General features: G+C 39.5%; 5 protein-coding genes across 6 annotated transcripts; 2 read left to right on the forward strand and 3 right to left on the reverse strand.

Moving 5' to 3' along the window:
* The first annotated feature begins 523 nt into the window (after positions 1-523).
* Positions 524-22,473, forward strand: unm_sa1261 (un-named sa1261). The gene is made up of 4 exons (XM_081372182.1): positions 524-710; positions 11,142-11,366; positions 17,400-17,602; positions 19,224-22,473. Exons 2-4 carry the CDS (start codon positions 11,195-11,197, stop codon positions 20,073-20,075), a joined length of 1,227 nt encoding a protein of 408 aa, XP_081228308.1. The 5' UTR covers positions 524-710; positions 11,142-11,194; the 3' UTR covers positions 20,076-22,473.
* Positions 22,474-34,385: 11,912 nt separating this feature from the next.
* On the reverse strand, positions 34,386-44,943 carry LOC308689970 (uncharacterized protein). Of its 2 annotated transcripts, none has more exons than XM_081364124.1 (6): positions 44,759-44,943; positions 39,537-41,713; positions 38,823-38,916; positions 37,134-37,183; positions 36,903-36,977; positions 34,386-35,083 (listed from the first exon to the last, which is right to left on the reverse strand). In XM_081364124.1, exons 2-5 carry the CDS (start codon positions 41,709-41,711, stop codon positions 36,933-36,935), a joined length of 2,364 nt encoding a protein of 787 aa, XP_081220250.1. In that variant the 5' UTR covers positions 41,712-41,713; positions 44,759-44,943; the 3' UTR covers positions 34,386-35,083; positions 36,903-36,932. The 2 variants fall into 2 exon arrangements, with proteins under 2 accessions (XP_081220250.1, XP_081220249.1); XM_081364123.1 differs by having other exon boundaries at positions 34,386-35,191.
* Positions 44,944-46,497: 1,554 nt separating this feature from the next.
* On the reverse strand, positions 46,498-61,033 carry mfsd13al (major facilitator superfamily domain containing 13a-like). The gene is made up of 6 exons (XM_081369988.1): positions 60,596-61,033; positions 57,600-58,319; positions 54,064-54,218; positions 50,816-50,899; positions 50,287-50,430; positions 46,498-47,236 (listed from the first exon to the last, which is right to left on the reverse strand). Exons 1-6 carry the CDS (start codon positions 60,752-60,754, stop codon positions 47,095-47,097), a joined length of 1,404 nt encoding a protein of 467 aa, XP_081226114.1. The 5' UTR covers positions 60,755-61,033; the 3' UTR covers positions 46,498-47,094.
* On the forward strand, positions 60,932-71,014 carry cdr2a (cerebellar degeneration-related protein 2a). The gene is made up of 5 exons (XM_081369998.1): positions 60,932-61,345; positions 62,510-62,622; positions 65,403-65,551; positions 65,626-65,793; positions 67,945-71,014. The coding sequence occupies exons 1-5, from the start codon at positions 61,264-61,266 to the stop codon at positions 68,759-68,761; spliced, it is 1,329 nt and encodes a 442-aa protein (XP_081226124.1). The 5' UTR covers positions 60,932-61,263; the 3' UTR covers positions 68,762-71,014.
* Positions 71,015-74,927: 3,913 nt separating this feature from the next.
* Positions 74,928-110,027, reverse strand: sdr42e2 (short chain dehydrogenase/reductase family 42E, member 2; the record flags this gene model as incomplete). The annotated part of the gene is made up of 14 exons (XM_081375141.1): positions 74,928-75,532; positions 88,128-88,201; positions 88,351-88,414; positions 89,103-89,168; positions 89,261-89,398; positions 90,050-90,132; positions 91,151-91,226; positions 93,794-93,912; positions 95,051-95,108; positions 96,175-96,270; positions 97,970-98,314; positions 104,067-104,200; positions 104,578-104,709; positions 109,751-110,027. 14 exons carry the CDS (start codon positions 110,025-110,027, stop codon positions 75,314-75,316), a joined length of 1,881 nt encoding a protein of 626 aa, XP_081231267.1. The 3' UTR covers positions 74,928-75,313.
* Positions 110,028-144,179: the final 34,152 nt, after the last annotated feature.

Consider the following 144,179-nt stretch of genomic DNA (forward strand, 5'->3'; position numbering starts at 1 on the left):
CACATTTATTTGTATAGCGCTTTTCACAATTCGCATCATTTCAAAGCATCTTTACAGAAAATGCACGAGTCCACATTACAATTTGTGATCTGTTATTAGAGATAGTAGCTAACTGTCTAAGTTATGTATTTCAGAAATGTACACACAAAATCACAGTTAGCGAAAAAGGTATTAATTTAAACAATGTGATAATGCAGAAACAATGAGCTCATTGAAGTAATGAATATATGTTTGGAAATCACCATATTTTACGGTGTTATTATTATCTGTGCGACTGCAGTCTTTGAATCTCCAAGCGCCTCACGAGAGAAGAAATCTGTACGGAGACAGAATGCACCGACACCAGTGATCCATCGCTCTCTTCTCTGATTGGTCAAGCTTGTGCAGCGCTGCCTCAGTTTGCTCTCTGATTGGTTGTTTTCGCAATGGGCCTGTGCAGCGCTCGCTCAGTCTGTTCTCTGATTGGTCGAGAACGCGGTGGGCTGGAACAGAGCTGTCAGTACTGACATCCACCACCAACGGAGAGACAATAGGGCAACAGCAGTCGCTCTGTCGGACGTGTGCTAGAATCAATACTATCAAGGCTTTAAGATATAAATAACAGAGAGGAGAGCTGAAAGACTCATGCATTGCTCCTGATGCTCTAGTTATAAACATTGACCACAACGGAATGACAGCGCGGGGTTTGCGCATCATTTACTCCTTGAAAGGTAGGAGACATTGTATTTAACATTAATATAATTGATCAAATATGCATATTGATGCTCAGTGTCATTCTTATTTGCCACTGTCATTTGACAGTAAGAACTGCCATACTGTGTAGGTAATACAGATGCCTTACTTCCATAAAACCTTACTTTACTTCGAAAATGAGCAATATAATTCTTATATGTATTATAATAACACATTATTGGTGCATGCAAACAGCCAGGCGCATGCATTCGTTTGTTTTCTTATTATTGACATAAAGGTCTCAATGCAGCTGAGCCCTTCACTATGTAATCTGCATAGGAAGCAATCCACTGAAGAACAATAGGCTGCCAAAACACATCTTGAGCTGCTGTTAGAAGGGGTATAAGTCAAGTGAAGGCATGCCATTCATATATACATATCCAGTGACATATGTCAGTTACATGCTAAAGAGAGATGGTTATTCATTTACTTCTAGTTTTTATTTTGCATGCATGGATAGCCATGCTCATGCACACTCACACAAACCCAAAGGCGTAAAGTGTACATTCAGTGCATGAAACTGAATGTCCTGTTTATAACCGGGATTGTTCAGACAGGATTTTGCTGGCCAGATGACAACAAATTTAGATGCAAGCTTAATGAGTAATATGGGTTATTACAGGGCAGATATAATGTGGGATAGATGCATTTAATTTTAGATTTGGCAGTTGAGATTTGACACTGACATTTTTACAGAACATTTACTCAATATATATATAAAAGAGGTTTTCGGAAGATGCCGATAAGCTGAAAATGCCTAAAATACTGGCCAATGCATGAGACTGTCATACTAGATGTGAGTATTTCAGACACACACAGCGTGTCCTTTGTCTAGATGAGCTCCATTATTTGAATACCAAGATCTGATATCCAGAATTTCAACAGTCAGTCAAGAGACTAGTCTTATAATGTTTAAACTGTGGTGACATTATTTATCTCTATGACGTTTGTGAAGAAACAATCCTCTACCTGCTTGAATTGAATGAAACCTGAAATTTGTTAAAAAGGTAATTGCAAAATTGTGGTCAAGCAACCTTGGTCAGGCATCCTGCAATGTTTGAAATAAGTATATTTATCAGACCTAAGCTGAATCCAGGATTATGTGACCAGATAGAAAATACCTTTCATGCACAGAGCCACACAGACAATATAATTTGCAATCCTGTTTACTTCCATAATCTGATTGAAATCTTCCATATTTCTGCATGAAACATATATTGAAAACACAAATAATGATATTTATTTAATGAAAAAAAGTCTCAAACTTCGATTTTATCCGTTACATCAAGCAGGTGGCTGGAGAGGGTGGGGGATGAATAAGTGAAAGGCCGTCTGTGATGCCAGCTAAAACAAACGAGGTGGAGCAAGTTATTCTTTTGATAAAAGATTATCAGGACAAACATTTTTATGCACAGAAGAAACGTGCACAATAACTCGTGCTCACTGTAAATGCAGCACCAAGGACCGAGCCTCGAGCCCTTAGTGATCTGATCTGACTCCAAGCGTGAACGTATAATGCTTCATAGCACTGTGAGCATCGTGTGTGTGAGTGTGTGAGTGTGTGAGTGAACAGAACCAGCACTAACAGGGTTTATAGGGTTTTCTCTAAAACAGTGGTCTCAAACACAGTTCCTGGAGGGCCACTGCTCCTAATCAACTTAAATTTTTAAGTTACTCATGGTATGTTTACACGACAACGATGTACTAAAAGCGGAAAAGTTTTACCTTTGCGTTTTTTCTTTGATGAGACGACAGCATTGTCAAAACGAACCTGTTCACACAGATCTGCGAACATTACTAAAATCGCTGTATTATTCATGCCAGGCCAGTAGATGGCGATGTCACTTTGTAAAGAAACACTACGCATCTATAGACTGAACACATAATACACATGCGCGTGACATTACCATTTCAAAACGTTTTCGTTTTTGTAGTTTAAACGGAGACGATAACGGTATCATTTTCAAAAACATACACTTTGAATCCCGTTTTCAAAAGTTTCCACTTTCAGGCCCCCAAAACACTGTTGACGTGTAAATAGGCGGCCAAAACGCTCCCTGAGTTGCAAAGCATTGGACTAGAAGCCAAACAACAAAATGAATAAGAAATCGGAGGTACAACCTGGAAGATACAGTAGAAAGCAACTTTAGAAGCAACTAATTTAAAAGGGTAGTTCGTTCAAAAAATTGAATTCTGCCATGTACTCACTCTCATGCCGATCCATTTTTTTCTGAGTTTCTTTCCTCTGTGGGACACAAACAACAATCATTTTTTTTTTAAATGTATCTCTATTTTTTTTTTTCAGTCCATATACAATAAAAGTCAATGGTGCCTGATGTTATCTGGACTCTAGCTTTCTTCAAAATATTTTCCAGAAGAAAGAAATGCAGGTTTGAAACGGCATGTAAATTATGACACGAATTTCATTCTGAGCTGAACTATTCCTTTAAGGCTTTGGAAAAATCAATAGTTGCTCAATGGCATCCAGTGAATAAGGTGTGTATATTTGAGTATTCTCTGTATTTTCCAGATATTCATTTCCTCTGCGCTCCCGCTACACGTGCTTGGCGTTGTGATTAATGGTAGAGCAGGGGTGGGCAAACTTTTTGGCTCAAGGGCCACACTGGGTTTTAAAAATTTGACAGAGGGCCGGCCCAGTAGCAGATTATGAAGCACGATCTCATGAAAGTGCGTATCTATACCACAAATTTTATTTCTCGTGCCATTTATATGCCAAAAATGTTTTTTTTTTTTTTTTTTTGTTTTTTTTTTGTGTGCATGCTACACACTGTAAACCCCTTGGTTAGGATTAGGGGTGTGGAGTGCGTGCCTATTACACGCCATAAAGTGCATATCATATGCACGCGAAAACATATTATGCACTACAAATACAATTCATGGTATTCACACTTTCATAAGATCGGGCTGAGCAAACAGACAATGTTGTGGCAATGTCTGTGCGAAATTCAACAACGGAGAGACGACATTCTGACAATAAATTTTTTTATGCTAGATATCCCCCATTTAGCATGTTATGTTTTGATGTTAATTTTTAAAGATGTTAGATAATTATAGCCTATACTTTTTAAATATTGTTTATCCTTATTATTATTTAATGGCCTAACAGTAAATTAGAAACAAAACATCTGCAAGTGTAAACTTAGAAGAGTAAAAATTACAGGTTACATTAATTCAACTTTATTAAAACTGAATGGCAATTTGCACTTCCAAAAGTCATACATTTGTGGAAATAAACGAATATACAAATTTATTTTAAGAATAATAAAATAAAACATAAAAGGCAAAGGGAGATCAGAACATTTAATGAAAAAAAAAACGGGTTCTGTACATGGCAGACAGGGGAGCGTAGTCAAAAGCCGGACGATAAAGGTCGGTAAACGGAATCGGGCAGGATACATCCACAAATCCAGAGGAGCAAAGAAACTAAATAGCAGACAAATCAAAGGAAAAACTAAGGTGTGCAAGCGGTTACCAAACATTTTTTTTCTCATTGAGTTTCCAAAAAAGGAAAAAACATTAACGTGCAACAAGTCTATGCGCTTAAGTCGCTGTCTGTTTGGTTTCCATGGTGACGCGTCATTGCTTGTTACGTGACACACCGCAGCCACAACAGCGCTGAATGACTAATGATCTGCTTTTATGTCATTTTTCCTTTTTTACATTTGTTAGCTATGGCATGCAATATCTGATATTCCGATTGTCAAATATATGCAACGCAATATATATATATATATATATATATATATATATGTATTGCAAGAAAAAAGGCTAAATTAATGCGATCTTAAGACAATTTTTTTAAATACTCGGCGGGCCGGATTAAACAGCCTAACGGGCCGCATGTGGCCCGCGGGCCGTAGTTTGCCCACCCCTGTGGTAGAGGGATTTGTGCTGCAAAACCGTTCGACAGGCTTATACATCTATCCTCCATACCCTGATTACTCCACAACTCCAACGGCAATTTCAATCTAGTTTTGAACCCTGTCTAGTTCAGTTTTCAGCGCAAGACAAATCTTCTTCATTACAAAGACTGATGGCTAGAGGTTTTCTGAAAGTACACAAGGTCCTAACACCATTTTCAGCCGCCACTGGTGGTTTATCTGTGTGCTACTCGATTACCATGGGAACAGAGTAAATAAATTGTACTGTCGACAAACAAAATCAGCCTGCTGAGCGCTTTCTGGCAATATCTGTACTGGTTTCTCATGTTATATTGTAAATTGGTGAGAAAGGATTTGTACTGCACAAATACAAACACCGGGACTACCTGCACTTGGGAGCAAATTGCCCTTGTGAAAAACAACTGTGCTTTATTTTATTACTTGTAGTGTCTGTCTTCAAGTCTAGTATATTTTTTCAAATAAATGTACTAGATATTAAATTACTGAAATAAAAGGCCACTTGAGTGTCTAAGTCAAAAAGATGTCACCCCTAAGGCTCCGGTTCCTCCTTCAATACAAGTCTATGGGAGTTTTTCAGCCATTTTATGACCGCCAGGCAAAATCTCAAGACAGATCACTTCGAAAACTAGCAGCACATTTCTGCCCAACAAGCTGCATGATTTGAGCCGTCATTCATGTCCGAGTTATGCACTGAAGTTCAATAATTAGGTTTAAGGGTTGTTTGACTCCTGAATCCCGAATATCATGTCCGAGTTATGCACTGAAGTTTAATAATTATGTTTAGGGGTTGTTTGACTCCTGAATCCTGAATATTATGCAGTTTAATAATTATGTTTAGGGGTTGTTTGACTCCTGAATCATGAATATCATGTCAGAGTTATGTACTGAAGTTTAATAATTATGTTTAGGGGTTGTTTGACTCCTGAATCCCGAATATTATGCAGTTTAATAATTATGTTTAGGGGTTGTTTGACTCCTGAATGCCGAATACCATGTCCGAGTTGTGCACTGAAGTTTAATAATTATGTTTAGGGGTTGTTTGACTCCTGAATCCCGAATATTATGCAGTTTAATAATTATGTTTAGGGGTTGTTTGACTCCTGAATCATGAATATCATGTCAGAGTTATGCACTGAAGTTTAATAATTATGTTTAGGGGTTGTTTGACTCCTGAATCCCGAATATTATGAAGTTTAATAATTATGTTTAGGGGTTGTTTGACTCCTGAATCCCGAATATTATGAAGTTTAATAATTATGTTTAGGGGTTGTTTGACTCCTGAATCCCTAATATTATGTCCGAGTTATGCACTGAAGTTTAATAATTATGTTTAAGGGTTGTTTGACTCCTGAATCCTGAATATCATGTCCGAGTTATGCACTGAAGTTTAAAGGGGGGGTGAAATGCTCATTTTCACTCAATCTCCTGTTAATCTTGAGTACCTATAGAGTAATATTGCATCCTTCATATCTCCAAAAAGTCTTTTGTTTTATTATATTTTTAATTGAAAGATAGAATGTACCGAGTCTTTCCGGAAAATAACGAGCGGCTGGGGGCGGGCCGTGTGGGCGAAGCTTAGCTGTGCTTACCCGCCGAGCCAGTAACAACACAGAGACATTTGTTCAACAGTTTTACTCACCGTTCCAACGCACGACCGCGAACCTTTATCATTGTGACTGCTCGAACCTTAAAGGGTCATTTCACCCATTTGAACATTGTTTTTTATTTAAAGTGGGTCATATATGTAGTCGAAATGTAAAATAATTTTTGAATTTGGTGCCTTCGTGACCGAGAAAAGACAAAAAATAACTTCAGAACGCATTTGTATGAAAGACAACAACTCCCACAATGCACCACATTGCACAGCTCCGCAAGCCACTCCCACTAATCCAGAAAGCGCATATCTGCCTATAAGAGAAATCACTCTTCCGTCTACAAGGCTAGCTACTACCAGAGCTTGAAAATCATTTCACATTCACACAAAATGTCTAGTTAGTTGGCGAACTCATATAGTGCATTACTCCTCGTTTGTATTTCTTTCGAAAAGGTGAATTATTGCATGGTACCTGGATGTTCAGTCAGAACATATGCGGTGCGAAACTAGGATAGTTCTCAACACAAACGTCCGTGTCCTCGTCTGATTCAGAGATTTCGTCCAGGAGAAATTGTCATCGTTGAAATTCTTTGCCGCAGACGGACTCTATCTCTGTGTTCATAGCGGTTCGTAGTTGCATAGTGAGATCACCGGCGCCACCAGTCCGCCCTAACTCGAGCCAGTCCGGGCTCCTCGTCCGCGGCAGGCAGGTCTTCTGCCTCGGCTGCTCTTCGCTATAATGCGGCTTGTAAAGGTAGCCACAGACACCTGATTCAAGCATCAGACTTCTGAAATCCTCTTCTTCTATATCATATTGAGCACTCTCCTCCGCCATTGTCATAACTGTACATCTGTCTCCACAGCGCCTGTTAGCTTAGCTTCAAACAAGATGGAGGATATTGCTTTCAGTTTCAGAGAGTAAAGTCCCACCCACTGATCTGTAATAGGTCTGTAGCGTGAGCGCGCCCCACCCTGGGAAAGATGAGAAACTAGTGTCTGTAGTCTTAACAGAAATCCCCCCCTCTAACACTTCCTCCTACAATGACGCAAAATGACGATTTTTGCGTCATTGTAGGAGGAAGTGTAAGAGGTAAATAGCAGATTTCTCCCGTCTCAGGGGAAAATGAGAGAGTGTTGCACAACCATTCAATAGTATGACTGGGTTTCTAACAATGCAAAGCTTAATGCAAATGGGTGAAGTGTCCCTTTAAGCATTAGACGATCTGCAAATCCGTCGATCTTGGCTTTGTTTATAAAACAATCATCGTCGAAATGCAGGGAACAAAGTCTTACACAACTCCGTTTATGCTCAGGAAAACAAACTCCATCCACGGGTGCCTTAACGCTGGGTTCTTTGGGAATCTGTGCAGGGTTGTCTTGCCCTGGCAACCAAAAACACACTTCTTTGGTGACATTGACTTCCCAAAAGCCGGCAGGGCGCTTTGATGGGCGAACTGCTTTCACTCTCTTGCTCTCTGTTTTACGAGTGGAACAAAAATACTCCTTCAAACGTACAACTTAGTTTTTGAAACTTTGTCCATGTTTAGCATGGGAATCCAACTCTTTACCAGTGTAAAAAACTCAGTATGCATGAAATAGCATTTCACCCCCCCCCTTTAATAATTATGTTTAGCGGTTGTTTGACTCCTGAATCCCGAATATCATGTCCGAGTTATGCACTGAAGTTTAATAATTATGTTTAGCGGTTGTTTGACTCCTGAATCCCGAATATCAGCAATAGTAATAGTGATGCTTGAAGGGAACCTTCTTTCATTTAAGACCCTTATAATGGCTACAGGTTGTAGTTGTAGTCTAGATGACTATTGCTATGCATACTGAACATAAATAGTGTTCACCTCTAAGGGAATTAGATGTATATTTACAGTGAGAGTGTCGAGTGTAGTGTTCGTAAGAGCCCGTATAGCATTGATTAAGCTGCTTGTAATGATGATTACCTTTAAATGGCTCAGCAGAGGATTTTGGCAGCCACTCTTGCAGTATTGCTTGTTCTGTCGAAGCTGGAGGAGGAGAGCCAGAGAAGTAAACAGTGAACACAAGAGAAGGAACAGGTCAATAAAGCGCCAGGCTCGGCACGCTGGTAAAGATGAAGCGAGCTGTGCTACAACATGGCACATTTACTCGAGAGATGAGAAACTGTGTGGGCTGATGATGTCTGTATGTCCACTGGGAAAAGGACATCCAGTTCAGTTACTGCTCACTATACTTTTATTGTACATCTATCTATCTATCTATCTATCTATCTATCTATCTATCTGTCTGTCTGTCTGTCTGTCTGTCTGTCTATCTATATATATATCTATCAATCTGTCTGTCTGTCTGTCTGTCTATCTGTCTGTCTGTCTCCATCTGTCTGTCTGTCTGTCTGTCTGTCTGTCTGTCTGTCTGTCTATCTGTCTGTCTGTCTCTATCTATCTGTCTGTCTGTCTGTCTGTCTGTCTGTCTGTCTATCTATCTATCTATCTATCTGTCTTTCTGTCTCTATCTGTCTGTCTGTCTGTCTGTCTGTCTGTCTGTCTGTCTGTCTGTCTATCTATCTATCTATCTATATATCTATCAATCTGTCTGTCTGTCTGTCTATCTGTCTATCTGTCTGTCTGTCTCCATCTGTCTGTCTGTCTGTCTGTCTGTCTGTCTGTCTATCTATCTATCTATCTATCTATCTATCTATCTATCTGTCTTTCTGTCTGTCTCTATCTGTCTGTCTGTCTATCTATCTATCTATCTATCTATCTATCTATCTATCTATCTATCTATCTATCTATCTATCTATCTATCTATCTATCTATCTATCTGTCTTTCTGTCTCTATCTATCTGTCTGTCTGTCTATCTATCTATCTATCTATCTATCTATCTATCTATCTATCTATCTGTCTTTATGTCTGTCTCTATCTATCTATCTATCTATCTATCTATCTATCTATCTATCTATCTATCTATCTATCTATCTATCTATCTATCTATCTATCTATCTATCTATCTATCTATCTGTCTTTATGTCTGTCTCTATCTATCTATCTATCTATCTATCTATCTATCTATCTATCTATCTATCTATCTATCTATCTATCTATCTATCTATCTATCTATCTATCTATCTATCTATCTATCTATCTATCTATCTATCTATCTATCTATCTGTCTGTCTGTCTGTCTGTCTATCTATCTATCTATCTATCTATCTATCTGGGACATTCTTGCTACTTGCATCATCTTGCCTTTTTTCCCCCCATGTTTTCCCCTTGGAGAATGGCTCATAGATCAACCACACGTATTTAAAATTCAGCTGTGATGTGGTTGTCACTTTATTTCGCAAGTCAGTGATGCATGAACAGAACTGAATGTAGCAGGACTGTAGCAGTCTAATCAATTTGTTTCTGCTGCGGTGTGAATGTTGCCCACTAGATCAAGACTTTCTTATTACCTGACACAGTCCCCCTTTTATCTTATTAGTCTTCAATCCTTGAGATGGGAAGTAGAATGACCTAGATTTGTGCATGGGGTTCAAAGTGTTTGATGAGTTGCCCCCAAAAAAAAAAAAAAACAGCTCCACACTTTCCTCCTCTCTCTCTCTTTCTCTCTCTCTCTCTGACACACACACACACTTTCATATTTCCACAGATGGTGTCAATGAACAGGAAGTGCTGTCATCCTGTCTTATTCAACACATTCTTCTCTATTAATGAGCACTGGCAGGACCGATGTGCCATCAGGACTGAAAATTCATTCAGAAATCTCATCAGACAGTCTGTTATATTAGCGGAAACCCCATTGAGCATTCTTTAAGATTATGCCATTAAGAAATGTAATATCTCACGACATTCTAATTTTGTGTTTCACAACATTCACAATGCCTTTAAATTGTTTTCCCACATATGATAAAACAACAGATGTTTAGAGAAATAAAAGCATGCCAAAGCTCCATTTTGCAAGTTTGATAGATTTTCGGTAACACTTTAGTTTACAGTGTCCTTGTTACACATGTTAAATGTACTTACACTAAATTATGCAATTAAATTATTACAAACTAACCCTAAAACAAACTATTATCCTAACCCTATAGTAAGTACCTGTTGTTCATTAATAATGCTCAATCCTTAATTGTATAACTACACTGCAACAAGGTCACCTTAGTTTAACCAAATTTTCTATTATTAAATTATGTTACACATACCGGCATCATATTGGCCATTGGTCACCCTTTTTTGACAATTTTAAGTTGCTTAGAAAAGTAATAGCATGCAATAGCTTCAGCAAGATTCATGTTTTGGGTGTCATTCATGTTCACAAATGGTGTCAGACGCAAATTCCCAGCCTCTTAGACTGTGTTTGCACTATTTGTTGTGCATTGTAACTACATACTTACTTTATGAATGATATTCTTCTCATATTGTTCTTTTTGACTGGGCCGATATAGTGCATGTTAGCTGAAACAATAGAGCATGGTGTTATGCAACAGGCCAGTCTGTCCTCTAACACCTTTCGGAGAGTGTTTCGTGGTGCGGAAATAAAAAGCCCTATGGGACTATGTGATTTTAGCATTACAAAAGGGATCGGCCCGGGTCTGTGCGCTCTAATCTTTTGTTCTGCTCAGTTCCTCTCATGCGTTCTCATTTGAGATACAGTCCGTGATGTCGTGCACATGAAAGGGCCTCCACAGAACAGACAGAAGATCAGTGAACTGTAGGATGCATGAGGTTATATAAAGACTTGTTTGTGTTGCTAACCAATGCCCACAATCTCTGTAACGGTGATGTTACTGATAAAGTGTGTGTCCAATGCAATCAGGTTCAGCTGTGTGGAGATAGTTATTTTAGGGTATTTTATCATGTATATCAACAATCTCCTCTTTTTTTCCTTCTCCTGCCTTTAGATTTTTAAATCATCACCGTTGTCGTGGTAACAGGCCTCTCCGTCTCTGGAATAATGAGCTCCTCACCTCACATGTCCCGTTCCTCTATTGACATCCTGGAAGAGCTGCAGCTCATCACTGCGGAGAACCTGGAGAAGCTGGACTTTAATAAATACTATGAGGTCATCAGGGAGCTTGGGAAGGGCACCTACGGCAAGGTGGACCTGGTCATTCACAAGATCAGAGGTAGGTTGAAGGGGATGGACAGCATGGGTGCTATAGACAGTAGGGGTGTAACGGTTCACAAAATTCACGGTTCGGTTCAATATGACACAGTGGTGTCACGGTTTGGTACGTTTTTGATACAGCAAAAAGGAAGAAATGGCACGGAAATGTCCTTGATTTTTTAAAAAATATATATTTATTAAAATTAATTTTATTTTTAAATAAGTGTGAGTTTTCCTACATCTTGAAACTTTTAGTTTTAAAAATGGGGGTAATCTTTGAAGGATGAACAAATAATGTTTTGGTCATCACATTTAAATGTTATTTTTAATATGACAATATTTGAGTTTTGAAGTGCTGGAAAAAGATGTGAAACATCCATGGTGACAGTTAGTGTTACTACATTAAATCCATGGTGAATGTTGCTCATCTGTGGACTTAAAGCCTTTAACTAGATCATTCATGGCACAATGTTTCTTCTGGTTTCCACATCAGCGCTGTTTGATCTAAAAGAGATCTACGGTTAATAACAGAGAATTGTGGATGCTTCTCACTAGATCTTGCAGCGATGTTATTAATTCATTGGCGAATTCAAATGCTTTCTTAACTGAATCTCTTAGCACTGTGTAAGTAACAGTGTGTCGTTTTTGATGTTGGGCAGGATATCTGGTCGCACCAGCGTGACTGCTAATAAAAGTTTGGTCGCACCGGCAGGAAAAATGGTCCAACGAATCGTTCGGTTTGTAATGCATACCGAAGCGAAAGCCTCGTACCGAACGGTTCAATACGAATACATGTATCGTTACACCCCTAATAGACAGGGCTTGATAATTTTGAGAGGATATAGAAGTACAGTATGTTCATCACTGGCTTTTCAACAACATGCCAATTGTTGAGATGAAACATCTTTCTAAAAACACATTCTAAAAAACTTATTATCTACACTGTAAATCCTTGCTGTAAAAAACTGCCAAATTCTGACAGTAACATACAATTTTCAATTAAAACAGTAATATACCGTAGAAAACAATGCATTATTGGTAATATTTGTAATTTTCGAGAAAGTATCCTACAGTAATGTACTGTGAATCAACAGTGCTCAAAGTTGACTTTTAGAGGCTGTGTTCAAAATCACACCCTATACCATCATTCACTATTCCCTAAATTAGTTCACTAATATAGTCCACTTGACAGAGTGAATAAAAATATTTGAGTTAATTCAGACACTGATGAACACCTGACAAGCAGAATCACTGAAGAACAGAGAAACAAGACCAGAAAAAAAGAGTAGAGACGAGCAGAAACACAAGAACTGACTTCCAGCTGCAGCCTTAAGGCCCTTTCAGTGGGAAACCAGTTTCTTTCATACATGTAAAGAAGTTCTTGTTGAGAATTAACAGAGGTTTAGATGTTGTTTTATTGAAAATAATAAAGTGTGTAGTCACCATTATGGTGATCAGTGTTTTACCATTCATTTACAGGACTTTTTTTGTTTTACAGTTTAGAACCTCCATGCAATTTTAAAGACTATAAGTAATGAAAGTATATGAAAGCACATAATGACCAGGGTCTGCCAAGCACCATAAAAGCAGTACAAACAACTCGTAAGCTACTGGGTCTTCTGCAGACTTAGCTCTCCATTTAATAGTAATTGATGTCTTGAGATATGAAAAGAATCTCATATGTTTTTTTCTTGAATTTTTCCTGTTAAAACTGACTGAGAATGTTTGTACACAAAAATGAAATCCACCTACACTTACAAACACTCAAGCACACATTTCTTTCCGTCCTATGAAATCATGCATTATTTATCAGTCATCTGTCATATTTTCAAGATCCTCTAGACCACGTACGCTTTCACACGAGAGCTTTTGGAATGGACACGAGTCCATCTGACATAGAAGTTTAGTTCGTTTGACTTCTGAATAGATGGTCTTGTGTACAGTTCATAGATTCACCGGAGAAATACAAGTGCCGTTTTCTATGTAGCATTTTTTGCCAGCTCACATCTCCGTCTGAGTTGCTATGGATTTTTTATTTTTTTTGCTACAGTTGTAAACGAAAAGCCTTTTGATTACAGTATGACCATGCTGTTCTTTATGAAAAGGAGATGGTGAAGCTAGTCAACCAACATGTTTTTTGTCTGGAGGTGCTTCATACGGCCAAGGAAGTCTTGCTGGTTAAGGCCTTGTTGAAACACCAGCAACCAAATCTGGCAACCATGATGGTGACCATGGATGGCCTTCATGGCATAGCTTAAAAAACCAAGCACCTCCTCCCAGCTACAGATTCAGGTTCTTTCAGGATATCCACATGTTCTGATCAAGACGTCATGTTTACAACAGAAGTGTATTGATGGTCTCCAGCCTATAAAGTGCCCCCTGTTTGGCTTGTGCATTCTCCAGATTTCAAAGAGATGCAAAACACACCATCTGTCAGCATCCAAAATCCCCATCAGTCTCACCTTATTTATTATTTACATGCAGTATGGGCCATACTTAGAGGATTGATGCTGCAAAGCATTGTGGGGGCAGTTCGAGGAATCCACTATCCCGCTGGCCTCAGCAGAACTCGTCTCGTGAGCTGTCATAAAATTTACATCTCAGGATATCTGCTCTAATACCGGACAGATAGTGCATCTATATCATGGGACATCCTTCAGAGAAAGTTTGTTTACCTACTGGAATATCACTAGAGGAGTGAACTGAATTTGTATTTGCTATTTTGGTAGTTTGCTTTATTTGTGGGAATCTCAGACTGTAATTAAATGTTTTGTATTCCAGAATTGCTTTATGCATATATATATATATATATATAATATAGTTTGTCTCTTCCATTAAAATGGATTCAAATATTGATGAAAGTCTACTGCTCAGGGTTGTGTATTGTACTGTACCTCTTTAAGTTCTCACTTTAATACTCCATCCAATACTCCTACAGGTTGTACATAACATCTCTGACTTCTGACCTCTAAAATGTTCGATTTGGCTGAAGGTTGTAGAGTGCTATCGTTTCGGTTTGTGAACAACAGACGTCTCCAAGCAACTAAATTGCAGAAGATAAACGATGCTGTGCAATGCTAACATTTGTTCTGCAGTTGTAGTTATCAGCAGAGAGGATAATGTGTTTCATACTGTGTTTTACACACCTACGGCTTAAATATCTTGTAATGTAGGAACTCACTGATGCATTTCAATGGCTTAAAAGTAAATTCTGCACAATTACCCAAATTCTGCACAATTTCCCATGTTGAAAGTCTGACTTCAAGTGGTGTTCAATTACACTTTTCCAAGTAGGAAGTTCAGACACTCAGAATGTAATTCAGCAGAATATCACCTGCAACCAACTAGCATGGATAACATCATGGATTACCAGGCTCTGATTATTTAAAAAGTCTTTTTGCTATTTTAAAAAAGGACAAGCCCTTAGGTATATATATCAACAAAGAGTTTGTCAAACCATTACATGTCTTTGCAAATCTTTGTTTGCACAGAGGACTACACTGTAGTGTCTCAGTACATCAGAAAGATGTACTGCGTTTTTGTGTTTTCTGTGATCAACTACAAATTGTAATTCGACAATTCCCAATTAGTTTCCACCTAATGCAGTCCCAGATTAGGAGCTTTCGCAGTTAAAGGAACTAGCCACCTAGAACTAAATTTCCCCTTAGGCCATTTTCCTGGTCAGTAGGAACTCTGAAGTAACGTAAGCCAGCCGACAGTGACGTCATTTAAGTGCCGTATTCAACAACTGGAGAATGGAGGACGGCGTGATCGGAGCTGTGTTTTGTTGTGTGTCGTTGGATTCGTGATGGAATGTAGACGTATAAGTTATGCGATGGAGAGGGCTAAAAGACGAAATCTCCTACAACAACTTGCAGTGCTAAACAACACAACACCGCAGACAAAGGTGACAGGTAAATGCCGTTAACATTAGCTCTCTGTATGTTTATGTCTTGCAACAATATAAAACACTTTACACTTTAAACTTTACACGGTTTTTAAAAATGGTAGGTGCTGTTTCGAATGGGATGTGTTCGACCAATCAGCGTACACTTACTTTATTGGTAGTTTCTATTGTGTTGGGTTAGACCCTTCTCTGAAGGAGTTAATTTAGTTCATCCGTTCCTAGAACTAGGTTCGTTCCCAGTCCCTGCGGTGCAAACAAGCCAAAGATAAAGTTCAAGGAACTAGGAACAGGTTCCTCTGGTGCAAAAGCCCCTATTGTCTATCATCTGCCTGAGCAGGTGCAGCTGTCGGCTGTGCTTCTGATGAAGGTCCTTTGTGAAGGCCTTTATCGTGTACACACAGGCAGCTTCTGCTATCTGTTGTGTTATGTAATAACAAAGTTGGGGGCGGGGGTTCCTCTTGCCATTTGACCTTCCTTTTAAGTGCCTAGCAGCTGCTAACCATCTGCAGTGTTATGCAAAGGACTTCTATAGTGATTCTCAAGCAAAATCTGTCTTTTTTTTGTTCAAGACATTGACGAGACTACGTGACTGACACAATCACAGTATGTCTCATTTAGTGAGTAAATATGCCTAAAACATTGAACAGCAGAAAACGATACACATTTAAAATATGGCATATGGCACGAGTGTCTGGGGAAATAGATGGAAATGTGTCGTTTTTGTAAATATTTCACAATATTTCACAGACAGAAATCCAAGTGGAATACACAGTTCTGCATGTGGATATCTAAGAGCGTTTTCAGACCTGTAGATCGCTTGCTTTGTTCCTAAACGGGGATTAAAATTGTTACAATGTTGCAATTTTTTTCTTGGTTTGGTTCGCTTATACAAGGCAACATTTAGAAATGGACCAAAACACAAGTCACGTGTGAGTAAACCGTCCTCTCATTGGTTAAAGCGCACCAGTTTATATTCCTGCCTCTGGGATTCTGCTCATAGCGGTTATCCGTCAGGATTAAATCAGATCATTAAAGCCCAGCTCTTAGAGACGCTCGCTAAACACCTTGTAAATTGGGTATTTTCATGTGTCATGGACAGTTGTTCTGAAATATGTTTGTCTGATCAAATTTCAATTAGGCATTTCACTTCGCCTTTGCTCCAGGTTAACCCATGATTCTTTCTGAGAGGCATTTGCAAAACAAAGAATTCTGTCTTTCACGCAATGTACGTAACGGGGGGAGGGTAGATTAGGATGATTCTAGGTCCTTGGTCAGACAGTTGGCCCGTTCGGCGCTCGGACCCATCCCCCATATTGAGAGACTGCCTAGTTTGTTGGTCCATTGGGTTGAATTTCTTTCTCGCCACAAGTGAACTGGTCCAGAGTTCGTTTTCAAGCGGCTCAGACCACCTCGTTCAGGAAATCTTGGACCAATTGTTTTGGTGCAGATCCAAGAGCGATTGTTGTGTTCAAATATGCCTAAATGAACCGAACCGAAAACGCATCAGGTTCGGAAACAAACCCTCCAAACATGTCAGGTGTGAAAGTTCTTCCTCAGATGCATCTGTTACATTTTAAACATGATTTTGTTTATCGGTGGGCTGATAAAAAACAGTGCAGATGTCTTCCAATCTGATTCGAGCCTGCCGTGGATTGGGGATGGTCCGTCTGAGACTGCACTCCTCATTTTACTAGTGAAAGTCATTTGATGCACTGAAACAGTTTTTACTGCAAGGAAAATCTACTGGTGCCCCTACATAATCCAATGTGTTTACTGCAGTTGAACAATTCAAATTAATCAAAGTGTGTAGCTAAAACTGTTTGCATTCTTACTTTTATGGCTTTAATTAGCAAAAAAAGTTAGAGCAGAATTAACCAACAGAAAATAGATTCATGTTTGCTGTTTTTGAGGTATTCTTTCAAATCCTCTCAAACCTGCTTTAGAATTTATAGTCAAAGAAAGCTGTTCCCTTGAAAAGTTAATTCCCATATTAATACACGACTTGACATTGTCTCTGCGTGACATTTAAAAAGAGCACATTCAGATCTTGCAAGTAGGCCATTAGCTTTGTGTCAGCGGCGGAATAATCAGCAATGCTTTAAAAGCTAAGCAATGTTAACCTCTACCTCTATTCCTTCCCTCCAGGCACGAAAATGGCCCTGAAATTCTTGCGAAAGAAAACCACTAAGCTGAAGAGTTTCCTTCGCGAGTACAGCATCTCTCTTTACCTGTCACCCTGTCCTTTCATCATCAACATGTTTGGCATCGCCTTCGAGACTGATGAATACTACATCTTCGCTCAAGAGTATGCGCTGGCAGGCGATCTCTTTGACATCATTCCTCCGCAGGTGAGACAACGAGAACTTCTCTACCTCGCTTGAATCTCTTCTAATAGACATATTCAGACTGTGTGCTAAAAAAGTCCTAAATGAAAGCATTAAAATAATTTGGTTATTATTATTATTATTATTCATACAGTATGCTAAATTTAGATTTTAGATATTTAGATTACCTTTAATGTCATTATAAACATGTATAACGAATGAAAACTATGTTGTACCAATAAACTTTTACCATGTTGTACCATTCTCATAAACATTTGAAGAAAAATTGATTCATATAAAGCAATGTAAATCTCATTATTACGATGTTATTGGTTGTTTTGGTTGATTGCCGGGGTGTTGCTAGGTAGTTGCTACAGTTTTTAGACTGGTTGTTAGTGCATTGCTAGGTGGTGACGAGGATGATCTGGGTGGTTGCTTACTGGCATCAAGCCAAAAGAGCTCATCCTCAAGTCTTTGTGATATTCTTGTCAGTAGATATGACTCAGGTGCCTCCTTTAATGCAAATCTATGGGATTTTTCCCCTTCCGCAATGATCCTTTTCTATGTGTGACGCATGATTTGAGTCTCATTCATGCCTGGATGATTTACATGGTGAAGGTTAATAATTTGGGTTTTGTTTGATTACTATTTTGCATCTCTGTATCTTCCCCTTTTTCCTTTGTTCAGTGTTGACAACCTAGCGACTTTGACGCTAGATTAAGCGACTTTTAAGACACATTTAGCACTTTTTTTTTGTAAAGCGCCACGTGGCAAACCTCTATTTAGTTTCCCGGACTTGTACTGCCCCATGAGCATGGGGTCATGCTTTCCCACTGCAGAGAATGGCTAAGACGAGCAGCTCTTTCAGTTGAGGCTGTGCGCTGTCAAAGAAAAAATAGGAAAGACAAACAATCATTTTAATATAAATATAAATCATGTAAATAGAGCAGCAGCATAGAAGTGACACACATAATCTTAATGGGCTTCGTTTCAGTCACTATTTCATATTCTCGTTCCATTGCCTGACAATATAAACAGAGAAATATGTAAATGAGAACAGATTTATAGGGGATTAGGCTGTATTAAAATAAAGAATGTGGAGCACAGAGAGTAGGAGTGAAACAAAGAAACGTAAAGGACTGACACTAGACAGATACAATGTAACAATGTCACCAATATGTAAATGAGCGTATCATGTAGTCAAGTCAAGTCCCCTTTATTTATACAGCACTTTTTACAATGCAGATTGTTTCAGCTTTACAGAGATAACAGGAAAATAATGCAACAAAGTTTGTTTCTAGAAGAAAACAGCGTCACAGTACAGCTTAAGTAAGTTGAGAGATGGTTCATTTTTGTTGTAAAAAAGCTATTAATTTAGTTCATTTATATATGAACTATACATGAACTTTACATTTACATCGTTTATATATGTAGCCGCTCTCTAGCGAGATTTAGCAACTTTCTGAGCAGGCTTTAGCTACTTCCCATTGAACGTGGTTGGCAAGCTAAATGAGGACTTTGTGTTCCCTGCAAACTTGTTGCTGCATTACAAAAAGTCTTCAAATTTGTCAGTCTGTGAGAATCATGATAATATCCATTATGTAACCACATGGCGTCTAATTCTGTACTCTCTCCTTGTGCGTAGGTGGGACTGCCGGAGAACGTTGCCAAGCGGTGTGTGCACCAGGTGGCGATTGCTCTGGATTACCTGCACTGCAAGAAGCTGGTGCATCGTGACATAAAGCCGGAGAACGTCCTCATCTTTGACAAGGATTGCCGGAAGGTGAAACTCTCAGACTTTGGCATGACGAGGCGCGCCGGCTCTCCGGTGAAGCGGGTGAGCGGGACCATCCCGTACACGGCGCCAGAGCTGTGCGACCCCGGTCGACAGGAGGGCCTGTGCGTGGACTACAGCACCGACGTGTGGGCCTTTGGCGTGCTTCTGTTCTGCATGCTCACCGGGAACTTCCCGTGGGAGAAAGCGCTGCCGTCCGACGCCTTCTACGAGGAGTTTGTGCGCTGGCAGCAGCGGCGGAGGCGGACCAGCGCGGTGCCTTCGCAGTGGCGTCGTTTCACTGACGACGCGCTCCGCATGTTTCGCTGTCTGCTGTCCATCGAGCAGGACCACCGATGCTCCGTCAAAGATGTCTTTAGCTACTTCAGCCACTGCTGGATGCTCGACACGGAGAACGGGAACACGCCGCACGCCTCGGCCGGGAACTGCAACGGCGGCGCGGTGATGAATAACCGTCAGGCTGAGCTTAGCTCTTCTTCCTCTGAAGAAGATGAGTTGGTGGACCGATTGAAGCAGCAGAGCTTGTCGCCTGTGTGTGGAGTAGCTAAAGGGATCGTGATGGAGCCGGTGATGGCGCACTTCTCCTCTACATCCACCAACAGCTCGGCTTCCTCCAATGGCGGCTATGAGCGCGCCTCCCGTGACAGCAACGGCAACAGTGGCCGGATCCTGGTCACGACGCCAATTGAAATATGCGTGTAGAGAGGTCACTTGGATTAACCTACCTTGCACATATACTTGGGATCACTAGATGACAATAAGGACTCAAGTCCTTGCAAAGCATCATTAGGAAAAGTGCGTACAAGTGCTCCAAGAGCATCCCAAGGAGAGTTGACAGCGTGAAACTGTTCCCGATGAAGAGTATCTCTGAGGGAATGTGTAAGACAATCGACTAAGCCTGCTGATTGTGCGTCAACCATGTTTTCCACGTATAAGTAGACCAAAACGAACTCTTCTATGAAAATATGGAGCAATATGTTGACTTTTTTGGTGGGGAAAAAAAAAGATTGAAATCAGAAAGATTTGAAAAACTTTGGAAAAAACAGCTAAAACATTTCACGTGGAGACTTAACGTGGTTTCAGAAGCACACTAGGAGCTGTGTTGGTATTGTTTCGTGCTTGTGTATCCCTGTGGTCGGTCAGTGGATATGACTTATTGATTACTTTATACGTGTGTTGTATTATTAATTTAGGTCTTGACCTTTTCGTTATATATTTAATACTGTAGCGTTACAGTGTTTAATTATAATATTTTGGAGAAACAGCACTGTCAAATCTCAGTTTGCTCACTATTAATCCCAAACTATGAAGAAAAAGTCACTTAATTGCAGAAGACTGTTAGGAAGGTTGGAATGGTAGATGCAAAAACTCTCTTCAGAGTAACATATACATGCAATCCATGTAATTGTTCTCTATCTAGGCATGCAGTCCTTGGCCCTGCGTCGCCTAATATGAAATAGTTGTACAAATCTTGCATTGAGAAACAGGGCTGTGGGTGTCCCGCTAAATACAAGAGCGATTTAGACATGACGACTCCCAGAAGCACAGTTTAAAAACCACTCAGCCTTTGTGTGTTGACATACAGTTCATACCGTAAGAACAATACAATACCACATTACACACATTTCCTCTTTTTTGCGTTCTCTCTGAGCATCATGGATGGAGGCCCTGATAGCACACGTATTTCACTTGAGACGTCTTTCCTCTAGATGTGACCCTTGCAATGTCTTGGACAAGTTCCTGTCAAACGTTAGATCAATTGACATTTTTTATATTTGAATTTGCTCTTTTCAAGATGTTTATCAGATGTACGCGATGCTTAAAAAAGAACGCTATGCTTTCCAGATGATGTTCTCTTTCATAAATGTCTTGTTGAGATACGTGTGCTTTGCTTACCGAGTGAAGGATTTCTCAGGTATACCATTCACTGTGTAATATTCAAAAGTCAACATGAAATCAAAATTAACTTATTTAAACACACATTTCTGGTCTTACTGTGCACGACTGGTCTTACCGACTTTGCACATTATTCAAAGATTTCTGCCTCTAAAAAGGTTTTATTTTTTGATTACATTACAATATCCCTCTTTCCCCTCCAAAACACCTGACTTCATTCTGGTACAGTAAGAGACACTTTTCACAATCAAAGTAATCCAGTTGACACCCTCAATTTTTTTTTTCTCATTAAACATCCTGTTTTACATTAAAATGTTAATTGTGGTTATTAGTAAAGATATTGTTAAAAAGTGTTTTAAACCCCACTTCACGTTGTCTTTAACATCCAGTTTGTTAATGTATGTGCAGGAAGGGTGTGTTAAATGAAGGTGTCATATTTATGTTTCATAACTAATGGTGATGTCTAAAGAAATCTGCTGCTTTGTGTCAGGGAATGAAGGTCCAATTGAATTTCTATATAAGATCCTTTTATTTGAGCCATTAGTTACATATTAAAAATGTTACTAGCTGCTAAACCTGGTATACTTCGCATTTAGACTCAAATGACAATAAAGTGGAATGTACTACCCTGTTCCACACAAGTCTTGCGCAATTAACATTTTTATTATATTTGTTCGATTTTGTATTCTTGTTCGAAGAAAGGTAGCAAAAGGTGATGTGCTGGAACTGTTTTGCTCTTGTGTTGTTAAAATTAAAAGAATAGAAGTGTTGACGACAATGTTTGAAAGGGCCTTTTGCATGGATATAACAGAAAAGTTGGTATCTGTGCTACTTTTTAGAATTGTGACAAATATTGTGTAGTAATACGTTCAATTAGCACAAGTTTGCTATAACTTGGTAAAAGTTTCAGTGGTGTCGAAAATGACAGTGTGCGAATAATAAAATAAATGTTTTTGTATACTTCATGTGCAGAATAACAGCAGGCCAACAGTGATGGGGCAGGACATCGATTTGCTCTCATAGACAATAAATCATGAAGAAACTCAATGCTACACTGAAAGACATTTTAACCCTTCGAAATGTATGAAGAATACAAGACCATTGTGAAAATCTTTCGTTGAAAGGACAAAAGCAAACCCAGAAATATTTGCATGATTCAACATTGCTCTGGAGAAACATTGTAGAAATAAACACTAAAATACTGAATGCTGTGGCTTTTGTGTTTTTTTTTTCTGAAGCATTATAAAGGCTGGTTTTCATATATGGATCATTCTGTGCTCCGGTTTTGATTTTTGAAGTGCTTAAATGCAAAGTTCCTATATTTTTTCATGTCCCACCATATTAATCGGACTGCTAATCTTCTTGTTCCTATTATCTGAGAATATTTCACTCCCTTTACCTGACCTTGAGTATTATAAATAAGCATACCAGTAGTCTCTCACATTGCAGTGATATTACAAAATAAATCAACCACCATTGGGCTACTGAAATATGTGACCCTGGACCACAAAACCAGTCACATGGGTCAATATTTTTAAAATTGAGATTTATACATCACCTGAAGGGTGAATAAAAACGCTTTCCATTGATTCATGGTTTTTTAGGATAGGACAATATTTGGTTACAATTTTGAATTTGAGGGTTCAAAAAAATGTTTTATATATTTACGGTAGGAAATTTACAAAATATCTTCATGGATCATGATCTAATTAATATCCTAATGATTTTTGGCATAAAAGAAAAATTGATCATTTTTACCAATGCAATGTATTGTTGGCTATTGCCACAAATATACCTGTGTAGACTTGAGTCTGGTTTTGTGATCCAGGGTCACGTTTCACAAGTTTCAAAGTGAAATTTCCCGTGAGTGCCTCTAAAAGCGTGTTCAGTTTGATCTGGAACAGATGAACGTGAATCTGGCAATGTTTTATTACATTGGTTGTTGTACGTATCCTCCTGGGACCCAGAAAAAAAAAGTTTTTTGAATTTAGTTTTTTTCCATGTCATCACACTGTTTAGAGCACAATAAACAAATGGTAAAAAAACATTTTTGCAAAATAATATTTTATTCATAAGTTATGCTATGTCCTCTGTAGTGGACGCCAGGACTAAGTTGTTTAAAAAATAAAATGACATGAAATTATATGTATAGGCAAAAACAATGGGATTTTTTTTTCAATCACCAATAAATTTGGGGGTTTCAGGATTTTTTCAACCAAAATTTGTATAAAGATTATTCTCAACTATGTTATGAAAGAAATAACGGAATGAATTGATACACCATTTTACATTATGCAATATGTGGGTAAAATGTCCATAAATTATTCCCATTCAATGCAATGTATATATAAACTGTATCTAATTTGCACCTTAATGTGTTCTTGGAGCAACATTTAATGAAAAAAGAAGTGTAATAATTGGAGTAATAATTGGCAACATTTTAATAATAATATCTAATATTTCATAGGAATATTAATGTATAATTTATTTCCATATTCACTTGTTGTGTCTTACAAAATATCTGATAAACATGATTTAAGTCCTAATATCCTCTACAGTGGACATGTTTGAAATCAATGCCCTGTTCTGGAACAGAAAGTATTTTTTTTTTATTTAAAACCCCCTAACATTTTCCTGAGATGTTGTTTTATGAAATACAATTTGAAAAGTAGTCCAATTTAAATTATAATTACAATATATTATCATATTTCCATAAGAATGCTACATTTGATCACTAAATTAATGTCAGACATTTTTAAAGACCAAGAAGTTGTTTTCATGGTGAAACCTCCAAACATTTGGTATCTCTGAAAAGTCCTGAATGTGCTCTTTACAGGACACCCAGGTTGTGTCATGTGACATGTATGACGTCAGAGAAATTCACTAAAATATAATGTCCACTACAGTGGACAAAAGTCTATTCTTGGGTCCCAGCTGCAGCAGTTCTGAATTAAAATGTCCCGTGAGTGGTGCTAAAAGGTTAATGCATTTGAAATATCATACCACATCAAACCCTAAACATACCCAATAGTGCTAACAAAAGACATAAAAACAGATTTACTGAAACAATCATGTCATTTTCGCTTGTTTCTAAAAGGTTTTGAGCTCGTTTATCTTGACTTATGTTTCATGGGACTCAATGGTACCCTTTCGCTCCACATCACAAGTGCAATGCTGTTCCAGGTGAGATATCGAGCAAGTTTACCACAGTAAGAGCCTGTTTACACCTGGTATTAAGAAGCGTTTTGGTCGACTGGATCACAAGTGGATGGCGCTAAATACAGGTGTAAACAGGTCTAAAACGTTTTGAGCTTGTAAATGCTCATGTGGTCGAATGTGTTCAAACAGCCACAAAAGACCGTCTTTTCTCCATCTACTGATCTAATGCATAACATTATGAGAAGAGCTCTGGCCAGACAGGGTATATCGGCTGAAGACCCAAGTTTGGTTAGAAGATTAAAAACTGACCAAGCACAATGTCTTTCCGTCGTCTCCGGTCACGTTCGTATTTAAATTGCGTGAGCTTATTTACGCCCATTAGATGAAAACACATACATTTACCCGCCCATAAACCCTCCTCTTGAAGAAATCAGGACAGAAGTGGTTGAAAGTGGACAAAAGAGACAAATAAAACACAGTCTAAACGGGAATGTGTCTCCGATCTTGTGATCCGATCCACCAAAACACATCTTAATGCCAGCTGTAAACAGGGCCTGAAAAGCCATATATGAAGCTGGTGTTCTGCCATCATAATATAGTACTGTGCAAAAATAAGTCTTTATTAATCAATAATCTGCACCTGTAATCATAATTTTGTTTGAAAATTATTAAAAGTGCTTGCTGTTTTACTGCCTCTACTGTTCATTTCAGCTGGAAGCTGCAGTGATTTGTATGTATTGGTGTGTTTTTTTGCGTTTTGCAAAAATGTAGGTAGAGGTAATTCCATCCATCTATCCATCATCCAAACCACTTTATCCTTATGAGGATCTTGGGGGCGCTGGAGCTTATCCCAGTGTCTTGGGCCACAGGCGGGGAAGCACCCTGAGTGGATGGCCATTTCACACCTACGGACAACTTAGAGTCTCCAATTCACCTTTGGATTGTCTGGATCGTCTGAGGATTGTGGGGGAAACCGGAGCACTTGGAGGAAACCCACGCGGACACAGGGGAGAATATGCAAAATCCACACAAAGGCCTCCTGGCTGAGCCGGACTCGACCCGGGGAGCTTCTTGTTGAAGGAGAGCTTCAGAGAGCTGGTGAAGACTGGGGCAAGTGTTGGCCAGTTGGTGCTCTTCGGTCATTTTTGACCAAATATTTTTACTTTTTTATTATTTTTTACTTCATTGGAATGGTATGAAACTTGGTAAAGGTTTTGGGTTAAATGGTCCTGTAAAAAATAGTCACACTTGTGCTCCCTGTGGTCATAAATGAGCGCATTTGAAATGAATCAGAGACGAATTTCATCTAGTGGAAGCGTCTGGTACTGCAGCCAAACAACATCTCACTAAAAACTCGTTTTTTGAGATATCAAGCTCAAATTTGGAACAAAACTTGTTTAGATTTATTGCTTTGATTTTCTTGCAGTTTTAGAGTAAAACATGATTTTGAAAATATATATTTCATATAGAAATTGAAAATAGTATTTTTGTGCATTTTTCATAACAATACACATAAAATTCACTTTTTAAATCTTTTTTCACTTCTGCCAAGTGTCATCTTTGAAAAGAGATCAAACTTCAGTCTGCGCTCTAAAGCATTCAAGATTTACGACAGTTTAAGTTGGAAATTTAATTTACAGGTCTATGCTCAAAAAGTGAATAAATTAATTATAAATACAGTGTAAATATAATTTAGTATAAAAAAAATTAGCTAAAATAACAAAACATTATCAAATTAAAATATAGTACATTCATTTCATTGAGCAAAAAAAATAATATATATATATATATTTGACCGACACGCGAAGAACACCAGAGGATTATTAATTGACTCATAATGGAATGCTAATGAGAATCAATGAGGCGAGATGTGAGAAAGAGCCCTATAGAAATCGGTGCGTGTGTCTGCACTTGCTAGCTCAATTTAACATTTATCCATTTACCCACTAAAAACAAACCTAAAAGGGGGTAATGAGGATATCTCGTTTGTCAAAGATTTGCTGGTAATGCTCGACTAAAGCACCAGCTCTAGTAGCTACTTCTGCCATCTGGACGGCTCAGACTGCAAGGGAAACAAAACCACAGCTATGTTGTACGTTTTGTTCCCATGATAAGTGCTGGGTTAGGAGAGAATATATCAAACTAAACTCCCACCTTATTACCATCCCTCCTCGTTCACACCTCAGAGCCAAACGCGGTTTAGCGAGACGGAAAATCCTAACCCTGTGGTGCTGTTTTGGACATCTAGAGATGTGACTCAGTGGCTGTTCTTGCACAAGGAGGATTTATATGGATTTCAATAGGAGATCGTGCTGAATGTCAACCATCTAGCAGTGGGAGGTAGTGAAATACAGCCTGGAACAGGCAGTCCGAACCGGAAGAACAGCTTGATCTATATTCGTCCGATTGGATTTTTTAATGCTTAAAGCCCAAAACAGAACTCCGAGATCCCAACGTCAGCCTCTTTTAAGGTGAAATCAAATGATGAAATCCAGTGTGGTTTGCTGGTGGCAAGAGCTATTCGTCAGACACTATTTATGTGTGGTAGCATATGGGTTTTACAGTGATTCACACTGAACACATGGTGAAACATGCTGATTGCGGTGATCATATGAGCACAATCAAACAACCTTTTCCTGCACATTTTGGATCATTATCAGTACACTCTAAAAAAAATGCTGGGTTGTTTCAATGCAAATTTGGGTCAAATATGGACAAACCTAGCCATTGGGTTAAATTTATTACTACAATTTCTAACCCAATAGTTGGGTATAAACTATATATAACCCAAATTTGGGTTAAAACAACCCAGCAGTTTTTTTAGAGTGTACTATTATTATAAATTTAATACAAACAAAAACCGAGAGAATATCATAGCAATATGGGAGTGTGCTCTTTTGACTTATGAGTCTGAAAGCAGCCACCCAGAAAAGTATATATATATATATACCTTTAAGTTTTGAAGCGTGCTTATTACAAAGTGCACTTTTTAAAAGTATATATATATATATATATATATATATATATATATATTACAAAGAGTGCTTTTTAAAAGTATATATAAATATACACTTTTAAAAAGTGCACTTTGTAATAATGTCAAATTAAAAGAAATTTCTTACATTTTAAAATGTTTGTGTTTTAATAATCTTTTGTTGTGCTTTAAATAAGTACTATATGACTATAATAAGTATGACAAAGCACATGTGAAGAACTTGATTATAATTTTGTTTTTTGATATTGCATTTAAATATTAAAGATTTTAATTTATTATAATTATTAAATATAAAGCTCTACTTATGTCTTACTTTAGTTGGTAAAAAATTAAATAAATAAAAAACTCTATTTAATTCAATATGTACATTTAAAAAATAAATTTAAACCATAAATTTTTTATACAACTTAATTGTAAATCACATGCAATTAAGTGTACGAAAACATTGCATTCAGTTCCCTCTCAAATGATCGTAATTTTAACGGTAAAAGACTGTAAAAATGCTAAAGTGAAAAACTATTAATTGGTTAACAGAAAGTTTCCGTATATACGGTAAATAACTGTGATAGATCAAACTGTACATTTAATGTAATTTTACTGTAACATACCGTTAAATTTACAGTTTTTGAAAGTGAAAAAACAACTCATTTTATAATTTACAGTGAAAAACCGTAAATTGACATTCCCACAATTCCCCGTGACACTTCACATTTAATGTATTTTTGTTGAAATAACTATGTTTGTTTCTTCATAGTTTTCTTCGTTTTTTCTAATCAGTTATGTACATTAGGGGTTTATGTTACATTTAATGTTGTTAAATTAATGTTTATTGCATTTTTAAAATTTCATGTGTTACCATGATGGTGTTTAATGTTTGTGTGAATGACACTGTGCAGCTTCTATATATTAGTATTGACTCTCTTAAGAAATAACTGTTTGTGTTGAGCTTTGATTGATCATGTGACTCATCACTGCTGTGATTGGTGGTTATCAGTATACTAAACAGATATTAATAATTCAATAGGCCGGTAAATTAACATTATGTCATATTACTGAATCCAATGTTAAATATACAGTTTTTCTCCGTTAAAACCAACGGGAAGAAATGTCCATTTTTTTTACAGTATTTTTCCGTTTTTTTTTTAACAGAAATTTTCTGGCGCCCCTGCTGCCAGAAAATTGCCGTTTTTTTACGTTTTTTTTTTTTTTTTACAGTGTAGAGCTGGTAAGTCCCGCCCATCCGTAAAACCCCACTGGACCTCTAGATTGAAAAATCGTCAATGCAAGTGAATGTGAGAAAATAATTATTTTCTGGTCCCGTTTGAATTGTGCCATTAATGTGAACATATTGTCTGTGAATGTTTTATATAATTTTTCATGTTACGAGTTTGACAATATATTGTATGATTCTTCAGCTAGCAGTTGTGGAAAAGACATAACGAGAAAGACTACATGTCGCCTATGTGGCGTCACCCCATAACACATTTTCCTTACACTTGTCAAATCACGGTGCTAATGCTGCGATAATGGAGACAGATCGAGATGCCAGTGTGTTTTGTACCCAAATGTCACCATTCAAACCAAATGGGCTGTTCTTTCTTCAGAAACGTGTCGAAAGCAGCGAAGAGTTGTAGTCCACAAAGAGCTCTCTTACACAAAGTCTAACCGTATCAAACTTCTAGCTGCTAAATTGTAGCATTCTTCATACGAATAAAAAATATAAAAAATTCTTGCATTGATGATTTTTCAACCTAGAGGTCCAGTTGGGGTTCGCGGAAGGGGCGGGACTTACCAGCTCTATATTATTTTAAAGTACATTATCCCCGTAATAGGTACTTGTTTTAAAAGTATGCTAAGGCGTACATCTTTTTTTCCACACGGCATACTTCGTGACAAGATGAAGATGATTCAGAGATATATTTCAGGAAAAACTCATTGCTAGACTATTTGCTCCTCCAACATCACAACTCGATAAGGCTGGGAAAGGATCCTTAGCCAAGATGCAAACTGTGGACGATCAGAAAACCTTTAGGCAGAGCTGCCGATTACGATAAAGGCAAAAAAAAAAAAAAAAAACTGTTGGATTTCTGCGTGCTGAGATAATGTTAACGCCCAGAGCCAACGAAAGCAGAGAGAGAGAGAGAGAGAGAGAGAGAGAGAGAGAGAGAGAGAGAGAGAGAGAGAGAGAGAGAGAGAGAGAGAGAGAGAGAGAGAGATGTTAGCTGCAGGCATCAGCCATAAAGCATCTTTTCGCAGGCGTGATCCTGCATCTCATCTCTCTATCCCTCTCTCTCATCTTCTCACGGTTAATCTTTGAGATAAGTACAGATTAGTCAACATGCTGGCAGACAGTACCAGTGCTGTGCTTGAAAAGTAAGGCCATCATAACCTTTCCACTCTATTAACCTGACATTTCGAGAGTTATTACTGTTACTGATGCTGGATGCTTTTTTGAGTCCGTCTCCTACTTTTGTATGGCCGGCGATGAAGAAAGATGCTTTCGACACAAGACTGTTTTGCATCTTTCCAACAAGCTAACAGAAAGATTGAAATTATCTTTCGAAATGTATTCAAACATTGGCTTTCCTCCAAAACCTGCCCTGCCAACTGACTTCAAGCTCACTGAACTTTTATTACTTTGAATGAACTGTTAATTACATTAACGGTTAACTTTTTAATGTTTTATTACTGAACTATTTACATTTGACACTACTTAAAATTAAAAATCTTGCCTTGTCCACATATATAGTAGGGATGCACCGATATGAACATTTTGGCCGATACCGATAATTCTTTATATCTGAAAGCCGATAACCGATATATTGGCCGATAAATCTAAATCCAAATTTTTATGTAATTTTTGAGAGCCTGATTACAAAAACAAAAGTCTCACCATTAAAAGAAATGTCCCAAGCACACAATTATAATGTTCTCGTGATATTTTTATGTATATGACAGACTTGCTCGCACTTAACCATATTTTCCTTCTTGATGTGATTCCAATCATATTTTTTAAGCGATTCAAAACCTTCAACAGCATCTGAAGTGTCTCAACTGAAGGAAATAATCCATTATTTATCGGTTTTAATATATCAGCCAAATTTTCATATCGGGCCGATAACGATAACATTTAAAATGAACATATATCGGCCGATACCGATAATGCTGGTCGATATATTGTATTATATAGTACAAAGTAACATATTGATTCATAGACTACACTTTGATTCACAGAACAAACTTCATTTACAGTGTGAGACATGATAACGTCTCACAAAAGCATTGAGAGAGGCGCAGGCAGAGGTCTGAGCAACACCTGCACTGTTATTGGATCAGTGTGTTCACACACTGCTAAGAGACCGACACACTATTTCCAGCACAAACAAAGCGCATGTCCGCAGGGACCTTGGCAGGCCAGCAGAACTGGTGTCTGATGGGGAAATGAGGAGGAGGACTCACAAGATTTGACTGGAGGAAAAATAAGCACAGATCTGTTCGAGTTTAACAGGACTGTCAGTATGTGAATCTGAGAACGTATCCCAAGGCAATCATAATTACTATTATATCTTATTTATAATGATTTGAACAAACATCTAACCTTATTCAACTTTGCTGTGTAACTTGTCCACCAACATTTGTGCTACTGACATTATTATTTTTATTTTTTTGAAATAACTAACAATAGGGGAATACAGAGTCATATAAAACACTTGAATTTATAAAAAAATAAATAAAGATCACAATTCTGCATCGTATCATACATCTAATACATCAAGTATCCTTTTCAACAGCTGAGATGTGACAGCTTTACAATTGTTCTGTATTAAAGTCAGAGAGTCGTAAAAATCCTTTAAGTCAGTGGAAAATAGTCCACCATTTGGTACGGTTAACATACATTTTGCTTTATGTATATATTTCCCCCCAAAAAATTACAATTTTAGTTATATTATCCATTTCCAATAAACCGGTATGACAATCTATAAACAAGACCATTATATCAGTTATAGTGGCAGACTTGTAAAACCCCTCAAAAAGAAACATTTGGACTGAAATAATTTGGTATAATTACAACTAAAAAATAAATGTAAGATTGTTACAAAAACAGCATAATAGAGAAACCCCTTCTTTAAACTTACAAACAAAATCATTGCATATTATCTGTTTATTATTTTAAAGTGAGTTTCTTTGACTTTATTTGGAATTACATATTTATATCTGACCACAGATTCCGAAAAAAAAAAAATGAATGGAAAGGGAATGAAAATCCTGTTTGCATTTCACCATTTGCTACTGACGTAATACATATAGACCTCAGTCAGGGTGGACGCCATGCCATGTTTAATTATCGACAGGAATGAAAACTAGGCTGTGAGGGTTATTAGCCTTTTATAGTCTTTACAACTGCATAAAGATGCCAGATCACATGTACTTTTCAAAACTCAAAACATTTAAAACAGTTTAATGGAGTTTTTGTCAACTGAAAGTCTTTTGAAAAGCTGAACAATAGATTTGTTAGACAGCAGTTCAGGCGCTATAACCTGACTAAGATCTGCTACTTTTTAGTTAGGCCACTTTCACTGTCAATGTTTAGGATTGACAAACATATTTACTTCCAGGTGTGAGTCTGGAACAAGTCCTGAAAAGTGAAGGCGACACATTTCGATCACTCCCTGTTGGCCGGCTGCTGTATAGGTCATAAACCTAACCATGTGATCGAATGGGACGTCACATGAGCCAAACAAAATAAACACTATCACACTTCAAATATTTTTTTCCACAGATGATTTCTGTCACTTTACGTATAAGGTTGTCATAAGGTTGGCAATGCTTGCGATTGAGTCTGCGATTGCGTCCGAGTCAAGCTTTTCTATTTACAGCACATTAAGCTAACTGCCTGCACAGAATATGATGGCATTATAATATAACAATGTAATATGTAACGATAAAGTTGGCAGTGGCTTCATAAATTAATTAAAAACATAAAAAAAGCAAAGCACACCTGATGCACATTTCTTTGTTCTTCATTTTCTAGAACTAGAGTTTAAGAACCTTACTGTATTTTTGTGTAATTAATTAATTGAAGAAAGTACACTTCAAAGTCACTTGAAAATGCTGGTGACGCACCTGCCGTCGTAAACACGACTTCCCACCTCGTAAGTACGAACTTCCAAGGAGGACTTGAATGCACCATGTGATTTGGGATGCAGTGGTTCCACCTCAGGATCACTACTGAGTGGGATGGATATGGCTTAATTTTTCTACAGTGGAAGGAAGCGTCGTCCATCTTTTTTATGGTCTGGAAAGGTCGTGAAAGTGCCCTTACTAAATAAAGTCATTCCTTGCACCACTCTGGTAGGACACATGATAATGACAACATGGCGGATAGACATCCCATATTCTTACTAGCGTACTTTTTCATGGTCATGATGTAAATTCAAATGTAGTACCTACACAGACATTTTTTATTTGGGATGCAGACGTACAAGCTGTCCACACTGAATGCGACAAAGCGATCACTGCTAATCCATTTGGCCTTCGTATCAGAAGTAGCGCAAGCAGTTTACGTCAAAAATAAAAAAGGGGCATCAGTTTACTGTTGGATATTTGTCTCGCCGTGCCGCATCCAGTGTAGACAGCATCACTGATTAAAATGGGTATCCTTTAGGACCTAGGCGGTAATGCCTGATCAAAATTTGTTATCGTGATGTCTCAAATAATTACAACCTATTTTAACTATTGTAACTATTTATTACATTAAGTGCACAAACAACATGCTTGAAATATAAAATGAATGCCTATGTATTGCATAATAAAACAAACTGTAAAGCAACCATTCAATTTTTTTTTTATATATAAGGATAGGTTTCAACATGTTCTAAAATGCAAAAAAGGCCATACCTGTGAACCCTCTAGGTTTTCCCGGGATTCTCCCGTATTTTACCTTGCTATCCCACTATCATCCCGTTGAAATATTTTCCCATATTTTTTATCTTTCTATAAAAAAAATAAAATAAAAATATCCCACTGGGCACAAACCAGTTAAGCGGAAATCCCGCCATGCAGCTAATATCATTGGTTAAGGTTACAAAAAATGTCCCTTATTTTCAAATCCCACTGTTGACAGGTATGAAAAAGGTATGCACTCTAAAACTCTTTTATTATAGACGGGAGAAAAGAGTTTTAGAGTGCACACTTTTTTAGCATTTTGATTATATGTCCCATCATCTAATTAGCTGGGAGAGCACTGTGTGTGTTTTGATTGGAACATACGGTTCTGTAAAAAATAATTAAATATAATTTTTTTATAAATGAATTGTCCTGCTAAGTACACACAAACATCATTAATTTGAATCATGTAATTGGGAACTATATTGGAATCCAAAAACGTAGCTACCTAATACAATATAAGCTAAGCTAGCAGGCTAATCGTGTAGATGTATGCTAAGCTAACTAAAAAATAAAACGGTAAGAATGAGAAATGCTTTGTTTCACAACCTATAGCTTGAGTTGCATACTATTTTAAATGATATAAATCATAACGTGATTTTGCAGAAATAGTATTGGTGCTAAAAATAATACCCATTACCCTTTATGACCCGGGCCAGTAACAATGACCGAACACCTTAGTAACACCAACCAAAAACCATGACAACCACCTAGAACATCCTAACAACAGGAGAGCAAAACATGTTAGCAACTGCTCTGCAATCCAGTCAGAGAAAACCTTTTCGACTTAGACACCCACCTTTGCAGAGGAACGGACCACTCGTAATGTAAAGGTTTAGTTTTAGTATAAGTTTCATTTGCTGTAACGGAGGCATGAAAGAATCTTTTTAAGAAATACTCACTTGACCCAGGTTTGTTTGATTGTGAAGGTTGTTTAGCACCACCATCTGGACAAACATGTGCATCAACACATCCATCCCAGTGCAACATGAAGAACAGTCACACAGTCGCATGTTAGGAATGTAGAACATAAAAACATTTATTGAAACAGAGCTCGAGACATCACAAGGCATCGGGTGAAATGGAAAAATCCTACAGACTCCTCGATTCCCAGGCCACAAGATTCAAAACGCAAATCAAATTCATGTTTAAAGCACCCTGTAGCTGTTAAAAAACATCAAATTATACAAGGTGCTAAAACACACTCTGTTCATTGGCAAATAAATACACACACATATGCATTAAACATAAATAGAAATAAATATGTTCACATACTAGTGCATACGATACCACTGGAGGAGACTCAGCATTTCAGTTTTATGTGATAAAGATGTCACTGTTAAAAAATGGTCAGTTCGTGTTGCATTAATGAACAATGAGATGCTGGAGTTCATATAAGAATGACAAACTAAACAAACAAAACGAGCACTTCTGCTCAGTGCACTTGTACTGTAACTTTAAATGAAACAAGGCTCTCATTATTCACTTTCAAAGGGCTTTACAGGATTCAGTGTGAAGCGGAATGAGATATTTGGCCTTCAGTGAAATGGAGATGGTTTATGTTGTAAGATCTGCAGAGGTTGAATATATCGAGCGTTCGTTCAGAGAGCAGAAGGAATGCAGTGAGAATCATCCAGCGACGTCCAGGGCACAGCTCGGCTCAAGCGACGGGCCGTCAGATGTTCAGCTCATCCGGTCCAGGGCCTTCAGACGCCTGAGAGTACATGTAAACACTCAAACACGTGAAGTACAAAATCAACTGGAACAATCTGTAAACACTTCAGGGATCCACTGCGCAGCCAGATGCCCTGCTGAAGTCTACCTGTGGAGGAAGATCAACAAACAAATGATCAATACACCATTAAAAATACAGCTTTACGGGCCGTTTTCAACTAAAAACGGAAAACGTATACATTTTGGCTGTTCAATTTGCATTTTGGGGCCAAAAAACAAACTTTTGAAAACAGTTTCAAAGTGCATATTTTTGAAAACGATACCGTTTTTGTTTGTGTAAACAACTAAAATGTGAAAACTGTGAGGCCACGTTCATACGTATTATGAGTTCAGTCTATAGGTGCGTAATGTTTCTTTACAAACGGACATTGCCATCTACTGGCCTGGCATGAATAATACAGCGTTTTTAATCGTTTTCAAGGATCCGTGTGAACGGGGATCGTTTAGACAATTTTGTCGTCTAGGGTTGGGAATCGAATACTTGAGGTCGGGAATTGGATACTTGTTATAAAATACAAATTTCGATTCCTCTTATTGATTTCTTTGTGAGCATTTCAATATGACTTTAAACAATTCAAGCGCAAGACGACTCGCGCTCTGTTTTCAGTGCTGTGGGCATGTGTAACTATATTGGGAAACTCTTAAAGTGACAGCAGCCTAATATTCCTGCTGCCGTCTCTATAATAACACTAATCAAACGACAGAGGACAAAGAGAAAATTCTTGACTGAATAACTATATTTGTAATGTACTGTATATTTTATTTATAAAGTGCAGTGTTATTTTACATTTGATTACGGTTTCTGTACCTGAATACCTGAAAAACTTAAAACACTGTATTTCAATCATATATTTGTTCTGTTGTATTTATTTGTTGCGATTGCTCTTTTTAAAAAAATGTTTTTTTTTTTTAAATGAATGAGTGTTTACTTGTCTTTAATAATGCTTTAAAATTTATATTAGTTAGGTTAGTTTGGTTTGCAATAAGACTAAATGTGTCGAAATTAGGAATCGATAATAAACGTAATTATTAAAATTCAAAGATACCAAAGCATATTGTCGTCTGTGAGCGGAAAAAGGAAAAACTTTTCGTTTTTTAGTGCATCGATGTCATGTAAACGTACGCTTAGATTAATAAAATATGAACTTGTTTGAGATATCACTAATGCTGAATAATGCACCAAAACAAGAAAAGAGTTTGTCATATGATAAGTAGCGCAGTGTTATAACACCAGTTACAGTGCAAAAAAAAAATTTAATGAGCATCTGAAAGTGTGTTAAAAGATAGAGTACAACTTATCGAAATCCGTATCATGTCACGTGGAATCGCTCACCGTGGAAAGACGTCAGTAAAACAGCTTGTAAACAATGTCATGTAACGTCACATTTACCTCAGAAAAACCATATCCAGTGACCATAAACTCGTTAGTCAGCTAGAATAACTCATTTTGCTAAATATATGCACCATATTCATTATAATTTTTAATGTTCTTCAATATTTAATGCATGTTTGAATAAATCTGGCAAGTTTTAATGACAGCCACCATTTAAATGTTTATATTTCACATAACTTTATTATTATAAAATAAATATAAATAAAAGTGTAATTTAAGTGTTTGTATACAAATCAGTTAATTTTTACCTTCAATAATAGTAGGCTAATGAAGCCTATAGGCTACAACTGACTCCCATAGTTTACAGCATTAGTTAAGAGATTTGCTCTCCTTGAGATAATGTGCCATGTATTCATGATATCCAAAATTGTGAAATTTGTGTACAATCCCCAGCCCTATAAAATACCTTCAAAGACATTTCAACCCGCCCCAGATGTCATCTGTTCTTCAGCCTGCTGACGCTCAATCTGGATGCTTTATTCTGAGAAGACAAAACCACGAGCGTTCGTTATCGGCACTGAAGATGATGCAAGAGGAAGACAATAAAGCTGAGGAATTCAATACTGCAGTCTATTATGCTGCAAACTCATGTCATTTTCATAACTTAAACTCAACTAAAGCAACATCTCTGAGTCACCTTGTGCTTCGGGCATCTTACGGTGAAGTTCTCCTCATTGAGCGCACTGTCTGTGGAGAAACAGCACAGACAAACACTTCAAACACACAAGCATCAGTGCAACAAAACAGAGATGAGTGTTCCAACCCAATCTCCAGAACAGCCGGATATGGGAAATAAGCCGATGCCTTACAAGAAGCTGGACAATACAGCTAAATCAATATTTCCATTGCTCTGAAATGACTTAAAACAGTGGTTCCCAAACCGGTTCCTAAAGGTCTCCTCAAGCAAACACATTAGCTCACCAGTAGAGACTAGATCTAATTATTTGTGTATCTGATCTTAAATTGTAGACTGTACACATCCGTCCAGATCTGATTGTTTTCTGGAATATCTTCACTGGTTTCTATGGCAATGGTGTTTCGTTGTGAGGAATGTGCCAAAAACAACAACGTCAACATGGGTTTTAAACACAGATGTTGTCTTATTTACATCATGACAGTGTGTGGCCGAGCTACTGCGTCTTCTGAGTGGCTTTATTCAGTGCCGTCTTCTCTTTCAAAACATGTCTGTTATATTGTCATTTTCTGCTCGTCACTTTGCAACAACACAGCATTGTTTCTGCAGCGACTTTCAGCATGTGTCCTATAACGACGTTTGACGTGGTGTGAGAAAGTCACATAAACCACATGGAAATCCAGTCAGATCAGTCAGGCTGTAACCGAAATCTGATTTGAATAGGATTTCAAACCAATGTAGCTTGAAACGGATTTGTAAAAATCCAGATTTCAATCGGATATGCACAAAAATCTGATTTGGACTGACAGTCAACAGTGACTTGTTGCCTCGCTGCTCTATCAGGCAATGACTGCGTAACAGTTTAATGATCTACAGCAAAATAGAGCGAGCTATTAATAGAGCGAACAAATATAATAGTAATTTCTCGCTAGAAATTACATCAGAAGTGGAAAATGTTGGTCAAAAACGTACATTTACGCCATCTGACCACCAACCACATCTTTTAGACGCCATCTTTCTTTTTTCTAGCTTAAAAATGCTGCATTTGGAGGACAAATGCAATGTAAGTTTCACTTCCTGTCACCTGAGATACTTCATCTGATGGATTTCTGAAGGCAGCATAGATGTATCCTTCACTGCCTTTGATATCCCACAATCCTGTGCTTTCCATTCTGGGACAGTTGAGCTAGAAAAATAAAGTTGTGTCTAAATGTAAATTTTTAACCAATGTTTTCCACTTCTGGTGTCTTTTCTAGCAAGCAATTATTAATGTAGTCATTAAATATTCTCTTAGTTTTCACCAAAGCTCGCTCTATTTTGCTGTAGATCATTAAAGATCTCAGAAGTCTGTCTGAAATCAGTTTTGTGAGGAGCCTTCGTGCTCAAACACTCCCTGCAGAGTCATTGCCTGGTAGAGCAGCGAGGCAACAAATCACTGCCTAAGATTTGGCACTAAAAGATGCTTCCTCCACGGAGATATGAAGGCAACAAGGCACGTCCGTATAGGAGGAAAAGGAAACATTGGAAATGTGCAGTTCTGGTGGCTCCAGGAACAGGGTGGAGAACCACTGCCTTGAAACAATGTTGTTTTGTTTTTTTTAAATCAGAAGAACCATCATGTGAAACAAGTTGTTCTGTACACTGCATTACTGGGTTTCAGTCGGTGCGGTGTGACGAGACCGTGAGCATTACCTGACTGCAGGGCACAGGGGAAGTGGTACTTATTGGGGCAGTCCTTGAAGAAACATCCCAGAGTGGCACCAACCATGTGACAGTGCGAACACACCTGTAACAACCAAACACAACACACACACACACACCTTACAGCTTCTGGAGATTCAGAGACAGCGGTGTTTGAAGTAGTATAGCTTTGTAATGCCATGTCGGCACCTGAGGCATCTTCACGAGTGACAAAAATAGAAGAGCTGCATAAATACAATTATATTATACAAGATGTTTTACATTAACATATGATAACAAATTCTAAAACCTTTACTAAACAAGTCCTTAAGTATTGCCTACTTACATTAAAAGTGAGACAGCCTAATAAAATGTTTAAAGGGGTCTTGCAGAACATACATGAGCAAAGAATGATGGTCAATCTTGTGTGACCTATGCCAGCAGGGTTATTTTACATATAGCCAGAAATGGATGGATAGAGGGATGGATGGATACATAGATAGATACACTGGATGGATGAATGGATTGATAGATAGACTTAGATAGAGCTTCATGGAAAAAAATCTTGGGGGGAAATGTGTTAATGGTCATGAAAATAATGTCACAATGCAAAAAATCGTAATAATAATTAAAAACGGGTTTCACTTTCATAATGCAAAATATAAGATCTTTTAATAATACTAATAATAATTTTGGTGAGAAACAAGACTCTTAAAAAAAACGTACTGTTCCTTGTGCAAGTCGGATGGCCTCCTCCAATCCATAGAGTTTCCCTTTAACCAAAAAGATGCCTGCAGTCCAAACGCTGCAGTCCTCATGTATCCAGTGCTCAGCACAGACCCCGGACTCCTCCGCGTTCTCCTTCCCCTGCCGTGGGACCTCCCGGGACGCCCCGTCCTCTAAACTGCAGACGGAGTCCGGATCGCTGCAGTCGGGGTCCTGCTTCTGGGCTTCGGGACCGCGGTCCACCTTACAGACGGGCTGAGCTCCGCTGGAGTGGTACGGACCATGCAGGTCCCCGAGGCCTTCGACGTTCCCGGCCCGTCCACACAGGCAGCAGAAGCGCCGGACCTGAAGCCTGGCCTCGGAGCCGACCCGGCCCAGCTGCAGACAGGAGGATTTCGGGATGACTCCCGAGACCGTCTGCTGGGACCCTTTCTTTGCTGAATAATCGTCCTCTTCCCTAAAATTAACGATTGAGCAGGAGGAGAACTTCATACGGATGTAAGGGGCAAAGCCGTCCAGCCTAGCGTGAGTCTTCTCTTCTTTGTGGTTTGCATATCGGAGTTTGATCTCCGGCTCTTTAGGAGAAAACAGGGATGAAACTCCAGACGTCCAAGGTTTTCTTCTTCTCTTAGCCTTACTTGCTGCAGATTTACTGCCTGGTGACGGCCTCGCCTGCTTAGCCATTTTGGGTCTGGTTTGGGATCTGGATTGGGAACTAGATTGGGATCTGGGTAGGGATCTGGGTTGGGATCTAGGTTGGGATCTAGGTTGGGATCTGGGTTGGGAACTGGATTGGGATCTGGGTTGGGAACTCGGTTGGGATCTGGGCTGGGAACTGGATTGGGAACTAGATTGGGATCTGGATTGGGATCTGGATTGGGACCTGGGTTGGGAACTCGGTTGGGATCTGGGTTGGGATCTGGGTTGGGAACTGGGTTGGGAACTGGATTGGGATCTGGATTGGGATCTGGATTGGGATCTGGGTTGGGATCTGGATTGGGAACTGGACTGGGATCTAGATTTGGGCCTCGGTTTTGTCCTCTTCCTACTTTTCGAAGCCGGAGTCTTCTGGGAACGGCTTGGCGTTGAAGAAGATACCCCAATCTGTGGAGATGCCAAGTTGCTTGTGTTTTCGCCATCTGAGGTAGACGGGAAGTTTTGGGAATAAGCAGCTTCCGTGTCTTCTTGATCGCTGTCCTGTGGGGATATGGGTATCAAGACCGACTCCATCCACGACAGCAGCGATTTGGATCCGGAGCCAGTCCTACTGCCGCGGCCTTCAAAGATCGGTTCATCCATTGCACAGACGTTGTTCACATTTCTGGGATTGTCCATTTGATGATCATAGTCGACTTCCTGCTTCATGGAGAAATTGTTTCGTCTTCCACTGCTCATGTCGTTAACGATAACACTTTCAGTTCGGGGGCGCCAGTTCGAAGGCGTCTTGCATCTGGAGTTGCTCACCGGCACCTCAATGACGTCACTGTCCTCGTCACTGGAGATGTATTCAGCGGAGCAGGGAGACGTTTCGTTAGCGCCGGTACATTCGGATGCGAGAGTTTCAATGGCAGTCGACTCAACCGCTGAGCTGGTGGAACGTAGTGTGTGTGCGGCAGCGTTGGCGTCCTGAGGTAAACATGACGAGCCCTTAGTCTGTGACAGTGCGTCACTAAAGTATGGAAGTGTCTCTAATGCATGGTGTGCTATCCTACCTCCTAGTGTGCGGTTTTCTAACACTGTTTTGCGACATCTTTTCGCTTGCGTCAACGCTTCGGCCATTTCAACGTCGTAATCTGCGTCATCCTCAAACTCTTGGTGTGTCGGTGGGCACTGAGACAGTATCTGAGCCACGGACGGCAATCCATTGATCAGGGGTAAAGGCATAGAGTAAGAGCCATGGGATGATGTCCCGCAAATCCCATGGTGCTTTGATCCTGGTTCTGGGTGATCGGGTGGAGTCTGTTTGCTGGGCCGAGTGATGTACCGACCGGACCGAGACTCTGACATGTTAGCGCTCTTGCTCCCTGAGGTAATGCCACACCAGCTGGGCTTCTTCACCAAATCCAAAGCCTCCATGGAGTTTAATGGGCCCTGCCTGCATCCCACAGACAGATCCAGAGCTGAAGAACGAGACTCCTGAAGGTGCATGACATCGACCTGGTCCAGAGGGTCCATGACTGAAAGAAACCAAATGCAGAAGTCAATATAGGCTTTCGCACCGGGTAGTTCTAGGAACTTAGTTTTAGGAACTAGCCACCAGGGTGGTTCCCTGAGAACTATTGTACATAGAAAGTAGAGAGTATATGAAAAGGTATTAACGTATGCCGTGTGGTTGATGTCCAGTGTTGTTAGCTGAGCAGAAATACATAATCATGTTTCTCTTAGTCGCCTCAAAGTTGCGTTGGGTTTTCTCCTCAACGTAAAGGTTAAGAGGCACATCTATCACTGTTTTCCATCTTCGTTTAGTTAGTTTCTGGAGTAAATAAATAGGCTATAATCTGTGTGCTAACACAGCTTTTTTGAAAATGGCGGGTGCTGGTGTTTCGCGTGCGTTCGGACAATCTGGCTACACTAACATCACTGGTAGTTTTCTATAGTGCTGGTTTAGACCCTACTCTGAAAGGAGCTAAATTAATTCCTCCAAAAGGAGATCCTAGAACTAAAATCGTTCCTATGAAAAGTTCCTCCGGTGCGAAAGCTCCTGTTAGCATGGTCAACGTGAACTCTGCTGGCAAATTAGAATATGTCAATATAGAGAAAAAACAGAGAGAAAGACAGATGTCTCAATATTTTGGTATGAAATGCATTTTCTAAGAACTCATATTTCAAGTTTTGACTGTAAATGTCACGCCTGTAACGCTGGAATTGCCCTGTAGCACAAGTGAAAATCAACAAGACTTTTCTTTTTCAGTCTAACCCAGGAGTGCCCAACCCTGCTCCTGCCGGACAGGATCGACTGTCCTGCACAGTTCATCTCCAACCCTAATCAAACACACCTGCCTTTAAAGGGTTAGTTCAGGAATAGTTCACAGACATATTAACGATGTCTTTAATGCATTTTCTGGGCCAGCAAGTTATAATGTCTTAGAAGCCTATGGAGGAGTGAGACAGCTCTCAGATTTCATCAAAAATATCTTAATTTGTGTTTCGAAGATGAACGAAGGTCTTACGGGGTTGGAACAACATGAGGGAGAGTAATTACTGACAGAATTTTAATTTTTGGGTGAACTAACCCTTTAATGATCCTGAAGACCTTAATTGGTTGCTTCAGGTGTGTTTGATTAGGGTTGGTGATAAACTGTGCAGGACAGTCGATCGGCAGGAGCAGGGTTGGGCACCCCTGGGTTAGAATGAAAAAGAAAAGTCTTGTTGTAACCCCACACTTTCCACATGTAACTCGATTTTGATCCGTTTAGTCATCATTTTTGGAGCATCACTGCTATGGCAAGTAGTTTTGAATTTTTTTATTCATTCCCAGGATATGAATTCTTGATATCAACAATTCAATTTTCACTAGTTAAAATGTTCATTCTTGACATCAACAATCAATGATGTCATCACACGCAGATATACAAATTCTTGACTTCAACTAGCCTAGTAAAAACTATAATTCTTGAAATCTGTTATTGTATTTTCACTAGTTTAATGTCACCATAGGCTGCCATTCAGATTCAATTGTTGGTATCAAGAATTGATTTCTTACTAGTTGAAGTTGCAATTTCACATTTCAGAAATACAATTCTTACTAGTAAAAATCATAATTTTGTTATATCAATAATTACATGGTTACTAGTGCAAATGTCTGTTCTTGATATCAACAACTGAATTGCTACTAGTAAAGTTTTTAAATCAACAATTCGACTGTCACTAGTGACTACTAGCCTATGTTCATTTCTGATATCATATTAGTAAGAAAGCCATTTTAGATATCAATAATTAGGAGAGCAATTTCAGATATCAGAAATATATTTTCAGATAGCCTATCCGAAATACCAAATTAAATAAGCTGAAATACATTTACAGGAATCAAGAATTAACATTTCAATGAGTGACAATTGAGTTCTTGATATAAGGAATTTATATTTTTTGTAGTAACAAAGTAATTATTGATTATGAAAAATTATGATTTTTACAAGAAATAATTAAATTTCTGATCAAATATCAAGAATTCATATCCTGGGAATGAAAGTCAAAACGGCTTGTCGTATCCCTGTGTGTGTCAGTGTAGAAGTCAATAGGTCGTGGCATCAACCCAGACCTCTGGTTGTTTTGTGTATCGAACTGGAATAGGATAGTGTATTAAAATGTCTGACTTCCACAACAATCTACGACTTAGGCTATATTCTTCATCTCTGCCATCACTTTCACTGCTTCGATCCTCAACTACTTCCTTTCTTAGTACTATGACCTCATTTTTTTGAAGCACTGCAGTCTCTATCATCAATACCTCCTGGAAAAGCTACAGCAACATCAACCTAAAACAGTGAAGACGACAATTATACTACCAGAGTGCCAGTACTGAAGATCCCCTAAAAGGACATAATTGTCATTTATGCATGACACAGATTTTCTTTTGGCCTTTTTGAGTTATTGATTTTACAAAATGTGCATTGAAAATGCCCCAAAACATTAGAAAGCACATTTGGATGTACAATGATTTTTTTAAATGTATATATGAATATATTCTAGTATAAAATACCTTGACAGCATGTGACCTTTACTTCCTTGTTTCCAAAAATGACAAGCACATGACAAATAGATTAAATGTATTGGCTGAAGGGGATGGCATACGATATTACTTAGGCTATATATATATATATATATATATATATATATATATATATATATATATATATATATATATATATATATTAACATTATTATTGTATTTTAATTGCATTTTTTTAAACGATGTCCCAAAGAGGGTTAAAATAAAGTGCTCCTTAACCAAGAACACACTGGTCAATCTTTTCTAATGATGCTCTCAAAGTTCACCTGAAATCAAGAATCATCCCACAGCAACATCAGGATAAATACTAACACACAAACCCAAGAGCAAAGCAGTTCAATACGCACACATCAATCAATATGAAGCCCAATAATGTGGTTTGTATTGATGTAAGGAGCTTTGCTGCGCCATGTTTTGATCGATCTATCGACTGGTATAGATGAACTCACTATCACTGAAGCTAACGCTAGCCAGGTGTCAGTGCAACACTCACCCGAGGATGAACACGTCCCTTCACTGCCCAGAGTTTCTCAACATCTTATCAAAGGCACGGGAGGGGGGCTAAAAAATTAATTTGGTCTAAAACACATATAGACTAATCATATAAAAGAGTAAAACTACTGGCGAAAGCAGGACAAGGCAGTTCTTCTGTTTAACTGTGTGACTCCGGCTAAACATGGCGGCCGGAATACGAAACACAATAGAGAAGCTTTCAAAATAAAAGACAAATCTTCAGTACAAAAGGCCAACTTATCAAGAGTGGGCCTCATGAAACACTTCCCCGTAACATAACAGCATATAATGGCTAAGAAAAATAAAATATAATGAATATACACGTTTAAAAGTTACATATTTTAAATAGGCTGCTAACTAATAAGACAAGTAGGCCTAATGTGAGAATGAACGGTGATCTATCAGTCAAAGTCACATTTCACCATTAATATCATCACGTTATTTTTTATATTATGACTATTAAGTAAATATTCCAGCCCAAATTCTCAGTACCGTAATGCTTCTTAAAATTATATACTTGAATTGAACTCCCCCCCCCCATCATTCTCCATGTTGATGTCCATTAAGAGTGTCATTCGTGTAATAACACAGTAATTATTAACTTATCCCTATTCATTTTTAGATTTTAATTGCATTCGTTGTTCCATAATGTACAAAACAAATTCACATAATTATGACACAGTGTTTAATCATAAGGTCAAGTTTATTGACATAGAAAAATAACAAGTAAAGACTACAAAAATGAGATCACCAAATAATAAATATATTCCAAACCAAAAGTTTTCTAAGTGAATCAACTGTAAAGGCACAGATAAAATTATATAAAACACAGAGGAATGCTCATGTACTTGTTTCGGGATAAAATAATAAATTATATAGCTCACTGTTAATTGAATACGTTGATTTGGTCTTTTATGATCATAAATCACTCCAGCAGCTCAGAATAATAGCCTACGACACATATTAATAACATATTGCACGACCCTCTGTCTCTGAATTACTTGAGAAACCTTTCTGACGCTAAAATATGAATTCACTTTTGTCTGTCATGTCTCTTGTGTCACTCTTCACACAAAATCAAATCATGCCTGCTTAAAACAACATTTTTACATACACTACAGGCCAAAAGTTTGGAAACATTACTATTTTTAATGTTTTTGAAAGAAGTTTCTTCTGCTCATCAAGCCTGCATTTATTTGATCAAAAATACAGAAAAAAATGTAATATTGTGATATATTATTACAATTTAAAATAATTGGTTTTCAAGTTATTATACTTTAAATTATCATTTATTCCTGTGATGCAAAGCTGAATTTTCAGCATCATTACTCCAGTCTTCAGTGTCACATGTGACATCCAGTCAATCACATGATCCTTTAGAAATCATTCTAATATTCTGATTTATTATGAGTGTCGGAAACAGTTCTGCTGCCTAATATATTTGATGAATAAAAGGTTAAAAAGAACTGCATTTATATAAAAAAAAAAAAAAATGTATATATATATATATATATATTCTAATAATATAAATCTTCTTTACTATCACTTTTTAACACATCCTTGCAGAATAAAAGTATTGATTTATTTCAAAAAAAGAAAGAAAAAGATGACTGACCCCAAATTACTGACCAGTAGAGTATATTGTTGTTACAAAAGATTTCTATTTTTAAAACATTTGCTTCTTCTTCTTTTTTTATTTTTATTTTTTTACTTTTTATTCATCAAAGTATCCTTAAAAAGTATCACAGGTTATAAAAAACTTTGACAATGAATCATCATATTAGAATGATTTCTAAAGGATCATGTGGTAGACTGGAGTAATGATCCTGAAAATTCAGCTTTGCATCACAGAAATAAATGATCATTTAAAGTATAAATTGAAAACCAATTATTTTAAATTGTAATAATATATCACAATATTACATTTTTCCTGTATTTTTGATCAAATAAATGCAGGCTTGATGAACAGAAGAAACTTTCAAAAACATTAAAAATAGCAATGTGTCCAAACTTTTGGCCTGTACTGTACATTATTTGGCGAGTAGCGTGAAATAAGCAGGAAAATGTATAGGCAGTCGGTCAATATTGCATAGTGAGATCCACTTTACGTCACATTACATTACAGTTTGCTACATTTCAGATAATTGATCTGATTTTTTTGCATTTGTGCGACGTAATCTGAGCACATCCCTCAAACAATAAACACACAGCCTGAGAAACAACACCTCTAAAGAAACAGACTGTAATAAGAGACCCCAGACTCCTGATTCATCCACAAATCAATGAGAACATAAATCACTCCAGCAGGAGCCGAGTTCAGCCATCGATGTATTTGACGTCGAGTGTGTGGCTGTCCCGTATGGAGAAGGGTCTCCAGGCCAGCACCTGCAGGCCCGTGACACACAGCGGCACCACACACACCAGGTAAAACATCATGCTGTGCAGGGACTGGAGAGCACTGGGAGGAGGAGGACAGAGAGCAATGAGAAATGAATGCAGTGCAGCTTTCCACCACTAGAGGAGGACAGACCATTGGCGGCAGGGCACTCGAGTCTGAATCACATGCTTATATAGAGGCTTGTTTCCGCCACAGAATAAAAAAAATAAATCAAAAAGTAGTAATTAATTCAAAGAATTGCAACTTTTTATCCCACAGTTCTGCCTTTTTTCTCATAATTGCGATAAAAAGTCAGAAATCAGAAAAAGTCAGAATTGTGTGATATAAAGCTGCAATTGCAAGTTATAAAGTCCAGTTTCCTCAGAATTGCGAGTTTATTTCTCACAATTCTGACAATTTTTTCCTCAGAATTGCATGTTTATGTCTCGCATTTCTCACCTTTTAACCAGAAATAGTAGACCATCCTTCTGGCATACTCCTTTCAACATACTATGCTTTGGGACACATTTATTCTAATCTCACAGACTAACTTAGTGTGTTACATTCAGGGTTGCCAAGTTTGTGGTTTTCCCGCAGGATTGGGCCACTTTTAGGCCCTGTTTACAGCTGGTTTTGAGATGTGTTTTGGTGGATCGGATCACAAGTAGACGAGGGAGACACATTCCCGTTCACACCTGGTGTTTTAATTCTTTATGGGCGGGTAAATGAATGGGCTTTTTCAGATCTTTCGATGGATGAAATAAGCTCACGCAATTTACATACGAACACAAGCGGAGACGACGGAAAAACAAACAGCTTTAGTTTCTGCTCTGACTGACACAAGACCAGCCGAACGCTGTGAGTGTTGGGATTCGCCGGAAACAGGACCCAAGCGCAGGGAATGCTGATTTATTAACAATAAAAGGAACAATGTGTAACAGTTGAACAGTCCAATGACAGTCCAACAACTGGACTCAAACACACACAGACACACAACACAACAGGGGAGACACAAGAAAGAACAAAACCACTCAAACATTACATAAGAACAGGGCAGGACAAAGACTAGAGTTATGTGAATGAAAAACTAAACCTATGTGTCTAAGGAAAGTAAAGTAAAATAAGTCCACGACAGGAGAAAGCTAGGGAATTAAATAAAAATAAACCCAGGGCAAAATAATAAATAAAAGAGAAGGCTAAAGTAACCACACCTATAAATCAAGGAGAAAGAACTAGAGTAGCTCAAGTAAAACAAGACAACTAAAGAAGGCTAAATAAGAGAAGTTAGACTAAGAAAACTGCAACACGATACTAGAGAAAGATCTGAGACAGGAACACAGAGACATGAAGCACAATATAAAGTAGAGCAGAAGAGCGCAACGAGTGAAACGAGGACTAAACGAAAGGGTAATGGCAACATAAATAAAGAAGACAAATCCCAAAACAAACATGGAAACACTGAACAAACACACAACGGACAAAGCTGCCGGGGCGGAGCCCAGTGTGTGTTAAATCAGGGCCCGTATTTATCCAGCTTCTCAAAGTGCCATTTTAGTCTTAAGTGCTGAGAGCTCATGAAATTTACTCCTACTTTCAAACTTAAGAATAAAAGCAAGTTATCAAATTTCTCAAAGCTAAGAATCACTCTAACTCCCACAGTTATTTAAGACAGCGGGAGAGGTTAGGAGACGCCATTGAGGAGACAGAGACGAGTTTTTGACGATGAGCGGTATCGTTTGGACAGTGCAGGCATCATCTTTATCAGCGCTGGTTAATGTTGGGCTGAACTTGCCTTTTATAACATCTTTCCGCTGTTCGACTAGTTCAGCAAAAGTAGCTCTTCTTTCTCTCGCCAGTTCGTTTCTTTTTTGGAAGATTGTATCACAAAATCTAGGCTATATATGGTCAGTTTTTTTCAAATTTGTAATTAAGACATGGTGGAAAACGTGTTTATCTTTCATTTCTATAATGTGGGATTTAAACTATCGACTATCAATTAAACATTCAGCTAAAAATCCCATATCATAATGTGTTCTCTTGAAAATTATTTATCATAAAAAAAAAAATAATAATAATTTTTTTTTTTAAATAAATACACATATATATATATATATATATATATATATATATATATATATATATATATATATATATATATATATATATATATATATATATTATTTTCAAGAGAACACATTAGGATATACACATTGGAAATGAAAGATAAACAAGTTTTCCACCATGTCTTAATGACAAATTTTAACCCGGTTGTGCTGTTAACTGACCCATATATATATATATAGCCTAGATTTTATGATTTGTCCAAACAATATAATGTTGTGTTGAATGTAAACGGAATTTCCCTCTTCAATGTGGATTTATCTGAGAATATCCCGTTTGCGGCACAGCAGAGTGTCGTGGATCATTACAATTAAGACTAACAATTAAGATTTAGTCCTACACTTCACAATTACAAATAAGATGCTTGATGAACTGACTTTTAAGCGCAGCTTTGAGTCAAGAATCCAGTAATCCTCAGAGGCTTGATAAATACAGGCCCAGGAATGGCGAGAGAACATTGTGCTTGGTGTGTTTTTACTCCTCAAATCAAACTTGGTCTCCAGCCGACAGTTTAAACCCTGTCTGGCCAGAGCTCTTCTCATAATCTTACTCATTAGTCCAGTAGACGGAGAGAAGACGGTGTTTTGAGGCTGTTTGAACACATTCGATCACATGAGCGTTTACACTACAAAAGCAATCCTGTCGAATGCGTTTTCACTCCCTCTGGAAGTGTTCGAAAGTGGACAAGCTCAAAATATTTTAGACCCCGTTTACTCCTGTATTCAGAGTCGTCCACTTGTGATCCGATCGACTAAAACGCTTCTTAATACCAGATGTAGACAGGGCCTGTCAGCACAAATCATAACAGTGACCGTTTACTGACAAGCCTTAAAGGAGTTGCGCCTTTACAATTTGAAAGTATGTATAACGCATAACAGTGACTGTAAAACATGTACTTGTTGTTGTTACACATTCCTGGTTATGTTGCTTTATGTTCTGAAATAAATACTCCAGGACAATCTGTTTTGCTTTGACAGACTGTATTGTAATATCTGACAGGTAAACCTTACATTGGATCCACGGCCTTGGAAACCTCATGCATGTCCGCATAGCCGTACTGGTTCAGGATAGACACGGCCATCATCGGGGCCAGAGACTGAGCCGGCTTTGTGAACAGAGCGTTGGTCCCGAAGACCATAGACGAGAGAGGAGAGCTGGAAACATTTAGAGGAAGAAAACACATCAGTTATTTACAATCACATTGGACGAACCATATGCATTTGCTTGGGTGTTTTAGCACACATGCTAATTTTCAACGCCTGTAGCGCCGTATACTCAAAAAACAATCCAAAAGCCGCAGCAGGCTAAGACATGAGGAGACATACACAACAGTATAGAAGGAAAGAAGAAATATCATGAAAGACCAATCAAACCCAATGTATGGCTCCTACAACACCTTGAAAAGACAGGAGTTATGAATTAGACTCATCTTTGATAGCTAATAGTGCCATATTTAAATAAAAAATGAGCATGACAAGTTGAGAAGCAAGAGTTTGACTGAAAGCCAGTTAGTTATAGTGTGTGAGAGCGCGTGGATACCTGCGCTTGTGTTTCTGCAGGTCCGAGTCGATGATGTCGGCCAGAGGCAGATTGAAGAGACTGAAGGACGCCTGAACCAGGACCCTGATTCAACATCACACATTCACACACAGGCTTACTATTCACCTTGTTTCCTCTAGTCAAGTCAAGTCACATTTATTTATACAGCACTTTTTACAATACAGATTGTTGAATATTAAATTAAATGTTAAATTTAATGTCCGCAAATAAGCAAGCCAAAACCCAATGGCAACAAAGGTGGAAAAGGGTTGTAAAAGGCGACAGTATTATCACCATTTCACATTGAACTCTGAAAAAAAATAAAAAAAAATAAGGTAAACAATTCAGGGGAATTTGATTCATGATTTTATTCCCCTTTAAGCAGAAAAAAACAGCATTAGGTGAATCTCATTATATCATCACTTCAATGACGTCTGCATTACATTTTTCACACATTAAATTTTAGTAACAATGGTGAAAATGACTGTCTAATACTGCATTGGTAACTTGGACAGTGTTGGGTGTGTTACTTTAACAAAAGTCATTAATTACTAGCTATTAATTATGCATTCAACAGTGCAATTAGATATCTGTACTAATTACTCTCTCTATAAAGTATTGTGTTACTAATTACTTTCTAAATCTCACATTAACCTGGACCAGTTGAACAATATAAAGATAGACATGAAACTGCTCTTTAATTCTTTCAAATAAATAATAGAAAATTGCATACATTATTCTTTAACTGACCAAAGAGTTTCAAAGAGAGAAGGTCACATTAAAAACATACATTTTAAATGTTAGACGTTAAATTTTGATGTTATTATTGTTAAATATAGAATTGTTGTATAGTCTATACAGTATTTATTGTAATTACATCAGAAGAAACTGTAATTAAATCAAATAAGTCTTTTTCAAGGAAAAATTAAGTAAATTACAATAATTAACACTGATATTAGGGCATAAAAATGTAAATGATTTAATTTCATTCCTCTGTTTATTTGGCAAAAAAACAGTGCAAAAAAAGATTTTTTTTTTTTTTTACATGAACATTTTAAATCTAATTGCTTACAGCGGCAATACAGTGGTTTGATGGAAAATATGTATTTTCTGATGGGAAAAAGGTCACCCTTTTTAAACAAGCTCAAAGTAAATGCCCGTTACTGAGATGCGTTAGGCTGTATGCTGAATAATGTTGGCCAGCCTGATTCAGAAACTCAACACATGCAGTAAAAGTCCAGTTGGTATGTACGCTTTACACACTAATGAGCAGAAAACACATAATCTGGCCTACAGTACATGTGTAAAACCATTATTCACTGGCAAATACTGTAATACCCACCGCTCAAAAGTTTGGGCTCAGCAAGACTTTAACTTAAAAAGGAATTAATACTTTAATATGGCAAGGGTACATAATAAATGATCAAAAGTGACATTAAAAGCGTTTAGATTATAAAGATGTCTATTTCAAATAAATGCTGTTGTTTTGAACTTTTACCTTCATCAAATAATCCTGAAAATACTTTCAATTTTCAACATTGATGATAATAATACTGAATGTTTCTTGAGCATCAAATCATCATATAAGAATGATTTCTGAAGGATCATCTGAAGACTGGAGTAATGATGCTGAAAATTCAGCTTTGATCACAGGAATACATTACAGTCTACTATATATTCACATAGAAAACAGTATTTTGAATAAATTGTAATAATGTTTCACAATATTACTGTTTTTACTGTATTTTTGATCAAATAAATGCAGTCTTTGTGAGCAGAAGAGGGTTCTTTCAAAAACATTGTTTTTACATATACAGTATATATATATTTTAAGTACAGTACAACCAGCTTGGATATTTATGTAATTTCAACTTAAATTACATTAAACTGACTTTAAAAATGTGTTGAATCTTGTATAACTTGTTGAAAATTGCTTAACTTATCTTGACAAGCTAAAGCAATGTAAAAAAAACATATGTTGTCATAACTTAAAGGGGACATATCATGCTAAATGCACTTTTTTAGCCCTTAAATGCATTTTGTTGTATATTTGGAGTGTTTAGAAGTACAGAAAATATGAAATTATTCTCTTCAGGTGCTTCGTTGATATCTTTATATTCTGTTTTGGTCATATTTTTCAACCTGTTTCGATTTTTCTGTTATCTATGACGTTTTGTGAACTATAACGTCACAGTATTTGCAGCGGAACTGCCAAATAAGGACATTGACTTCCAGCCCAATACTTCGAGCAATCCGCCATTATTATTTCTCGCTGCAATTTTGTAGTCCAAGCTAAAGGATGCAGAAGTTACGAGAGGGTAAGTTAAAATGTTCGGTTGTTGGATGTAGTAACCCACACGCTTCATTACACCGTCTATTGTAGATGAACTGCCGCGCATGTGGCGCATGTTTAACTGAAAGAACGAGCAGAGAGAGAGAGACTCGGTCTCGCGCACGCTCGCACTCTCTCTCGGAGCCCGGCGAAAGTGTAAACAAGACATCACCGTCTCCAAACTAGATGCTGTCTTGCTCTCTCTCCCTCGCACATACTAATCAAAATAAATCGACACGGTGGTAAAATGTCGGAAGACCAAAGTTTCATGTGTAAATACAGTAACACACCATTGCAATACATCCAATATGAAGACGTTGTTCTGCAGGTTCGTCGTCTTCATTTTCATCTCGATCCGGCTCCGACTCTGGCTCGAACATGTAAGGCTGGCTGGACAAGTTTTCTTTTGTTGACATTTTGTTAATAACGTGTGAATAAAAAGTTTCTGTGCCGCTAGATAATCCTATCTCTGATATCAGACTACAAAAATGGCTGAACGGGGTGGAGTTGAACCTCTGCATCCTGGGGAGGGGGCGGGGTATGAAGTGTCTCAATTGTATATAAAGAGACCGCACCAAAACGAGTTGCTCTCAGACGCACATCAGAAAAGGGGTAGAAAAGGGGCCCGTGGAGCTATAATAATGAGGAATTCAGACCCAAGCATTGCAGTTCCGCTTTATATAGACCACAAATGTATGATGTATATGTAAAAAGGAACAATTTAAAAGCATGATATGTCTCCTTTAATGATCATTAATTTTTTACAGAGCAGCACCAAACTATTGAACGGTTACGGTAGCGTAAATCTCTAAACGCACAAACTTCCCCAGTGAACGCTCTCTTGTAGGAAGCACATATCTCATGGTTTCTTTGCATGTTTATTCCTTTATCCCAGAACAGCCGTGTAATTACTCACATGCTGGAAGTGAGGAACAATGCGAGGAAATAGTAGCTGTCCGGACCCAGCAGTAACATGACGACGGCCGCTCCGGCCTCCACGTAGAAGCTGACCAGGATCAGTCTGTAGTAGCCCAGCTTATGGAGAAGATTCTGGCTGCACAACACCAACACCTGTAGAGCACAACATGCAGAGAGGCTTCAGTGCTGTGTCCCAGACAGTTCTGCTCAGAAGTTTGCACACCCCTTGCAGGATATGCATTAAACTTAAGGGTACATTGTACTCATTTTGTGTTCAGGGAAACATCATGTAGTTTCTAAAGGGCAGAAGTATATATACGCTGCGAGGAGACGCGGTTCTGATGCCTGAACTGTGATGGGAAACATCTCGACTGTGATAAGAAAAAACAGGTGTGCTTAAAGGAGAACTCCGGTCAATTTTAACATTGAGCTCATTTTTTGTACATTTGGAGTGCTGTCAATGCAGAGAACAACGACAAAAATCGGTGTTGCCTACACCGAGTTATTCTATTTTTAAAATTTGCACCCTGTTGACTTCAATGGGGCAAGTACTAAACCTGCTTTTAGGCTCTTAACATCCTTGATGTGTCATTACAAGTGCACAGAAAATGTGAGTGATTCCTTCAGAGTGAACACGAGTGAATCTGACTGCAGAAGATGTGAAAGATATTAATAAAAATGATGTTATTTAAGCCAGCGCAAATACCTGTTTACATCCTGTTTTCGGTTGAAGTCCAAAGTAGTCGATTGCCGAGTTCACTCGCATAGGTTTAGTACCTATGATCACGCGCGTGAACTCGGCAATCGACTACTTTGGACTTCACCCGAAAACAGGATGTAAATACAGGTATTTGCTAGGGATGTTGCGGTGACGGATTTTTTCCACCGGTTAATCGACGTGTAAAAAAAACGGTAATCCCGGTGTCACCGGGGTTGCGTGTCGGGGATTTCGGGTGGCCGAAAATGCACACGTCTCAATTTACTTTCACTTTAATTAGCGGCAATTCAGTAGCATTTGTTTGAATTAATCATGGGTTAATTTATTTTATTCTTAATAAAAATACACAAAACAATAAGACACTCGCTTGTATTACACACATCTTTATTGCAAAATGAATAATAACTTAACACACCATGTAAAAACTAAACAAAAGCACTTATGAAACACCTTTAAAGTGCATTTATTAACAAAACGAACCACTGCACACATCGTGCAAGTATCAAACAAGAAATTATATTAAAAAAATCACTATTCGTTAAATAAAGTGCCTGCCTTTTTCAGCAAAAAAAAAAAAAAAAAAACACCGCACAACCATCGAATATGAAACGAACGAACATCAAAAACTTCGTTAAATAAGGTAGCCTACCCGAATAATCACTGGACACTTAAGTGCAAAAAAAAAAAGCTAATATAAAAATTAAACTCACGTTTGCATTTCTCTTTGAAACCAGATCTTCCGCCATCCTTTGCCAGTTAGCTCGCCTCACTCTCCTCAAATGATAAATGAAATCGGACACCTGCTGCTTTACTGCGGCGCTCGTTCCGCTTACGCTAAATTAAGAAGGCACATAGTCACTAACTGAATTAAGTGCTTTATTACTATAGGCTAAAACTTCAACACGATGGGGACGGTGCCGGTGGTCAAGTGCTATGACCGGTAGGTGGGTTAAACACCGTGTATCACCGGTAACACGACTATCGCAACAAGCCTAGTATTTGCGCTGGCTTAAATAACATCATTTTTATACATATCTTTCACATCTACTGCAGTCAGATTCACTCGTGTTCACTCTGAAGGAATCACTCACATTTTCTGTGCACTTGTAATGACACATCAAGGATGTTAAGAGGCTAAAAGCAGGTTTAGTACTTGCCCCATTGAAGTCAACAGGGTGCAAATATTAAAAATAGAATAACTCGGTGTAGGCAACACCGATTTTTGTCGTTGTTCTCTGTACTGACAGCACTCCAAAAATGTACAAAAAAATGAGCTCAATGTTAAAATTGACCGGAGTTCTCCTTTAAGCATTCGGTCCTTTTTAGGGTCTCATCTTCCTGTTTTTGGTTCGTTACATTAAGTTAAAGGGATAGTTCACCCAAAAATGAAAATTCTGTCATCATTTACTCTCCCTCAAGTTGTTCCAAACCTGTATGACTTTCTTTCTTCTGCTGAACACAAAAGAAGATATTTTGAAGAAAGTCGGTAACAAAACGACTGATGGACCCCATTGACTTCCATAGTAGGAAAAAAAAAATACTATGGAAGTCAATGGGGACCAGCAACTGTTTAATTACCAACCTTCTTTAAAATATCTTCTTTTGTGTTTAGCAGAAGAAAGGAAATCATACAGGTTTGGAACAACTTGAGGGAGAGTAAATGATGACAGAATTTTCATTTTTGGGTGAACTATCCCTATAAGGACAGAATCTCAAGCACACCTATTTTTTCTCATCATAGTCACGATGTTGCCCATCACAGTTTGGCACAGGATCAGAACCGTGTCTCCTCACAGCAGATCTTCGTTTGCGCATGTGTGTGTGTGTGTGTGTGTGTGTGTGTGTGACGGAGGGATTTCTGATGTTGTTTTGACTCCTTTACACATTTTATAAGCTCTTCATGAGTTCCCAGTTGGACAAAATATCATCATATGTATATACGCACATACAATGAGGTCATTTAGCCCAAAACACAGCACTGTTTTGTTAAATGCCGTCTCAAAATAGGGAATATGTCATAAAAAAACCCGACCAATCAGGTTGTGAACGAATCCCTATGGCTATAGGTTTGGTCTCTTTTGGTCCGGTGATAAAAATGCCAATCTGAATGCTAAGCGGTCAGGACTAAATGAAGGTTCGGACCAAACGAACCAAGCAAACCAAACTACAGTACAAGTGTGAACACATCCTTAAGGTGATGAGACATGGGGCAACTTTTTGAGCAATGTTGCTGGGCAATGAAAATGAGGCAAACTGATAATGAGGAACACATTTCTGTCTGGATACTTTAGATCGATCGTGCGCCGTGTCTCATCTGGTTGACGGCAACATTGCTCAAAAAGTTGAGAGCTATAAAGACGTTTCTATTCTTGAAAGAGGGGGGGTTATTCAAATCCAAGTATGAAGGACAATATGTGACCCTGGATCACAAAACCAGTCACATGGGTGCATTTTTGGAAATTGAGATTTATATTTGGCCGAGATACAACTACTTGAATATCTGGAATCTGAAGGTGCAACAAAAATCGAAACAATGAGAAAATCGCCTTTAAAGTTTTTCATTTAAAGTCATTTATATTGGCGATTATGCTGCATTGCTCACAAAAATAAATGTTTTATATATTTATGGTAGGAAATTCACCAAATATCTTCATGGAAGATGATCTTAACTTAATATCCTAATGATTTTTGGCATAAAAGAAAAATCGATCATTTTGACCCATACAATGTATTGTCGGCTATTGCCAACTTGTGACTTGTGACTGGTTTTGTGATCCAGGGTCATACATTAGTAGCAGTAGCAGTTGAAGACGCACCTGAGGACAGATGAATCCCGCTCCATACATGACGCTCTTGGCAATCGGCGGCAGGACGTCCTGAGGAATGAGATGCTCTGCAAAAATCAGGGTGAAGTTATTGTAAAAAGCCAGCAAGAACACCTGGAAAAAGTTCATGATGACGAAGAGCTGGAAGTCTCTATTGGTGAGGATCTGCCAGGTCATGGACAGCACAGAAGACACCGAGAGCGAAGGAGAACTGTCCTTTTCCACAGGGGTTTTATAGTCGAACCGACTCTCGCTGTGGAAACCCGTGTAGAGCATGCAAGCGCAGGCTAACGCGGCCACAAACACGCTAAAGCCCTGGAAGACAGCGAAGTTCTCCATGTTCTCCGACACGAGGCCACTGAACAGCACACTAGACGAGCCCAGCAGAGACGCCACCTGGCTGTATTTGATCAGCCTCAGCCGGTTCTGATGGTGTCCTGAGATCTCTGCGAAGAGAGCGCACTGGGCCAACAGCACGAACGTGAGCAGGCCGTCGAACGCACACAGGGTCACGGTGAGGTGTACGCCGCTCAGCCAGTCGTGCTCCTCATACATCCTCCAGGGGAACCAGGCCAGCAGGAACGACAGGGCGTACAGCGGCGCCCCGTATAAGATGGAGAGTCTGCGGCGCGAGCAGCACTGCAGGCCGGAGTTGTCCTGAAGATATCCAAACACCGGGTCGTTCAGTGCATTCCAGATCATATACACAACCTGTGCAGAGACAAAACTGTTAGGGATGCACCGATATCAATATTTTGGCTGATACCGATAACCGATAATTCTTTATATTTGAAAGTCGATAACCGATAAATTGGCCGATAAAGGGTCGTTGAGCGCAGTCTAGATCATATACACAGCCTGTGCAGAGACAAAACTGTACTGCTACAGATAGTGCTTCAAAAATGAAAAAGTTTTGTAGCTTTACTGTACAGTCAAACCAAAATGTATTTAGACAACTTCATCATTTCTCACATTATCACAGTTTATTCGCTATAGTTTAGAAAATCGTAATAAAATATGACTAGAACTCAGAGTTATCAAATCACTGGTTTCGTCCGTCCTTCTGTTAGACTGTCTCACAGATGAATTATGTTGAATATCTGTCAGCTGTTAAATTTAACTACACAATTAGATAATACCAGTTTAGATCAACCAATTACCAAGCAATGCTTCATTGTGTTCAGTCTGTGTGTGAAAAGAGCATTAGCAATTAAAGAAAAAACACTTCAGCAAAACATGCTCAGGTCAAAGTGTCTGAATCATTTTTGTTCCTAAATTTTAATAAATGTTACTGGTAGTCACTGAATGAAGAATTTTTGGGTATAATTTGTCATAGTTTTTTACTTTATTTTGCTCTCCTCACTTACATACATTAACTATAGAGTCCTGTATCCACTAGTAGAAAAATATCTAAAAATATCAAAAAATATATCTGGTACCTGAATAATTTTTGGTTCGATAATTTTTGTGTCAAGTTCAAGTGGTCTGCCGAAAGCTAGTTATTTTAGTCGATAAAGTTTTACATATGGATATTTTTCTTACACAAACGTATCACTTCACTTCAGAAGGCCTTTATTAACCCCCGGAGAGCCGTGTCGAGCACTTTTATCATGAATAGATGCGCTTTAATGTACTTCCTAAGACAAATAGCCATTCATTCCCATTACAAAGCTTGGAAGAGCCAGGACAATTTTTAATAGGCTATAACTCTGATTGTATTCGTCTGAAAGAAGAATGTCATGTACATGGCTTGAGGGAGAGTAAATCATGGGCTAATTTTCATTTTTGGGTGAACTATTCCTTTAAGTTCCACTGAAGGAAAAAAAGGAGCGAATGAGAATGAGGGACAGAATTTCTGGCTGAACTATCCCTTTAAAAACTGAACGTTTGTGCTGACGGTCAGTTTCAAACCACAGAAACTAACTCAACACACTCTGATTTTAGCCAGTTAGTTAGCCTAAAGAACATTTTCCTTCCTTGATTTGTCTTGAAGTACATCAGGGCGTTCAGGTGTTTACAGTGGCTGGTTAGGCTGGTGATGGTTTTCAAGAGGTTTAGAAGTGGCGAGGCTGAAAGACCAGCTAAACATTAGCTAGGCCACCTAAACCAGCAAATCTGGTTTAACTAGTTTAAGTTTGTAAGCTTTGAAAATACTCTTTACTTATCTAATACAGTACATGTTTCATAATAACGACAGAAAGTATTGCTGATGGATACGCATGCCTATAAGATGACCAAAAAAAATTCCAAACAAATAATAAAAAAATAACAATGTAATTTATTGAAGGATTGGCTGTACCTTAACAGATTACATATTTTAACTGAAAGGATTTGGAATAATAAAGGTGCTTCCATATGAAGATATAAAATATTCCAAAAGTTTTGAGTTTTTTAACACTGGAAAAATAAACGGATCAGTGTTTCATCCTTATTCCCTCAAAATGAGCTGTCAACATCCATAAATTTTGCCACAGTATCATTCACAGTATATTTGATGTAAGATCTTAAAATTAACTTTTTAGCCTTATTGGAAATGCAGTACTTCTGAGGTAACAGCCAGGCTTCCTTCCAGTATATAAATTCAATCAGAGAGGCCCAGTAAATATATTTTTTATTCTGAAGAATTTGTTGAATAATTTTGCTTATTATTACATTTCTTGTTAAATATACTTATTCCATCTTATATCAAATCAGTTTTGCAGGTGTAAATGTTTTTTTTTTTTTTCAGGTGTAAATGTAGACATCAAATAGACGTCTCCGTGACGTGCGTGTGCTATCAGGCTTCTGATTGGCTAAAAAGTTTTGGCTGCGCCTCCAACGACACTCGCTATTTAAGGAGAATAGTGCTTGCAGGTGTTTTTAATGCTTCAATTGATAACACATTGACTGTATTACAAATATAGTTTACAGCAAGCTCAATATACCCGAAAGCATGAACTCTATAGCAGTTCAAATGAACATGCATGTTAAAACTTGTGAAGACTCACCTGTGACTGGTGGAAGGCTGTCTCTGATATTTTGTACCTGTTCAAGAACAGCTTTACGTAGTAGAAACTAAACATGCTGTTCATCATGGCAGAACCAAGCGTTGTCATAGAGTAAGCCAAAGCAGCGGGATTAAGAGCAAAGTGTCTCATGATTCTCATAACACGGATGTTTGACGTGCTGGAATTGTTGGTCCACAAATGCAATGAAACTGAACACTATTATAAAACTCATGCAGTCGTAGCTTATTAGTTACTTTCTCCAAACCCTACCAAGGGAATGTTGGCAGAAAAAATAAAACGATTTAGTTGAAATACTTAAGTTTTGAATATATCCATTCACAACTGAGCTCATTTTAAAAACAGTGGTACACACAACACTTCCTGGTATTCCACAGTAGGCGTGGCCTACACGCACATCAGACCCCGCCTCCGTCCTCTGATTGGCCATCGTGTAGATCCGTTCTTGTTGTTATCCTCGCGTCTTCCCTTCACTCCAGTTGAAGTCTGACTCTGCCACGTTGCTGTAAACACCGGTTCACACCGCTAGGGATTGAAGCCTTGAAAGCCCGGCGTCTATCCATCAGACAAAGGGCTCTGATGCCTTAAAATAAGCAGGAGAAGAAACTGAACGTGTGCTTCCAGTCGGTGAAGCTTTGTTTGCAGTCGAGATGCTCACGGACGTGATAGTAGAGGAGGACTTTGATCGCAATGAGGATGATATGTGGTACAGCAGGAAGGATCTGGAGCATGGTAAGACTCACTCACCAATAATGCTTATATATCATGTTAGAAAGATGGTAGATACCTGTGCTTTTCATGAAAAGTCATGTAATTACAAATATTGCCATTCATTTAAATACAGCCTGATTGTAACACATTAGAAATACATTGATATTAAAGGGCTTCAACTTGGATGTGATTTGACTTTCTCGAAGGTCAGGTTATATTTTATCTTGTAAATCTTGAGTGAAATGAATGCTAAATGTGTTCGTGTTAGTGATGATAGGGCAGTGTTTAAGCTGTCTATCTGAAGGTCACGCCCATATAAACCCTTTAAATGCGCACTCCTGACGTCATCAGAAGACGAGGATACATCTGAGACGTTTTACACTTCATGATGTTTGGTTTTTAGTGTATTCATCATGTCAGAGTGTATTGAATATTATTTGGTGAAGCTAAAAGCCGTGAGGAGGAAACCATTGTGTTTAATGGCTTTAAATGTCCAAAAATACAGTTTCAAGTGTAACATAAGCAGGAAAATGTGTATGTGTGTACTATACACCATTTTGGTTTCCTTCAAAAAAAACATTTTTTTTTCTTAGTGTAAAATAACATTTTATAGTCTAAAAAAAAAACGTTTTCCAGCATAAAGAACCTTTTGTGCATTGAAAAGGTTCCATGGAATGTGAAAGGTTCTTTGTGGAATCATCAGTAAAGAACCTTTATTTTTAAGAGTGATGGTGTTTCGTCTGCACGTTTGTTTCCTAATAAATGCATAAAAAATGTGAAATTCCTTAAAATCTGGCTGCAATTTCATGTGCATTATACTTTTATTATCATTTAGATGTACATTTTCTTATTTCACTCTTAATAATTGGATTAAATATTTTACTGTTACTTTTTGAATGCTTTTGTCCTGAGCAACTTTCATATTTAAGGGGCACATTTTAGTAGCGTATGTGTGTTTCCTGGGAATCACAAGCATTGCATCATGCACTACTTGTCAAACTACTAATTTGAGGACTGCTATTGTGAATCATCCCTAAAAAGTGATGCTTTTGTGGAAGGACTTGTTGTTGATCTGGACAGCTCTGTTTGGGCGTCTGGTTGTTCATTCCTACCGCTGGGTTTGGCAGGATAACACCCACTACATCTATCCTCAATGTTTACTGTCTCTTTCTGTGTTTGGGACAGATCTCCATTTGGCTGCTGAGCTGGGCAAGACTTTGCTGGACAGGAACCATGAGCTGGAGCAGGGCCTTCAGCAGATGTACTCCACCAATCACGAGCAGCTGCAGGAGATCGAGGTGACGCTTCTCACACAACACACCACTTCCGCTCCCATATGGCACAGATCGTGTATGGATAGTGCTCTGTAGATTTGAAATGTCCTCTGGGTTGTGCCTGCATTGTGACCTTATGAATAATTTTGCATACAGTTTTTATGTTCTCATATTAGTTGAGAGACTACATGGAATATTTGTCACCTAGTTGGATTGTTGAAATGAACTAGTGGAGGTGATTTAGACTGTTTACAAGACAATGATGTACTAAAATGGATACGTTTTCCCTTTACGTTTTTCACGTGCAGACAAAGTTAGCGATGTCACTTTGTAAAGAAACACTACACATCTATAGACTGAACATGTAATACGCGTGTGCATAACGTCACTGTTTTTACACATTAGCGTTTTTGTAGTTTATACAAAGATGATAACAGTATCGTTTTCAAAAACTTGCAATTTGAATCCCGTTTGCACAAGTTTGCATTTTCAGGCTCCCAAAACGCCATTGTCGTGCAAATGAACGGCCAAAACGCACAAAACTTTTTCCATTTTTGAAGTCCCCCTATGGTGAAAATCAAGCTTTTAAAGTTGTTTGTATGTGTATGTGTTGTTTTTAATTTGCTTTAGGACAAATCATGTGTAAATTCATAAGTCGACACCATTGCTGAGTATTTTCTCCTTAAAACTGCAGTGAATCAAAGACTCACAGTAAACTCATAAACACAATTTGAAATCGCTGGTGTTTCTGACGTCACAAGCTACCTTGTAAACCATCAGATAAACGTGTGATCGTCAGCGAGCATATCTCTGAGCTGGTGTGAGTAAGTGGAGGCGGGGCTCATTTGCATATTCATAGAACCGCGCATACTAAATGAGTCAAGGGTGTTACATTCAAGCTATTTTAAGGCATGAAGAATTATTTTCTAGGAATAATTTTGGTGATCAAAGATGAGTTTTAAGGGATGAAATGATTGACTACATGGGGACTTTAATAAAAACGATGTTGTGTAAATGGCCCCTAAAATGGTGGAGAACTTGGTGGCCAGTTACTTGAGCTAAGATCACAATTATTCACATAACATTTTTACCTAAAATCTTGAAACAGGCGTATTGGACACCGTCTTTCATTCAATAAAAAGGCATACATTTGTTTGGTAACACTGTCTCTGTACTTGTATGAACTACAGCTAGTCTTTCACTTTATGGAAATGCGTAAACGGCGGGAGATTTCCTGTTTGATCCTCTTTCCTCCTCCTCACGCTGAGGACATCGTGCAGCAGGACTACTGCTATTTCTGACACCGTATCTGGGTCTGGCATGTCCCCAATCGTGAGATTTGTGGTGTCATTTGGCTAATGGCCTGGCATGGCAATACGGTCTTATGCAATTGGTTTCCTAGTGTGTGGAATGGCGTAATATTCTTTCTTTTGTAATTATTTGTAGTGTATAGAGCATGTATAGTATGCTCAGAATACCATGACCATCATGTTTGCGCAAAATGTGTAGTATATACGCTTGACTGAACCTTCTATGGTTTCCATTGTTACAAATAAACCCAAGATAATTACAAACATCATCACTCATCAATCGACCATTTTGATTATTTGATCGGACCACCAAATTCAGAAGTGCTAAACGTACTTAATTGCATTTATTTCAGAGATGTTAACTGGACATGATAACTTTCACATGCCAAGTGATGAAGTCGTGTGACAAAAATATAGCATATGAATGTTTTAAATGTTTATTGTTGCATAATGCACTGGATACTTTGATGTACTAGTTAAACAGTATGCAGTATGATATACCTCATCAGCATTAGTGTCTAACAGAAAGTTTGGCTTTAATGGAAAGTAGCTGCTGATTGGTTAATGTTCACTTGATCCTGGCTTTATAACTGGCTTTATAACTGTCATCTCTCTCTAGCCAAATATTGACTTCTCAGAAACAATGCTGTGGGAAGTTGTTAATTGCAACATGAAGTTAGTCTTCCGTCTCATGTTGTGAAACATTTACGAAAGTGCATTTGGTTGTGAAATGTCACTGTAACTTGTGAGTTTTGTTGCAGTTTTGTGCCCGTGGTTCAGCAACCGATGCTTTAGAGCATCTTTAGCATTGGCTTACTCTAAAATTATGAATCCTATTGATTGTATACTTTCAGGGGTGATGATAATGTCCAAGATGGGAGCCCAAATGTAAAAATGTAGTGCATTCCTGTGCCAGTAAGCAGCAGCAAACATATTTGGTCAGCAATTCTCTGTATGTTAGGCTGGGAAATGTCTAAAAACTGAAGCTTTTGATCTTGATTGGAGAAAATATTGCAATAGAGTCAGGGGCAAAAGATAACTTAAGCAAGTTAAAAGCAAACTTCTAAGGGGGCATCAAGATAACTTAACTTAAAATCAATTAAAAGAACACAAAACAAGCATTAAAATAAGCTAAAAATCCAGATATTTCTCATTTTAATTCACCCTCTCTTGTATCTTTTGAAGAACCAAACATCTGGAATCATGTAATGCAATAATTTATTATTATTTTAATCATTATTTTATTTACAGAAACCAGGGGGTGCTATTAAAATGTTAGTGTTTCTGCTCTCATGAGACAAGAGCATGAGACTAGTCTATGGGAAACTTTATAGCCAAATAAAAAGTTGCTAAATTGTATATTATCAGCTGTATAATTGTGACTATTCAAAATATCACCCAGCTCTAGACAGTGTCTATTGTGAGTATTGAGTGCATATTAATCTGTCTGATGAGCAAATATTTGAAGGCTTGTGTCTGTATTGCCTCTTGCAGTACCTGACCAAGCAGGTGGATCTCCTGAGGCAGATGAACGACCAGCACGCCAAAGTTTACGAGCAGCTGGACTTGGCGGCTCGAGACCTGGAGAAAAGCAACCAGAGGCTGGTGCTGGAGAACCGTACTTCCCAAAACAGGATCGAGAGGTGAGGACGAGTCCGAGTCCAGGTCTCCCTGAGATGCGGCCACTCTTAACGTGACTATTTTTCTTTATCCGCAGCCTAACTGAGACCATAGATGGGTTGCAGACTCACATGGAGGGCCTTCAGAAGCAGGTGGACGAACTGAAGATGTCCCAGTCCAAGAGAGATCTCGCAGGTGTGCGCCGCAGCCTTGGTGCCCAAAGCATTTCATGTCTGAAAGAAATCTATGATCTGCAGCAAGACAAGTGAGTCTGGGGCCAAATGACGCCAACAAACCCTTATCATTCTCATCAACATCACGAAAACAGCCATGCATTCATGTCGCAACATGTCAGTGGGAAGTCCTCTTTGGGTGTATTGTTATTAAAGATATTGCATGTACAGTAGATACATTTTTGTTGTTGTTGTATATTTTAGCTTTAGTTGATTTATGGTGAGAAATACTCCTCAAATTATTTAAAAGTGTGTTCAGTCATGGTACAAGGTGTCAAGTGGGGTTTTGCCCAGCTTTAACATAAACTTAAGGCTAATTAAAGGACAAGCCCAGTCCAAACGTCTTGTTTTAGTAGTCAACAAGTAATTTGTGTTCTTCAAACCACTTTAATGGAGATTTTAACATTGTAATTCTACTAGAGCCGCTGGACCCTTGTAGGACTAATTGAAGCAGACGTTTCTCTGTGATGTCCAGCTCGTGGATGACCTCTCTGATATATCTGCTACACGGCCCACCTGTAGCGTTAGTACGTGCTGAATGGGCATCTTAAGGGCCTCGAAAGCCAGACATCATAATCTGACCCGGCCCTTCTACCATAATCCAGTAATCCCTGATCTAATCCAATTCAGCAGGGGAGGCTAATATGGACCTAGAGGAAAATAGTGTGCAACAGGCCCAGTGATGCAATTAGCAACAGGTTCCTTTTTGGATGCAAAACAGAAATAAAATAAAACAGAAAACAAAATAATAGGGCCCACTATTATGTTTTTGTCTGATATTATCTTTAATGTAGTGTAATAGTGTTATAGCCGTATTTGAACGTAAAAGTTCTGCAAAGTTTAAAAGATTAAAGTGCAGGAGTAATGGAGTTATTTTCTCGATTCTGAACTGCTCAAACTAGTCTTTGGTAGTTTCTCACTTTCTGCACAAACCTACATAAGCTTGTAAGAAATTTGCATAATGCCAGCCTATGGTCTTCACTAGCTGCCTGCAAACAAAGACCCTCAAACACTGTAGTTGTAGCTGAGACCGGAAGAGTTTGGTTTGTGTTGACGACAGCGTTTTCCGCGGTGCAAATCCACTGTGCAACTCTTTCAAATGATGAGCGCTGGAATTGATTCGGCAAGACCAACACCAGTGTTCGGTTGTACAACAGAGTAGACCAATCAGAGCAGAGAAGACCAATCACAACAGACTGGGTCATCTGACCAATCAGAGCAGAGTAGACCAATCACAACAGACTGATCCATCTGACCAATCAGAGCAAAGTAGACCAATCACAACAGACTGGGCCATCTGACCGATCAGAGCAGAGTAGACCAATCACAACAGACTGATCCATCTGACCAATCAGAGCAGAGTAGACCAATCACAACAGACTGGGCCATCTGACCAATCAGAGCAGAGTAGACCAATCACAACAGACTGATCCATCTGACCAATCAGAGCAGAGTAGACCAATCACAACAGACTGGGCCATCTGACCGATCAGAGCAGAGTAGACCAATCACAACAGACTGATCCATCTGACCAATCAGAGCAGAGTAGACCAATCACAACAGACTGGGCCATCTGACCAATCAGAGCAGAGTAGACCAATCACAACAGACTGATCCATCTGACCAATCAGAGCAGAGTAGACCAATCACAACAGACTGATCCATCTGACCAATCAGAGCAGAGTAGACTAATCACAACAGACTGGGCCATCTGACCAATCAGAGCAGAGTAGACCAATCACAACAGACTGGACCATCTGACCAATCAGAGCAGAGTAGACCATTTCACAACAGACTGGGCCATCTGACCAATCAGAGCAGAGTAGACCAATCACAACAGACTGGGCCATCTGACCAATCAGAGCAGAGTAGACCAATCACAACAGACTGGGCCATCTGACCAATCAGAGCAGAGTAGACCAATCACAACAGACTGATCCATCTGACCAATCAGAGCAGAGTAGACCAATCACAACAGACTGATCCATCTGACCAATCAGAGCAGAGTAGATGTATAATGAATTGTATGAGAAATGCCAACAATGTATATTATGACAAAATTAATTCGTTTTTTTTTACATTGGATGCATGTAAACTAATTGTAGGAGACCTACAAAAAAACGACTCATGAAGAAATGGTTGATGTTGAAAAGCAGGGGACTCAAGATCCTGTTGTCTTCTAGGTGCTTGAGCTCTGAGAGCCTGCATGAGGAGAAGTCCTGGCCTGCGCTGGACGACAGACGCGCGGAGGCGGAGGAGACCTCCACCCTTCAGCACACCCTCCACAACCTCAAGCTGCAGCTGGCGGCAGAGCGGGCCCGACGGGTGGAGGCGGAGCGCGAGGCGGAGCTGACGGTGCAGGAGAACAGCGTGCTGGAGGAGCGCCTGAGTGTGCTGGAGGGAGCGCGCCGTCGGCAGGCCGAGCTGGAGGCCGAGGTGGAGGAGCTGCGGCAGCTCTGGCGCTCAGAGTCGACCAGCGCGAGGCTGACGGACACTCTCCTCCCCGATAACGTGTTCTTCGGCGGGGACGATAGGTCGAGGGTGGAGCCAGAGGATGAAGACGGGTCGGAGCTTCCTCAGGGGAGGCGTCGCTGCAGCAGCGAGAGCTTCGTCCGAGGTGCTCGAGCCGAGGATATCCGGCGCGGACACGAGCGCACATGCATCCGCCGGGCCCAGGCGGTGAAGCAGCGCGGGATCTCCCTGCTCAACGAGGTGGATGCGCAGTACAGCGCGCTTCAGGTGAAGTACGAGGAGCTGCTCCGCCGCTGCCAGCAGGGGGCCGACAGCCTGAGCCACAAGGCCGTGCAGACGCCCACGGCCCACGCGCCACAGCGCCGCAAGAGTCAGGCTAGTACCTCGACCGAGACCAGGGACGAGCTCCAACAGCCTGAATACAAGGCCCTCTTTAAAGAGATCTTCACCTGCATTCAGAAAACCAAAGAGGACCTGAGTGAGAACAGGCCCGGGCAGAGCTGGCGGTATTATACATCTTCAGTGTAGTGATCCTGCACTTCCAGACAGATTTACTAGTCTTTGTGTGTATGTGTGTGTCGATTGCACTATAACACCTGTGCCTATACACAATATACTACAGTACACCAAACCGTCCACAACCTGCAGTGGCAGAACGCAGGCTTTTTGTGTACTTTCATCTCAAAGTCTTATTCCCGTGATTTGAGACTTGTGGACCTCTGCAATACAGCCATACCGAGTTGAATCTGTGCTTTGGGTTTGCCAGCACCTCTTGAATTCGTAGAACCACGTCTGTGTGAGACTTAAAGACTTAAACGTCCGATGTTTAGAGGCTAGACTAAATTATTATTACTAACCACTAACACTGATAATAACGAACTAACTTAATGCAAATTACATGCATGTTAGGGTGAACCTCACAAAACGAGAATGAGAAGTTTCATGAGAAGACTCTAAATTAATAGATTTTATTGTGAATTGAATGATATGGCCCAGATTTCGTGAGATTCACCTGATAAACTTTAAAACCTTTAAAAAAAATGATTTAAGGAATTCAGTAGGACAATATGTAGCCATATATTTCGAGTGTCTAGAAATTTCACAAGCAATATTCTTTTCTTTTTTCTCTCTCTTTTCTTTAAGAAAATGCTGCATGTGATTTCAGTGACGTTACTGTAATGATTTCTTGAGCAATACAATTTGCTGCTTTTATAAAACGTCCGGTTTAAGAGTTTACCTCAATGGTTTGATGTGCTACGCAAAATAGTTACGAGTTAGCTCATGTATATGTAAACAATATGCTTGAAATTCTCACATGAATTTGTGTGTATAGTTTGTTTAGCTCAAATCGTAGTTCAATGTTTGGCAACGTCTCGCTCGAGTTCCAGCACTTTGTTTTGACGTTCATTTAAACACCACTGTGAAACTATGCACTTTAGACAGGCCTACGGTCAGTTTTGTTTTAGTTCTACTTTTTATTTAAATGTTTTCATTCGTTACTCTAGTTCAGAGATTTTATTTATTTTTTTTGATTGGTATTCGTTCTGTTTTTCAATTTGATCTCGCCTGTGGGTTTAGGTCAACGTTTGAATGTTACCGATGTCTTGATGGAGACGTACTGAATGAGGGTCTTTAGTTTCGACGACTGAAGGCTCTTGAACCGATGCTTTGACTGAGTTACCTAAACGTTACACCAGCACAAAGTAGGACGTTTTATGATGCAAGTAGTTTTCTGGTCAGTGTGGTTTAACAGTTGGTCTAACAATACCTAATTATTACCGGCTTATGTGTTTAATAACTGTTGTATTTCAAAACGCAAACCATGTGCTACTTAATACTTAATCAGGATCAACCATGTTCATGTTGTAACTGTGTGAAGCTGTTGAATGCCTTGAGTTGGAGATGACAGTATTAGCAGGCTTTGACTTTTTGGATCAATGTATTGCGTAGATGTCTAGGACAGACAGATAGAGAAAAAGAAAGATACGACTGATGTCTTCATTAGCAGGCGGGGAAAACCAATGTTCATTGATGAGCTGGTCCTGACAAAGAAAAATATTTGAATATTGTCACGAGGGAGACAAACATATATTGTGGTGTTTTGCATTTCTGATCTCATTGCTTAATTTCAGTGTTTAGGAAAATGGTGCTACTGTATTGCAGCTACAAAAGTCTCTCGCTTTCAAACGACAGCCAAACTTTTGCAGAATTATATGCTTGTTGTTCAGCGTTGTGTTAGAAGTCTACAGTGCTCATGATCAGAGGTTAATGTGCAGCAGAAATATAATTACTTTGACTTTATCAGGGTTCCTGGAAATGTAAAAAATAGTGCAATGAGCTGATTTAGTCTTAAATGCAGACCAAAAATCTTGTCTGTAAATCATTTTCTAACATTTACTTGCAGATAAAACAATCAATTTGTGATAACCACATGATGAAAATTGTTTATATTTGTTGAGAGAATGTACGAAATTGAATCTGTTACCTATTCTCCGTCCTGATGATTGTTTCAGCATTAAATGCATAAATCTGGAATCGGAGTTCATTGTTTTAAGTAAAAGGCTTTAGTTTTTTACATTTATTTATTACTGTTATCGACTGCAGATTATACAATTTGACATGCTTGAAGAAATGCACAATCTGATTATTACTGGTGCTGAATATGCAATAGACTAGACCAATGCCTTTTGAATATCTGTGATCGTGTATGTATAATGGCATGACTAACATTTTGGGTTGCAAACTATCCAGTAGCCTAAATAAAACTGTATGAATGAACCAATTATGGATGCTCTGGTTTTATTTAATCATGACCAATCCAACATAACAATATTAGCTTATTTTAAAGAGGGGGTGAAATGCTCATTTTCACTCAATCTCCTGTTAATCTTGAGTACCTATAGAGTAGTATTGCATCCTTCATATCTCCAAAAAGTCTTTAGTTTTATTATATTTATAACAGAAAAGATAGGCTGTACCGAGTCTTTCCGGAAAAAAACGAGCGTCTGGAGGCGGGTCGTGTGGGCGAAGCCAGAGCCATAGAGAGAATCCGTCGATCTGGGCTTTGTTTATAAAACATTCATCGTCGAAATGCAGGGAACAAACAGCATCCACTGTTCCTAACGCTGGGTTCTTTGGTAAGCTTTCCCTCACATCCAAAAACACACTTTGGAGACACTATGCAGCGCTGCTGATGATTTCCTGTTGAAGCGCGTTGATGTGCGCAGTCTCGCTCTCCTCTGGTCGACGTGTGCGCGGTCGCGCTTTTCCGGGAGAAATGCTCATATAAGGAGTTTCACTCTGGTCTACGTCATTAGATCAACGGTCGAAAAAAAACAGCCGAAACTTGTACCAACCCGGAAGTAAGATTTTTGGCACAGAAATTCTCCGTTATTCGTCCAAAATATTTTTAAAAAACTTTGGCCATGTTAAGCATGAGAATCCATCTCTTTAACACTGTAAACAACTCTGAATACATGAAACACCATTGTACCCCCCCTTTAAAGCTACACTGTCACTGTGTAGGATTTTCTTCCATCTAGTGGTGATATTGTTTATGCTACCAACTGAATATTACCAGAGCCCGTCTACGGAGAGCCTGGCCACTCACTATTAAGTCCTTTTGTACCGAATTTTGGATGTAGTTCCTCCAGAGTTCCACTGGGGGCGATCACCCATGAGTGCAAAAATGAATGGGAGTCTATAGAAAGTTGAATGAATGAGTACTTATGTCCTTTCAACTTCTTACAGGTTGAGTTGTTGTTGCCCATAACACGCTAGCATTCTGCTAATGAACGCTGATTGGTCAGTGAAGGACTGATAACGACCAGAGATACCGCTTGATGGCATCGTGGCATCCAAAGCGGGACCAGAAACAAACAAAACAAAAACTCTTCTAGCACGTGTATTTACCTGTGTCAGCTGTGTTGTCGATGCCTCGAGAGAAAAGAAAGTGCAGAGCGTGAAAGCACCAAAGTGACTGAAGGATTGCCGTAAAGCAGTATCTCTGGTCGTACGATGTGTATGACGTCATTGACATTTTAAAAGACTTTTTAAAGCAAATAAGTGACTCTAAAATATCTAACACCCAGCAATGTGTAATTTCTTTGCATCTCCTTTCGAATACAACATTCAAATTACTAGACAAAAAATTATATCCTGAGAAAAGTGGATTTTGAGGGGTATAGCCCCATAGACCTCCATTCATTCTGCACTCGTCCTGTAAGCGCCCTCATGTGGAGCCAGAGTTGAACTGCAGCCAGTTTAGAAGTCGGAAGTTTACTGAGAGTGGAAGGTCTCCCCTTATTATTCTCTGATATTAATTTCTAGCCCCTCCCATTCCGAGGGCGTTTTATGTCCTACGGTGGCCGTATTATTTCAAATCTGCCGGCAGTCGCGAGTAATCGTCACGGTGCCACTGAGTGTAAAAACGGGAAAGGCGAAGCTTGAATTTCCAGGTATGTCCCTCTTTGGCACATGTATTTTCAAGATGGAGGCGCAACATGGCTGCTGCCATTCGAGCGACTCGCACGTATGTATTCTAAATGGCAGATTCTACGCTTGCGAGAAGACTTGATTAGTTGGTAGAAGTAATTACACATTAATGAGCACATATCATTTTGAAAGAACAGTGTTTTTTACTAAGAATCAACTTAAAAAATTACACAGTGTAGCTACATAAATTCTCGCATGTAAAGCCAAATAAGGGCTTAAACGTGTGAAAACTTGTGGTGCCCATTTGTGGTCTATTTGGGAATATTAATGAGATGCTTTTCTTTTTGTTAACCTCTAGATATCATAAGATAATGCAATTATTTTAATAGCAAGAAGATTCACAGCACAGTTTATTCTTTAAAAAAACACTTAACACTTGTCTAATGTCACAGTTGTAGTTTACATGACGTACAACATATGGAAAAACAACGTGCAAAGTCCTAAAGACAACATCTGTGGAACTGTCCAATAAATATACAAAGCAAAATCAAAAGATTATATAAGTCTACACTCACCATTACAAGCACAGCTTCAGAATATAAAACATTTCATTGGCATTCATGAATGCCACGCATGGCATACATTTATTGCTTATAAATGCCTAAAATGCAAAAAATTTAAATTCCCAGACACACACCATAACAGTTCATAATGGGGTTCATCGAGTCATAGGCTACTAGAAACGAAGATCTTTAAACAACGTTATGACATGACCGAAGAATCACGTGTCAATGTGTGTGCGTATGTGTGTCTGTCTACCTAGCATTGTTATGTCTGTCTGTCTTAGTAAGTGTATTTCTTTCAAACTTTACTTTCAAAAATGTGTTTATTCACCTTATTTGAACTGCTTTGCTGAGGTAGAGACAAAACGCCTTTAACCTGCGTCATCTGAACAAAATATACTGTAACTGTGCATATGTTCTTAAGGGTGAATATGAATGTATATAAAGATATAGTGTATGCTGAAATAAAAACACATTCATTTTGTTTACTACATTTAGGAAGTGCAACTATTAATACACTTCGTTCTCTGGAAGACCATGAGCAAATCCATTAGGTGTAAAATAAACTCAGTGATATAACGTTTCAACATCGCAATCAAAGAATTGCTGTCTGCCAAGATCACAACAAGACTTTCTTGCCTATTCCAAAATAATGAGAATAGGCTGCAGACTTAATAATATTATATTTAAAAATTAATAAATAAATAAATACATTAATTCTTGTCTAAATACTAACTAGCATCATTTTAAAACACTTACTCGCAATTTGTATCTCCTAGTCACAGTCAAAGAGTGATATAGTTCCCAAGCTGCTCTGCAGGTTATATCTCAATTTTACACAAACCCTGAATCACACCCCTCAAATCTATAAATATAGATCATATCCAATTTACAACAACACAGTGATATTTGTTTCTAAAGTGATGTAGGATAAAGATTGGATTTGATCTGAGCTAAAAAAAAAAAAAAAAAAAAAAAAAAAAAAAAAGGTGGCAGGTTCAAATTAGGGCTGAGCAATATAGCTAAAAATAAATAAATAAATAAAAATCAATATTCTTCAGGCATTTGACAACAGAAATCTCGACATAATCAGAAGCAAGCAGCCAGTGTAGTAGCCTATTAGATTAAAAATATTTAACACAGTAAGTAAAATACAGTTAACATTTAGTTTAAAATAATCAGTGCATGTTTTCCACACTGCTTTTAAATTATATTTCATAAGTTTAACTTATATGCACCAATATAACAATTTGCAGTAGTAAACAGAAGTAATTATGCATCTCTTTTTTTAAGTAATGGTGCAAATTTGAAAATAAAACTAAAGTTGCGCTAGTCTTTTCTTCCCTGTGACGTAAATCTGAGTGAAACAGCTTCTGGAACAAGAACAAATGTATAGTATTTGTAACAAACTAAAAAAAACAAGAACAAATGTAGGGCGGGGCTTGATTTGGTCCGTGAGGATTTGATTGGATGGTTGGATGGTTGTGGTTTACTATTGGATGATCTCATGTGAGAGTGAAGAGAAGAGATGGCGCTGCAAAAGGGAGGGGAAGTTATTTTGATTAAACATTATGAGGAAACATGAATTTAAACAAAAAATGATGATGATGATGATGATGTGCATAATAAATACTGCGATATTCCATTTAAAAAAAACAAAGATTGTCAATTCTGATTTCTTGGTGACTAAACTGATTCACGAAAAATACCTTTTTTAATGCTCTCAATGTAAGTCACGATACAAAGAAACATTTAAACTAGTTTGATGATAGTTTTTATGCGATATTCACAATGCTGCATCATTTTAACGGTAAAAGAATGTAAAAATGCTACAGTGAAAACAGATACTAGTATTTCAACAAATCAGTAAATTAGCATTATATCAGATAATGAAATACATTTTTTTTTTTACTGTAAATTTAACTTAAGTACGTAAATCCTAAAATGTTGCTACCGTATGACCTTAAGGTAAATTTCTGACAAGTTTTTTATTTTACCGTAAATTTAACAGAATTTTTTTTACAGTGCAATTTTGAATTCTCTATATCACCCAGCCCTAGTTCATTTCTCTAAGGAGTGAGCATTATTCCCAGCAGATCAGGAGTGAGAAGAGTCCGATCAGGAGCAGCAGGAGCAGCAGGAACAGGAACCATGTGTTGGGGAACGAGGCGGCTGGACGTCCCGGTCGGCTCCGCAGGTACTGGTCCACCGAGTCCGTCAGGCTGAACTTCTCAGGAACGAAGCCCAGTTCTCGCTGGGCCTTCTCGATTTTAAAAGTGTGACTGACAGCAATGCTTCTGACCTGAGAGGGATGCAGAGGTCAGGAGAGGTCAACATGCTAACAGCAGACAGAGATGAGGTGATATACTGATCTGGGGCCTGTACCATGATGGTAGTTGAACTAACTTTCGAGTTGACAAAACCAAACCAATCCAACCAGGCTTTGTTGGTACCATGACGCTGAATATCAACATTCTCTGTCAACTCAGGCTTTGATCCTGAGTTTAGGTGTGACATCAGTAGCGAACAGCCAATCACATGCTGAGAAAGAGTGAAACTGCGATTCATTTCTCGTGAATGAATTTAATTTCATTGAATTTAACATTTTAAGGCAACCAGGTTACTTACTTTTTTAAGTTAAACCAACAATAATTTTTACAGTGAAATTACATTTTTTGAAATTACATTAATCACATTTAAATACACCATAAATATATATATATATATTAATATATATCAACTTGGATGTTTAACTTAAATGACATTAAACTGACTGGAATTATATTTAAATGAGTTGACTCTTGTATAACTTATAAAAAAAAGTTGAAGTTGAAAGTTGAGTTAAAGTAATGTAATGTTGACATGACTAATTGATCATAATTTTTTTTTACAGACATACATGACACACGTTTCAATAAAAAGAAAATGGCATTAAAATATATTTTAGTTTATCAAAAATGCTTTTCAGTACATTCAGCAGTAACTTTAACCAAATTTCAAAGACAATAGAAATAATTATGAAATTACATATAAAGATGTACTTAAGTCCTACGTAAGTTAGTCAAAAAAACGCTTAAATTCAACTAATTACATTTAATATGAATTTAAACAACAAAAATTTTTTTTATTGTAAATAATCTGCAATTACGTTACATTCAGTTCACACTTAAGTATATTTTTGCAAAATTGTAAATAGTATTTAGTAATAAGTACTATTTTAAAAAGTTTGTTTTGTTAAAAAGTTTGTTCCTTTCCATGTAAAGCATTTTGAATTGCTATGTATGAAATGTGCTATATAAATAAACTTGCCTTGCCTTGTTTGTGGCAATCGTTATTCGGTAAAAAAGTTTGTTATTTGAGTTGGTGGGACTGCTTTTCTCATTGGCGGACTGGTTTAAAGCATGATGAGAGTTTAGGTAGATTAAGAGGTGTCAGTCAGATTGTCCTGAAGCGGGACACGGCGCTGAGAGATGGGCTCTGGATTTGACTTCACAGATCAGATTCTGAGGGCTTCACATTTACTAATGGCTTTAATGACCTCCTTTTACCTGGCATTACTTTTACATTGAGTGTGTGTGTACCCGCGCGCTCTCCTGGCACCACGAAATGCCCCCGCGGTCTCTCTCCCCTTACCAGTCTTCAGATTGGGTATCGACACGGAAAATCTGCAGTGGGCCGAGAGCCAGAGCCGGTTCCCCTGACCCAACACACACTGCTGTCTAGACCAGGAGCCGTCTGAAGAGTGTGTGTGGGCACCTTATAAAGCTCATGCTCTCGAGCAGGTATTATATGTGTAAATAATGTGTGTGAATATGTGTATCATAATTGTAATTTGTATATATGTGTGTATGTGTATTTAGGTATATATGTACATACATACATATGTGACCCTGGACCACAAAAAAACAAAAGAGTCAAATGGGTCAATTTTTTTTAAATTGAGAGGTACACATCATCTGAAAGCTGAAAACATATGTTTGTTTGGATAGGACGATATTTGGCCGAGATACAGCTATTGGAAAATCTGGAATCTGAGGGTGCAACAAAATCTAAACATTGAGAGAAACAAAATATCTTCATGGAACATGATCTTTACTTAATATCCTAATGATTTTTGCCATAAAAGTAAAAATCGATAATTTTGACTTGTGACTGGTTTTGTCATCCAGGGTCACATATGTGTATATATGTGTATGTGTATAGTTATTATATGTAATGTATGTATAGATATGTATATATATATATATATATATATATATATATATATATATATATATATATATATATATATATATATATATATATATGGGAGGTAAACTGTATATAGTTAGTTTTCGGACCGCCCCCGGACCGGAATGAGGAATAAAGGTGATTTAAGTGACTTTAAATGTGTCTTAGTTGTTGGTGCCAGACGGGCTGGTCTGAGTATTTCAGAAACTGATGATCTACTGAGATTTTCACACACAACTATCTCTAGGGTTTACAGAGAATGGTCTGAAAAAGAGAAAATCATCATCTTCTGATGGCCCTTACAGCAGGATAACACACACGTCACAAAGCTCAAATCATCTCAGACTGGTTTCTTGATCATGACAGAGAGTCACTAAACTCAAACGGCCTCCACAGTCTCCAGATCTCAGTCCAGTAGAGCAGCTCTGGGAAGTGGAGGAACAGGAGATTCAGATCATGGAGGAGCAGCTGTGTGAAGATTTCATGACAATATGGAGCAAAGTCTCTGAGGAATGTTTCCAGCAGCTGTTGAAACTGTGCCATGAGGAATTAAGGCACTTCTGAAGGCAAAAGATGTGTCTTCAGTGGCTGGTGAGTGTATAAACACACTGAACAGTGAAACGTCTCAGTGTCAGCACTCTTGAAACACTGTTCAGCCAATTGGGAAGTTTTCAGATGAAGGCAACTTTGTATCGACGTGTGAAACTTTCAAATATTATCCTTATAATTGTAATCAAGGATGTAAAGTTTCTTTGAAACATTATTGTGAAAAGTGCTATTCAAATAAACTTGAATTTAATTGAATCAAAGCATATTATAAGAGACCTGGGAATGCATAGAAATAATTTCCACAAATTACTACTTCTATAATATTTCATTACAGGGTACTGTTGTTCACACTAGTTAGTCAGATCAGTTTATTAGATAACTGTTATATATGTAGCTAATGTTGTGCTATATGAAGGTGACCACTAGGTCGCAGTAGTGTTCTATAATTGACGTTCTCGGTTGTAATAAAAACAGTTCAGAAGAAGTGAGTGAACGAGCAAAATGTGTATGAGTGTTTTCCTCTATGTGCAAATATTGAATTGTCAATATATATAAGACATTAGGATGAAACATAATACAAATTGGCGACGAGTTGTGTAGTCTTGAAGACTTTTCACGGCATCGGTGAATGAACAGCCGGGTGTTGTCAAGTTTGGACATAAAGAACAACCACGCTGAAAATATCTAGCTAGTGAGCTAGTGAAGTGATGAGTCGGTCTCACATCATGGCTGGAATAATCGGGCATATGGATCCCTTTGAGGAGACCGGTGAGCAATGGGCAACGTATATTGAACGTTTCGAACATTACATCTTGGCTAATGAGATCAGTGACACAAAGAAAGTGCCGGTGCTGCTTAGTGTGCTTGGATCAAAAACATATGGACTACTTAGAAGTCTGGTTGCTCCTGACAAGCCTGGAGATATGGATTATGATGATATTGTGAGAGCGTTGCAGGCTCATTTTTCTCCAAAGCCGCTCGTGATCGCGGAGAGATTCCGATTTCACAAGAGAAATCAGGGGGAAGGGGAAACAGTTGCACAGTATGTTGCGGTACTAAAAAAACTTTCGGAACATTGCGAGTTTGGTGCTTACTTGGAAGACGCACTTAGGGACAGATTTGTTTGTGGACTTAAAAGTGAAACTGTGCAGAAGCGCCTGTTGACAGAGAAAGATCTCACATTTCAGAAAGCCGTCGATTACGCTGTATCTGCAGAGACGGCAGCGCGCGACGTGCAGCAGTTAAGTGGCTCGCTTAAAGTGAACGCAGTGTTTTCTCAAAAATGCCGCCGTTGCGGGAAAATGAATCATACTGATGAGGACTGCTGGTACAAAGAGCGTGATTGTCACCAGTGTGGGAGGAAAGGCCACACAAAGCACATGTGTAAGAGCAAAGCCAAGAGCAGCCATGGCAGAGAATGGAAACAGAAAGTGGAAAAACCTGAACAGAAAGGTAATGCATTTAAGCGCAATGTAAAAGATAGAAAGAAGAGAATTTATCATGTTGAGGCAAGAGGAGATGAAAATGAAAGTGAGGAAAATAAATCTGACACTGACTGTGAGTTGGGACTGTTTTCCATGTCGCAAAAAGGGAAATATTCACGAATCTCAGTGCTGCCTGTAGTAAATGGAAAGAAAATGGAGATGGAATTGGATACAGGGGCTGCTGTGTCGTTGATTCCTTGGGAACAGTACAAAAGCACGCTGGGTCAACTGCCACTGCAACCTACTGATGTTATGCTCAAGACATACACTGGTGAGCCTTTGGCACCAGAAGGGGTCATTAAGGTGCAAGTAAGGTTAAATAAGCAATGTGCTGACTTGCCATTGTATGTAGTTAAAGTGGATGCACCCGCACTGTTTGGTAGAGAGTGGCTGAGAGTGATTCAACTGAACTGGAAAGACTTAAAGACTGTGCATGCAATTGAGAAAAGGGAGAAAGACAACTTGGAGGCGGTGATAAAGAGACACTCAGCTGTTTTCTCTGAAAATTTAGGCACAATGAGGGGAATTAAGGCCACATTGACGATTAAACCTAACAGTGTACCCAAATTCTGTCCACCTCGTAATGTGCCATATGCTCTGAGACCTCGAGTTGAGGCTGAACTAAAACGACTGACTGAGCTTGGGGTGATCCCACCAGTGGAGCATAGTGACTGGGCCACACCCGTGGTGCCTGTCAGCAAAAAGGATGGCACTGTGAGACTTTGTGGAGATTTCAAGGTCACTCTCAACCCAGCTCTGTGCGTGGATAAGTATCCAATTCCACGTATTGAGGACCTTTTTGCTTCTCTAGCAGGAGGCCAACGCTTTAGTAAACTAGACTTATCAAACGCCTATCTACAGATGGAGGTAGAAGAGAAGTCTAGGGAGCTGCTGACTATCTCAACACAAAAAGGGCTGTTTCGTTTTAACCGGTTACCATTTGGAGTAGCCTCGTCACCTGCCTTATTTCAGAAGGCAATGGACCAAGTGCTTCTCGGACTGCCGTTCACGCACTGTTACCTGGATGACATCCTTATCAGTGGTCCTGACGAACAGACTCACCTAAAAACTCTGGATGCAGTTCTGGGCAGGCTAGAGGAACAAGGCCTGCATCTCAAGTCAGAGAAGTGTCTGTTTTTCCAGGAGTCTGTGGAATACTTGGGCCATATCATTGACGCAGCTGGACTCCACAAGTCACCAGAGAAGGTGCGTGCTATTGTGGACGCACCAGCACCAGGCGATGTCAGTCAGCTACGTTCGTTCCTTGGAATGCTAAACTATTATGGACGTTTCATTCCCGACTTAGCCACTGTCATGAAACCACTGAATGAACTGCTAAACAAAGGGAAGAAATGGCAGTGGACGTCAGCCTGTGAGTCAGCGTTCCAGACATCTAAAGCACTACTGGTATCGCAGGAAGTATTGACCCATTACAATCCTAAGCTGCCCCTCCGCCTCGCTTGTGATGCGTCGCCTTATGGGGTCGGAGCTGTGCTCTCGCACGTCATGCCTGATGGTGAGGAAAGACCAATAGCCTATGCATCTCGAACTCTCAGCAAGGCGGAACAAAACTACGCTCAGATCGAGAAGGAGGCACTAGCGATAGTTTTTGGAGTACGCAAGTTCCACCAGTACCTCTATGGTAATAAGTTCACCTTACTCACTGACCATCGTCCATTGACCTCCATCCTGAGCCCATTGAAAGGAACCCCGTCAAGGCTGCAGCCCGAATGCAGCGTTGGGCGCTCCTTTTGTCAGCGCATGATTACACCATTCAATACAAGAAAGGTGCATTACACGGAAATGCCGATGGACTTTCATGTTTACCACTCTCCTACACTCATAAAGAGAAGTTGGGAGCGGTAGAGGTATTCTACACATCTCAGTTGGACACATTACCAGTCAGTAGCACCGAGATCAGACGGGACACCTTGTCTGATCCCACTTTGTCACGTGTCTTAGAAATGGTCTCAACTGGTCGGTTTCCAGCTGCGAAGGGTGCAGGTGAAGAACTGTCACCCTACCTGCTGCGTAAGCTTGATCTCACAATACAGCAGGGATGCCTCATGTGGGGTGTGAGAGTGGTCGTGCCACCAAAACTGCGCCCCCGAGTCCTGGAAGAGCTTCACTCCGCACATCCAGGTGTAGTGAGGATGAAGAGCTTGGCCCGTAGTTATGTTTGGTGGCCCGGCATAGACTCTCAAGTTGAGCTCAAAGCTAAATCTTGCCACTCCTGTCAGAACGTACAAAAAGAGCCTGGGCTAGCACCTCTACACCCTTGGATGTGGCCCTCCAGTCCATGGGAAAGGATACATGTGGACTTCGCTGGTCCATTTGAAGGACATATGTACCTGGTCGTGGTGGATGCACATTCTAAGTGGCCGGAGGTGCATATTATGGATAGCACCACGGCCAGTATGACCATTCAAGTGCTCAGAGGCCTTTTTAGTCGCTATGGCGTTCCACACATCCTTGTGAGCGACAACGGACCGCAATTCTGTGCTGAAGAATTCAGTGCATTTTTGAAGGCCAATGGAGTCAAACACATCCGCTCAGCGCCATACCACCCTGCCACCAATGGCTTGGCCGAACGGTTTGTGCAGACGTTCAAGCATGCCTTAAAAGCGTCCAAAGGCACGGCACGTGTGCGTCAGAGACTTGATGCGTTTCTTCTGACATACCGAAACACCCCCCATGCAACAACGAAAGAAACGCCAGCTATGTTGTTCCTCGGACGCAGACTGCGCTCTCGATTGGATTGTCTGAAACCCAGTGTTGCTGGAGCAGTACACCGGTCGCAGGATGCTCAACAACAACGACGTCAACGCCACTCTAGGGCCAGACAGTTTGATGTTGGGGAGCCAGTCCTGGTGCGTGATTATAGAAAAGGGGAGGAAAAGTGGGCACCAGGTGTTGTTATGGAAAAGACAGGACCGGTGTCATACAAGGTAAAGGTGGGATCACCAGGGGTTTGGAAACGCCATGTGGACCAGATGCTGACGCGGCCAGATTCAGAGCCTCAGCAGACTGAAGTGAACCGTCCTGTAAGCCCGCAGGTGGTACTACCTCGTAGTGATAGTTGCACTACACTGCACCTTAATACACCTCCACATGAAAAGAATGATAATCAAATTCCTGAGATTTCCGAATCATCAAAAACACACCCGTCCATTGAACCACCCCCTACGGAATCAACACGGGCAACAGAGACTGTGAAACGTTATCCTGAGAGAATCAGAAAACCACCAGTACGTTTCCGTGATGAGTAACAGTGATGGGTTCACTGAAGGTGGTAGAACAGTCTGAGTTACATACATATTGTTTGCAACATGCAAGTATACAGAAATAGATAACTCCTGTGTTTTATTTTAATGTAAAAAAAAAAAAAGAAAAGAAAAATGCATAATTTAAGTTTGCTTAAAGAAAATATGTATTTTGTGTTAAAGGCACATTCTATCTTAGTGGGAAGGAAATGTTATATATGTAGCTAATGTTGTGCTATATGAAGGTGACCACTAGGTCGCAGTAGTGTTCTATAATTGACGTTCTCGGTTGTAATAAAAACAGTTCAGAAGAAGTGAGTGAACGAGCAAAATGTGTATGAGTGTTTTCCTCTATGTGCAAATATTGAATTGTCAATATATATAAGACATTAGGATGAAACATAATAATAACTTGTTACTAACCCAGGAATAGCTGCTAGTAGACAGTAGATCTGACATTTTTTTCTGATATCATATCTTTAAACTTTCAGCTCAGAATGTAAAATCCCACATTTGGATTATTTAGAGTTGGACTGTGTGATCAGATCATGCTATGAAACAGACTAGTGCCATCTAGTGGACAGAGGACAGTGTACACTTACAAACAAACCTTATAAACCGTAATATATGACACATTCAACTAATATAACTATAGTATGCTGGCCACAAAAAGTATTTGGACACATAAGCCACACTACGAATGTAACAAAATATCAAACTGAACAGAGGCTTGTTTAGTTCCAAATGATAAAATAATAGATATATTCATATTCATAAGTGTCCAGATGTGTCTCAGTAGTTTTGACACCACTATAAATAATATATAGAGTAAGATTTTTCTCAGAAACTGCTGGGATGGAGGTCGCCATCATGTGATTGATATACTAATTTCCTGGTTCTTGTCTGTGTGTGTGTGTGTGTGTGTGTGTGTGTGTGTGTGTGTGTGTGTGTGTGTCTTTCCTTCACCTGTCCATCTCAAACCTAAAGCTCCAGCAAGGAGCTGGTGCCTCATGTTTTATTCACAAAGCAATCATCAAACCTGCCTCCACCTGAGCAGAATCACCCGTCAGGCCGTGGCTTGTGTTTCTCATGACTAATGCATGTCTCAGCACCAGTCCACACCTAAAGACACCCGTTCTTCCTCAGACTTCAGGCCAACTGGCTCATCATGATTTACTACCATCCCAGAATCCACTGAGACACTTAAACAGCACGTGCAGACTTTATGGTTACAGATGCCTGCTCGTGTGATGTAAGAAGATCTGATGGATCTGCTGTGATTATTGATTGATTATCGAGTTGAAGGATTATAGAGTTGAAGTTCATTATGTTGAGTGCAGGAGTACTGGAGCTGCTTTGATTATAGAGTTGAAGGATTATAGAGTTGAAGGATTATTGAGTTGAAGTTCATTATGTTGAGTGCAGGAGGACTGGATCTGCTGTGATTATTGATTATAGAGTTGAAGGATTTTAGAGTTGAAGTTCATTATGTTGAGTGCAGGAGGACTGCAGCTGCTTTGATTATAGAGTTGAAGGATTATCGAGTTGAAGGATTATAGAGTTGAAGATCATTATGTTGAGTGCAGGAGGGCTGGAGCTGCTTTGATTATAGAGTTGAAGGATTATCGAGTTGAAGGATTATAGAGTTGAAGTTCATTATGTTGAGTGCAGGAGGGCTGGAGCTGCTTTGATTATAGAGTTGAAGGATTATAGAGTTGAAGGATTATAGAGTTGAAGTTCATTATGTTGAGTGCAGGAGGACTGGAGCTGCTGTGATTATTGATTGATTATCGAGTTGAAGGATTATAGAGTTGAAGTTCATTATGTTGAGTGCAGGAGGACTGGAGCTGCTGTGATTATAGAGTTGAAGGATTATAGAGTTGAAGTTCATTATGTTGAGTGCAGGAGGACTGGAGCTGCTTTGATTATAGAGTTGAAGGATTATAGAGTTGAAGTTCATTATGTTGAGTGCAGGAGGACTGGAGCTGCTTTGATTATAGAGTTGAAGGATTATAGAGTTGAAGTTCATTATGTTGAGTGCAGGAGGACTAGAGCTGCTGTGATTATAGAGTTGAAGGATTATAGAGTTGAAGTTCATTATGTTGAGTGCAGGAGGACTGGAGCTGCTTTGATTATAGAGTTGAAGGATTATAGAGTTGAAGTTCATTATGTTGAGTGCAGGAGGACTAGAGCTGCTGTGATTATAGAGTTGAAGGATTATAGAGCTGAAGTTCATTATGTTGAGTGCAGGAGGACTGGAGCTGCTTTAATTATAGAGTTGAAGGATTATAGAGTTGAAGTTCATTATGTTGAGTGCAGGAGGACTGGAGCTGCTGTGATTATAGAGTTGAAGGATTATAGAGTTGAAGTTCATTATGTTGAGTGCAGGAGGACTGGAGCTGCTTTGATTATAGAGTTGAAGGATTATAGAGTTGAAGTTCATTATGCTGAGTGCAGGAGGACTGGAGCTGCTTTTATTATAAAGTTTAAGGATTATAGAGCTGAAGGATTATTGAGTTGAAGTTCATTATGTTGAGTGCAGGAGGACTGGAGCTGCTGTGATTATAGAGTTGATGGATTATAGAGCTGAAGTTCATTATGTTGAGTGCAGGAGTACTGGAGCTGCTGTGATTATAGAGTTGAAGGATTATAGAGTTGAAGTTCATTATTTTGAGTGCAGGAGGACTGGAGCTGCTGTGATTATAGAGTTGAAGGATTGTAGAGTTGAAGTTCATTATTTTGAGTGCAGGAGGACTGTAGTTCCTGTGATTATAGAGTTGAAGAATTATAGATCAATGGATTATAGAGTTGAAGTTCATTATGTTGAGTGCAGGAGGACTGGTGCTGCTTTGATTATAGAGTTGAAGAATTATAGAGTAATGGATTATAGGGTTGAAGTTCATTATGTTGAGTGCAGGATTATAGAGTTGAAGTTCATTATGTTGAGTGCAGGAGTACTGGAGCTGCTATCAGCTCCAGTACTCCTGCACTCAACATAATGAACTTCAACTCTATAATCCTGCACTCAACATAATGAACTTCAACCCTATAATCAATCAACTCTATAATCTTTCTACTCTATAGAGTAGAAAGATTATAGAGTTGATTGATTATCGAGTTGAAGTTCATTACGTGGAGTGCAGGAGGACTGGATCTGCTGTGATTATAGAGTTGATAGATTATAGAGTTGAAGGATTATAGAGTTGAAGGATTATCGAGTTGAAGTTCATTATGTTGAGTGCAGGAGTACTGGAGCTGCTGTGATTATAGAGTTGAAGGATTATAGAGTTGAAGTTCATTATTTTGAGTGCAGGAGGACTGGAGCTGCTGTGATTATAGAGTTGAAGGATTGTAGAGTTGAAGTTCATTATTTTGAGTGCAGGAGGACTGGAGTTCCTGTGATTATAGAGTTGAAGAATTATAGATCAATGGATTATAGAGTTGAAGTTCATTATGTTGAGTGCAGCTCCAGTACTCCTGCACTCAACATAATGAACTTCAACTCTATAATCCTGCACTCAACATAATGAACTTCAACCCTATAATCAATCAACTCTATAATCTTTCTACTCTATAGAGTAGAAAGATTATAGAGTTGATTGATTATCGAGTTGAAGTTCATTACGTGGAGTGCAGGAGGACTGGATCTGCTGTGATTATAGAGTTGATAGATTATAGAGTTGAAGGATTATAGAGTTGAAGGATTATCGAGTTGAAGTTCATTATGTTGAGTGCTGAAGTCAACGGATCTGCTGTGCATGTTAAGGAGAGTTAAAGGAAATATATGCTGATGGACACACACACACACACACACACACACACACACACACACACACACACACACACACACACACACACACACACACACACACACAGGCCACTTTATTAGGTACACCCTGCTAGCGGGTCGGACCCTCATTTGCTTTTAGAAACTGCTTTAATTCCTCATGGCACAGATTCAACAGCTGCTGGAAACATTCCTCAGAGACTTTGCTCCATATTGTCATGAAATCTTCACACAGTTGCTGCAGATTTATCAGCTGCTCCTCCATGATCTGAATCTCCTGTTCCTCCACTTCCCAGAGCTGCTCTACTGGACTGAGATCTGGAGACTGTGGATGCCGCTGGAGTTTAGTGACTCACTGTCATGAACGAGAAACCAGTCTGAGATGATTTGAGATTTGTGACGTGTGTGTTATCCTGCTGTAAGGGCCATCAGGATATGATGCACTGGTCATAAAGGGATGGACATGATCAGCAACAATACTCAGTTAGCCTGTGGTGTTTAAACAATGATCAACTGATAGAGATCCAAAGTGTGCCAAGAAAATATCCCTCACACCATTACACCTCCAGCAGCCTCAACCATTGATACAAGGCATTATTGATCCATGCTTTCACACCGTTTACACCAAATTCTGACCCGACCATCTGAATGTTGCAAAAGAAATAGAGACTCATCAGACAAGGCAACGTCAGACAGTCCAGCCCATCTGGCACCAACAACCATGCCACGCTCAAAGTCACTTATCGCACCCTTTCCCCCATTCTGATGCTCAGTTTGAACATTAGCAGATTGTCTTGGCCATGTCAACATACCTAAATGCATTGAGGGTACGTTTACACGACAACGGTATGCTTAAAACGGATAATTTTTTCCTTTGAGTTTTCCGCGTACAGATTTTCGCATACATTGTCAAAACGCTCCCCATTCAAATGGATCCATGAAAACGACTAAAAACACTGTATTCTGCTGCCAGGCCATTAGATGGCGATGAAACACTATAGACTGAACACGAAATATGCATGTACACAACGTCATCGTCTTCAGAGATTCACGTTTTTGTTGTTTACATGGAGACCGTTTTCAAAAACGTGCACTTTCAAACACGTTTTCAAAAGTGCGCTTTTTCAGGCACCCAAAGCGCTGTTGTCGTGTAATCGAATGGCCAAAACGCATAAAAAGTTTTACGTTTTTGGTTGAAAATGATGTCATGTAAACAGCCCCTGAGTTGCTGCATGTGATTGGCTGATTAGATATTTGCATTAACGAGCAGTTGAACAGGTGTACCTAATAAAGTGGCCGGTGAGTGTACATCTGCCAGTAAATGAAAGCTATATCGTCTAAATTATAAAACTCTATCTGGATATAATTTTCTTTGATATTCAGTATGCATATTATTATTGGTTTATCTTACTATGGTTACATAGATTACAGCTCCTCTGAGTGTGTTTCTGGAGTTTAATGGGGTTTAATTACCTATAATAGCGGAGGGAGAATGCAGTGTCCCACTGCTCTCAAGATGGCATCAAAACAACTTTAGTAGGAAAAAGTGATCAGAGCAAACTGCATAATGTAATGAAGATTTACCTCGTTTCTGGTCAGAAGCAATGGGATTTCCAGGATAGGCCTCAGAGTCACATGCAGTCGCTCCATCAGAATTGCTGGAGAAGACAAGAAAGTTCATTTAACCACTTCATTTCTCAATTCAAGCTCTAGGCACGAAAATGGGATAAAAAAAAAGAATACGATTTATAGTTGAATTTGAACAACAGTTTATTAAAAAATGATAATAATAATTTTAATGTCACACCTGCTGAGTAGACCAGAGACACAGGAAGGTGAATCAGCGGCCGTCCGTAACCCAGTCTTTCAAACTGGAAATACATAAAGGTATAGTATTGTAATACACAAAGAAATCGTTCAAATATATACGGGTTTATTAAATATACAGTCAAACTAAAAATTATTCAGACACCAGATGTAATTTTTGACACTATAGTTCATTTATGTGAGTGAGGATAGCAATATAAAGTAAACTGTGACATATTATACCCAAAAATTCTTCATACAGTGACTACCAGTAACATTTATACAAATTTGGGACCAAACTGTAACATGTATGCTCTGACTTTAGGTTCAGTCCCTGTGACCTAGTTTTCCCCAGTCTGTCTAATTAGCAATGCCACTCACCTGTGCCCTGTTTATCACTTATCTCATTAGTTCTAGTGTATATACTCCCTGTGTCTTTCAGTCCTTTGTCTGATCTCATCTACGTGTAACTTGTGTTAATGTGTGGATTTGCCTGTCTCCTGTGGATTTATTAAAAGACTGTCTTTTGAAATTCTCCCTCGTTGTGCGACTTACTACATAGCGTTACATGACACAAACACTATTCAGACACTAACCATGTTTTGCTGAAGTGTTTTTTCTTTAATTGCTAATGCGACTGTTTTATTTTATTACCATTTTCTAAATTGTAGTGAATAAACTGATAATGTGAGAAATGTTGAAGCTGTCTGAATACATTTTGGTTTGGCTGTACTTGAATTGATTGCTACATACCAGAGGTGTCAACCATTCAAAGACATTGACAGACTCCCCATCATTGATAAAGTAGGCCTGTCCACTCTAAAAAACAAATTACACAAATAAACAAATACATTATGCATAATCTGGGTTCAATACTAATGATCGCAATAAAAATATCATGCCACACATACCGCCACAAAGGCTTTCTCCGCAGTGAGTGCTTCTGCTGCTAAAACATGAGCCGTCACCAAATTATCCACATGCACCCAGTTCATCTTGGCATTAGGGTCTCCAAAACAGAAGCTGAACAACCTCCTCTCCACATTCACCTGAGAAGAGAGTCATAAAACCATGTTTCTGCATTCAACAGATCTTCACAGAGCTAACAACACCCTCTAAGGCCACGATATCCTCCAAGCAAAAACAAGATTGGGGGTCGAGGCCGACTCGGAGCAGGGCAGATAGGATTGGAGGATGAGTTTTAGAGGCGGAGCAATGAAGAAGTTTGGTTTGATTTCAAATCCCCACCTTTAAAACTGAGGGTGAGTAGAGTAGAATACAAGAGATTACATGAGGAAGCACAGACAGATGTGTCTGTATGCACAGTACATACAGCAGAAGCACATGCTGTAACAGGAGCCTCTCACAGACTTCATTAATATTGTACAGCTCTGGGCAACACTGGCACAGCTGAGCCTGTACAACTGTCTGTGTATGTGTGTGTATGTGTGTGTGTGTGTGTGTGTGTGTGTGTGTGTGTGTGTGAGAGAGAGAGAGAGAGAGAGAGAGAGAGAGAGAGAGAGAGAGAGAGAGAGAGAGAGAGAGAGAGAGAGAGAGAGAGAGAGAGAGAGAGAGAGAGAGAGAGAGAGAGAGAGAGAGAGAGAGAGAGAGAGAGAGAGAGAGAGAGAGAGAGAGAGAGAGAGAGAGAGAGAGAGAGAGAGAGAGAGAGAGAGAGAGAGAGAGAGAGAGGGGGGTCTCACCATCACCCTGTGTAAATGTCTTCTCTCTTCAGGACCGTAGATACCAGAGGGGCGTAGGACACACGTCTGTAGAAGACCACCACCTGTCACAGGAATACCTCAGTATTATAAGCAGTTTAACCATTACATATTTTTTTCATATTCACAAATAAATTAAAAGATGCCTAAATATAATCTAAACAAGATTTTATTATTTATCCAAATATCCAGTTTTGACTAGTGAGCAATCAATCAATATGAGATTCTTTTACGTTGTCAGTACTGCCATCATGTGCTGGAGATATATAACATTAACAAAAGAGTTCTGTGGTTGTACCATAGTATAATGATGGCTATAGATGGCAATACTATGGTACTTTGAGATTTACTATGGTACTGAATGATTACATTACACAAGTACCATTCATTTCCTTGTGAAAAAGAAGTGTGCTTAATGTGTTTAATGTGCACTTGTAGTGTACTTTAAAAGTATTTAAGAAAAACTGTACTTGAAAATTATATAATTTTATTAAATATTGGTCCACATAAAGACCATTTAAGGGTTTTGGGTGGATAGATGGATGGATGGATGGATAAATTGCAACTTCATCCTTACCAATGTGTATTTCGTTTAAATACATGAAATGTTTCAGCAGAAATTACATTTAAGTATATTTTAGTTTGCCATGAATGCTTGTCAGTACTTTCAGCAGTAATTTTAACCAAATTTCACAACAGCCGCACTGGCCAATATATCATTTCTATTACTTTTATGTTTTTTACTACACCAACACACACACACGCACGCACGCACGCACGCACGCACACACACAGAATAAGCTTCACTCATGCTTGGCTTTATTGTTAAGCCTAGGTCTAATTTTAAAACAGTGTCAACAGGTCTGGTTGGGTTGGGTTGCAGGCGGTGGTCATTACCATAGCAGCTGTTACCTCAGTACCTCATCAGAAGTAGACACACACACACACACACACACACACACACACACACACACACACACACACACACAATATGATCGGGGTACATGACACCACTTGCGCTTATTGCTATTGTGCCCAATAACAGGATTGACTTCAGAGATCAACAAGTTTCCATTTCCGTACCTTTTGTTGGTCTTCCATTGGCCGCGAGCACCATGTGTTCTGCGATAGCTTTAGTCCTGGAGTAATGGTCTATGTGCTTGAAGAGAGAACGAAAAACAAATTCACATTTAAATAAATGACAAGACTTGATGATCATTTGTAAACTGTACAATGACTAAGTCATGGGATAGTAGTCGTCAAATTAAATATAGGATATCAATTCTCAAATAAAAATGCTCAGACTACAAAGTGTTCAATTAATTTGATAAATTTGAGTCCTTTTTTTAAATATTTGACCACAACATATTATAAACCACAATATACTATATAAAAGCTATAGAAATAATTTGTCTTAAACCAACAAACTAATAAATAGATAGCTTGTTTCAGCCATTAGTGAAAGTCATCACACATTAGTCAACCTCAGCCGAAAATGAGCGCCAGTGAAATCCGAGTGTGTAAGCTGTACCGTTGTATGATTCATCAGATGTTATGTATTCATGTATGACGTTTGGGCAGACAAAAGCGGGTGACTTGTGTAGCACCTCACTTGAGTGAGGTGTCGGATGGACTAATTTGATTCCATTAACCTTCCTTAACTTCAGTCTACTGTTCTTCTGGACAGTGAACCGGAGCACACAGGAGAAGAGCACGAGTCGAGCTTCACCATGACACACTAATCCCTAGTGAAAGTCATCTACTTCTCATGCCTGTGATCACAGTGATCAGTAACGTAACAGATCAGTACATCCAGTGTACAGTAGATAGCATCACTGATTATAATGGGTTGTTGTCTTTTGTTATTTTTTGTGATGTGCCGCAAATCACCGGTGTAGACATGAGCTGCGTCCTTGGGTCGACAACTCCAACGTTTTGAGCGGTGAAAAGAATTCGGACTTAATTAAACATCTGATTTGCATTTGCATTCAAGCACCGCAAAATCCCCAGTGTTAAATTAACACCCCTCAGTGTAAATATGTGTCCAATTATAGGGTGTTAAAATGAACACTGAAGCAGTTAAGTGCTTATCCCATAATTAAATACCACATAATTAAGTGATTAATTAAGTGATAATTGGCCATTAGTGATGACACCTGTTGTTAATAAGCACAATCAGCAAAGGAAAGAGAAACAAGAACAGAAAAAAGAGAAACACAAGAACAACAACTGACTTCCAGCCATTACACATTATTGCACTTATTACAAACCAGTTTGACTTTATTTCTGTCATTCATCTACTGAAGTTCTTATTGATAATAAACAGAAGTTTAGATGCTAATGTTTTATGGAATGTTTCATTTCACATCACCATTATTGTGATCAGTGTTTGCTGACGTCCGTATGCATCAATTTACGGCGAAAGACTAACTCTTGAACTTGACGCACAACATAATGATGAACGCGGTTGCCAAGCCCTGTTTGTTTGAACTGCGAGAGGCGTCAAAGCTTACGCTACTCCTACATCCTAACGTCATACATCGTCAAGTGTTACTCTTTTGGCATAAGTCGGACATCTGCCTGAAGCTAGTTTTTTTAGTCGATAAAGTTTTAAATGTGGATTTTTTCTTGCACTAATGCATCGCTTCACTTCAGAAGGCCTTTATTAATCATTATAAAGCTTGGAAGAGCCAGGACGTTTTTTTGATATAACTACAATATGATTGTATTCGTCTGAAAGAAGAATGTCATTTACACCTAGGATGGTTTCAAGGTGAATAAATCATGGGCTAATTTTCATTTTTGCGTGAACTATCCCTTTAATGCATATTAGTGCACATGTATTGTAAACTGCTACCAAAATTGATTGTGCTGTAAGAGATCACAGTTTCTCCTAGGTCAAATGTTGATTTTGAAAACATTTCTCTTGAGCAAAGGTAAATAATTAGCTGAAGTAAGAAGATTTAAGATTTAAGTTTAAAGTGGGCAATATTGTGTTTAGTAAAAAAAAGACTTCAGAAGTTTGACCCACCCAATCAGAAGCCTGGCCACCCAATCAGGAGCTTGACCACCCAATCAGAAGCTTGACCCAACCAATCAGAAACCTGGACACCCAATCAGAAGCCTGGACACCCAATCAGGAGCTTGACCACCCAATCAGGAGCTTGACCACCCAATCAGGAGCCTGGCCCCCAATCAGAAGCCTGTCCAACCAATCAGGAGCCTGGCCCACTCAATCAGGAGCCTAGCCACCTGATCAGGAGCCTGGCCACCCAATCAGTAGCTTGACCCACCCAATTAGAAGCCTGGTCACCAAATCAGGAGCCTAGCCACCCAATCAGAAGCCTGGCCACCCAATCAGATGCCTGGCCACCCAATCAGAAGCTTGACCCAACCAATCAGGAGCTTGACCACCCAATCAGAAGCCTGGTCACCAAATCAGGAGCCTAGCCACCCAATCAGAAGCCTGGCCACCCAATCAGAAGCTTGACCCACCAAATTAGGAGCTTGACCACCCAATCAGAAGCTTGACCCAACCAATCAGAAGCCTGGCCACCCAATCAGGAGCCTAGCCACCCAATCAGGAGCCTTTCAAAACCTGCTCCTTGCAGCTCAAAGCTGGACCTGGGCCGGCTTTAGAACAACTCTCAAAGTTGAACAAACCAACATGTGTACTTCAGAAACGGTCTGAATGCAAGATCAGAGCATAGTCAGTGAGCATCTCACCATGTCCAGTGGCACGCAGGGAACTGAGTCTTCATCTCCATCCTCAATGGGTTTGCCAGCAAACGCCACATTCACTGTGCTGGTGTAGACGAGTCTCGGGATGCCCCGCTCCGTACAGACTACAACACACCAACCAGAACCAGACACTTATAGCAGACTTTAAATGACATCAGACGTCTTATTCTGTGTTAAAGGATTAGTTAACTTCAGAATTAAAATTTCCTGATAATTTACTCACCTCCACGTCATCCAAGATGTTCATGTCTTTCTTTCTTCAGTCGAAAATAAATTAATTTCAGGATTTTTCTCCATATAGTGGACTTCAATGGGGTCCAACAGTTTGAAGGTCCAAATTGCAGTTTCAGTGCAGCTTCAAAGCCTCTACATGATCCCATCAGAGGAATAAGGGTCTTATCTAGCCAAACCATCAGTCATTTTCTAAAAAAATAAACATTTATATACTTTTTAACCACAAATGCTCGTCTTGAAAGGTCTCACGTCACGGAAGGCGGAAGTACCGACAAACAGCCTTAACAAAAAAAAATTAAAATAAATAAAAAGTTAAAACAACGATGTTGGACATTTTTGAAGTTTGAGGAGAAAACGAGATTGGAGTTTTTCGCCCTTCCCTACATTTTTGAACTGGAACAGGCGTGACCTTTCAACGTGATTGCATAATGCAGAGCTAGTGAGAGACAAGCATTTGTGGTTAAAAAGTAAGTAAATGATGGGATCGCGTAGAGACTTTGAAGCTGCATTGAAACTGTAATTTGGACCTTCAACATGTTGGACCCCATTGAAGTCACTATATGGAGAAAAATCCTGGAATGTTTCCCTCAAAAATGTTGAAAAATAGGGAACGACTGAAGAAAGAAATACATGAATATCTTGGATGATGTGGGGGTGAGCAAATTATCAGAAAAATTTAATTCTGAAGTGAACTAATCCTTTAAATATTTATTTAGCGAAGCTTGTCGCAAATGCCTTCAAATATTGTCTCCCTACATGTGATGTTGCCTGTGAATCTGGTCAAAAGAAGGTAGAAGATCTTATAATCTAGTGCACATTCAGTATAAAGCCTACATGGACAGCTCAATATATGTACAACTCTTTTTAGCCTTTGAATATGAAATCTGGAATGAACTCAATGGGAAATATTTCTAATACCATTAGAATACAAGCTCTAGTGAGAGACATTTATCTGAATAACAGGCCTAATAGTTACAGTACCAAATGATACAAATGTTGAAAGTTCACCGTTTATGACATTGTTCGTGCCGCCAACATTGACTGATTCAATCTGCTTTCTCTTCAGCTGCAGAACAAGAAAATACATGACCAGCGCATTTCACTTCAGTACGTCATGACATCAGTTCACTCCCTAAACACTCAGATATAATAATGAAACAATAATAGTCATGCTAAATTGAAAAATGAAACTTCAAACATCATAATATATCTAATTATGGCTTATAACAACTATGCGTTAATTTTACAATTGTGTCATCAACAAACTTCTTTTTTCTTAATTTTTTTCTTTTTATGTGAAGATAGTGCTTACATGTTATGGATCCACACAATGACACTCAACATTTTAAAATGAATGACTTCTGATCTTCAAATTGTAATTTTTTTTGTCATTTGTCTTTTCTATTATAACTAAATGATAAAATGCTGATGGATTAAAATGCTTGGCATGATGGTAAAGACAGCAGTGTTGAGAACTGTGACTATGTTATAAAAAAGAACTTGTTCACAAATGTAATACTGATAGAAAATATGATTTTTATGAAAAGTATTTTCGATTTCGATCGCATACACCGGGGAAGGTAGAAAATGATAAATAATAAAGATATTATGGCAAACAACATGTCAACTTTACACTTTTTTTCACTTTACAGCTATTACAATCCATCCTATAAAAGAATATAATAAAAGAATGATGTGATATGGCATGTTTTATGCACATTAAAATGTTCGGTTCCAATTCTCACTTTTAACTAACTATTATCTATGGCTTTTGCCTCAATAAACTCCTTATGCTTATTAATAGTTAGTAAGGCAGTTGTTAAGTTTAGGTATTGGTTCAGATTAAGGAATGTAGAAGATGATAATGCAGAATTAGGCATTATGTGCTTTATAATTACTAATAAACAGCCAATATCCTAGTAATATGCATGATAATAAGCATATACAGTAGTTGATAGCAAGAATTGAACCCTAAACTAAAATGTTACCAAATGTTCCACATGTAAATATTAATATACTGCAATTCAATGCAAAATAAGGACTCAAGTAATATTTACATGCATCAGTCTCAGAGTTGTAGTGGATTCTCATACAGACCGATCTCTCATTAGATGCATGTTACACACACTGACCTGTTCAGGACCTGACATCCCATAGGAAGCGGTGTGGAATATGACGTCCACTCCCGCACAGATCTTATACAGGGCATCATAATCCCGGATATCAATCTGGAAGTAAGACACACACAGATTTACTGAATCATAATGCCTATTCAATCACAATGATGTACAAAAGAAAATCATTCATTACAGTTTTCTCTCCCATTATTTCATTTTTTGTTCAATCCATAACACTTACTATAAGAAACTATAGTCCAGAACAACCAAACTGGGAATGAATATTCACATTATTCTTGACTTGGGTTCCAGATAAGTTGATTTGACCTCACTAACCACAACAGTTTGCCTAAAACCTTTTGATCACTTTTAGACAATATTTCTAGATTAATGGAAACATCTAGCAAGTAACGTTTGAAACAATGTTAAGTCTGATGCGTCAACACTAATCGCATTGAATTAACATTACAAAGTGACGATGGTTCAGTCTCATGAGTGCTGTAGGCTTTCAGCAACATTTCAATAATGATCCAACATACTTTAAACATTGAAATGTCAATCTCAACCCAAATGATGGTTTGCATGAATGTAAACTCAACATTGTAACAATATCACCTTCCTATCTGGGGTGTAACATCCTTTTTTTTTTTTTTTTTTTTGCATCATCATCATCTATCATGTAAATTTCTTCACTAACATACTGGTTCTCGACTGGTTTTGCTTCAGGAAACCAACGCAGTAATAAAACCATTGGTTACAAAAATATCCTTCATATTCAACATGCAAGTTGTTATTACCATGTAAAAAAGTTATTCATATTACCATGTAAAACCACAATGTTCCAAAAATGATCAATGGGACATGGACTGAATACCAAAAAAAATAATAATTTTGGTATCTAAGTTTTGCTTGAAATTAAATGATTTCAATATTTGAGACAATATTTCACTGTACAAAAACACATCTTGGTTGGCAGGAATAATTAGCACTTTTTGCACAGATCATGATTTTCAAGGACGAGGACAAACACATCTGTCTAACTTCTTTGTCTTTGTCATCAAGGATATGGACATTTTTTCTCCTCCCTCTTTACTTTGCCATCCTAACTATGACAATACTAATATTAGTTGCATCATGCATTGCTTTTCCCTCTGCTGTTATTCATATTACCATGTAAAACCAAAATGTTCCAAAAAATTATTAATGGGACATGGACTGAATACAAAAAAGTTGTACATTTCAAGACAATATTTCACTGATCAAAACACACTATGGTTGGCGGGAATAATCGGCACTTTTTATGAAAGCGCCGTTCATGATTTTCAAGGACAGATTTGTATATGATTTTCAAGGAAGAGGACACGCCATGCAACCTGAACATCTGTCCAACTTGTTTGTCTTTTGCACAACCTTTGACATCAAGGATATAGCCATTTTTTCCTCCTCCCTCTTTACTTTTATATCCTTTTATATCCTAACTATGACAATACTATTTTCAGTTCCATTGAGCATTGCTTTTTCCCCCACTATAAGAACAGACCCTTTTTTTGTGCTGCGACCCTCCAGCTGAGAACCCCATAATACACCATTAACTGTAAAAAAACAAAACAAAAAAAAACATGAGTAAAACCTGCTGAAACATTAACATGGAAGTTTCAGATTCACTTTCACGGCTCTTCCCGTAGCCCAGCGGTTTCTCCGAGACATCCGAGTCATGAAAGCGCGTGCTGAAACCGGAGGCTTGAGCGCTGCACCTGCTACTGTTACCCAACAGCCCCTCCGAAACCCAGTGTCTCCAGTTTCCCCGTACCTGCTGGAAGACGGCTCCATCTGGGATATCCCAGGGTGGCTTCAAGAGATCCAGCATTAGGACCGTGGCGCCTTGTCCGGCTAGAGTCCGGCCCAGCCTGAACCCGAAGTACCCGGCTCCTCCTGTGACCAGCGCCTTTCCGGCCCTGATCCTCTGATCCGGTCCCGCTCCGGCCCCGCTCCGGGCCTGATCCGGGCCCTCCAGCACGCAGTTGGGACTGTTGCACAGGGCGCCCACCGCCCCGTTGGCTCGATGTCTGAAAGGGGGGGGGACGTCGCTGTGGCTCGGCCGACGGCAGTCCAGGACACACGCACAGGACCGGTTCTCCATCATAACGCACTCAGTCTGGGGACGATCAGAGACAGTGAGAGTCTAATGAACTGGCGGACGCTGTGAGGGAGTGAGTGAATCGATGCATAATTCACCTCTCCATGTAAAGAGGCGGAAGACAAACTTTTCGTTACACTCGCCTTACCCATAAAACTGCTCATCGAGGCTTCACACATTGATGCACTATTTTGAATGTACAGTCAAACCAGACTATTTTTTGCTGAAGTGTTTTTTCTTTAATTGCTAATGCGACCTTTTTACACCACAGACTGAAACAAAATGAAGCATTGCTTGGTAATTGGTTGAGCTAAACTGACCTCTATGACTTTCTCTCTCACATGTGAAACCCAAAAAAGGATATTAGAAAAATGTTTAAACTCTTTTTGTCCATACAGTGAAAATCAGTGTGTTGTAAAACAGCACTGAAGCTCATTAACTTTCATTGCAAATAAACACAGTCGTTTTTCACACCCTTCTTTTGTGTACAGAATAAGAAAATTTGCACGAGTTTGATACGACACGAGGGCGAATTTTAACCCTTTGAACTGAAATATAAATAGGAAAGAAACTTTATTCGGGAACTAAAAATACTTCTACAGCGTTTATTAATCTTTGTTAACCCTCTATGGTATGCATTATGTTCTAACCATGAAATATATATATATATATATATATATATATATATATATATATATATATATATATATATATATATATATATATATATATATATATATATATATATCATACAAATAAAAAAGGGGTAGGGGGGTGGGGAGACTTGGGAAAACTTTGCCAAATACTTTACCACAATGAAAAAATGTCAAAAAAGTAGTTTTTCTATAAAATTATGATTTTCTCTTCTATTTAATTGCAATTTTCTTATAGAAATTGATAGATTTATATACTTGGAACTCACGCAAACCAAAAATAAGTAGATCTCTATCATTCTCAGCTAACTCTGCGCCCTTCCCATTGCCCTTTCCGTAAAATATTGCTGTATTCATTTTCTGAAATGAAGAAATCCATTTGTTATTTATACATAAATATTACTATACTACAATAAACATTTCAAATAAATAAATAACTGCAATCATATTATTGTTGATACTTTCTATAAAAAAAAATCCCAATGGATAGATAATAATACATTATTAAAATCAAAGGTTGTATCTAACATTAACAAATATTAATAAATACTGTAACAAATGTATTGGTCATGGTTAGAATACTGTATGTTATTTAATACATTAACTAATGTGAACAAATAAAACCTTATTGTAAAGTGTACTTTTTGGTCCGGTATTTATGAAAATATTTATGAAATCGAGGCATATCAAAGTCAGCCTTAAATCTGATGATTTTTCCCAATTAGGCTCTGGTGAAATTTACAGTTTTCTTATAGCTAATGTTTAGTCGTTTTGCTTATATATTTGTGTCAAATTTACAAGACAAAATATATCAACTCTTTTGATCAAACTGTAAAGAAACTGTTTGGGTTTTATTTAAGATCATTCCCATCATTTTAAATGATTTATTGAAATTCATGAATGTGTAATATACAAAATAGGATTATTTTGTCTTCACCTTAAACTGTCAACAACACCATCAGATTTAATTCAATACCAGAAGTTCAAAAGTAATAAAGTATTTTAAATAATATATTATTATCCGATGTTGAACAATATTGAGTGATAAGCAAAATAATAATAACAAAACAAAACAACAACAACAACAACAACAACAAAACACGTTTAGTTCACAAGAATGACTCTGTAATCATCACATGGAAACATGAAGACTGTTAAAATAAAGTGTGACCTAGAATGGAAACTAGACTACTGTACACTCTCCAATATCGATATAGCAATAATACAATAATCGATTTTGAGCTCTATAAAGATGCACGTTTCATTATCAGCATCGGAAAAAAAAAGCGTAGAAAATAACAATAAATAGCATTTACTTAAATGGAACTGTAATCGATATACCAGTAAAGGCAGAAAGTCATTAAATTTGCATGTCCCCCTTGTTTTTTTCCTGCACTTGCACATTGTATGTTTTTGATAGTTGATAAACTTTAAAACGACACATACCTGTCAGTCACTGGTCATGTGTGTTGTGTCCGTCAGCTGCGCGCGCGTCGTGTCATCTCGCTCATGTCTCTGCTGTTCTGCATCTGTCAATCATCTCATCACCTGCACTTCACCTGAGCGCGTGCGCGTAAAACAGCGAGTGCGCGCGAACCTCCACTGCACTGCAGCCAATGAGCACTCGCGTTCATCCCATTTGCTTGAGCAACTCTTTATTTCACTAATTCATTCATGCATTGTACATCTAACAATTGAATTTTACACTTTCTAATACCTTGAATAATCCTGCAAAAGCATTTTATTGATGCATCTGCTCTAGAGGTCTCATATCTTTGGCATCACAAATGCACAATAGCAAAGAATAGGGTACTAATATACTTTGTACTTCCCCTCACAGAAAATACCGTGCCAGATGGTAATACCATGGTATAGTATGATACTTGAATCCTTGAATACTTGAGTAGGCCTATGTTTAATGCGAAGTGTGTAAGTCTATCTTTGGAAACAGACATTCAAAAATGTGAGGTTACGCTAGAGCGCCCCCTGCTGTCCCAAACTAAACTAGAGAGCATGTCAGCTCCAGTTTGGATCCAGCCTATTATACAGACTTCAGATGCCCAACACCTGTGAAGAGACAAACCTCGCGAAGACTTCCGATGAGGCAAACTCTGAATCAACATGCACCAATACTAAATTTTATAAATGTTACAATCAATTGTTAACAAACCAGTATTCATTATTTCAATGAGCTCATTGTATCTGCATTAAATTATTATATTGTTAAAATAATACATTTTTAGCTAACTGTGATTTTTTTTATATGTACATTTCTGAAATACATAACTTCTGATAATACATAAATCAGATACATAAATATACATAAATACATTTTGAACTCCTACATGTCTAAGACACGCATAGACATCAACTATCAGCAGTGTTGGGGAAAGTTACTTTAAAAAGTAATCCATTACAATATTGCGTTACTCCCTTAAAGTAACTAATTGCATTTCTTAGTTACTTTTTAGAAAAGTAATGCGTTACGTTACTGTTGCGTTACTTTTTTTTCACCTGGGCTGGGCTTTTTTTTTTTTTTTTTTTTTTTTATAACAAAAAAGTAATATTTTTGGGCAAATGCAAAGACCCTTTCACACCAAAAGTGAAATAATAAGCCTTGGACTGAAAGAAATGCAGTTTCACTCCTGTACAGAAGAGGCGCCGCTCAAACAAACCTTTCAGCTGCTGCTGTTCTGGATATTGGATAACAGAAGAAGAGGATGCAGGAGAAGAAAGTTTAACACTTACTTTACCAATAAAAACTAAAAAAATTATAGGCATTTTTGCTTATGGATGAACTGATTTATCAAAGGTCAGATGCATGTACATTGGTCAATAAAGTGAGATTAAATGCATAAAAATATATATTTTATTTAATATGTTTAGTTATTGAAGGTTTGCATAGAATTCTGATTCTGCATTTCACTGATTTTATTAATTTTGGGAAATATTGAATATTTTTTTGTGCAACTGAGATGAGTAAATGCACGCTTAAATTTACAGAACTAAAATAAATAAGATTTTTAACAACACCTCTGCACTTTGATTTGTCTCAACATGGGGACAAGAGAGCTGTCAATCAATAAATGTGAAAACACAAAGTGATACTTATTTGAAAAAGTAACTCAGATATTTTGTTGTAAATTAAAATAAAAATAAAATATTTATGTAGTTTCTTGATAAAGCAATCTAATTACATAACTCAAGTTACTTGTAATGAGTTACCCTGACTATCACCACATGAATCTCAACAATGGTGACAATCAAAAGTTTCATGCTGCAGTGCATGCTGGGTGCCAGCGTAGCACAAAACTCCCAGCATGCACTGCAGCATGAATAACTTATGCAGCCAAATAGTCTTTTTTTTGCCGCCATTGTTGAGATTCATGTGCTGATATTTTTTATATATCTGTGTTTCTAAATTATGTCATAGCTTTGTTTTTTTTTAATGCATTTTATTTTATTGTGTATGATGTGTTTAAAAATAAAAATAGAAATTTTCGATTCATGGTCGATAAGGTGTGTAAAAAGGTTTGAAGTGGGAGGAGCTACTTTTACCAAAATGGCTATAACTCATAAAAGAAATAAGAGATTTTCACCGAACTTGGCACACATATGTAAGAGCTCCACTTGAGGTCACGGTAAAAAATTGGTGATTGGCCACTTAGCCTATTTTTACAAAAACTGCTTCTACGGGGCCATAACGTAAGATACAAGGTAATGGAGCCTTTTATACATTGTTGTGTTTCTTTAGAAATAAACAATGGACAAATAGAGTCTTTAAACACCTCAGATGTAAAGTTATTTGCTGTTAAAGTGACGCCAAAATGAATGGGAGTCAATGGGATGCTATTCTATGCTATGCTATACTATTCTATAAAAGTAACTAAGAAACACAATTAGTTACTTTTTAAGGGAGTAATGCAATATTGTAATGCATTACTTTTCAAAGTAACTTTCCCCAACACTGCTGATAGTTGATGTCTGTGTGTGTCTTAGACATGTAGGAGTTCAAAATGTTTTATGTATTCTGTGATTTATTCTTCAAAATGACTGATTGTTGAAACTGATCTACCCAGTCAACACGTGAGATTATGTGATAATCATATTGTCATCACACCATTCTCATACACGAATGCATCGCTTCACTTTAGAGCTGTTTCGAGCACCTTTATCATGGATGGATGCACTTTGATGAACTTCCAAAAAATTATTGGAAGCCCATTATAAAGCTTGGAAGAGCCAGGGCATTTTTTTTATATAACTCTGATTGTATTTGTCTGAAATAAGAATGTCATATACACCTAGGATGGTTTCAGGGTGAGTAAATCATGGGCTAATTTTAATTTTTGGGTGAACTATCCCTTTAACCAATGACACACTTCTCAACCTGACTGCTTAGCAGAAAAATCAGTTAGGTAGAAATGTTGAATATTCTTTATATAAATATTTTCAATAAAGCTGAACATATATTTTCTCTTTAGACATTTTTTTTTTTTTTTTTTTTTTACTTGTGTGACAGATTTGCTGTTATTATCAGCGCATGTTTTAAGGTTTGGTTGCAAAATGATTATGTTTAGGAACCTTCAGGAAACTTTAACTAGATCTTTCTCAAAATTAACTTTGCTGACTCTGTTGACTTCAGGTAGGTGTAGATACATTTTTCTATAGATCAATAATTTTTTCAGTTTGAAGAGTTTTTTAATGGAGAATGTGAAAATAACAAGAAATCATTTCTTGAATCATTTATTTTTATTGCTTATTCTGACTTATTTAGTCAGCAAAGGTTACATATACTTGTTCTCAAACCAAGCTCATGCTCCACTCTTCACCATAATGGTAACCCCCCTAAAAATTTCAACATAACAGAAAAAGTTTGTCTAAATTAAATTAAACAATTCAGATTACCTAAAATATGTCAGTTTTTGAGTTTGACCTCATAAATACTCATAGAAGTTAATTTGATTGAACTAATTTATTTAATTTAAATTTACCCTACTCAGACGTATTAATTATTTTAAGCATTATGGAATATACCAATACGCCCAAAGCACAGACATAAACACAATAATAGTGATTATGTAAAGAACCAAGAAGGTCACATTTATGATTCTCGCCACTCTGGTCCAGGACAGAGGTGTCTTCTGTCGACACTCAGTCAGGATCTCCTTCAGACGGTCAGGAGTACAAGACTGCTCTTCATTCTGATCTCTAACTGAGTCTGGAGGATTCTGCTGGTCTATTACACTGTCTGTGAGAGAAAAAAAGCATATCTCTGTATAAATGTTTTGTCTGCATAATCTCATATACTCTATTATAGAAAAACAAATGAATTTCACATGTGGTTTTGGGGTGGCTTGTTTAGAATTTGATAATGCATGGTTTTACATTTGCTAAGTTCAGACTTCAAATGCAATTTTCATTCATCCATCTATCCATCCATCCAAACAGTTTGTCTTATTTACTCAGATTAAAAAGATTAATTGTATTATCTTTTCTTTGCATATGTACCAAAGCTACAAAGCAAAAAAGTCGTAAACTTAATTACACCAATAAACCTTAATTTGTGAAGTAAAATAATAAAATACATGAAAAAGTTCCTCATAATCTGATGTTGTCACTTCTTACCATCTTGTCCAGTAACAGCAGTTGTAGTTTCCACTGATCTCTTCTTAGCTCCTTTAGCCATCAGATAATTCACAAAGATGGTCTCCATCATGCTGATGGCAATTAGAAAGAAGATCACACCGCAGAAAACCCCTGTGAAAAAACAGGAAACTGCCCAGCTAACAAGAGTTTTGTTACAAGAATGTTCTCCAAATATTCAATGTAAAAAAAATACACTGTTTTTTTTATTATTATAATTTGTTTTTATTTTTTTTAATTACTGGCAACACTGTTGCCATGAAACATTGATTTCATGTTGTAGATACATAGATATATGATTAAATAACCAAAAGTTCAAATCATGGGTATGAGATCAGCAAATCAGACATGTCCAGAATGATCATGACATCATCAATCAAAAACACCTGATCAACTTCCTCCTGACTGTTTCTTGCCATAATAAATGTATTTTATAAACGCCCAATTACAGTACTAACCATAGAGAAACTAACTGTAAAAAGTCAAGGGACAAGAGACCAACTAAAGCAAACTTTTTTATATTCAATAAAACATCAACAACTAAATATGTTAATTCTCAACAAGAACATTTGTATATGTATGAAAAAAATAATGTTAAACTGGTTTGTAAACTGGTTTCACACTCAGTGTGGCTGGAAGTCAGTTGTAGTTTCTCTTTTTACTGTTCTTGTCCTTCAGTGATTCTGCTTATCAAGTGTTCATCAGTGTCTGAATTCACTCACTTCTTTTCATTCAAGTGGACTATATTAGTGAGCTAATGTAGGGAATAGTGGATGAGGGTATATAGGGTGTGATTTTGGACACAGCCTCTGAGTGTCGACTTTGAGCGCTGTTAATTCACAGTATATTCCTGTAGGCTACTTGATTGAAAAAGACAAATATAACCCAGAATGCATTGTTTTCTAAGGTACTGTATATTACTGTTTTAATAGAAAATGGTGTGATACTGTCAGAATTTGGCCCTTTTTTACAGCAAGGGTTAACTTACAAGGCCATAGATAAGAGCATCCAACACTAGATACTTTAAAAGCCTTGTTGGGAAAAAGAAAGGAGGAAAACAAAAAGCTTTGGATGGACAGTGTTACAGAAAGCAACAGAACTACCAGTAATAAACCAGTAATAAAACCTTGGTTACTTTCAGACGCTACAGTAGATTTTACATAGTTAAAAAAAGAAAAACAAGGATAACGAATGTATTTCATATAAGATGAATACATATATTAATGAGTACCACAGCTATGTACAGATGTGTCTAAGAGTTTAGACAATAAGATAGGAACAGCGTTTACTGTTCCAGAATTTAATTTGTCAATAGGAAAAAGGATCAGAGATGAGTTATGTTTATACAGGGGAAATGATTGCACTATTATTAACAAGTCAAGTCAAGTTCTCTTACGAGAGGTCTCTCGTACTGCGTAAGAGTATCTTACGCTAGGGAAAATCCTTTTCTGCGAGATATTGAAGCCAAAAAATTATCCTTAATTTTGCAATAATGTAAAACGCGTTGCGGCAGCATACAGCCATAGGCAAGACGGCTCGCGTGCCTATTGGCTGCTCTGCGGCAACTGCATGAGCCCATGAGCCTAGCGTGACGTCAGACCCAATTGGGGTGCTTCACGCCCGCTGCGTCACGTCCCGCCGAAACAGGCGTGACTTAGGCCTATAAATTCCGCTTGCAGACGACCAATATCTGATTTTTTCATCCTTCAAGCGAAGCACACGCATCGCTGGATCCAGAGAGAAGCTGCGCTGTCTGAAAAGGCCTTTCAGCGGGACGAGTCGACACTCTAAAGCCGCTGGCCGCGCCGCCTTCAGTCGCCTTCCTGCTGCGCTATCCGGCGTTATATCCTTTCTCTGCTACTGTGTTTTGTGTATGTGTGTGTGCTCGCCGCCGCGACACACACTCTCATTGCACTAAAAGACCCGGGCGTCTTTTTCAAGACGCCCCTTTCCTGAGGATCACACAGCTCTCGCGCTCGCTGACGGCAACTGCCCTCACTGCGAGCCAGTTACTGCCTATGGTGACTCTGAGGACTCACCTGGCAATCCTTCTCCGAGACTGCTCCTCCGCACCCCCCCAACTCGCAAAGCTCACCGGTTCGCCCGCTTGCCTTGCCTGCTTGGGGGATGATACCTGCTCTCCCTCTGTTCGAGCCACGCAAACCGCGCCGTTCACAGGGGATGGCAGGAGCGGACGGTCACGGGGCTAGCTTTCTCTCTCCCTCTGTTCGAGCCGCGCAAACTGCGCCGTTCACAAGGGAGGCTGGAAGCGGTCGGTCGGGGTTAGTTTTTCTTTACGTTACAAGAAAGCTACTCTGCCCCTGCGCCCCATTCATGCGTCACTCACCAGTGAAAGGAGAAAAGAGTGTTTTTAGTCCCGCCGAGGCCGGACTGACCTCAATTTCTCACACATTTCTCAGTTCCCTGATCAGGCGACTGGAAATATCAATATTGCAGCAAACAAGCTTGTTTTTAATACACGCACGCCTGCAAGCAAACGCAGAAGAAAACATGTTGACGCTCTCTTATATGCTCGTGAATCTGAAAGCCTTTGTGTTCCCCCCTGTGGCTCAGTGGCGGAATCTTAGGTCTTTCGCACGAGAGACCGGTGTTCGAATCCCGGTCTAACGGCAGATATATTATGCCGCCAATGCTTTGCTCTGTCAGTTCCCTGAAAGGCGACTGCAGATGTGCATTTTGCAGCCAACGAGCGCGTTGTACAACCCGCTCGCCTGCACCCAAACACCGTTTCTATGGTTCCCGTGCGTCACTGGCGAAAGGAGAAAAGAATGTTTTTAGTCCCGCTGCGGCCGGGCCGACCTCCATTTCTCACACATTTCTCATTCCCCTCTGAAGTTCAGGCGACTGGAAATGTCAATATTGCCACTACCTGATCTAAAGGGAGTGGTAGGAACCTTTGGCACATAGCCAGGCCGGGGTCTCAGTACAACATGGTTGTCACCCGGCCCGAACTCTAGGCACGATTCGTCGACCGAAAATGCTTGCAGGTCCCCTACCCTCTTGATCGAGGCCAGTGCAATCAGCAGCAAGTCTTCAGGAGAGAAGCTTTAAGTCTGCTGACTGCAAAGGCTCAAAGGGAGCATCCTGAAGTGCTCGGAGCACCAGGGAAAGTAAGTACCTCTGGGGGTAAGTCACCTAGAACCTCCGCGTCCCGTCCAGGGACCAGACATGGAGTTTCCAGAGGTCCGGACGCGGGTGCCAAAGGGTACCCCATCTCTGAGTCAGAAGATCCTTCCTCAGAGGAATGGGCCAGGGAGGGACTGTCACGAGGAGCATGAGTTCAGGGAACCAAGTCCGGGTGGGCCAATAGGGAGCCACCAGAAGGACCTGCTCCTCGTCCTCCCTGACTTTGCACAGGGTCTGTGCAAGTAGGCTTACTGGGGGAAATGCATATTTGCGGAGGCCCCGGGGCCAGCTGTGTGCCAGTGCATCCGTGCCGAGTGTTCCCTCAGTCAGGGAGTAAAACAACCGGCAGTGGGAGGTTTCAGAGGAGGCAACAGGTCTACCTGAGCCTCTTCGAACTCTCTCCAGATCAGCTGAACCACCTGGGGGTGGAGTCGCCATTCTCCCGGGAGCACAGCTCGTGATAGCTCGTCGGCCACACGGTTGAGCACACCGGGGACATACATGGCTCGAAGCGACCTCAGATGCTTCTCCAAACTCCAAAGGAGGAGATGGCGGGCGAGTTGCGACATGCGACGGGAGCGTAGACCACATTGATGGTTTATGTATGCAACGGTCGCAGTGTTGTCCGTACGGACCAGCATGTCTCTGCCCTGTAGCGGCCTTTTTAGGCGGCTCAGAGCGAGACGTACTGTTAGCAACTCGAGGCAGTTGATGTGCCAATGCAGTTGGGGGCCCGTCCACACCCCTGACACTGCATGCCCGTTGTACGTGGCACCCCAGCCGGTGGCAGAGGCATCTGTGAAAACCACAGCATGCCTGGACACCTGTTCCAAGGGGACTCCTGCCCGGAGGAACGATGGGTCTGACCACGGACTGAAGGTCTGGCAGCACTCCGGTGTGATTGCCACCCAGTGAGTGCCGTGATGCCACGCCCATCTCGGGACTCGGCCGTGAAGCCAGTGCTGAAGCGGTCTCATATGGAGCAGGCCGAGCAGAGTTACCGCTGCTGCCGCTGCCATATGCCCCAGGAGCCTCTGAAAGAATTTCAGTGGGACCGCTGTCCTGCCTTTGAACATGTTCAAGCAGTTCAACACCGACTGAGCGCGCTGCTCTGTGAGGCGCTGTCTGAGCGACCGAATCCAACTCCATACCGAGAAAAGAGATCCTCTGCACGAGGTCGAGTTTGCTCTTTTCCCAGTTCACCTGAAGGTCCAGCTGGCTGAGGTGCCTGAGCACGAGGTCCCTGTGTTCGCATAACTGATCTCGAAAGTGTGCTAGTATGAGCCAGTCATCGAGATAGTTGAGAATGCGAACGCCCTGTTCTCTCATGGGAACAAGGGCCCCCTCCGTGACTTTCGTGAAGACACGGGGAGACAGGGCCAGCCCGAAGGGTAGGACCTTGTACTGATATGCTCGACCCTCGAACGCAAAGCACAGAACGGCCTGTGTCGAGGAAGAATCGAGACATGAAGTACGCGCCCTTCAGGTCGATCGCTGCAAACCAATCTTGGGGACGGATGCATTCGAAAATGTGTTTCTGCGTGAGCATTTTGAACGGTAGCCTGTGAAGGCTCCGATTCAAAACTCGCAGGTCCAAGATCGGTCGTAACCCACCACCTTTCTTGGGTACAATGAAGTAGGGACTGTAATGCCCTGACCTCATATTGGCTGGAGGGACCGGCTCTATCGCGTCCTTCGCCAGTAGGACTGCGATCTCCACGCGCAAGACATGGGCATCGGCTGCTCTCACTGTAGTGGATTGGATGGCCCGAAACTTGGGGGGACGCCGGGCGAACTGAATCGCATAGCCGAGCCTGATGGTCCGAATGAGCCAGCGAGACGGACTGGGGAGCGCTAGCCAGGCTCGCAGAGACCGTACAAGCGGGACCAAAGGGACCGTAGGCGTACCCGGAGTGGGGCAGCGAGGTGGAACACAGGGGCTCGGCTCGGAAGGCTCTCTCTGGGAGGCGGCCCGTAGCAGAGTCTGAGTGTGCTGTGCAACACTTACCTGGTTCCACGAGGCAGGAGGTGCAGGAGGCGGCTTGGTTGCGTTCTCGAACCGCACACTGTTGCCTGCTGGCGATAGAAGAGGCGGATGAGAGTGGTGAGGATTCTCTCCTCCCACTGCTCTCCTGGCCCTCTTCAGACCCAGGGATAGAAGAACTGCTCTTTTTTTTTTTTGAGAATTTAGGTACCACTGTGACTCCAGTGGTGGAACACTCAAAGATTCGTTCCCCGGCCCTCCACCAGAAGAGAGCAGCTCCACCCATCTCCGGGTCACCCATCTCAGGGGTGATTGTTTCACTGACCACTTAAACAGTGGCTGAGATGGGCGGTGTCATCCTCCTGCAGCGGACACAGTAGAGCAGGCTGTGTCAGAGTGTTTTTTTTTTTTTTGCAGGGGATGACACCCTTGGCGACGAGTAGACTGAGGGGCAGCCCACGAGGCACTCTGGTGGTACGTCTGGGAAGCGCTTCAGTCTGCTGCTGACTGCGGAGAACTGCTGGGCCAATTCTCAACAGTGTAGCCGAAAAGGCCACCTTGTGAGATGGGAGCATCGAGAAAGCGTACTTTGACGACGTCTCGCACCTCTGCAAGGACAGCCAGGGGCGCTTCTGGACCACCAAGGTGGACATCGTCTGGCCGAAGGCCTGCGCTGTGACTTGAACACGGTCAGTCGACAAGTGCAGCTCAACTCCGGCTCAGAACTACCCTCGTGCAATAAGAGTGCCTTGGCCTCGCATGCAGGGCAGAGGTGGCTCGCCAGAGGCACAGCCACCCCAACATCGCGGGTAGCGAGAGAGGTGAAAACTTATTTTGGGACTTTTGGCGTTACAATTTTGACACCAATATATCTCCATACTCTAAGTTTTCAATGCACATCCGAGAAAGACCCGGGAAAGCATGGCTGTCAGTTCTGAATCTGATTCAGCATAAGCACACACACTATTACAGTGGTAACTCAGCATACCCTCATTTCCAGAACAAAACAGGCCCTCTCTTCGATGCAGCAATCGACATCTGCCCTCAGCTGGAGCCCTGAATAAAATGCTAGGTTCCTCCAATTTTGAAGGACCAGCAATCCCATCCAGAAGCTGCACAACTTGTAATGCGCTAGAGAGGGAGGGGCCCTAGGGGGTTGGGTCCCCGAAGGAGAAGCCCTCAGCTCTCAGATCACCCAAGCCATTCTACTGAAGTAGACCTCTCCTGGTGGCCACCAGGGAGGGTGCTACAACAGAGAATAGACAAGGAGACCGCGCACCTAGAGCGCCGAGCGAGCGCTGGGTTGCCGTGACAACCCGCGCTGCAGCTCGACGGCACATGACACGCTGAGGAGCAAGAGATCCGTCGGGTTTTCCCCGCGGAAGCTCTCGCCAATGGTCCCCCAGAGTGTCGAGCAGACCTGCAGCTGTGCTTTTACACACAAGCAGCGGCTGGCCAACAACAGAGGGGACTCAACTTTCCGGAGAAAGAAGAGTTGACCGGCGTGCCGACGTGGTCATGTTCCCTTGCGAGAACATGAACCACCCACGAACACAGTCTCACATGTTTCCCAGGCATGCGAGACAGTGATCGTGGCCGTCAGTGAGGACAGGAAACGACCGCAACCAGAAACACACGGGTGGAATGTCATCTTTAGAAAGACGCACCTCACACCCATGTAAGCTCTTTCAGGGAAATACTCTCCTTGGTACTGAAGCACGCAGGGGAACGGTCGCAGCGGACACAGACAGGAATATGCAACCTGTCGTGCGCTGTCTCTCTTCACGGCGGTCTTACCAGCCATAAGAACGGCTATTCAGCGCTTTTGGCGCACCGTTACCAGCTGTGAAAACAGCTTTTTCGTTTTGCTCAGTCAGTAACACAAAAACAAAAGAGAGAGAAAAAGAAAGTCGACCCCGCTGCTGCGCTGTATTGCCCGCACCAGACACGAGAGATCATCTTGAAGAGCTTGCTCGTTGTTTGATCACTCAGTAGATTAAACAGCATCGAAACGCTCGGCTCCGAAGCAAAAAGCTGAAGTGCCATCGCACCAGCTGCTCGTTAAATACCCGCGCTGCGAGGCTGCACAGCTGATGCAAATGATTGCACGCCAATATGCATTGGCTCATTTAGTTTCACTCGAAGTAGATTGGCCTCTCTAGAGAGATTCCTATTCGTCGTTCACCACGACGTACGTCGTAGTGACCGGACGATAGGGAACGTACTCGGTTACTCAGGTAACCTCGGTTCTCTCTAGTAGAGGGAACAAGTACTGCGTATCTTGCCGTGCATGCTCACGCTCTGGTTGCTTCAACTATGAAAAAAACAGATATTGGTCGCCTGCGAGCGGAATTTATAGGCCTAAGCCATGCCTGTTTCGGCGGGACGTGACGCAGCGGGCGCAAAGCACCCCAATTGGGTCTGACATCACACTAGGCCTCGCTCGATAGGCTCATGCAGTTGCCGCAGAGCAGCCAATAGGCGCGCGAGCCGTCTTGCCTATGGCTGTATGCTGCCGCAACGCGTTTTACAATATTGCAAAATTAAGGATAATTTTTTTGGCTTCAATATCTCGCGGAAAAGGATTTTCCCCTAGTGTAAGATACTCTTACGCAGTACTCGTTCCCTCTACTAGAGAGAACCGAGGTTACGTGAGTAACCGAGTACGTTTATTTATAAAGCACTTTTCACAATACAAATTGTATCAAAGCAGCTTCACAGTATTAAATTAAAATAATACATCAATGTTTGTGTCTAGTGGAAAACGTCCATGTTTGGTAATGCTGATCAATAGTATTGTTGATTGATTAATTAAATTAAATATCCCCAAATATCCCCAACTGAGCAAGCCAAAGGCAACAGTGGCAAGGAACCGAAATACTCCATCAGGTGACCTAATGGAGAAAAAAAAAACCTTGGGAGAACCCAGGCTCAGTTGGGGGCCAGTTCTCCTCTGGTGTTTATGAACTAGAGGTCGGATTTAACTGTAAGATTAAAAGTATTATATGAATGCCTGGCTGAAGAGATGTGTCTTTAATCTAGTTTTAAACTGGGAGAGCGAGTCTGAGCAACGAACAGTATCAGGAAGACTATTCCAGAGTTTTGGAGCTAAATATGAAAATGCTCTCCCTCCTTTGGTGGATCTGGATATCCTAGGTATGACCAAAAGCCTCGAATTTAGTGATCTTAAAGAGCGCAATGGATTATAGGGCAATAGAAGATCCATTAAATAGACTGGAGCTAAGCCGTTTAGGGCTTTATAAGTCAGTAGCAATACCTTGTAATTAATACGGAACTTTATAGGTAACCAATGTAGTGATGATAAAATTGGTGTAATATGATCATATTTTCTTGATCTAGTAAGAACTCTAGCGGCTGCATTTTGGACTAACTGTAGCTTGTTTATTAAGGATGCAGGACAACCGGCTAATAAAGCATTACAGTTGTAGCCGGGTGGTATCTGAATTTATAAGCTAGAGAGTACTTCCCCTTTAAGAAAAGCGAGCCCTTATGATGACGTCATAATAGCGCGATAAAACAGTGCATGAGAGACGCATTCAGTCGTGTGCAAAGATGATTATCATCCTTGATTTAGTCGATGTTCTATGTAAGTAAATGTGATAATCATCATTTAATCTGGTGTAATAGGCTATGCTCGTTTCATTCTGTGTATGTATACTATGTGTTTTTGTGGTTAGAGTTCGAGATGGCTGGAGATGTTTGATTGATGCACGTTTGATTGATGCACGTGACCAGCATTACAAAGTCTTTATAAAAGAGTTTGGTAAGTTGTTAATGTAATGTGTATGTGCTAAACAAATGTGAATGAGGTGCATAATGTCGTGTGTATGTTATATTTGATTTTTTTTTGGCTTTAATGCACATGATGAAAATGCTGACAGTGGTTTTGTTTTTGTAGGGTGCCACTACCGTGTTTGTTTGCTTTCAAAGTGTATTGTTTCACCCCGAAAGTGTGCCCTAACATTTGTAATAATTTGTACTTCAAGAAATTGACACTTTATAAGGCTTTACTGGTATTTCTGTAAAGATATTGTTTTGTTAACTATTCATGTTGAGTGTCTACACTTGAATAGTGTAATCTAGTATTTGAGGTTGAGTGATACCAAACAATCACCTGTTATTTTTTTAACCATTCACTTCAGAGCATTGAAGAACTTAAAGGAAATTTTAACAATTGATTAAAATAATAGAATAATAAAGCCAATCTAAAATGCGGTTCAGTGTCAATTGATTTATTTTGTTAACTGGCAACAAAATTTGGTACCAGGAGTGGGGTCCTTTTTATAAATCGATTTGCCAGTGTCAGTTAAGTGTTAGTGGCACACGGCTGAGCAAACACGGTAGTGGTGAAGAGAAGTGTCTTGCATAGAAGGAGCCAGCGATCACAGGACAGAGTGTTCGACGCAGAATAGTGACGGGTCGTGGGAATTGGCCAGGTCGTGACGGAGCAGACGGAGTGGCGACGTGCGTTTCCCTTGGATTTCTGAAGTAGGCACGGACGGTCCCTTTTAGTTGCCACGCTCTCAAGACTTGGACTATCAACATGTCTGACCATTCAGATGGGGAAGAGGACGACATTCGTCTAAGGTTAAGAGAACTTAGTCAAAAGCACGATGAAGCAATGGCCACACTTGAGTCTTTGAGGGGTGGGATTAATAAGACTTATGTGTATGTGCCTCGAGAACGTCACATCAGCCCATTAACAGGGGACATCGAAAAAGATGGGAGGACAGTAGATGAGTTTGTAGATGAGGTTGGGCGTTCTTTAAAGGTCCCATGACATGCTATTTTTTGTAGGCTTTAATATAGGCCTTAGTGGTCCCTAGTACTGTATCTGAAATCTCTTTTCAAAAATTCAGCCTCGGTGCAGAATTATAGCCACTACAAGCCAGTCCCAGAATGAGCTTCCTTCAGACAGGCCGTTTCGGTGTCTGTAGCCTTAAATGTTAATGAGGAGGAGAAAGGCGGCGCAAGGTGGAGGGTGGGTGTGGCCTTGACCATCTTGCGCAACGGTACCGGTCCGTGCATGTTTACGTTGGATATAGCAATGGCACGAAGACACGCAGTCGTTCAAGCATTTCAGTTTGACCCAGAATCTGATCCGGATGGAGAAGCAACGACTCAGCGGCTCCAGCAGGACATTTCCGAATGGTTAGTTTAAAATATTATGTCTGGATACGGTACTTTATTCGGATGGTTTAGTTATTATCATGTAGCTAACGCTAACCTACTGTTGCCTTTTCATGAGAGATCTGTAACATCTGTAATTTATCTTATTACAATTACATCATCAAGCTCTGCGATCTTGAAATGCGGATATCGCGCGCGCCGTATAAGCAACAGGAAAACGGTTATCCAAATAACAAAGAAGTGTACAACACTCGCGTTACAGTGTGTGTATTCACACACATAAACTGCATGGCTGCATAGCTAATGTGACAGCCACATTCTACGTGTAACAGTCTAGGCAACCATAAACAGTAAAGCAACACACTTATATATCATTAGTTGACTTACTTGTCCGAGGTGTGTAGCTGAGCCAAAGAGAGTGATCCAGACTTTAGTTTCAGACGTTCAGCAAGCCCAGCTCTGTGTTAACCCTTCGGTGTTCATTTGTACATCCAATTATTGAGCAAGTGTTATGCTTCGCTCGCGCAAAAGCCATGATATCTCTCGTGGACAAACTAAAATCGCGCGTGCGTTCCTGCTTCCTAGCGCATTTTTTCATGTGCGGAAAATATTCTCTGGGCGGGCAAAGCAGAGACAGGGGAGGTAACATTCCTCCTTATGACGTCACAAGGAGGAGATTCAAGATCAGCGCGATTGAGCTTCCATTTTCTCAAAGGCAGAGAAAGATAACAAAAGCTCGATTTACACCGATTGAAATTTCTAGAAACTTGGGGACCATATACAGGCTAGGGGAACTCATATTAATGTTAAAAAACCTCAGAAAGTGAAAATTTCATGTCATGGGACCTTTAAGAGCCAGAAACTTAACACCAAATGATGAGTGTGATTTTGTTATGTCTTTGCTGCGGGGTGCTGCATTAGAAGAGGTTCGACTGCGAAGCGATGTAGACACAGATGCAGCCACTGATATGCTTACTTACCTTAGAGAGGCTTTCACTGATAGGCGTAGCAGTGCCCAGCTCCTCCAGGACTTTTATAGTCGTAAGCAGAAAGAGGGGGAGGAGGTTCGTGATTTCTCTCATGCACTCGCTCAAGCTCTCAGTCAGATTACTAAGCATGCACCAGAGTCCGTGGGAGATGAAAAGGCGATGTTAAGAGACCAGTTTGTAGAGGGCATCCGAGACCCCGCACTCAGACGGGAACTTCGACGGTATGTAAGAGACAAGCCTGAGTCTTCTATGGTAGAAGTGAGGGAGGAAGCTTATCTATGGGGCTGGGAGGAGCAGACCCCTAAAAGTCGAAGTGGTACTTATGGCTCCTATAGTGAAAGTGCACACTGTGCAGAAGTGAAAGCCATGGTCCACAAAGCAGTCACTTTATCCAAGATAATGGATGTAGTCACTGAACAGGGCAGGCAGATCCTTGAGTTAATCCAGGCCGTTAATAGCTTGATGACACCACAACAGGGGGCAGGGGGCCTGTGGGTGAATAACACACGAGCCCAGTTACGATTCACTGAGGATGGTAAGCCCATATGCCTGAAATGTCAAGAAGCCGGGCATATTGCAAGAAATTGTCCCCAGAAACGGAACTCTAAGAAACCTGCAACCCGTTCCATCGAGTCGGGAAATGTGACGCCCGGGTTGCTGTGAGTCGAGCAATCCAGGGGCAACCTGTAGACTCAAATCAAGAACAACTGTTGAAACGGGCAGTGGGGACATGTCCTCAAGTAAATAGGGGAGAGTGGGGTGATTTGTGCCAGGGGGGAAGTAGTTCCACCCCTTGTTCTGGAAAACCATAGAATAATTTGGTCATGTGACCACATAATTTTGAAAAGCAATCAATTTTACTCATCCTCCAAAAAAGAGAGATACATGGCATGAGAGTTAAGCACATTTTAGTGCAAAAAACTTTTTTCCCTTTCAAAGTAAATTTTCTATGATTAAGGTTTTTTGATTGTAGTGTCTGAACAATTATAGACAAGTTTGAAAACATTTCACACGTTTTAGTGCTTTAGTAGGCTACACAATGAGTCTATACAGTTAGCATGATGTTAGCTCTTAACTGCTGGATCATGCTAATTATTCAAACTTGTGGGTATGGGGTGATTTGTGCCAAAGGGCATGGGGTAAGTTGTGCCAGATCCAGACCACCTAGAGACCTACATTCTCACAGGGCATAATCTTGAGAAGTGAGGAGATGGGCATGCCTCATCAGTGTTTAACTTAGGCCTGCCTGCTATTTGTTTAATTTAGCTAACACTGATTTCAGTTTTGAGTTTGCACTATGTTAATAAATAGAAGTTTTATTCCGTTTTTAAGTGGCCTAAGTCACAATAGGATGTTTAGAAATTAGCCTAGTAACTTTATTTTTATGTTACATAATTGACAGACAGCGTTCTGTCAACAGGCATCTATTGCCAAAGCCTTTTTTGCCTGAAACGATTCACAAATATCATATATTGTGTTGCTATGGTGCTCTAAATGGTTGCTAGGGCGTAGCTTGATAGCTTCACAATGATCCTGAGAGACTGATTGGTCGTCTGAGTAAAATGAGCCCGCCCCCTTGTCTCTGTGACACTGTGATCCAGAGTTATGTTCAATACAAAATCCCTATGCAATTGACCATAGTAGGAAAAACGCATGCTATGGTATTCCAGGGTGACAATATCTAAATAAACCTTAAATGAGTAATTTTGTATTGAATTTGTCTTGCTTTCATATAGCATACGGTTCATAACAGTAAAATGTTCTGTTTTACTTCAGAAAGCACTGGCACAATTTACCCCAACATATTTCCCCAAAAGGCACAACTTACCCCGCACCAGGGGCAAGTTGTGCCATGAGACCACTTTTTTCCCAAAAGCTATATTTCTGAAACTATTTATTTCAGATCCAAAGTTATTATTCTCAGGGATGCACAACATCCTAAAATACATGCACATCCTTAAGTTGAAGGCATTACTGTCATGGCCTCACTTTAAAGTCACTTTGAGTAAAAACTGGCACAACTCACCCCACTCTCCCCCATTAAGGTTCTGGGCGTAGAAGTATCCTGTCTCTTGGACACAGGCAGCCAAGTGAGTACGATATCTGAAAGTTTCTTTCGACAGCATTTGGGGGGTGATGATGAAGACATGCTTTCGACTGCTGGATGGCTCAAGCTTACTGCAGCAAACGGGCTGGACATCCCGTACTTAGGATACCTCGAGTTAGAGGTAGAAACGATGGGCAGGAAAATTCCAAATTGCGGTTTCTTAGTGGTAAAGGATCTTCCACTCACTTCAAAAGCTGTTTCCTGTATTGTGGGGATGAACATCATTAGTCAGTGCCGGCAGATAGTGCAGTCTGAATTCGAGGCTCCATTGGAAGGGGGGCTAGAGACTGATTGGAGGAATGTGTTCCAGCAAGCACAGACCTGTGATGTTCCTAAGAGTCGGCTGGCCCGGGTTGCAGGGAGAAGTATGGTGCATGTGCCAGCGGGCTTTATATCGACAGTGACGGCAAAAGGTTGGTCAGTGAGTGCGAAAGGTGAAAGCGAGTGGCTGTTAGAGCCAGCACACTTAGCTTTGCCAGGAGGTGTGCTGGTTATGCCGACTGTGGTAAACTCACACCATCACGAGGGCTCAGTCCAAGTTATTAACCTGTCTGATGAAGATGTGTGGTTACACCCTAGGACTCGCATTGGAGTTTTGTCGAAGGTGAAGTTGGTGGATAATGATCCAGGACATGAGGTAACATTCCAACGTATTTCTGCAAATGCAGAAGAAATTTCTATGGGCGGCAAATCACCATCAAGGCAAGAGCAGTGGTCTGAAGTGATATCCCAGCTGGACATTGGAGGTACGGCGGAGCAGCAAGCCGAGTTAAAAGCATTACTCGCCGAATATGCCGATGTGTTCGCCCTAGGGGATGAGGAGCTGGGATTTACAGACAGAGTACAACATGAGATTAACCTGGTGGATGATGTGCCAATCAACCTGCCATATCGCAGAGTTCCGCCAAACCAGTACAAAGAGCTCAGGGAACATATAGCGCAGCTATTGAGAAAGGGTGTTATCCGGGAGAGTTCAAGCGCCTATGCATCTCCAGTGGTGCTGGTAAGAAAAACCGACGGTAGTATTAGGTTGTGCGTGGACTACCGCGAGCTAAATCTGAAAACCAAACGGGACGCTTTTCCACTGCCACGAGTGGATGAGAGTTTCGATGTGTTACGAGGTGCCCAGTTTTTCTCAAGCATCGACCTAGCCAGTGGTTATCACCAGGTGGCTGTTGCAGAAAAGGATCGGCCTAAGACAGCCTTTACCACACAATTTGGGCTGTACGAACATCTGAGAATGCCGATGGGGGTGTGCAATGGTCCCGCCACTTTCCAAAGGTTAATGCAAACCACCATGAGTGATCTAATTTTTCAGATTATGCTCGTATATTTGGATGACATCTTGGTATTCTCAAAAACGTTTCCCGAGCATTTGGAGAGGTTGCGGACTGTGTTGTTAAGGCTGCAGGAGACCGGACTTAAAGTCAAAGTAGGGAAATGTCACTTCCTACAGTCTACAGTGACGTTTTTGGGACATCAGATATCTGCTGAGGGTATAGCCACCGACCCTAACAAGATCTCTGCTGTGAAGCAGTGGGCGGTACCCACTACTCTGAAAGCTCTGAGGTCATTCCTCGGTTTTTGTGGGTACTATAGGAGATTTGTCTCTGGCTTCTCAAAAATCGCAGGGCCGCTGCATGATTTAGTCAACCAGTGTCTGCACGAGGGACCTCCTGCTAAAGTTAACCAAAAGGTCGTCAATGGTTGGAGTCCTGAGTGTCAGGCATCCTTTGATGCTTTGAAGGAGAAATTAACTACTGCGCCCGTGCTCGGATTTGCTGATTTCTCTGCCCCATTTATCCTTGAGACTGACGCAAGCAATCAGGGCTTAGGACAGTGGTTCTCAATCCTGGTCCTGGGGACCCACAGCTCTGCACAGTTTGCATGTCTCCCTCATTTAACACACCTGACTCAGATCATCATCTCGTTAGGAAAGAGCTCTATGAACTGAACTGGGAGTGTCAGATAAAGGAGACATATAAAATGTGCAGAGCAGCGGGTCCCCAGGACCAGGATTGAGAACCACTGGCTTAGGAGCCGTTCTTCTGCAGCAGCAAGAGGGAAAGAAAAGAGTGATCTCTAAAGCCTGGAACACACCAAGCCGACGCCGACGAACTAGCGCTGATGAAAGCCGACTGTGTTGTCGCCTCACGTCGGGGTTAAAAGTGCACTTGAACACACCGAGAGAACTCCTGCCGACTGTCAGCTAGAAAGCGGGATCTGCGCCTGCGTGTAAATGAGACAACTGTCTATTTTTGCAGATATATTCGTCTATATTCGTTATTCAAAAAGGGAAACGGACGCTGCCGGCTGCAAATACACAAATGTAAACAAAGCAGTGCGTGCTTACCGTTTTGAATATCAAACCTGCTAAACACTTTCTTTATTCCACTCCGCTCGTGTTAATATTGAAATATTCGCCAAGGAACACTCAGGTAAGATGACGTAACATTAGAACAGCCTTCTATCTGTACCGTTTTGACTTTGCTCGCTGTTTTGCTATTATTCTCGTGCACTGCCTCATTCACTAAGCTGAACAGCCAATCAGAGTTCCCTCTTTCACCGACGGCCCGACGCCGATTCAACATGTCGAATCGGCCGTTACAAAGCCGACGAGGACCAATTTCAGCCGACGGAGGGGAACACACCGAGAAGATTTAGTCGGCCGACGCACGGAAACTGCCCGACGGCCGACCGTCGGCTTGGTGTGTTCCAGGCTTTATGCGAGCCGAAGATTGCGGAATGCTGAAAGGAATGACAAAAATTATAGCAGCATGAAGTTGGAGCTGCTGAGCCTCAAGTGGGCAGTAACTGATAAATTCAGGGGCTACTTGCTGGGTTCCAAATTTACCGTAATCACAGATAATAATCCACTGTGTCACCTAAGCACTGCCAAATTAGGAGCCCTGGAACAGAGATGGGTAGCACAGTTAGCGGCGTTTGATTTTGATGTCCAGTACCGACCTGGTCGATGTAATCAAGCCGCAGATGCATTGTCTAGGCAGCCCTTGGCAGGGGAGCCCGTGGTAGACAAGGAAGAATATGATGACTGTGTGACTATTTGTAGCCTGGCACAATGTGGGACTGCTCTTGATGTTGAATTGATTCAAGCTGGAATAGAGAGGTGCAAGGTCCGTCAAATGCGCGCCGTGGAAACTCGTGGGCTGGCGAGCACTGAGGCTCAGGGAAGTACTGCTATTTGGCCTGGTTATTCTAAAGTGCAGTTGGCCACGTTTCAGACTCAAGATCCAGTGCTGAAGGAGTTCAAGATCTTTTGGGACCAGAAACGTAAACCTGCAGGCTTGGAAGTAAAAGCCCTGTCGAAATCCGTACGAGCGTTGCTGAAGCAGTGGAGCCGTCTAAGGGAAAATGAAGGATTGTTGTACCGTGTTGTGGGGGATGTGCGTCATGGAGAGTGCTTCCAAATGTTAGTCCCCACCTGCTTGAAAATCCAGGTGCTTGAGGCCGTGCATGCTGGTATGGAGCATCAGGGAATTGAAAGGACACTGCAACTGCTGAAGCCAAGATGTTACTGGGTGGGAATGTTGAGCAGTGGATAAAGAACTGTCAGCGCTGTGTTCTCACTAAAATGCCTCAGTCTAAAGTACACCCACCTATGAAGTCATTCCTTGCTACCCGGCCTTTAGAGGTGGTGGCTGTAGATTTCACTTTACTGGAGCCAGCCACTGATGGAAGGGAGAACGTTTTAGTTGTCACTGATGTGTTCAAGTTCACGCAAGCTTTTGCAACGCGGGACCAGAAAGCGGACACCACAGCTAAAGTTCTCCTGAGGGAGTGGTTCATGAAATTCGGAGTCCCAGAACGGCTACATGCAGACCAGGGGCGCAATTTTGAAGGTGAGGTAATCGCAGAATTGTGCAAGCTGTATGGAGTTAAGAAAAGCCGTACCACGCCTTATCATCCGACTGGAAACGCCCAGTGCGAGCGTTTTAATCGCACTCTACATGAGCTGCTACGAACACTTCCTCCCGAGACCAAAAGACGGTGGCCTGAACATCTTGCCGAGCTGGTCTATGCGTACAACGTTACCCCGCATTCCACAACAGGGTATTCTCCTTTCTATCTGTTGTTCGGTGTGGACCCTCATTTGCCAGTGGATGCACTGTTGGGAAGAGAATCGGGAGCTAAGCCGACTCATGACTGGTTAGTGGTGCATCAGAGGCGGCTGAAGGAGGCTCATGAACGTGCCAAGGTCTATGCTGAGAAAAAAGCAGCAGAGCGAATTGCACATTATCAGGATAAAGTGTATTGTCCATCCATTGAGGTTGGCCAGATCGTATACTTAAGGAATCGACCACTGGGAAGGAATAAAATCCAGGACGCTTGGCATTCGACCCAATACCGGGTGATAGAGATTCAAGGGACCACCCATACGGTGGAGCCTGTGGAAGGAGGGCCCATCAAAAGAGTGAATCGGGTGGATCTCAGACCCTGTGTGCATGGAACTCCAGTGGCCCGCAAGGGGAATGTTGAGCCTAATGTGGAAGTGGATGAGGCTTCAACAGTGGATGTGGATGATGAGAGTTTGGAGGAGGGCGTAGTGCTCGTGGAATGTACTGGCCCAAGCGTGGTTGAAAGTCTTGTACGGACTGAAATTGAAGCTGAAAACAAGATGGAAGCTCCAGAGGTGTCTCCCTGTGATCCCGAGGTTCCGGCTGGAATAGAATTTGGGGGAGGGTTTCAGGAGGAAGGTGGGGTTTCTAGTTTGCCCACACTTCGAAGGAGTACCAGATCTAATGTGGGTCAACATTCAAATCCACACCATGAGCCTAGATCAGCCCTTAATCATAATGCTGTTTCTCAAATGATAGCTAATTTGGGTACCGTATTCTTCCGAGAAGCAGTTAAAGAGCTGAGAAATTCTTACACTGTCACCGAGGGCGTTGACATGTCAGCAGGGGAGAATGTAGCCGGGTGGTATCTGAATTTATAAGCTAGAGAGTACTTCCCCTTTAAGAAAAGCGAGCCCTTATGATGACGTCATAATAGCACGATACAGAGAAAGACGGCTAAAGCAGTGCATGAGAGACGCATTCAGTCGTGTGCAAAGATGATTATCATCCTTGATTTAATCGATGTTCTATGTAAGTAAATGTGATAATCATCATTTAATCTGGTGTAATAGGCTATGCTCTTTTCATTCTGTGTATGTATACTATGTGTTTTTGTGGTTAGAGTTCGAAATGGCTGGAGATGTTTGATTGATGCACGTTTGATTGATGCACGTGACCAGCATTACAAAGTCTTTATAAAAGAGTTTGGTAAGTTGTTAATTTAATGTGTATGTGCTAAACAAATGTGAATGAGGTGCATAATGTCGTGTGTATGTTATATTTGATTTTTCTTTTGGCTTTAATGCACATGATGAAAATGCTGACAGTGGTTTTGTTTTTGTAGGGTGCCACTACCGTGTTTGTTTGCTTTCAAAGTGTATTGTTTCACCCCGAAAGTGTGCCCTAACATTTGTAATAATTTGTACTTCAAGAAATTGACACTTTATAAGGCTTTACTGGTATTTCTGTAAAGATATTGTTTTGTTAACTATTCATGTTGAGTTTCTACACTTGAATAGTGTAATCTAGTATTTGAGGTTGAGTGATACCAAACAATCACCTGTTATTTGTTGAACCATTCACTTCAGAGCATTGAAGAACTTAAAGGAAATTTAAACAACTGATTAAAATAATAGAATAATAAAGCCAATCTAAAATGCGGTTCAGTGTCTATTGATTTATTTTGTTAACTGGCAACACAGTAATCTAGTCTCAAGGTCATGAATGCATGAACTAACTTTAACAACACAGTGGATAGAGGAGCAAAATCCCCAAAGTTAAATTAACTCTGCTCAGAGAACATTTGGTCCCTCTCTAAAGAGTGTTAAAGTAACACTGAATCAGAGTTAAAGTTAATGAGGTTATTAACTGATTAATTAATTGATGATTGAGCATTAGTGGTGAACACCTGCTGTTAACAAGCAGAATCACTGAAGGAAAGAAAAACACAAGAACTACAACTGACTTCAGCTACAGCCTTAGATGAAATCAACTGAAGATAAAATATGTTAAATCTATCAAGATCTCAGGAGAGGAGGATTAAACAACTCCTAAAAACAGCATTAACAGCTTCACTTATTACTAACTTTATAACTTCACTTATTACGACTGACTTTATTTCTGTCAGATGGCTACAGAAGTTCATATAGAGAATTGACAGAGGTTTAGATGTTGATGTTTTATTGAAGTTTTGCCAGACCAAAAGTGGTTACCCAGCTAACAGACTTTTGTTATAATAACGTTCTCCAAATATTCAGTGTTGGTTCTGGGAACAGAACAAATTTCCAGTTTTCTTGACGTTAGAGGAACGTGTTTTAAAAGGTATAATGTTCCTCAAACGTTCTTTCAACTTAATTTTGATTTAAAATTCAACATTAAAGGAACGTTGATTTCTACATTATTTAAAGGTTAGTGTGTGATGTTCCTGAAACATTCTTTCACTCATCTTTCGAAAGAGTATTAAGAACACAAACTACAACTTTATTCAGACACAGCCTTAGATGAACTGAAGATAAAAGACATTAACTATCTCAAGATCTGATTAAACAACTCCACAAACAGCATTACCAGCTTCACTTATTACTAACCAGACTGACTTTATTTCTGTCAGACGTCTACAGAAGATCTTATTGAGAATTAACAGAGGTTTAGATGTTGATGTCTTATTGAAAATGTTTAATTTGAGGTCACCATCATGGAGATCAGTGTTTGCTTTAGTTGGGCTTTTGACCCTTGTCTTTTTTTAAGTTTGTGTGTTATCAGAATTTGCAGGTGTTTATGGAGAACATTTCTGCATTGATTATTGGTGATTATTGATGTCAGTGTGTCTAAAGAAAGTAATTTTCAAAGTTTTTGATCAGATCAACTTTTAAGAAATATTTTGGATTATTTTGAAAATGCTGAAAATAATTTGCTGTAGAATCACAGGGCTGCTGTAGTCAACAAGGTAGACATAACTCTGTAAATGAGATTTGTGATTCAGGTCAAATTATGATTATGTCAAAACATAACCAACACCACCTGATCAACTTTTCTCTTTGTTCATCTGAGAGTTATAACTCAGATACAACATACAAACAAAATCTAAAGTTAATGATTTAAGGGTCAAGAGCCCAACTAAGGCCCTGTTTACACGTACATGGTTATTTTGAAAAACGGAGACATTTCCCTTCGTTTGCGCCCTTCGTTTACACGCAAACGGAGGATTCGCCAATGAAACCGATTCTTTCTAAAAACTCCGGCCAGAGTGGAGATTTTGAAAATCTCCGTTTGCACGTTTGCATGTAAACTGAGAAAAACTGAGATTTAGGCAGCGACGTCACAGAATGTGACTATTTTCGGGATTCTGATTGGCTAAGGTGGGCTTGAGCATCTCGTTACACTGCCACCTACAGGTTTGGCATGCTCTTGACAGCATATACACAGGTTCGTGTGCACAATGTTATTTTTGCAAACGAAGAGGGGTGAAATGTCCGTTTATGAAAATAGCCATCCACGTGTAAACGTAGCCTGAAGCAAACATTTGATTTTCTCCTTCAGTGATTCTGCTTGTTAACATCATGATGTCTTCAATACTGGTCAATCATCACTCAATGAATCACTTAATTATCTCATTAACTTTAACACTATTGAGTGTTTTAACACTGTAACACTCTTGAGTCTGGAGCCAAATAAACTCCCAGGAGAGTTATTTTAATACTGGAGTTTTTGCTGTGTACCTTAACCTTTAAAAGAAACGGTACATATATGTACATTTTAATGCTTAGGAACATATATGTACATTGAGGCCCAAAAAAAAAAGCCCTATGGGGTACGTTAGTGTAGCTTGTACCTTGGGGGACAGAAATGGACTCCTACTGTACCCCTATTTCTGACAGTGTAGGTTTAAATCATTTTAGTTTGATTGTTGTGACTTCATTTGAGATTAAATTACTGAATTGTATTCTTAAAAATTAAGTAATATTAAATAATCAGGTCAATGTTAGACTCACCAATCAGAGGGATTTCTGTCCCTGTAGAGGGCAGTGTGTTGTTGATAATCAGCAGCATCACAGAAATAGACAGCAGTAAAGTCACTTTAAAGGTCACTTTGTCTGATGCATTTGCGTCAACGAAGAAGGAGATCAAATCCAGCACAAGGAAGAAAAATACTGGTATTATAATGTTGATGACATACAGTACAGGTCTCCTTTTTATGGTGATCTGAGAGAGAGAGAGAGAGAGAGAGAGAGAGAGAGAGAGAGAGAGAGTTCCTTGTTAATCTGTGGGTGGTGATGAAGGAGAAAAAAAAGATAGAGTATTTTACACAGTGAGAATTGTAAACTTAAACTCAGGATATTGTTGTCATATTTGTCTTGTTTTATAAACACGTTAATGGATTAACAAAAGCAACATTCATTTTCTAGCGGCGTATCATCACTGAATGAATTTGCGTGTTTGAATGAATCGTGTGAGTCAATGATTCAGTGACCCATTTATAAAGACAGATGCTGTGCCCTATACCCTCATTCCCACATTACTCCTCTAATATAGTCCAATTGAGGGAGTGAATGAAAACGAGTGAGTTAAATCCGAAACTGAGTTCATTTAGCAGATGACTCTCACACTGCATTATGGGTATTCTCAAGCACAGTGATCTCAAACTCAATTCCTGGAGGGCCACAGCTCTGCACAGTTTTGCTCCAACCCTAATCAAACACACCTGATCCAGCTAATCAAGGTCTTCAGGATTACTAGAAACTTCCTTGCAGGTGTGAGTTGGAGCTTGTTGGAGGTAAACTGTGCAGAGCTGTGGCCCTCCAGGAATTGAATTTGAGACCACTGCTCTAGCATTATTCTCGAACTTTTTCTAGTTTAATAACGGGAAAAATGGTCGGCGCTCCCGGTTCATGGTCTAAAAGGATTGTCCCTATTCTCTTAATGAGTAATGTGTGTGTTTTGGGCCTAATGTGAAATAAACCAATCAGAGTCTCTTCTCACATTCCCTTTAAAAGACAGTTGCACTCACGCAATGACGGGTTCGCTATTCACATGACGGAATTTGACGTGGATAAACTGAACACTTCTCTAGCGAGGAAATGGATCTTTTCGCGCGTGCGCCTGAATACACCTCGTTTTCAGACCAGCACGCCCATGGGCGCAAATGCATTTGCTATTTAAACAACGTGGCGCAGGACGTGAAAATAATAACTGCGTCGGGCTGAAACTAGTAAAAGACACTTGCGTCGTGCCTGGCACCACATTGCGCCGGGTGTATGTTTTCATTGTTGTGAATTGTTTTGCACTTCTCTGCCACTGTGAAAAGTGAATATCCTTAGAATATATATTTTTTTATCAATATGAATGCTTTATTCCAAAAAAAAAAAAAAAATGAACTGGATGCTGAATAATAATAATAATAATAATTTCATTCTGATATACATACACACATCTCCCTTCACATTCACAGCTTCCATGCAACATCTGTTCAACCTCTGGTGTGAGAACCATATTATTAAATAATATACTCTCTTGAGCAACACCTAAATAGAATTTACATGTTGACTTTGAACATTAAAAAACAGATCAAATAAGTAAGGGATAATGTATAGAGAGGCGGTCGTTATAGCGAATAACAACCCCGACAGGCTGAACAGGACCCCGACGCAAAGCGGAGGGGTCTTGAATCAGCCTGAAGGGGTTGTTATTCGCTATAACGACCGCCTCTCTATACATTATCCCGCTTATTACATGGCTACCTACAAAATAAATAAATAATTTGACACGAATTATTGATTTAAAAAGGAGTTTATTGATTTAAAAACGATTGTATTGCTTCCGCCAAAGAAAATAGTCCGTTCCGCGTCCATAGCAACGCGCTGTTTTTCATGGCAACGGTCTGTTATACTTCGCAGCGGTCTGTTATCAAGAAATAACAGACCGCATTCTACATTGGAATTCAGCCGAGCCATGTAATAATGTATATTATAGTATGATTTCACACTTTGGTGTATAATTGAAAACAAACAAAAAACAAATAATAAAATGGTTAATTTAAAAGATATTTGATACCCCTGCCTTTTTAAGGTTTAAAAATATAATAATTAAATTCATTACACATATTTTTCACAAACTCATAAACTGGTTGTTTTTGATAATAATCAATATTGGTTTACATTCCATATCCAATGCACTGTACCTTATAGATCAGCTGATACATTTTATTCCATCCAAGATCATCATCAATGGTATGATTACTGTTAATTATATTGATGAGATTCCACTCTCCTTGTGTCTGGAAGATCTCCTTGGACTTGTTAGTAATATAAGTGTCATCAGACAAGGTATAAATTTTAACCTCCTTATCTGTGGGAACAGACATGAATATTTTATCATTTTATATTTTAATATATAAATAGTTTAGAAGAATAAACCATGTTATCTTGTGTTTGTTTGTCAAAACTGATTAATGTGTTTCAGATGTACTTGAATACGCTGTAGACTGAAGTGTTATATAGCAGATTTGGGTGTCGAAGGGAAACCTGTAGAGATCCATCTTGCAGGCCGTGGTCAGAGATAAAATGTCAGTTGAGACTGTAAAGCCTATATAGAGCAACAGCACATTTGGAAACTCCTTTGTTCCGTACTCTGTCTTGATGCTGAATAGATAAAATATAAATTAGCACTGATTGTTAAAGACATGATGATTGGAGACAGCGATTATTCAAATCAAATGTAAATGCAAAAGTAATTCCCATATAGCAATATTGTGACGTCCCAGATCCGGCCTACATCTGGCACACGTGGAATGCGGATCTGGCCCACATGCAGAGTGGAATGTTCACTTGGGCACCGCTCCTGTTTGCCAGATCTGGGCCACAAGCAGGCCATAGCAATGCCACATGTCAGCCAAAAGAAATAAACCAGAACTGGACCTTATCTGAGACACAAAACCTGTGTATATTAAATATGGAGTCATGAACTTCTGCTGAGATCTTGAGAGATGTATTGTCTTATTTTATTTCCAGTTGATTTCAGGCTGTTATAGTTGTGTTTCATTCTCTGAGAGTGCAAGCATGATGTTGAACCAACATCACATTATAACACTGATTCAATGCCATTATTAGGGCCCAAGCCCTGAAAGGGCGAAGGCCCTATTGTTTTCGTAAGGATTATTAGGGCCCAAGCCCTGAAAGGGCGAAGGCCCTATTGTTTACGTTAGGATTATTAGGGCCCAAGCCCTGAAAGGGCGAAGGCCCTATTGTTTTCGTTAGGATTATTATTAGGGCCCAAGCCCTGAAAGGGCGAAGGCCCTATTGTTTCCGTAAGGATTTTTTTTAGGGCCCAAGCCCTGAAAGGGCGAAGGCCCTATTGTTTCCGTAAAGATTTTTTTAGGGCCCAAGCCCTGAAAGGGCGAAGGCCCTATTGTTTTCGTAAGGATTATTATTAGGGCCCAAGCCCTGAAAGGGCGAAGAGCCCTATTGTTTTCGGTAGGATTATTTGTTATTAGGGCCCAAACCCTGAAAGGGCGCAGACCCCTATTGTTTTCGTAAGGATTATTATTATTAGGGCCCAAGCCCTGAAAGGGCGAATGCCCTATTGTTTCCGGTAGGATTATTTATTATTATTAGGGCCCAAGCCCTGAAAGGGCGAAGGCCCTATTGTTTTCGGTAGGATTATTGTTTATTAGGGCCCAAGCCCTGAAAGGGCGAAGGCCCTATTGTTTTCGGTAGGATTATTTATAATTAGGGCCCAAGCCCTGAAAGGGCGAAGGCCCTATTGTTTTCGGTAGGATTATTATTATTATTATTATTATTAGGGCCCAAGCCCTGAAAGGGCGAAGGCCCTATTGTTTTCGTTAGGATTATTATTATTAGGGCCCAAGCCCTGAAAGGGCGAAGGCCCTATTGTTTCCGGTAGGATTATTAGGGCCCAAGCCCTGAAAGGGCGCAGAGCCCTATTGTTTTCATAAGGATTATTATTATTAGGGCCCAAGCCCTGAAAGGGCGAAGGCCCTATTGTTTCCGGTAGGATTATTTATTATTAGGGCCCAAGCCCTGAAAGGGCGAAGGCCCTATTGTTTCCGGTAGGATTATTATTTAGGGCCCAAGCCCTGAAAGGGCGAAGGCCCTATTGTTTCCGGTAGGATTATTATTTAGGGCCCAAGCCCTGAAAGGGTGAAGGCCCTATTGTTTTCGTAAGGATTATTAGGGCCCAAGCCCTGAAAGGGCGAAATCGCCTCCAAACTCAGTCAGCATGAAGTCAAGACATTGAGAATGCTAAATTGCGGACGGATTTTTGATATCTCGAACGGTTTGGCCGTGGCGAGGAAACAAATTTATGGCGAGAAAAGAGAGGAGACGAAGTGTTATAACTTCTGCATACATTAACTGATCTTGATGAAACTTTAGCAGTATGTTCGTGGTAAGAGGCCGATCAGATGGATGTAACTATTGTGAGTCAAAGTTATAGCGCCACCAACTGGCAGCAGGAAGTGTGTCACTTTCAACATGCGTTTGACAAAAGTGGGTGGGTTAGTTTTACCAACAGTTACAAAAATCAGTATATATATTGGTCTCACCGAGCCGGACAACTTTCTAATTTACAGTTATTAGCTCAGAGCAAAAGGAAGTCAGATATTTTGGTTTGAATGTGGATTTTTTGGATATTTCAGACTCTGAGTTTTTAGCTACTCTTCCTAACTGGTTTATTTTATTCACACCAAACTTTTTCAAAATGATAAAGATACATTAAAGATGCTAAATTGTGAACGGATATTAAACATCTCAAACGGTTTTGCTATAGTGAGGGACTAAAGTAAAGTAACACTTAAAGCCTCATCTTCTAAAAATGTAATTAAACACCATTTATTTCTATATAAAAGTATAAAAATATCACAACTAAACCCATTTTATTCTTTTTTTTTTCAATTTAATAAATATTTATAAGTTTAAAAATAGTAATTGTACTATTTAGTCCCATAAAAGTCAAGTCATACATAGGGCTATACTGCCCTCTTGTGTTCAAAATCAGGTAGGCCTATTGTATCTACATAAAAATATACTAGGTATGTGACGGTGAGAATATTTTACCACCGGTTAGTTGACGTGTGACACCGCTGGAGGCTTTTGAATCGCCAACTTAAAAACGAAAGTAAAATATGTTTGTCCACACTGACATTGATAGTGGTTGAGCGAGCGTTTCAAATGAATTCCTATGGAAGTAGGAATTAACTGAAAAACGTTCACTCTGTTCTGCTCATTCCTCGCCGTGGATGCGCACCGTTATGAATGCCCGTGCAGCCATGAGCATTTTAGTTTAATTTTAAAATTAGCGCCTTTCGGGGGTTGATTGCTTGAAATTATTTTACAAAAGCACAATGTTGTGTTTTATTGCAACTGTACACAAATATAAGTTAACACTTTGCAGTTTGAATGTCGTCCTGTATAATGACGGAGTATGTTTTTATGTGTCCACTGTTGAATCGCGCCCACACCACACACACACACCCACCCACACACACACGGTTTACTATCTTTGTGGGGACTCTCCATAGATTTAATGATTTTTATACTGTACAAACTGTATATTTTATCTCCTTACACTAACCCTACCCCTAAACCTACCCATCACTGAAAACTTTCTGCATTTTTACATTTCCAAAAAAAAAACTCATTCTGTATGATTTATAAGCTTGTTTACCCATGGGGACCTCTATTTAGGTCCCCACTGTGACACGAGTCCCCATGAGTCTGTGTGCATTCAGGTTGAAGTCCCCACCGGGATAGAAAAACATGAACACACACACACACACACACACACACACACACACACACACACACACACACACACACACACACACACACACACACACACACACACACACACACTCTCTCTATATATAAACAGTGAACAGTATTACTGTGTGATTGTGTGTTGAACACATGCTCTCTCTCTCTCTCTCTCTCTCTCTCTCTCTCTCTCTCTCACACACACACACACACACACACACACACACACACACACACACACACACACACACACACACACACACACACACACACTCTCTCTCTCTATAAACAGTTAACAGGATTACTGTGTGATTGTGTGTGTTGAACACATACTCTCTCTCTCTCTCACACACACACACACACACACACACACACACACACACACACACACACACACACACACACACACACACACACACACACACACACACACAACACACATTCCAGCATTGCAATCTTGACATCGCAGCCTGTTCATTATAGCCTTAATAAAATATAATAATAAAATAGTTAACCTAACATATAAAAATTACACTGCTCTAAATAGTCAGTAGTACAATTCGTACATTCACAGTAAGCACCGCTCCACTGTGATGTTTCAAGCACATTTTTGCGCGTGTGAAGAGGATGATTTTTTCTGTCGATATTGGAACACGAGTGAAGAACAAAGCCTATAATAAAGAATAGTTTAGCATCCAAATACATCGCAAATGCTGAAACATTTTGATTCTAATGAGAGGGTTACGTGAGCCCAACAGTGCTTACTTTCATTTTAATTTTTACATTAAATTTAAAAGATTTGTTGTGGGATATTTTGAGTGTATCATAAAATCAGAATAAGGTAATAAGGTTTCTGTCTTTTATATATATATATATATATATATATATATATATATATATATATATATATATATATATATATATATATATATATATATATATATATATAAATATAGCTGCGAGCAGCGATGAAGGGCCAAAGCCTTTAGGTAACTTAAGGCACCAGGGTGGTGGTGCCACCGGCTTGGGCCAGTAATCGCTGCTCGCAGCTATATATATTTTTTTTTTTCTTCATTATTTTTTTTTTGCCTTTTTGCCACTTTTGGGGCCCTTAACATGCTCAAAAACTCTTGAAACTTTGCACACAGGTCAGAATCCGCGGCCATCAGGGCCAGACTGAAGCTGGCACCGGGGCGTGGCAGGGGGGCTCGACAGCGCCCCCTGGAATGGTGTCAGAAAACTTGGTCCATATATCAAACACGCTTGCATGTAATAATATGAAACTCAGTACACATATAGATATCATCGGGCCGAACAACTTTCGTGCTCTAAGTTTTACAAAAGCCCAACAGGAAGTCGGTTATTATACGTTGTTTGGAAAACGCATACAATGGAATGTGAAATACTCCTCCTAGGGAATTCATCCGATCGCCGCCAAACTCGGTGTGAATGAAGTCAGGACATTGAGGATGAATTCTTGCGAACAGATTTTTGATATCTCGAACGGTTTGGCCGTGGCGAGGAAACGAATTTATGGCGAATAATGGGACACAGGAAGTGTGTTATAACTTCTGCATACATTAACTGATCTTGATGAAACTTCAGCAGTGTGTTAGTTGTAAGAGGCCAATCACATGGATGTGACCTTTGTGAGTCAAAGTTATAGCGCCACCAACTGGCAACAGGAAGTGTGTCACTTTCAAAATGCTTTGAAATCACTTTCTTATTTTTACCCGATTTGCTTAAAACTTTATGTGTATAATGTAGACACACGGCAGATGTAGACCTGTGAAAGGATTATTGATATCTTAGATACTGTTGCCGTGGCAACGCATCAAACTTTAAAATTCTTTTTGGATGCTTTTGAGACTCTTCACATGCTTGAAAATGCATGAAACTCGACAGACACATCACATTTATTATACAGTAGACATGTGCAAAGTTTCAGATACGGGCGTGGTGGAATGGCTCAGTAGCGCCACCTTTAGTCAAAAATGGAGGCTTAGTTTTTCCTAGAATCACAAAACTTGGTAGGTGTATTGTTCTCATCAAGTAGGACACATTTCTAATTTACAGTCATAACCTCAGACCCACAGGAAGTCAGATATTTTGGTTTGAATGTGGATTTTCTGGAGAATTTTCTCTCTCTCTCTGTGTGTCTGTGTGTGTGTGTGGGGGGGGGATTTGTCTATTCCATTTAATCTTTGTTTTTCAAGGTTTCAGGGGCTTTTGGGGCCCTTAACATGCTCGAAAACTCTTGAAACTTTGCACACAGGTCAGAACCCACGGCCATCAGGGCCGGACTGAAGCTGGTACCCGGGCGAGGCAGGGGGGCTCGACAGCGCCCCCTGGAATGGGGTCCGAAATCTTGGTCCATATATCAAACACGCTTGCATGTAATAATATGAAACTCAGTACACATATAGATCTCATCGGGCCGAACAACTTTCGTGCTCTAAGTTTTACAAAAGCCCAACAGGAAGTCAGTTATTATACGTTGTTTGGAAAACGCATGCAATGGAATGTGAAATACTCCTCCTAGGGAATTCATTCAATCGCCTCCAAACTCGGTCAGCATGAAGTCAAGACATTGAGGATGAAAAATTGCCTGGGGATTTTTGATATCTCGAACGGTTTGGCCGTGGCGAGATAACTAATTTATGGCGAATAATGGAAACAGGAAGTGTGTTATAACTTCTGCATACATTAACTGATCTTGATGAAACTTCAGCAGTGTGTTCATTGTAAGAGGCCGATCACATTGATGTGACTATTGTGAGTCAGAGTTATAGCGCCACCAACTGGCAGCAGGAAGTGTGTCACTTTCAAAATGCTTTGAAATCACCGTCTTATTTTTACCCGATTTGCTTCAAACTTTATGTGTATAATTTAAACACATGGCAGATGTAGACCTGTGAAAGGATTATTGATATCTTAGATACTGTTGCCGTGGCAACGCATCAAACTTTAATATTCTTTTCGGATGCTTTTGAGACTCTTAGCATACTTGAAATTGGATGAAACTCAACAGATACATCACACTTATTAGCCAGTAGACGTGAAAAGTTTCAGAAACTGGCGTGGCAGGGGGGCTCAACGGCGCCCCCTTAAACGGGGTCTGAAAACTTGGTCCATATATCAAACACGCTTGCATGAATTAATATGAAATTCGGTACACATATAGATCTCATCGGGCCAAACAACTTTTCCCTGGTCAAGTTTTACACCAGCCCAACAGGAAGTCGGCTATTATGGGTTGTTTGGAGAACGCTTGCTGTGGAATGTGAAATACTCCTCCTAGAAAATTCATCCCATCCCCACCAAACTCGGTGTGCATGAAGTCAAGACTTTGAGGATGCTAAATTGCGGACGGATTTTTAATATCTCGAACGGTTTGGCAGTGGCGAGGAAACGAATTTATGGCGAGAAAGAGAGACACGAAGTGTTATAACTTCTGCACACATTAACTGATCTTGATGAAACTTCAGTAGTGTGTTCGTGGTAAGAGGCCAGTCAGATGAATGTAACTATTGTGAGTCAAAGTTATAGCGCCACCAACTGGCAACAATAACTGTGTCACTTTCAAAATGCTTTTGGCAAAATGGGGGGTTACTTTTACCCACAGTTACAAAAATCAGTACATATATTGGTCTCATCGAGCCGGACAATTTTCTATTTTACAGTCATTAGCTCTGACCAACAGGAAGTCAGATATTTTGGTTTGAATGTGAATTTATTTGCAAAATCGGCCTCTGAATTTTATATATATATATATTTTAAAGTGACAAGACAGATATTACTTGTCCGACATGTATTATGATGTATTACGACACTTGTTCCAAATGTATTACATTACATTTATATATATATATATATATATATATATATATATATATATATATATATATATATATATATATATATAAATATAGCTGCGAGCAGCGATGGAGGGCCCAAGCTGGTGACACCGCCACCCCGGTGCCTTTAGTGCAACTAAATGCACCAGGGTGACGGTGCCACCGGCTTGGGCCCGCAATCGCTGCTCGCAGCTATATTTATTATTAGGGCCCAAGCCCTGAAAGGGCGAAGGCCCTATTGTTTTCGGTAGGATTATTTATTATTATTATTATTATTATTATTATTATTATTTTTCTGTCAACCTTTCGGGCACTTTTGAGACTCTTAACATGCTCGAAAACTCTTGAAACTTTGCACACGGGTCAGAACCCGCGGCCATCAGGGCCGGGCTGAAGCTGGTACCCGGGCGTGGCAGGGGGGCTCGACAGAGAGAGATCAACAGGAGAGTTCATTTAACACTGGAGTTTTTGCTGTGTGAGTTCATGGGTGGAATAAATATATGGCAGGACTTTTACTTTCTGACCCCTGGACTTTCCACCTCTGATTAGGTGTCTTCAATATCTCATTAACTTCAACAATCTTGAGTGTGGACTCATATACACTCCCAGGAGAGTTCATTTAACACTGGAGTTTTTGCTGTGTAGTAAATGCCGCTCCATCTGAAAGCAGGTGATGGCGATTTACTACTAATCAAGGAACCGGCTTTACTGACGAGAGGCACATATCAATGTCATGCGATATATCGCCCAGCCCTAATAGACATATGACAGAAATAAAGTCAGTCTGGTTAGTAATAAGTGAAGCTGGTAATTCTGTTTGTGGAGTTGTTTAATCCTCCTCTGCTGAGATCTTCACAGATTTAATGTCTTTTTATCTTCATCTGATTTAATTTAAGGCTGTGGCTGAAGTCAGTTGTAGTTCTACTGTTTCTCTTTCCTTCAGTGATTCTGCTTGTTAACAACAACAGGTGTTCATCACTAATGCTCAATCATCACTCAATTGATCACTTAATTGTCTCATTAACTTTAACACTGCTTCAGTGTTACTTTAACACCATGTAGAGTGGGACCATATGTGCTCTGAGCAGTGTTAATTAAACACTGGGGAATTTACTGTGTAGGTAGGATTTTTCTAAAAAAAAAAAAAAACATTCCAAATTTGTTTTAACTGTCTTTATATACCAATACATAATTAAAATGTAAGTAATCTGAAAAAAAAAAAAAGAGTATAAAAATCGAGTGTCTGTAGACCTCTCACGACTGTTGTATACACAGCTAATTATTTCCATTCACTCCACCCCCTCCCTTCTGGGCTCCTTCCAAAGCCACGCCCCCAAAAGACATGAACGCGCTAAGACGCATTTATTTACCTGAGACAAGTGGAGAGGAAGGAGCGCAGTGCATGCAGTGACATCATGTCAGAATCAGATGTAATAAAATACCTAACTTTATCACTATGAATATAAACAAATAAGATGGCTTTTAGTACTCACTATAAAGCTAGCATATCGATATTGGTAAAGTTTAAAATATATTTTGTTTGATTCGGTAACGATCATCACCACAGTTTTATAATGTCTTGTTTACAGATAAACAGCGTAACATACACTCAAACAACTCTTTCTCACAACTGTACACTGTAAAAAAGAATACATTGATTTTATTGATATCTAATTAATAAAAATGAGGCAACAGATTACAAGCAATATTATTAATTAAATTTAACAAATTAGAATTGAGTAATAATTAATCAAATTAATTCCTTAAAAGTTAACCATTTAAATTAGTAAAATTTACAAAATATCTTTTATTGCCAACATTGAAGACACCTGGTGTTAACAAGCAGAATCACTGAAGGAGAAAACCATAATTAAAGTTACCATTGTGGAGATCAGGGTGTGTTTTAGTTGGGCTCTTGACCTTAAATTATTAATTTTAAGTTTTGTTTGGCTGCTGTACCTGAGTTATGACAGTCAGATGAACAAAGAGAAAAGGTGATCTGATGGTGTTGGTTGTGTTTTAACATAATCATTATTTCACAATCATTAGACCTGAATCACTGAACTCATAGAGTCCAATTTATGAGTTAGGTTTACTTTATTAACTATAACAGCACTGGCCTTGTACGGCATAATATTTTTTAACTTTTACAATGTAAGGTAAATAATTTCTAAAAAGTTTCTCTGACATAAAAAGTAGACACACAGACATCAATAATCAGCCTGTGATTCTCAACAATGGTGACAATAATAAAGCATGTTGCAGTGCATTCTGGGTTCCACTAATCAAAACTCATTCATGGCTCCCATCATGCATTGCTGCATGAATAAATAATGAGCTTATGTTCAGAGGTGATCTGTTTGTCACCATTGCTGAGATTCATACGCAAAATCTTGATGTGTTTTTGTGCCTAAAAAAAAACAAACAAAAAAAACATATATTTATTTATTTTTTATTATCAATTTGATCATTTGGATTTCATTGAAAAGGCTAAAAATATTATACTGCTGTAGTTAATAAAATTAACTTAACTCATAAATTGACTCTATATGAGGTTCAGTGATTCAGGTCTAATGATTGTGAAACAATGATTATGTTAAATCACAACCAACACCATCAGATCACCTTTTCTATTTGTTCATCTGGCTTTACTAACTCATGTACAGCAGCCAAACATTCCTTATAGTTAATAATTTAAGGTCAAGAGCCCAACTAAAACACACACTGATCTCCACAATGGTAACTTTAATTATGGTTTTCTCCTTCAGTGATTCTGCTTGTTAACACCAGGTGTCTTCAATGTTGGCAATAAAAGATATTTTGTACATTTTACTCATTTTAAATGGTTAACTTTTAAGGAATTCATTTGATTAATTATTACTCAATTCTAATTTGTTAAATTTAATTAATAATATTGCTTGTAATCTGTTGCCTCATTTTTATTAATTAGATATTAATATATAAATATAACACACACACACAACATGTGTACGACACACACAGATACAAGATAAAGAAATCAGTAAACATAGGTGGAGAATATAACAACAACAAAACGCGAAAAAAACGTGCAGGTAAAGTTCCCGGTGAACATGGTAAAAGATAGGGCTGGGCGATTTAAATCGCGATATTGTTATGCCCATCTCGTCAGTAAAGCCGGTTCCTTGATTAGGAGTAAATCGCCATCACCTGCTTTCAGATGAAGCGGCATTTAGGGCTGAGGAGATAATTAAGTGATTAATTTAGTGATGATTGAGCATTATTGAAGACACCTGATGATAACAAGCAGAATCACTGAAGGAGCAAATCACAAATTGTAAGTTACCATTAAGGTGATGGGTGTTTGCTTTAGTTGGGCTCTAGACCATTATGTGATTACTTTAATATTTACTGTTGTTCGTCTGCTGATATTGATTTATAACAGTTAACTGAACAAAGTAAAATGTTATTTTACAGAGGTGGAAAGTCCAGGGGTCAGAAAGTAAAAGTCCTGCCATATATTTACTCCACCCATGAACTCACACAGCAAAAACTCCCGTGTTAAATGAACTCTCCTGGGAGTTTATTTGGCTCCAGACTCAAGAGTGTTAAAGTTAATGAGATAAATTAGTGATTGATTGAGTGATGATTGAGCATTATTGAAGACACCTGATGTTAACAAGCAGAATCACCAAAGGAGAAAATCTCTTTTTTCAAGTTGCCATTATGGTGATAAGCGTTGGCTTTAGTTGGGCTCTTGACACTTAAACTGTTAACATTTAATGTTGTTTGGCTGTTGTGTCTGAGTTATAACTCTCAGATGAACAAACAGAAAAGCTGAACAGGTGGTGTTGGTTATGATTTGACATGGTCATTGTTTTATCTGAATGACTGAACTCATTTAGAGCCTAATCTCTGACTTAAATGTATATTGATCATCACAGCATCACAGAGATTCAACGGAATAAGATCCAGATTTTTCAGTTTAATCCAAATGATTTCTTAAAAGTTGTTCTGATATAAATAAAATAAAAATATCTTTCTTTAAGGCACACACACACATCAAGAATGAGTGTATGAATCTCAACAATGGTGACAAAAAGAATATTCAATTAGGAAAAGGAAATTACTAAGACAATTCAGATCATAATTTATTCATACCGCAATGCATGATGGGAGCCATGAATGAGTTTTGATTGGTGGCACCCAGAATGCACTGCAACATGCTTTATTATTGTCACCATTGTTGAGAATCATAGGCTGATTATTGATGTCTGTGTGTCCAAATACAATACTTCTTTAAAGTCTTTTGATCAGAACAACTTTTAAGAAATCTGTTTAATTATATTGAAAATGCTGAAAATAGTATACTTTAGAATCACAGGCTCCTGTAATCAACAAGTCAAACCTAACACTCTAAATGAGTTTTGTGAGTCAGGTCAAATGATGATTATGTCAAATCATAACCAACACCACCTGTTCAGCTTTTCTCTTTGTTCATCTGAGAGTTATAACTCAGATACAACAGCCAAACAACATTTAATGTTAACAGTGTAAGTGTCAAGAGCCCAACTAAAGCAAACGCTAATCACCATAATGGCAACTTGAAAAAAGAGATTTTCTCCTTTGGCGATTCTGCTTGTTAACATCAGGTGTCTTTAATAATGCTCAATCATCACTCCATCAATCACTAAATTATCTCATTAACTTTAACACTCTTGAGTCTGGAGCCAAATAAACTCCCAGGAAAGTTCATTTGACACGGGAGTTTTTGCTGTGTGAGTTCATGGGTGGAGTAAATATATGGCAGGACTTTTACTTTCTGACCCCTGGACTTTCCACCTCTGTTATTTTATAATGTTGGCTATGTTTTGACATAATCATGCTGTGATCTGAAAAAGGAAACATATTAAGATAGTTTGGCTTAACTTGTTAGCAGCAGTTTTGTGATTCTTCAGCCTATAATTATCAGTACTTTACTTATAATTAAAATTTAATAAACATTGTTCTGATCAAAAAGACATTCAGATAAATTGATTTAAAACACAGACATCAATAATCAGCCTGTGAATCTCAACAATGGTGACAATAATAAAGCATGTTGCAGTGGCTGCCACCAATCACAACTCATTAATGGCTCCCATCATGCATTGCGGTATGAATAAATTATGATCTGAATTGTCTATGTAATTTACTTTTCCTCAATGAATATTCTGCTCCTCACCATTGTTGAGATGCATAGACTGAATCTTGACATCTGTGTGTGCCTAAAATGATGATTTTTTTTTAATACACCTTTTAAGAAATCTTTTAAATTACATCAAAAAATTCTGACCATTTATTCAGATTCACAGATATGCTGTAATCAATAACATAAATCAAAGTCAAAAAGAAGTACTTAACAGAGTTCAGTGATCAAGTTCAAATGATGTTTGTCGTAATATAACCAACATCATCAGATCACTATTTACTCTTTGTTCAACTGGCAGTTTAAACTCAGTTACAACAGCCAAACAAAATTTAAGGAACACATAAAAGGGTCAGAGCCCAACTAAAGCAACTACCCATCACAATAATGGTAACTTACAATTTGCGATTTTCTCCTTCAGCGATTCTACTTGTTAACATCAGGTGTCTTCAATAATGCTCAATCATCACTAAATTAATCACTTAGTTATCTCATTAACTTAAACACTCTTGAGTGTGGACTCATACACTCCCAGGAGTGTTAATTTCCCAGTCAACACTATGATCTCACAGTGATGTCACCATGTGGTCACAACGTCTGCAATCTGAGTTCACAGTGTTCTAAAAGTGTAACCGCACAGCGCTCTCACTGTGTGCTCAAACTATGACCACAATATGAGCTCATCCCAGCTAGAAATTTTATTGTTCTATGAATGTTTTGAGAGCATTATGTTATGTTCTTGTAATATTTTCTGTAGTTAATTTTATTTTTGTAACCAGAATGTTCTCCTAAAAGGTAGGATAACACTCTCTATAAACATTTCAAACATGTTTAGTGATGAACATTATCCCCCCTAACATTCTTAGACAGTTATAGCGGGAAGTTTCGATGTTTAGAAATTATGTTTAAGAGGTTTACATGTTGAAGTTTGTTTAAAGAGTTTGGTCACCATTGTAGAGGTCAGTGTTTGCTGTAGTTGGGCTCTTTGGTCTTGACTAGGGCTGGGCGCTTTAAATCGCGATATTGTTATGTGCATCTCGTCAGTAAAGCCGGTTCCTTGATTAGTAGTAAATCGCCATCACCTGCTTTCAGATGGAGCGGCATTGACTACAAAGAGCCGTAGTTAACTGACAAGCTGAGCCATATCGCACTAATATCGTGGACGTATCGCCAGCGATAATTAATGCGATATGGCTCAGCTTGTCAGTTAACTACGGCTCTTTGTACACAGCAAGAACTCCAGTGTTAAATTAACACTCCTGGGAGTGTATGAGTCCACACTCAAGTGTGTTGAAGTTAATGAGATATAATTAAGTGATTAATTTTGTGATGATTGAACATTATTGAAGTCACCTGATGTTAACAAGCAGAATCACTGAAGGAGAAAATCACAAATTGTAAGTTACCGTTATGACGATCAATGGTTGCTTTAGTTGGGCTCTAGGCCCATATATTATTAACTTTAGATTTTGTTTGGCTGTTGTTTCTGAATTATAATCACCAGTTGAACAAAGAATAAAGTGATCTGATGATGTTGATTATGTTATGACAATCATCATTTGAACTTGATCACTGAACTCATTAAAATCCTTTTTTCTGACTTCGATTTATGTTGTTGGTTAGTGAATCTGCATAAATGCCCAGAATTTTTTTATATAATATAAAGGATTTCTTAAAAGTTGTTAAAAAAAAATTCATTCTTTTTGGCACACACAGATGTCAAGATTCAGTCTATGCATCTCAACAATGGTGAGGAGCAGAATATTCAATTAGGAAAAGTAAATTACATAGACAATTCAGATCATAATTTATTCATACCGCAATGCATGATGGGAGCCATTCATGAGTTGTGATTGGTGGCAGCCACTGCAAAATGCTTTATTATTGTCACCATTGTTGAGATTCACAGGCTGATTATTGATGTCTGTGTTTTAAATGAATTTATCTGAATGTCTATTGATCAGAAAAATGTTTATTAAATACTTTGAATTATAAGTAAAGTATTGATATCATAGGCTGAAGAATCACTAAACTGCTGCTAAGTTAAACCAAACTATTTCAATAAGTTTCCTTTTTCAGATCACAGCATGATTATGTCAAAACATAACCAACACTATAACATAGCATTTTACTTTGTTCATGTAACTGTTATAAATCAATAACAGCAGACAAACAACAGTAAATATTAAAGTAAACATATAATGGTCTAGAGCCCAACTAAAGCAAACACCCATCACCTTAATGGTAACTTACAATTTGTGATTTTCTTCTTCAGTGATTCTGCTTGTTAACATCAGGTGTCTTCAATAATGCTCAATCATCACTAAATTAATCACTTAATTATCTCCTCAGCCCGAAATGCCGCTTCATCTGAAAGCAGGTGATGGTGATTTACTACTAATCAAGGAACCGGCTTTACTGACGAGATGCCATAACAATATCGCAATTTAAATCGCCCAGCCCTAGTGTCCATAATATGAGCACACAGTGAGTGCACAGTGCGGTTACACTTTTAGCTCACTGTGAACTCACATTGTGGTCATATGGAGAGATCACTGTGAGATAAACATGTTGGGTGGGTTAACACTGGATGTTTTGCTGTGTACAAAGAGCCGTAGTTAACTGTCAAGCTGAGCCATATCGCATTAAATATCGCTGGCGATACGTCCGCGATATTAATGCGATATGGCTCAGCTTGTCAGTTAATTACGGCTCTTTGTAGTAAATGCCGCTCCATCTGAAAGCAAGTGATGGTGATTTACTACTAATCAAGGAACCGGCTTTACTGACGAGATGCGCATAACAATATCGCGATTTAAATCGCCCAGCCCTAGTAACAGAGTTTAGATAGAGGGTAAAGCTAGGTCTAAAAATGCCGAGGAGCTATTTTTAGCTGTTACACATGCATTTTGTTATCTAAAGTTAAATTTGGCAAAATTCAACAAGACAACTCTCAACTTGAGCTAGGCCTATTGATTATTTATCGTCTCTACTCTGGCTCGCTAAGTGTATAACACTGGACACCAAAGTTACTCTGTTATAGCTACGACAGTGTAACGTTAGTTATGCTAAGTAATGTTATGTTAACGCTAGCTATATTAGGCAGCTACGTGTGCTAGTGATACATGCTTCATGAAAATATTAACATATACAAAAAAACAACATTTCCATCAAAATGAATAAAGCAAGATTACCTGTCCAGCAGAAATAAAGCCGTAATGGCGTCTCGTTTGATTTCTTTGTTTATCCAAATGCTTTTTGTTTATTGACTTTTATAGTACTGTCTTTCTTTTTTTGCCTTGTTTGCCTTCGCTGACTGCATATGCAGGTGCTTTG

The sequence above is a fragment of the Scardinius erythrophthalmus genome (assembly GCF_964197995.2).
Source record: "Scardinius erythrophthalmus genome assembly, chromosome: 1".
In the NCBI taxonomy this organism is placed as follows: domain Eukaryota; kingdom Metazoa; phylum Chordata; class Actinopteri; order Cypriniformes; family Leuciscidae; genus Scardinius; species Scardinius erythrophthalmus.

What these genes read in the sequence shown, in the direction of transcription:
- unm_sa1261 (XM_081372182.1), top strand. Translation starts at nt 11,195, where the DNA reads ATGAGCTCCTCACCTCACATGTCCCGTTCCTCTATTGACATCCTGGAA. An exon ending in GGTCATTCACAAGATCAGAG is followed by an intron (nt 11,367 to 17,399) that starts GTAGGTTGAAGG and finishes CCTTCCCTCCAG; the next exon opens with GCACGAAAATGGCCCTGAAA. An exon ending in TTGACATCATTCCTCCGCAG is followed by an intron (nt 17,603 to 19,223) that starts GTGAGACAACGA and finishes CCTTGTGCGTAG; the next exon opens with GTGGGACTGCCGGAGAACGT.
- LOC308689970 (XM_081364124.1), bottom strand. Translation starts at nt 41,711, where the DNA reads ATGGACCCTCTGGACCAGGTCGATGTCATGCACCTTCAGGAGTCTCGT. An exon ending in TCCGACTTGCACAAGGAACA is followed by an intron (nt 38,917 to 39,536) that starts GTACGTTTTTTT and finishes TGGTTGTTACAG; the next exon opens with GTGTGTTCGCACTGTCACAT. An exon ending in CCCCTGTGCCCTGCAGTCAG is followed by an intron (nt 37,184 to 38,822) that starts GTAATGCTCACG and finishes GTTTCTCCACAG; the next exon opens with ACAGTGCGCTCAATGAGGAG.
- mfsd13al (XM_081369988.1), bottom strand. Translation starts at nt 60,754, where the DNA reads ATGAGAATCATGAGACACTTTGCTCTTAATCCCGCTGCTTTGGCTTAC. An exon ending in CAGCCTTCCACCAGTCACAG is followed by an intron (nt 58,320 to 60,595) that starts GTGAGTCTTCAC and finishes GTCTCTGCACAG; the next exon opens with GTTGTGTATATGATCTGGAA. An exon ending in TCCAAGGCCGTGGATCCAAT is followed by an intron (nt 47,237 to 50,286) that starts GTAAGGTTTACC and finishes TCCTCCTCCCAG; the next exon opens with TGCTCTCCAGTCCCTGCACA.
- cdr2a (XM_081369998.1), top strand. Translation starts at nt 61,264, where the DNA reads ATGCTCACGGACGTGATAGTAGAGGAGGACTTTGATCGCAATGAGGAT. An exon ending in AGCAGCTGCAGGAGATCGAG is followed by an intron (nt 62,623 to 65,402) that starts GTGACGCTTCTC and finishes TGCCTCTTGCAG; the next exon opens with TACCTGACCAAGCAGGTGGA. An exon ending in TCCCAAAACAGGATCGAGAG is followed by an intron (nt 65,552 to 65,625) that starts GTGAGGACGAGT and finishes CTTTATCCGCAG; the next exon opens with CCTAACTGAGACCATAGATG.